This window comes from Oncorhynchus clarkii, chromosome 5 (genome assembly GCF_045791955.1).
Source record: "Oncorhynchus clarkii lewisi isolate Uvic-CL-2024 chromosome 5, UVic_Ocla_1.0, whole genome shotgun sequence".
Lineage (NCBI taxonomy): Eukaryota > Metazoa > Chordata > Actinopteri > Salmoniformes > Salmonidae > Oncorhynchus > Oncorhynchus clarkii.
In genome coordinates, this window is record NC_092151.1 from 32,059,237 (window position 1) to 32,202,798 (window position 143,562).

The 143,562-nt window shown below is 43.5% G+C and overlaps 7 protein-coding genes across 19 annotated transcripts in view; 4 read left to right on the forward strand and 3 right to left on the reverse strand.

Moving 5' to 3' along the window:
- The first annotated feature begins 760 nt into the window (after window positions 1–760).
- LOC139408651 (proline-rich coiled-coil 2B) lies at window positions 761–38,773 on the forward strand. Of its 13 annotated transcripts, none has more exons than XM_071152810.1 (30): window positions 761–933; window positions 15,232–15,408; window positions 15,584–15,761; window positions 18,335–18,437; window positions 19,024–19,087; window positions 19,272–19,415; window positions 19,648–19,976; window positions 20,075–20,211; window positions 20,376–20,545; window positions 20,658–20,739; window positions 20,863–21,034; window positions 22,635–22,980; window positions 24,113–24,294; window positions 24,681–24,885; window positions 25,070–27,413; window positions 27,628–27,794; window positions 27,931–28,040; window positions 30,022–30,163; window positions 30,329–30,693; window positions 30,892–30,993; window positions 31,150–31,342; window positions 31,475–31,572; window positions 32,959–33,324; window positions 33,464–33,631; window positions 33,839–33,877; window positions 34,009–34,088; window positions 34,388–34,460; window positions 34,751–34,882; window positions 35,196–35,405; window positions 36,413–38,773. In XM_071152810.1, the coding sequence occupies exons 2-30, from the start codon at window positions 15,294–15,296 to the stop codon at window positions 36,536–36,538; spliced, it is 6,942 nt and encodes a 2,313-aa protein (XP_071008911.1). In that variant the 5' UTR covers window positions 761–933; window positions 15,232–15,293; the 3' UTR covers window positions 36,539–38,773. The 13 variants fall into 13 exon arrangements, with proteins under 13 accessions (XP_071008911.1, XP_071008916.1, XP_071008921.1 ...); XM_071152815.1 differs by having other exon boundaries at window positions 27,631–27,794; window positions 35,196–35,429; XM_071152813.1 differs by having other exon boundaries at window positions 767–933; window positions 15,587–15,761; window positions 35,196–35,429.
- Window positions 38,774–43,267: 4,494 nt separating this feature from the next.
- On the forward strand, window positions 43,268–54,838 carry LOC139408679 (endothelial differentiation-related factor 1 homolog). Its single transcript, XM_071152866.1, has 5 exons — window positions 43,268–43,518; window positions 52,964–53,015; window positions 53,157–53,317; window positions 54,010–54,103; window positions 54,259–54,838. Exons 1-5 carry the CDS (start codon window positions 43,441–43,443, stop codon window positions 54,318–54,320), a joined length of 447 nt encoding a protein of 148 aa, XP_071008967.1. The 5' UTR covers window positions 43,268–43,440; the 3' UTR covers window positions 54,321–54,838.
- Window positions 54,826–75,016, reverse strand: LOC139408671 (ATP-dependent RNA helicase DQX1-like). The gene is made up of 12 exons (XM_071152855.1): window positions 74,719–75,016; window positions 68,249–68,648; window positions 67,909–68,102; window positions 66,273–66,693; window positions 61,959–62,258; window positions 61,674–61,773; window positions 59,748–59,906; window positions 59,254–59,445; window positions 58,946–59,071; window positions 58,584–58,774; window positions 58,108–58,298; window positions 54,826–57,752 (listed from the first exon to the last, which is right to left on the reverse strand). Exons 2-12 carry the CDS (start codon window positions 68,573–68,575, stop codon window positions 57,536–57,538), a joined length of 2,418 nt encoding a protein of 805 aa, XP_071008956.1. The 5' UTR covers window positions 68,576–68,648; window positions 74,719–75,016; the 3' UTR covers window positions 54,826–57,535.
- Window positions 75,017–79,833: 4,817 nt separating this feature from the next.
- On the reverse strand, window positions 79,834–85,732 carry LOC139408673 (threonine synthase-like 2). Its single transcript, XM_071152861.1, has 9 exons — window positions 85,661–85,732; window positions 84,954–85,185; window positions 84,475–84,669; window positions 84,173–84,325; window positions 83,722–83,961; window positions 83,351–83,499; window positions 83,140–83,265; window positions 80,600–80,754; window positions 79,834–80,448 (listed from the first exon to the last, which is right to left on the reverse strand). The coding sequence occupies exons 2-9, from the start codon at window positions 85,174–85,176 to the stop codon at window positions 80,208–80,210; spliced, it is 1,482 nt and encodes a 493-aa protein (XP_071008962.1). The 5' UTR covers window positions 85,177–85,185; window positions 85,661–85,732; the 3' UTR covers window positions 79,834–80,207.
- A 2,131-nt stretch (window positions 85,733–87,863) lies between these two features.
- LOC139408674 (histone-lysine N-methyltransferase Smyd1-like) lies at window positions 87,864–109,205 on the reverse strand. The gene is made up of 10 exons (XM_071152862.1): window positions 108,816–109,205; window positions 95,186–95,362; window positions 94,742–94,949; window positions 94,366–94,496; window positions 94,244–94,282; window positions 91,418–91,613; window positions 90,421–90,513; window positions 90,112–90,275; window positions 88,505–88,673; window positions 87,864–88,246 (listed from the first exon to the last, which is right to left on the reverse strand). The coding sequence occupies exons 1-10, from the start codon at window positions 108,947–108,949 to the stop codon at window positions 88,085–88,087; spliced, it is 1,473 nt and encodes a 490-aa protein (XP_071008963.1). The 5' UTR covers window positions 108,950–109,205; the 3' UTR covers window positions 87,864–88,084.
- Window positions 109,206–126,227: 17,022 nt separating this feature from the next.
- LOC139408675 (DDRGK domain-containing protein 1-like) lies at window positions 126,228–138,551 on the forward strand. The gene is made up of 9 exons (XM_071152863.1): window positions 126,228–126,431; window positions 126,903–127,058; window positions 127,149–127,285; window positions 128,102–128,203; window positions 128,328–128,450; window positions 131,440–131,478; window positions 137,699–137,755; window positions 137,943–137,991; window positions 138,108–138,551. The coding sequence occupies exons 1-9, from the start codon at window positions 126,344–126,346 to the stop codon at window positions 138,266–138,268; spliced, it is 912 nt and encodes a 303-aa protein (XP_071008964.1). The 5' UTR covers window positions 126,228–126,343; the 3' UTR covers window positions 138,269–138,551.
- Window positions 138,552–139,043: 492 nt separating this feature from the next.
- LOC139408676 (uncharacterized) overlaps window positions 139,044–143,562 on the forward strand; it is a 6,068-nt gene continuing 1,549 nt past the window's right edge. Inside the window, exons 1-4 of the mRNA XM_071152864.1 lie at window positions 139,044–139,254; window positions 141,486–141,665; window positions 141,945–142,106; window positions 143,098–143,562. The exon at window positions 143,098–143,562 is cut by the window's right edge and continues 1,549 nt beyond it. Coding sequence (XP_071008965.1) covers window positions 141,488–141,665; window positions 141,945–142,106; window positions 143,098–143,552 — 795 coding nt within the window. The 5' untranslated portion in view covers window positions 139,044–139,254; window positions 141,486–141,487 and the 3' untranslated portion in view covers window positions 143,553–143,562. The remainder of the gene's footprint in view (window positions 139,255–141,485; window positions 141,666–141,944; window positions 142,107–143,097) is intronic.

Consider the following 143,562-nt stretch of genomic DNA (forward strand, 5'->3'; position numbering starts at 1 on the left):
CATCACAAGACACATAAGCTACAGTCACACACACACAAACCAAACTCACACACGCATGAACACACACAAATAGAAAGTGAACCCAGACAGCAGCATCCACCCATCCCAGCTGCCTTTGGGATGTAGTGGAGATTCCCATTAGGTTAATGTGATTACCCAGATCATTGTCTACCTTGCTCTTACTACCCTCCCGTCACTCACTGACGCCATTGTAAATACATGTTTTCTGCTCACTGGAGGTGGACTGTTGGCATCGAGTTTGCCATTACTGACCAAGACAGTGATTAAAAAGCATGCGATACAGTGCTGATGGCTGCAGTTTGTCTCCTCAACCACTGAACTTGATATTGGAGACATAGCAACCATAAGATCACTGCAATTTCGAAGAGGCCGATGTCAAGCACAGCATTGGTACTGACTCATTGCTTTTCATGAGAATTACTTGTTTTTGCCCAAGGCATTAACTAGTGCACAGTTTTTTTTGCAATGACATAAAATAATATATGTTTTCCACAAGAAACATGACATGTTTTGATGCAAGAAGCTCTCATCCTATTCATCACTAAATCATACAAAATAAATAAGACATGGAGAAGAACTCAAGGGGAAACATATCACAAATGTGATATCAGTGTACATTGAATATAAGCAAATTCAAGTTCATAAATCTCTGTAACTGAAATGTAATGTTCTAAAAAGGACACCAGGGGTCACTGCTCCATTTTGTTCGTCATATCCGTATACAGCCACACCAGTCGACGAGAGCAAGGACTTTCTTTTTCAGGCCGGGTAGGTTGCCCACCAACAACTCAAGTAAACGGTCAAATAGATTAAGAGTCGGCAGCACAATCATCAGCCATCCTTTGAAGAAACGTAATATTTAGGAGTTAAATCGCCGTTATTGATCACAGGAAATACTAACAAGTAAAATCGGTGAGTTATTAATGTGTTTTGGGGTTATGTGTATGTTTTTGCATTGACTTCTCCGACTGCCCAGTTTTATTGTTGCTTTGTTCTGGGCAGCAGCCATTTTTAATAATCTTGTCCTATGTATTTATCGCTGCCTTCCGTGGTCCTGAAATCTGGAAAATGTCTTGTATACTTTGTTCTCAGCTAAAAGGCAAGGGTTTCATTATAGCTACGTGTTCTAGTCTCAAATGCCAAATTTGTGCGTTTTCTGGGGATTTGTTTTTGGAATACAAGACAGGAACTTCAGCTGATTTGCCGTCTCACAATCTTCGCTAGCTAGTAACGTTAGTTGTTAGGCTAGCTAATTTGACATCTAGCTAAATAACTTTAGTGTCAATGTTATTTTAAACTGAGTTATATCAATACCTAATAAATTAGTGTTATGATTAGGGATTAATGGCAGTGTGTCACCTCTTTTTTTCACGAACTCGCAGACATAAACAACGCAATGTTTACATACTGTGATGCTGTGCAGACCAAGCGTGTAGCTTGTTAGCAATTCCGTTCGGATGGCTAACTAGTTGGCTCGCCCCTGCCTGCCACTACGTTATGATTTGACTATCAACATGGATTCATCCGTGGCCTAATTCCCTCTTACTAATATTGTAATTGATAGACATAAGCCAATATGTATTGTGTAGCCAGCATCAACCATGTTTTGCAAGTATATTAGCTAACGTTTAAAATAGCTGGCTAACATCACTGCAAACTGCCATTTTAATTATGCCTTGGTGTTAGCTAGAAAGCTGCGTTACGTTTTATTTGGGGGTTTGTTGCCTTTGAACCGTCTGTTTGCTGATGATTATGATTATTTGGATCCATCTTTAAAATAATTGAGTGTTAACCCGGAATAATTGAACTAGCTATTCTGAATGTCTTTTTTACCATAAATATTAACCCGCTAGAACCGATGCGCGTCAAGAAATAACGGCGACAACACACTGGAAAACTTTAAATGATCTTTAAAAGAAAGATTACAGAATTAGGTTGCTGTTAAACATTCTGATTTGTTTCATCCATCCAACTAAAAGTCCCAATACGACATATCACTTTGCATTTGTATTTTGGGAGAAATTTATATTATATGAATTTGACCGAAGTCATGTTCGAAAAGTGACGTCAAGGGAAGAGTACAGGAGTGATGCAGCGTTCAAAACAACTGGGAACTCGTGGGTGAAAACGAGCTCCGACTGGGATTTTTTTTTGAATGGTCATCCAACTGGGAACTCTGGCGTCGTTCTAGAGCTCTGACTATCCGACCTGAAGATCACTGACGTCATGACTTGGCCTCGTATTTTTCCATGTTCCCAGTTGTTTTGAAGGCTTTAGCACGTTTTGCATGGCCTGATGCACATCAAATCAAATTTTATTGGTCACACACACACATTTATCAGATATTATTGCGGGTGTAGCGAAATGCTTTTGTTCCTAGCTCCAACAGTGCAGTAGTATCTAACAATTCACAACAATATACACAAATCTAATAATGAAATGTATAAATATTAGCTGAGCAATATAGGAGTGGCATTGACTAAAATACAGTAGTATAGAATATAGTATATAAATATGAGATGAGTAAAGCACTATGTAAACATTTTTAAAGTAACTAGTGTTCCATTATTAAAGTGGCCAGTGATACTATGTACATAGGGCAGCAGCCTCTAAGGTGCAGGGTTGAGGAACTAGGTAGAAGCTGGCTAGTGATGGCCATTTAACAGTCTGCTGGCGTTGTGATAGAATATGTTTTTCAGTCTTTCAGTCCCTGCTTTGATGCACCTGTACTGGATGATAGTGGGGTGAACAGGCCGTGGCTAGGATGGTTGACGTCCTTGATGATCTTTTTGGCCTTCTTGTGACATTGGGTGCTGTAGGTGTCATGGAGGGCAGGTGCTGTGCCCCCAGTGACGCGTTGAGCAGACAGCACCACCCTCTGGAGAGCCCTGTGGTTATGGGTGGTGCAATTGCTGTACCAGGCGGTGATACAGCCTGACAGGATCCACTCAAATGTGCATCTGTAAAAAGTTTGTGAGGGTAATCGGGGCCAGGCTGAATTTCTTCAGTCTCCTGAGGTTGAAGAGCGCCTTCTTCACCACACTATCTGTGTGGATGGACCATTTCAGATCTTCAGTGACGTGAACACAGAGGAACTTGAAGCTTTCCGCCTTCTCCACTGTGGTCCCATCGATCTGGATAGGGGCGTGCTCCCTCTGCTGTTTCCTGAAGTCCACGATCAGCTCCTTCGTTTTGTTGAGGGAGAGGTTATTTTCCTGGCACCACTCTACCAGGGCCCTCACCTCCTCCCTGTAGGCTGTCTTGTCATAGTTGGTAATCAGGTCTACCACTGTTGTCGTCTGTAAACTCGATGATTGCGTTGGAGGCATGAGTGAACAGGGAGTACAGGAGGGGGCTGAGCACGCACCCTTGTTGGGCCCCTGTGTTGAGGATCAGCAAAGTGGAGGTGTTGTTTCCTACCTTCACCACCTGGGGGTGGCCTGTCAGGAAGTTCAGGATCCAATTGCACAGGGTAGGGTTCAGACCCAGGGCCCCAAGCTTAATGATGAGCTTGGAGGGTACTATGGTGTTGAAGGCTGAGCTGTAGTCAATGAGCAGCATTCTTACGTAGGTATTCCTCTTGTCCAGATGGGATAGGACAGTGTGTAGTGCGATGGCGATTGCATCGTCTGTGGATCTATTGGGGCGGTAAGCAAATTGAAGTGGGTCTCCGGTAAGGTAGAGGTGATATGATCCTTAAAACTTCTTAGAGATAGGGGGCAGCATTTCCACTTTTGGATAAATAGCGTGCACAATTTCAACTTCCTGCTACTCATGCCAGGAATATATTATATGCATATGATTAGTAGGTGTGGATAGAAAACACTCTGAAGTTTCTAAAACTGGTTCAATCATGTCTGTGACTATAACAGAACTTATGTAGCAGGCAAAACCTCAAGGAAAAACTGTTCTGACCGTTCCCTCAGTTGTCTTTGCCAAGGGAAATTAGATAGCGACCATTTTACAGTTCCTACGACTTCCACAGGATGTCACCTGTCTTTGGAATTAGGTTGAAGTTAATAATTGGTGAAATGAAGAAGAGGCACATCCTGGAACAACATTACACTGTTGATAGTTACGCAAGAGGGAAAATGGTGCATGTTTTGTTTACTTGCTGTATTGAATACAGATTGCCCCGTCTACAATTTGATCGATTATTACAGTTTAAAAATACCTAAAGGTGTATTACAAAAGTAGTTTGAAATATTTTGGCAAAGTTTATAGGCAACTTTTGAAATGTTTTGTAGTGACGTTGTGTTTTGGAAAGCTGTTTTTTTCCGGCTCAAACCTGCTTTATAAATGGACATTTTGGGTATACATGGACGTAATTAATAAAAAAAGGACCAATTGTGATGTTTATGGGACATATTGGAGTGCCAACAAAGAAGCTCGTCAAAGGTAATGTATATTTTATTTCAGCGTTTTGTGTAGCGCCTGCTACGCTAGTTCTTTTGTTTACAACTGGTTCAGCTGGGTGCATGCTATCAGATAATAGCTTCTCATGCTTTCGCTGAAAAGCATTTTTAAAATCTGACATTTTGGCTGGATTCACAACGAGTGTAGCTTTAATTGAGTACCCTGCATGTGTGATTTTAATGAAAGTTTGAGTTTTAACACGTTTATTTGAATTTGGCGCTCTGCATTTCCCGAGGCTATTGGCCACTTGGGACGCTAGCGTCTCACTATCCCCAAGAGGTTTAACTTGCCTCTCAAAGCACTTCATGATGACAGAATGACAGAAGTGAGTGCAACAGGGCGGTAGTAATTTATTTGAGTTACCTTTGCTTTCTTGTGTACAGGAATAATGGTGGACATCTTGAAGCAAGTAGGGACAGCAGACTGGGATAGGGAGAGATTGAATATGTCCGTAAACACTCCATCCAACTGGTCTGCACATGCTCTGGCTGCGGCTAGTGACGCCATCTTGGCCTGCAGCCTTGCAAGGGTTAACACGCTTAAAAGTCTTACTTGCGTCGACCACAGGGAACAAGAGCTCGCAGCCCTTGGGAGCGGGCCACGTCGGTGGCACTATGTTATCCTCAATGCGGGCAAAGGTGTTTAGCTTGTCCGGGAGTAAGACGTTGGTGTCCGCGACGTGGGTAGTTTTCCCTTTGTAATCCATGATTGTCTGTAGACCCTGCCACAGGGGTCTTGTCTGAGCCATTGAATTGTGACTCCACTTTGGACTCCACTGACATTTTGCCTGTTTGACTTACGGAGGGAATGACTACACTGTTTGTATTCGCCCATATCCCCAGTCACCTTGACGTAGTTAAATGCGATGGGAGCACACCCCTATCCACTTCGACGGGACTGCGGTGGAGAAGGTGGAAAGCTTCAAGTTCCTTGGCGTACACTGTATCACCGCCTGGTACGACAACTGCACCGCCCGCAACCGCAGGGCTCTCCAGAGGGTTTTGTGGTCTGCCCTCCAAGACACCTACAGCACCCGATGTCACAGGAAGGCCAAAAAGCATCAAGTACATCAACCACCCAAGTCACGGCCTGTTCACCCCGCTATCACCCAGAAGGCGAGGTAAGTACAGGTGCATCAAAGCTAGGATTGAGGGACTGATAGAAGCTGTTTATCTCAAGGCCATCAGACTGTTAAATAGCCATCACTAGCCGACTTCCACCCGGTTATGCAACCCTGCATCTTATAGGCTGCTGCCCTATACAGTGGGGCAAAAAAGTATTTAGTCAGTTCTCCCACATAAAAAGATGAGAGGCCTGTAATTTTCATCATAGGTACACTTCAACTATGACCGACAAAATGAGAAAAAAAATCCAGAAAATCACATTGTAGGATTTTTTATGAATTTATTTGCAAATTATGGTGGAAAATAAGTATTTTGTCACCTACAAACAAGCAAGATTTCTGGCTCTCACAGACCTGTAACTTCTTCTTTAACCTCTTTATCCTACCCCCTCCTTTTTCGAACATTCTGTTAAAAATCGCGCAACTTTTCAGCGTCCTGCTACTCATGCCAGGAATATAGTATATGCATATGATTAGTATGTGTGGATAGAAAACACTCTGAAGTTTCTAAAACTGGTTAAATCACGGCTGTGACTATAACAGAGCGCGTGTTTCATCGAAAAGCGCAAGAAAAACTGCTCACTGAAATTTGAAAAAAGTATCCATGCGCCCCTTTCATGGATTATTTAAAGGAAACCAAATTTAATATGGAAACGGATGCAATTCATACAGCTTCCACACGATGTCGCCAAAAACGTCATTTTCATTGACAAAAATCCATTGAGACATTACGAATAGATCATTGATTCCATCCAGCCTACCTCAATCGATTTTGGAAGATTGAAAAATGGACACCGTTTTCTTTTGTAGCTGCTATTGAATACAGATCGCCCAGTGATCAATTTGATCGCTTATTAACGTTTACAAATACCTAAAGTTGGGTTATAAAAGTAGGTTGAAGTTTTTTGTCAAAGAATATAGGCAACTTATATCATTTTTAAACATGACGTTGCGTGTTGGAAGATAGGCCATACAAATGGATATTTTGGGCATTCATGGACGGATTTAATCGGGAAAAAGACCAATTTGTGATGTTTATGGGACATATAGGAGTGCCAACAAAGAATATCATCAAAGGTAATGAATGTTTTATATTTTATTTCTGTGTTTTGGGTAGCGCCGGCTACCGCAAAATCTGTTGTTTACGCGTCGTGCTGGTATTTTGGGGGGTGCATGCTATCAGATAATAGCTTCTCATGCTTCCCCCGAAAAGCATTTTAAAAATCTGACTCGTTGGCTAGATTCACAACGAGTGTAGCTTTAATTCAATACCCTACATGTCTATTTTAATGAACTTTTGAGTTTTAACGAGTACATTTAGCATTTAGCATAGCGCATTTGCATTTCCAGGTGCCTACTTGAGACGCAGACGTCTCAAGTAGGACCAATAAGTTAAGAGGCTCCTCTCCTCCACTCGTTTCAACTGTTTGAACTTGTTATCAGTATAAAAGACCCCTGTCCAGGCCTCCCGGGTGGCGCAGTGGTTAAGGTACTGCAGCGCCAGCTGTGCCATCAGAGTCCCTGGGTTCGCGCCCAGGCTCTGTCGTAACCGGCCGCGACACGGGAGGTCCGTGGGGCGACGCACAATTGGCCTAGCGTCGTCCGGGTTAGGGAGGGCTTGGTCGGTAGGGGTGTCCTTGTCTCATCGCGCACCAGCGACTCCTATAACTTGGTTAAAAATTCAACTCGTCGTGTTTGGAGGACAAAGAATGCTGAGTTGCATCCAAAGAACACCACATTTTTGTGAATTGTTAAATACTACTGCACTGTTGTAGCTAGGAACACAATTTCGCTACAATAATCTGCTAAATATGTATATGTGACCAATAAAATGTCATTGGATTTTGACATTTTTGGTTATGCTATTTGATTATGCTAAGTTCAGACATATGACATTTTTATGTGAACAATTTCTAAGATGCATTGTTTTTCCGAAACTCACTTCGTGCATAAGAGGGTGCTGCCACATGCACAGATCACGTACACCACTGGAACTCCTATTTAAGCTGTTTAAATCAGGGAAGCAAACTAGTCACCTTTTACCCGAAATTCGCCGTTTTGAATCCAAAATAGGCGACCTACGTGATTTGTGTAGATCCGATGAGACAAGTTTAGGAGAGGGGGCGGAGCCAATAGTTTACATAACAACAGAATGCAGCGCAGCACGTGACTGAAGAAAGAAGAGACAACCAATTTACTAGTTACAGCATCAGCGTGCGCTCTGGAAAGTCAGCTTGCCATTTACAGCAGCACGTCCCTACACATGTAGCCTTGCGCACTTGATCGACGTCTATAGTGGCCACTATAATAGAGCAAAAATAGAATGCCAGTTTGTTTCATTCTATTTCTACTTTAAGAGGTTTTTTTCCCAAGTGCAATAATTATGTGTGTGGTCACAAGCATTCTATTATAAAGGCTGTCATGGCTAACTGCAATATTTGTGTACTGTTTTTTTCCCCTCAAGACTTGAGTATCATTTGCAGTAAAGTCTAGGCAACAAATAACATTAGATTGCTTTCTTTACATGTTTTAGCTGTGAGTTAGGTTCACATGAAGCACTTTTTATTTTACACACAGAGACTGATCGTGTAGATCATATTCTTTGTTAAAAACTGCCTTTCTCCCTTGCAGGGATTTTTTTTTGCATATTTCAGTGGCAAAAAAAAGTGTCACCCTCCGCAGTTTGCATCCTTGTTACATGTCCTAATATTTTAGAATATTTCTCATAAAAGCAGGTGTTTTAATCTGCGTATGCTTATTTATGAATTTACACTGTTTAAAAACCTGCAATATGTACATTTTCTGTGACCCAACCAAAATTCACATAGAAATGGAGTTATCGATCTGTCATTCTTGTTTTAAAGCAAGTCTAAGAAGCTGTAGATCTGTTCTATGTGTGTTGTTTCTATGCTTACCGTTCTTAAGTTTTGTTTTTGCCTGTTTTACTTTAGGTTTTGTACGCCAGCTTGACTTTTTGGTCCACCAGCCACTGTGTCAGGTAGAAATATTTTTCCCCGCCAAGCTTACACCAAAAAATGGATGAGCATTTTTGTAATGTTTCTAAAACAATAATGTATTACTAGTAAGAGGTAATGTGGCATTGTTTCATTTCATTTTTTTGTGTTTGTCTCACAGATGAGACAAAAATGTTTACGGCAGGAGGTTCCGGTGGTAACGCGTCTTGAGTCATGTTTGTGCCTGTGAGATTATCTGACTACTAGCACTGTTGTATTCTCTTCCCTAGCAGTTGAAACTCAAACATTTGAAAAACAACCTAGCTTGTGAACAAAACAATGTAAATAACTAAGAATAGGCTATATAGGATTTGTTGTTCTTTGACTTTGTGCAATGAATTAAAGCAATATATATATATATATACACACATGCACACAGTGGGGAGAACAAGTATTTGATACACTGCCGATTTTGCAGGTTTTCCTACTTAATTTTTATCATAGGTAGTACACTTCAACTGTGAGAGACGGAATCTAAAACAAAAATCCAGAAAATCACGTATGATTTTTAAGCAATTAATTAGCATTTTATTGCATGACATAAGTATTTGATCACCTACCAACCAGGAAGAATTCCGTCTCTCACAGACCTGGTAGTTTTTCTTTAAGAAGCCCCCCTGTTCTCCACTCATTACCTGTATTAACTGCACCTGTTTGAATTCGTTACCTGTATAAAAGACACCTGTCCACACACTTAATCAAACAGACTCCAACCTCTCCACAATGGCCAAGACCAGAGAGCTGTATAAGGACATCAGGGATAAAATTGTAGACCTGCACAAGGCTGGGATGGGCTACAGGACAATAGGCAAGCAGCTTGGTGAGAAGGCAACAACTGTTGGCGCAATTATTAGAAAATGGAAGAAGTTCAAGATGACGGTCAATCACCCTCTGTTTGGGACTCCATGCAAGATCTCACCTCGTGGGGCATCAATGATCATGAGGAAGGTGAGGGATCAGCCCAGAACTACACGGCAGGATCTGGTCAATGACCTGAAGAGAGCTGGGACCACAGTCTCAGAGAAAACCATTAGTAACACACTACGCCGTCATGGATTAAAATCCTGCAGCACACGCAAGGTCCCCCTGCTCAAGCCAGTGCATGTCCAGGCCCGTCTGAAGTTTGCCAATGACCATCTGGATGATCCAGAGGAGGAATTGGAGAAGGTCATGTGGTCTGAACTCCACTCGCCATGTTTGGAGGAAGAAGGATGAGTACAACCCCAAGAACACCATCCCAACCGTGAAGCATGGAGGTGGAAACATCATTCTTTGGGGATGCTTTTCTGCAAAGGGGACAGGACTGCACCGTATTGAGAGGAGGATGGATGGGGCCATGTATCGCAAGATCTTGGCCAACAACCTCCTTCCCTCAGTAAGAGCATTAAAGATGGGTTGTGGCTAGGTCTTCCAGCATGACAATGTCCCAAAACACACAGCCAGGGCAACTAAGGAGTGGCTCCGTAAGAAGCATCTCAAGGTCCTGGAGTAGCCTAGCCAGTCTCCAGACCTGAACCCAATAGAAAATCTTTGGAGGGAGCTGAAAGTCTGTATTGCCCAGCGACAGCCCCGAAACCTGAAGGATCTGGAGAAGGTCTGTATGGAGGAGTGGGCCAAAATCCCTGCTGCAGTGTGTGCAAACCTGGTCAAGAACTACAGGAAACGTATGATCTCTGTAATTGCAAACAAAGGTTTCTGTACCAAATATTAAGTTCTGCTTTTCTGATGTATCAAATACTTATGTCATGCAATAAAATGCTAATTAATTACTTAAAAATCATACAATGTGATTTTTGGGATTTTTGTTTTAGATTCCGTCTCTCACAGTTGAAGTGTTCTACCTATGATACAAATTACAGACCTCTACATGCTTTGTAAGTAGGAAAACCTGCAAAAATGCCTTATTTGTGAGGCATTGGAAAACCTCCCTGATTTTTGTAGTTGAATCTTTGAAAATTCTTTGAAAATCACTGCTCGACTGAGGGACCTATGTGGGGTACAGATATGATGTAGTCATTCAACAATAGTGTGCAATAGTGGTGTTTAACACTATGCAACTTATTAACAACATAATTCAATTTTGACATTATGGGGTATTGTGTCACTGGACTACACACAATCTCAATTTAATAAATTTTAAATTGACTAACGCAACAAATTGTTGAAAAAGACCAGGGGTGTGAATACTTTCTGAAGACCCTGTAGCTAGCTAGAACATCATGGTACAAACAACAGCTAGTGGCTATTGAAGTGTCTGGCTGCATGTAGGCAGAGAGGAAGAGGCGAAGAGATAGGGTTCACTCCCGTCAATCTGTACCCAATAAGCAGACCCACCTGCCTTTGGGACAATGACTCCCGTTGTTATGCCGGCGACAAGAACATAGTCATTATATACAGTATCTCTGATGTAGGCTAGTGATCCTACATTGATGTGACTCTTGAAATTTACACTGGCTGAGATTTGAAAGGATCACTGGCATGGTTGACTCAATTTGGTTGATGAATGTCTGTCAAACTGTCTAGCATTTCAAAGTCTTCTAGCAATAGTCAGATGCACTATTCGTGTCATTCAATTGAATGACATTAACGAGTTTTCAGTTTAACACATGAACGCTTTATCTAGATTGCTACTATTTCAAATGCAGTCTCAGGAGAAACTGAAATATGTCTGGTTGATGTCATGTTCATTTTGGAATCCGCATCAATGGACTAGGAAGGGATATTGGGGTCATCACAAGGGTTTTTATGTAGAAAAGCAGAGGGTAGAGCAGATATATATATATATATATATACTGCTCAAAAAATAAAGGGAACACTAAAATAACACATCCTAGATCTGAGTGAATGAAATATTCTTATTAAATACTTATTTCTTTACATAGTTGAATGTGCTGACAACAAAATCACACAAAAATGATCAATGGAAATCAAATTTATCAACCCATGGAGGTTTGGATTTGGAGTCACACTCAAAATTAAAGTGGAAAACCACACTACAGGCTGATCCAACTTTGATGTAATGTCCTTAAAACAAGTCAAAATGAGGCTCAGTAGTATGTGTGGCCTCCACGTGCCTGTATGACCTCCCTACAACGCCTGGGCATGCTCCTGATGAGGTGGCGGATGGTCTCCTGAGGGATCTCCTCCCAGACCTGGACTAAAGCATCCGCCAACTCCTGGACAGTCTGTGGTGCAACGTGGCGTTGGTGGATGGAGCGAGACATGATGTCCCAGATGTGCTCAATTGGATTCAGGTCTGGGGAACGGGCGGGCCAGTCCATAGCATCAATGCCTTCCTCTTGCTGGAACTGCTGACACACTCCAGCCACATGAGGTCTAGCATTGTCTTGCATTAGGAGGAACCCAGGGCCAGCATATGGTCTCACACGGGGTCTGAGGATCTCATCTCGGTACCTAATGGCAGTCAGGCTACCTCTGGCGAGCACATGGAGGGCTGTGCGGCCCCCCAAAGAAATGCCACCCCACGACTGACCCACCGCCAAACCGGTCATGCTGGAGGATGTTGCAGGCAGCAGAACGTTCTCCACGGCGTCTCCAGACTCTCACGTCTGTCACATGTGCTCAGTGTGAACCTGCTTTCATCTGTGAAGAGCACAGGGCGCCAGTGGCGAATTTGCCAATCTTGGTGTTCTCTGGCAAATGCCAATGCTGTAAGCACAACCCCCACCTGTGGACGTCGGGCCCTCATACCACCCTCATGGAGTCTGTTTCTGACCGTTTGAGCAGACACATGCACATTTGTGGCCTGCTGGAGGTCATTTTGCAGGGCTCTGGCAGTGCTCCTCCTTGCACAAAGGTGGAGGTAGCGGTCCTGCTTCTGGGTTGTTGCCCTCCTCCACGTCTCCTGATGTACTTGGCCTGTCTCCTGGTAGCGCCTCCATGCTCTGGACACTACGCTGACAGACACAGCAAACCTTCTTGCCACATCTCGCATTGATGTGCCATCCTGGATGAGCTGCACTACCTGAGCCACTTGTGTGGGTTGTAGACTCCGTCTCATGCTACCACTAGAGTGAAAGCACCGGCAGCATTCAAAATTGACGAAAACATCAGCCAGGAAGCATAGGAACTGAGAAGTGGTCTGTGGTCACCACCTGCAGAACCACTCCTTTATTGGGAGTGTCTTGCTAATTGCCTATAATTTCCACCTGTTGTCTATTCCATTTGCACAACAGCATGTGAAATTTATTGTCAATCAGTGTTGCTTCCTAAGTGGACAGTTTGATTTCACAGAAGTGTGATTGACTTGGAGTTACATTGTGTTGTTTAAGTGTTCCCTTAATTTTTTGGAGCAGTGTATATTTCCGCAATGTCATTGAATGCAAGGACAGTATCAGCAGAAATGTAGTGCTCTGAGCACTGTATTAACTTTCTGAGAGATGATGCAATATGCATCCATTGGCTGATTATCACTTTGAATTGGCACATCCATTCTACCAATTCTAGTATCGTTACTAATAATAAACTCAATACTCAGTGGAGGTACCCCAGGCAACCTTTCATTTTGAAGGCTGGAACCTGAAGCGGCTTGAATGTAGGCGTACTCTATTCAAATTTCTAAGTGGTGGCATCAATGTCTGGTTCTTCAGTCAGATCAGTATCAGCAGGTTAACCGGTATCCATTTTTGTAAATGCATGTTCTTTCACATCAGAGAACACTATTTCTAGATCACAAATTGCAATAGCCTTCATCACAGTAGGGTTTTGTTAAAGTAGCCTAGATTGCGTGGCTGCCCAATTCTATTCATGGATTGCATGTTTTGTCACAATATTATTTTGCTAAGTTTGTTTTGGACTTATGCCCGACTGAGCATTCTACTCAATGCATCATTGATGAGCGCTGATGAAGATTTGATCATTAAATTGACATTACATTTACTTGGAAATGAGTGACATTCGAAAGGAGGCAAATAATTTGTAGGAAAACCCTTTGTCATCATTTTGATGTCACCAGATTTACTTAATATGCAGTATATAATGTTAGCTAGCTAGCTAAGATTGGAGGCCACTGGGTTTTAGCTAGCTAACATTAGCATTGCTTGCTATTTTTGACGAACTTTGCTAGCTGTTGACAGCATTGCCATCTGTAAGTTTGACGACATGATAATGCGGGCAAAGTTGTTTCCTACTAAATATTTGACTACTTTTAACAATGTCATCGTATTTCCAGAAATTATAGTGTCAGAGGAAGGCCCATCAAATTGTCAGACCCATGTCACCCAAGTAATAGACTGTTCTTTCTGCTCCCGCACGGCAAGCAGTACCGGAGCACCAAGTCCAGGACCAAAAGGCTCCTTAACAGCTTTTACCCCCAAGCCATAAGACTGCTGAACAATTAATCAAATGGCCACCCGGACTATTTACATTGACACCCCCCTTCCATTTGTTTTTACAATGCTGCTACGCACTAGCTATACATTACCCATACCTGCATGTACAAATTACCTCGACTAAAGTGTATATAGCCTCGTTATTATTTTGATACTTTTTTTATTTGTAAAATATATTTTCTTCGCTCTTTCTTGAACTGCTTTGTTGGTTAAGGGCTTGTAAGAAATCAATTCACGGTAAGGTCTACCTACTCCTGTTGTATTTGGAGCATGTGACAAATATTTAGATTTTATAGTGCAATTTAGACTAAACTGTAGTTAGCATCCATCCAGAATGACTGGGCTTATCACCACTTTAGGGCACCACTATGGCGCTGCCGAAGGAGGGCAGTTTCAGAACGTTCATAACAATTGCTCCTCCATCACTTGGCCGTGTCATGCCATCTATGAATAGTTGTTTACTCTATACCCTGAAAGCCCAGGAGCAGCTCTCTAGAGCAGTAGTCTCTCTGAAGTCCACTGTGATCCTGGAAGTGTCTGTGGTTACAACTGGTTTCCTATCCTTATCTCCTTTCCCTTAACACCCCTATTCTAAGCAGGATTATGGCACTGGCATTCCTATTTAATTTTCCACTTCTCTCACACCAGTTGTCTTGAAGGAAAGGAGGATTTCAGAAGAGTGTTATTTGAACATATTTTCCATGCCTGTTCTATGTGGAACCATCTGCATTTGTTCAGTTTTACCACTGCTCACCACTAGAAGACTGTCTGGCAGTCTTCCATACTGTTAGTGGCCCTCATCTTTGCTGTCTTTGAACGTTGTTGCTTTGAACCGTCAAAGTGGTAGACTGCATCCTCTACTGCCCTGTTGTTATGGCTATAAACCCCCTTTAAATATTTGTGTGTGCCTTGCTGCGTGATTGTGAAGAGTGATGCTTTCCAGACCACCCTTGATATTATGTACTTAAAACTACGCAGAACTGGTCATGTGTATTTGGATGTGCCTGACTGACCATTTAATCAAAATGTTTTATGTGAATATTTAGCCCCCCCAATGTTGTTTTTATCAATAACTGTTCTCAGTCTTTTCCCTTGCCAGAGCCGCATTTAGCCTTTGCTGTGGAATGTGTAGTTAGCTGGTAGGCCTTGTTTTTTGTTTAGCAATGAGTTTGGAGATCCTTTAAACGTTGCATTTGGGAAATTGAATTACTTTTCCGTCACGCTGTAGAATAGATAGGATATTCCTTTCCAATTCTAAGCTGCTGTAGTTTGTTAGATAACATTGTATCCTCTATTCTCTCTGCAGAAAAAGAAGGCACAAGAAGAGGCGCATAGAAACATTTTCATACTCGATGACATTACATCGCAATGTCCGATCGTTTGGGGCAAATAACCAAGTCCAAGGATGGGAAAAGCAAGTACTCCTCACTCAGCCTATTTGATAAGTACAAGGGAAAGTCTATAGAAACTCAGAAAACCGCAGGTAAGTCATTGTCCATTCTTTCTCAAGTACTTCTGTGTTCAACTCCTATGTGTATGGCTTTAAGGATTTGAATGGCCCATGAAGCTTGACCAATACATAAAGTTTGCGAAGAGCTTTATTCACACCTCTCTCCTTCCCTCCGTTTGTGTCCGCTCACTCCCCCTCTTCCTCCCAGCAGTTCCGCGACATGGCTTACAGAGTCTTGGCAAAGTGGCCGCAGCCCGGCGCATGCCCCCACCTGCTCACCTGCCGAGCCTGAAGTCAGAGAACAAAGGAAACGATCCAAACGTGATTATCGTGCCCAAAGACGGAACAGGATGGGCAAACACACAGGAACAAACCGATCAAAAGAGGTAGGTGAGAGAGCCCGGAACAGACCCTGGGAAAGGTGGTCTGGATAGCAGATGAATGCATTTATACCCAACTCAGTTTCTTGAAGATTGCTGTGTCTACGGATTTTCAATCTTGCCATTTCAATCAGCAGCTGATGTACATTGAAGAAACCAATTGAGTGAACACTGGTCAATCAGTGCTATATATTCAATTAAGTTCCAGGGAGAAATAGAAGTAGGCTAACAGCGGCCTAATGATTTATAGTCTCAGTAGTTTAAAATGGCTGTGTCGTCTCACTGATCTGAAAACTGACAAGTGATGTGCATTAAATTCTGTGATGTAATAATTTTTTACAGGTTATTCCAGATTAATTAGTGGAGATGGGGAAAGGATGCCGCTATAGACTATTGAGATGCACTCTTGGATTAATGTTTTGCTATGATGCAATATGTTAAATTAATTCAATAGGTTTTGTTTTCTGAGGGAACGAGTCATCTTTTACACAACCAAAGTGTAACATTGGATGATGCAAGAATGAGTGATGGAGGCGTTGGTGAGCAAAGAAAGGGGTATTTGTTCACCTGGTACACACTTTGCTGAGGTTTGTGTTTCTGTACACTTTCCAGTGCTGTCTGTGTGCACTTCTTTATGGATGCGTTCAAACACGTACACTACTGTTCAAACGGTTGGGGTCACTTAGGAATGTCCTTATTTTTTAAGAAAAAATGTCAGTTTTAAAATAACATCAAATTGATCAGAAATACAGTGTAGACATTATTAATGTTGTAAATGACAATTGTAGGTGGAAACAGCTGATTTGAATTTTTATGGAATATCTATTTAGGCGTACAGAGGCCCATTATCTGCAACCATCACTCCTGTGTTCCAATGGCACGTTGTGTTAGCTAATCCAAGTTTAGCATTTTAAAAGGCTAGTTGGTCATTAGAAAACCCTTTTGCAATTATGTTAGCACAGCTGAAAACTGTTGTCCTGATTAAAGAAGCCATAAAACTAGCCTTCCTTTAGACTAGTTGAGTATCAGGAGTGGGAGACAGTTTGCACTGTTCTGTGAAGGGAGTAGTACACAGCAGTGTACGAGATCTTCAGTTTCTTGGCAATTTCTCGCATGGAATAGCCTTCATTTCTCAGAACAGAACAAGAATATTTGTTACTGGTCATTTTGAGCCTGTAATCAAACCCGCAAATGCTGATGCTCCAGATACTCAATTAGTCTAAAGAAGGCTAGTTTTATTGCTTCTTTAATCTGGACAACAGTTTTCAGCTGTGCTAACATAATTGCAAAAGGGTTTTCTAATGATCAATTAGCCTTTTAAAATTCTAAACTTGGATTAGCTAACACAACGTGCCATTGGAACACAGGAGTGAGTGATGGTTGCTGATAATGGGCCTTTGTACGCCTATGTAGATATTCCATTAAAAATCTGCCATTTCCAGCTATAATAGTCATTTACAACATTAACTATGTCTACACTGTATTTCTGATCAATTGTATGTTATTTTAATGGACAAAAAATTAGCTTTTCTTTCAAAAACAAGGATATTTCTCAGTGACCCCAAACCTTTGAAAGGTAGTGTACGTCTCGATCACACAGACAGCGTCATTGCATTTTGGTACACCAGAAGTACATTCATTTCCAATGGAAGGCTGCGTTTGACTTGCAGCGTTGCAGAGGCAGTTGCAGTGCGTTCTGTGTGGTGCCAAACTGTATGTGTAAACGGCTTGACAGAAATGGTAGCAGAAGTTGAATTTTGAGCAGAAGTTGAATTTTACGCAATGACACTAGGTGTGATCAAGGCATTAGCCCCATGTACAGCTGCAGGAAAGATAGCCTTGTGTCAGGCTTGAGAGGCGTTCGTGTTTGCTACCTCAAGGTTAGCTCACATGCAGGCTGTAAAGCTGTCTGTGTGTGGGAGTTGATTTGTGGGAAGTGACCACTCTGTTTGGTGTGTGAGTCTGTGGGTGGCTGGAGGAGTGGGCGCAGGAAGACTGAGGATACAGTGAGTATATGGCAATGTTGATTGAACACCAAACATATGGCATTTATAAAACCAGCGTTCATGTTGCTACTTTTTAGTGTTATTTGCATAGCAGGCATGACATTTTTCACACCATGTGGCTCAGTTGATAGAGCATGGCGCTTGCAATGCCAGGGTTGTGGTTCGATTTCCATGAGGCACCTGTATGCCAGGGTTGTGGTTCGATTTCCATGAGGCACCTGTATGAAAAGTAAGAAAAATGTGTGCGTGCACTCACTACTGTAAGTCGCTCTGGATAAGAGCCTCTGGCTCAATGACTAAAATGTAGTCATTTGATAACAGAAAAGTGAGTCGGTTTGTGTTATGTTGCCTGGCAAGTGAGAAAGAACAGAGTGGGAGTACTATTTATTTCTAATTCTTCACTATTTGGCTGGGGTAAATTCATCAAGAGTTTATAGCTCGGTTACAAGTGTCCAAGTTCTGTAACGTGTAAAAGTGAAACTGCGCAGTATGGCATGTCTGTATCAAGATGTATATTTATCTAGTCTATCTCTGGAGTGACGGTTCCCTCTCTCTCTCTCTCCCCTCCCTCAGTTCCATTGCATCAACAGCACAGCTGCTGGAGTTGCAGCCACAGCTGGTTTTGCAGAAATCTGTCTCCAATCTCCAGAAGCCCACACCGGTAGCCAGTCAGGAGGTGGGCTTGGCCTCTAGATTTTTGTCATCTACGTCTTTCGGTTTCACTTTGAATTGTGATTTTTTTTTCTTAGAGTGACTGCCTTTAAGAAGCAATGAATCCCTTTGAAAATTGCCTATTTGGCATCGATATATGAGTCTGAAAGTTTTTCTCGTGTCAAAATTGACTACAAAGTGTAAATAGGATCATTTTAGGCATAAAGTCAATCTTTTCTAAAATGTTTGGAACATCCGGTCGTCATACTAGGTAAATGAAGGTTGGGTTTTGATGTCTATTTGCCCCCTAACATGGGGTGAAGAGCTGCGGTGATTGCTCACTAATCAATAGCATAGATGGTTAGACTAGCAGCTCCGACTGTTTACACACGTTGCGCATTTCTTTTACTTGCGAAATACCTTAGATGTAAAATTGAGCAACTAAAACATCCTCGGTCAAAATTCATTACAGATAACTCGAGTAATCTTCAATTCATTCTGGGTATTTTAAGGAAGGGAAATAGGCTTCCAACCCGAATGCAAAATTGGTCAGGAAACACACCTCCAAGACTGAAATCTCTTTAATACAATTTCCTCTGTTGTTTCCACAGAGCACAAACACAGGTGGACCAAAGCAATGGGCCCAGCTAAATGGAAAGGCCGTAGAACTAGATGGTGAGTTGGAATGGAAAACTTGACTCTTCAAAATGACTTTGTCTCTTTGGTCAACATTGATGGAGGTGCTATCAGACGTGTCAATTTACTGCATGCCTCCACCTCATGATTTTCCATCAGCCTCTGTTTCTTTTGACTCTGCTGTGACTGACAGCTGTGCCTCTTGTTTCCATGGCGACAGCAGGTTTAAGGGCCTCAAACCGACTGCAGCCCTTCTCTCACGAGGAATTTCCAACGCTGAAGGCTGCTGGGGAACAGGACAAGGCTGGCAAGGAAAGAAGCGCCTTCGATCCGTCGTATGGGCCCGGACCAAGCCTCCGCCCCCAGAGTGAGTCCAGTGGACATAGCTGTGGTGGCACAAACATGTACTCCAGTTCAAAAGGAATCCACATGACTTTAAATTATGAATAGTGGAGCAGCCTCACAGCATAGTTGCTAATAAGTGCTGTGGGAAAATATTGTGGACATACTTAAAAAAACTGAATACACTGCAATTTCACCTTCTAACTCCTTAGACACAGGCTTGTTTTCTCAAATTAGTTTTCCTCTTGTCTTTCCAGATGTGACAAGTTGGAGGGAGGGTGGTGGGAGGAACCTTGTGCCCTCATTCCTGCCAGCAGGCCTGCCCTCAGATTCCGAGGGCAAGGCCAGCGGCGTAGCTGAGACTGGAAGCCCCCCTCCACCTCTTCCCCCCTCTGCCGCCCTCTCTGCCTCCATGGTCAGTCCCACCCCTGCCACCGTTGTCAGCGCCCCTTCAGTCCTAGAGCCCAAGGAGCCCTGTCTGCGTCCTGCCCAGCCCCTCCGCAGGCCCACCCCCCCTGCCCTGAACCATCACCAGCTCCACCACCCTACCACCACCACCACCTACCACGACATGCTGCCTGCCTTCGTAAGTAGCACAATACTACTCTTAATTTATTTTCACTTCATGACACCTTAATGCAAGGTTCTGTTCTGACTGTATACTTTTTGTCTATTGGTTTTCAGATGTGCCCCAAAGAGACTCGTGATGCTCCCGGCACTGCTGAACACACTGGCCCTGTCACTGTGGTCGCCCCAGTTCGCTTTGACAACCGGCCCACCTTCAGACAGCCCTACCCCAACATCAACCAAGAGCCTGTCAAGTAAGTTGTCACCTGCATATGCCTACTGTCTGGAAGTGATGCTCAGTTAAAATAATGAAAGATTAAAAAGGATAATACAATTGAAGATTCTGTGAATTCTTTTGTTTTCTTTGCAAAAATAATCGCAGGTCTCTCACCTCCCCATGTTCATAATCTCCTTATAGCGGTGAGGTTAGGAGAGAAGAAAACCGCTTCATCCGTGGGCCCTCCCGCAACCTCTCCTCCAGACCCATCCGTCGGCCCGGTGACAGACCGCCTCGTCCGGCCATCATCAACCCAGAGGACCTGAAGGATCTGGATGAGCTGGACAACGACTGTGAAGACGGCTGGGCAGGTGGGGGTGCTTTCTGTTCGCATCATACAAAGACTGAAACAACATTTCTGTGGATGTGCCGTAGCGGAACTAGATTGACCTTGATAAAAATGTTGTTCTCTTACCATTCCAGGTATCCATGAAGAAGTGGATTATGGCGAGAAACTCAAGTTCAGTGACGATGAGGAGGAGCACGCCGAAAAGAACAAGATGTGGTGAAATTACCCCCACCCCCTTTGTGTTTGTGACTGAATAGAATATTGTTGGTGTTATTTCTGTAGCTTTAAGAGCAGTGACCTTGTAGCAGTGACTGATTGTGAGCTCTATCTCTGACCCAGGGCTGAATGGGAGAACCAGCGTCGCGAGCACCAGTTGTTGCTGAGCACAGGAGAGGGGGCGTACCCCCAGGAGGGCCCTGAGGAGGGCCCTGAGGAGGAGGCTTACCTGGCCTTCCAGGAGCAGATGGCCCACAGGAAGACCAACAGCAGGTTCCCCTCTGGAGAACCACAGGTAAGGTCATACCTGAGTCCACTGTGCATCAGACTGCTACCCCTGCCTGGTCCCCTAGCCTTCAATACCACTGATCTCTGAAGTTTTGAGTTTAAAGAAGTATGGCAGAAGCCTGTCCAGTCATTTCACCTATCAGTGGTCATGAAGTCTTCAGACAATGCACATGACTATTATCAATAACCCTTGATTGAAATAAGACTCAACAAATTGCCTTGTAGTGATTAAAAAGTGAATGTTTAATTACAACTTCCAGGGTTTAAATGCAAAAGCTTATATGGAGATATGGTGGAGGTTACTGTAAGATTAACTAATGTTTAGGCATTAACTTTTTTGGGGTAGGGGGCAGTATTTGGAAGTTTGGATGACTTGAGGTGCCCAAAGTAAACTGCCTGTTACTCAGGCCCAGAAGCTAGGATATGAATTTAATTGGTAGTATTGGATAGAAAGTTTCTAAAACTGTTAAAATAATGTCTGTAAGTATAACAGAACTGATATGGCAGGCGAAAACTCGAGGGGAATCCATCCAGAAATATTTTTTTTGAGCTCACCACTCATTATAATGGTTGTCTATGGGAATATAAAATAAATACCTCCCAGATTGCAGTTACTAGGGCTTCCAGCAGATGTCAACAGTCTTTAGAAAGTTTCAGGCTTGTATTCTGAAAAATGAGAGCGTAAGACCACTCTGAATGAGTGGACCCTACAGTGTCCCAGAGGTTTTTCATGAGCGTGACAGAGAGAACGCCTTTCTTGTTTACCTTTTATATTGACGACGTTATTATCCGGTTGAAATATTATTGATTATTTAGGCTAAAAACAACCTGAGAATTGATTATAGACATCGTTTGACATTTTTTGTCTGCCTGTTGTGACTGCTTTTGAGCCTGTGGATTACTGAACAAAACGCTCGAACAAAACTGAGGTTTTTGGATATAAACAGGGACTTTATCGAACAAAACAAACATTTTATTGAGTAAATGGGAGTCTTGTGAGTGCAACCATATGAAGATCATCAAAGGTAAGTGATTAATTTTATCGCTATTTCTGACTTGTGTAACTCTACTTAGCTGGTAACTGTTTCTAATGATTTGTCTGCTTGGCGCTGTTCTCAGATAATCGCATGGTATGCTTTCGCCGTAAAGCCTTTTTGAAAACCGTGGTTGGATTAACAAGAAGTTTATCTTTAAACCGATGTATAACACTTGTATGTTTTTTATGAATTTATATAATGAGTATTTCTATTTTTGAATTTGGCGCTCTGCAATTTCACTGGATGTTGGCCAGGTGGGACGCTAGCTTCCCACGTACCCTAGTGAGGTTAACAAGAAGTTAAGCTTTGAAACGATGTAAGACACTTGTATTTTCATGAATGTTTAATATTACGAATTCTGTATTTTGAATTTCGCGCTCTACAATTTCACAGAATGTTGGCACACTACCATCCCACCTACCCCAAAGAGGTTAAAGCATAAAGAGTACATACACCTGTAGGAAGAGAACAATTGAGTCACATTTATATGCGTGTGTCTTAAGTCCATTGTACACAGAAACCATGTAGTCCCCACATCAACACCCGAACCCTCCTCTGTGGCGTCTCTAGGCCCAGCAGAAGAGCTCCGGGCCTGGCATGGCCCACCCGGGTGAACCCCTGGACGACCAGGAGGAGCGCCAGGGCCCAGCCCGGGCCAAGTTTGTATCACCAGAACTCTCTGAGGCAGTGGAGAGAGCTCGCCGGCGCAGGGAGGAGGAGGAGAGACGCGCCCGTGAGGAGAGACTTGCCGCCTGCGCCGAGAAGCTCAAGAGGCTAGACGAGAGGTTTGGGAAGACTGAGAGACAGTTGTCAAGGTCTGAGGAGGGAGCGAAGGATGCAGAGAGCAAGGAGGCAGCACTGTCCCCTGGGAGAGAGAGCAAAAACCACCAGGAGAGCTGGCAATATGGCACGAAAGGTAGCACCAAACCGCCATTAGTGTTTGTTTAGTAAACATTTATTTATTCAGATTGATCAGTTGAAAATACTAACTTGCAATTCTCAGTCATAGTGTGCACTTTCAGTAAAATGCTCAATTTCAACGGTATGGCTATTACTGAATGTAGGAAACATACAGGGTTGCCAGGACTAACTAAAATCTCTAGCCCAATGACCTCTGAAACTGCCCACAAGGCTTGAAAACTAGGCCCCCAAAAATGTTTGCCCCGAGAGTTGCCAAATTTATCCAAAAAATCCTTTTCCCATAACATTATTGAGCGAATTAAGAAGGAATATCGATGTCATTTTTAATGATGTAGGTTAAGAAGCTAAATTTGGTTTTCCGTCAAAATAATTCTTGCAAATTTAAGAATATATTGCAAGGGAAAAATGAATTGACCTTATTAATCTCTCCAGATCATTTTCCATCAATGGATGTCGATTTAACTTGTTTTGACTGCTATGATTAAGCAATAAGGCCAGAGGAGGTGTGGTATATGACCAATATACCAAGGCTAAAGGCTGTTCTTAGGACATAAGAAAAGTTGACATTAGAATGCAGTCTACTTTAAATCACCTCCTGAGCGAATTTATCCAAAGAGCTCTAGTGCTCATGAAGTAGTTTTCTAATGCTTTGTCGCTGTTATATCAGTTTTAGCGCGTTAGAAGGTTTTATGGAAAAGGTCGTCTCCGTAATGACCAATCTACAACTGGTAAAAAGTTGTCATGACGTGTACGTGTGCTGCTGTCTCCGTGACTCAACTGCTTCTGCTGCAGCACTCTCTCAGCCTGTGCTCTCAACACACACACACCCCTTCGGCCCTCCCCCTCTCCACCGTTCACTCACTCAATAACAGCTTGCTCACTGCCTGATAGTCAGCAGCAGCAGGTCACAGTGAAATGTATATATTTTTTTAAGAGAAATGCCATGGTGGCCGCTGTACAATTTAGAAGTAGCCCAAAAACCTGCCACCCGTGACAAATACATTTTCACCCGCAACACCGTTTTCAAAGTAGTCCAATTTGGCTGGAAAACTGCAAACATGGCAACACTGGAAACATGGGTAGCTATGTAAAAGTAGGATTATAACACGCTCCCTCTCCTGTCCCAGACACTGAGTGTCCCTTGGAGCACTCCCCCGGCCAGCAGGACTACAGGGAAGAGGGCACCTTGGGCTTCGTCCCCTACCGCAATGAGGACGATGGCGGGGCTGATCCCACTTCTCCCCTGCCCGACTACACAAACCACCAGGCCTCCAAGCCCGTCCCGCCCCGCTTCCAAAAGCAGCAGCAGGTGAGCCGCCCGGCCAATGCCATCTGATGCTTTCCCAGCAGTCCCTTCCCTCCAGCCCCAAAAATCCTTATCCCTTCCCTAATTCCTGGTGGGATTAGCAGCTTGAGAAAGGCCCGTCAGTTCACAGGAGCAGGTATTTTCCGTAACGACGGACGTCGGGTATTATGAAGGGGGCCAACGGGTGTGTTTGTTTTGTTCTGTTGTGTAGTGTTTTAATGAGTTCTGTGGTGGATGCACAGCAATAGGCAATTGACAAAACAGGAAATAACCACTCGCTGCATATAGTACACTTCTTTAAATGCATCTAGTCACTTTTTTATGTGAGGTGAATAATTATACCAGTGTGAACATAATGGGTTCATGCGCTGTCGTCCCTCCCCTCGCAGGACCAAGTGTATAAAATGCAGCACTGGCAGCAGCAGTCTGGCCACCCCGCCCCCTCGGGCTCCAGCCACCCCCCGAGGGGGTACTACCCCCCACACATGCTGGGCTTCGACCCCCGCTGGATGATGATGCCCCCTTTCTTGGACCCCCGCATGGCCCAGGGCCGCTCCCCAGTGGACTACTACACCAATGCTGTCCACTCTTCAGGTGAGACCTGAGAAAATAGTATTGTTTTACAAAAGGGAATGATGAATTTCCTGATTTCATTTCTTAATTCACTTTTTAGTTTAGTGACATCATGGTCAAACTTTCTAGATTGATATGGGATCTCCAAATAATCCTGCATCTGTATCATCTCTAACTGTAGATTACCTCCTCTGTGTTTGCGTAGGAATTATGAAATCGAGGATGCAGCCAGACCACCTGAACAGCCCAGGGTCCCCCTCTGACGATGGCTGCCATCCAAGCATGCATCAGGAGCGGAGGGCCCCCTCCACCGAGCCCTACCCCTTGTGGAACCAAGATGGCTACCCCCCTCGCAGTTTCACCCCACCCTACCAGAGACAGCACGAGAGCTCAGACAGGAGCCAGCCAGACGACCGGAGTGACAGGACATGCTCCCAGCAGGACTTGTACGAAGAGAGTGGTAACGAGTGCCTAGACAACCCATCTGGTGACCTCTCCCATCAGGCCTACCACCAGAGCAAAGGTCCCGACAGGGATCACCACCCGCACGACCAAGGCCTGCTCTCCTCAGCCCCGAGCCGGCCCCAGCAGCAGCATGCAGACAGCGACTACCCCAAACAGGAGCCCAAAGACAGGTACCTGAAGGACGGCACTGAACCCTGTGACGAAGTCTTCGACACCTCCAAGGAAAAGGTTTTTGACTCAGACTTCCATAGGCGAGATGGAGGCCAGAAGAAGGAAGTTGGTGTTGGTGGTCAGAACCAGTGGTCTGATCCTGGCTCCAGCACCCCTGCCAGCAGTGTAAGCCAGCCCTCTGAGACTGGCGGTAGGACCCTGACCCGCAGGACCGGTCCCATCAAGAAGCCTGTGCTAAAGGCCCTCAAAGTGGAGGACAAGGAGAACGAGAAGCCCAAAGTGGAGCCTGAGGAGAAGGTAGTCCCTTACCGCCTGGAAAAGGAGGTGCTCACCAACGTATATGACCTGAAGAAAGATAACCAGCCCCTAGTAAGTAACAGACGCTCTGCCTCGCCTGCTATTGAGAAGCAGCCAGAAGAGAAGCAACAACCACCAGCTCCTGCTAAAATAGAGCGGCCAGCCAGTACCAACAGTGAGGATTTGCCGAAGGAAAACAGCTGGGACAGCGGAAAGAGCCAGTCCTCCAGAGACAGCCAGGAGAGCAGGGAGCCTGGTGCACCACGACGCAACAACTGGATCTTCATCGATGAGGAGCAGGCCTTTGCCGGAGCCAGGGGAACGGGTAGAGGTCGGAGCCGTGGCGGCTTCAAGGAGTTCAGTTCAAGAGGAGACCGTGGTGGCCGGGGAGGCCGAGAGAACCCCAGAGGAGGCTACAACAACAATATCAACAGCAGGGACGCTGCTGGAACCCAGAGACCAGGCAGAGGCAGAGGACTGCCCAGGGACTTTGTCAAGGTGGAGGACCTGCAGAGGGGGAAGCCAAGGAGGCGCAACGTCAGCGAGACTCTGAGCGAGACCTCAGAGTATGAGGAGCTGCCCAAGCGGCGACGCCAGAAGGGCTCTGAAAACGGAGAGGGTGGCAGCTACCCAGAGCAGGGAGAGACCAGGAAGGCCGACCGAGACTCTTGGAGGTCCAACAAGGTGTACACGGAAGAACAGGCGGCCAGTGATGCCCGCGACAAGGCCAAAGCCAGCAGCAGGGGGTTCGGAGGCTTCGGCCGCTCCCTGCCTCCCAGACTCGATACTGGCAGGGGTTACAACACCAGCCGAGGGTTCAACAACGGCTCCAGAGACATCTCCACCTGGAGAGGACGGGGGACTCAGTTTGGCAGTGGCGGTGGGCCCATGCAGGAGAACGGCTACGTCTTGGGCACCGAGACCTATCCCAGGAGACCACCTGCAGAGCGTGAGCCCCTCAAATACACCCCCAAGTTTACTGGCTCTACTGGTTCCTTCATGGAGAACGGCGCTGAGGACCGCAGCGGCGAGGGTGAGTACTACATAGACAGCGACAACCCTGGACAACAGCCGTTGAGAAGACGGAGGCCGCCGCGCCAGGACAAGCCCCCGCGTTTCCGCCGACTACGTCAAGAGAGGGAGCCCGGCAGTGGCCAGTGGACCAGCGATGAGTACGTCAACGGATCAGAAGGATTCGCGAACCCCTGGCCGAGCCGCTCCAAGGAGGGAGGTAAAGAGGACGGCTGGTCCAGTGGCCACTACTCCGGAGGGGGGGGTAGGTCCGGTGGTCAGCACGGCCAGGCGGAGGACTGGGAGACTGGCTCAGAGAACAGCGACTTCAGTGACTGGAGGGAGAAGCGTGGGGGAGGGCAGCAGCAGCAGGCACACGGGGGAGATGTGCACTCAGACTCAGGCCACGGGGATCCTGGGTCTGGAGAGAAGAGGGAGCTGGCCAAGAGGAGTTTCTCCAGCCAGCGCCCCCTGGTGGACCGGCAGAACAGGAAGGGTGAGGTGGATGGGAACAAGATGACACGCTCTTCAGAGAAACCTAACGCTCTGCCCTCCTGTAACAGGAATGACGGCTGGCAGAATGGAGGGTCCTCCAACCATAAGAGGTGAGTACTGTGCTAACTTTGGCTTATGCGAACTTGGTGTGAGAACGTTCAACAAAACTATTGATATTGTTTTGTCTTGACTTAATTGTTTCAAAACATTCTCAAGACATCAATATACTGGAGCTTCTAAAAACAAACCTTAGCAACACTTTCGCACAATAATATGTGGTAAGTGGTAACACCTGACTCATGGAATGTCTCTCCCTGATTCCAGCAGGAGCCCAGAGGAGTCAGGCCCAGTCTACAATGTTGAGCAGTCTGAGGAGGGCCACCAGGCAAACGAACCCTCGGGGAAGAAGCTGGACAAGGAGCTGAAGCCCAGGTCTGTGAAGGGAGACCTGGCCAAACCACTGTCTCAGTACGACCTCAACAGCTACCCCAGTGAGTATGCTAGGCACCAACTTCATAATAACACCTACTTGAGTCAATTAAGCAAGGCTCAAATTAAATCTAAACCAGGGGTCTCAACCTGGTGGGCCAGATGACTGATTTAATGTGGCACATGTGTGTCTTCCAGTTGAGGGGGATTCTGGGGGTCCTAGTCCAGATGGGTTCCAAGACCTGTCCAAGAAACAGCTGCGGCGCCCACAGGAAGACGACAGAAGGAGAAAGGAACAAGGAGCTCCTGTAAGTTGACAGAACATTCAAATAAGCCTGAGACATTTAAATAAAACTAACAATCGGCAAAAGAGCTTTCGGTGTCTAGAGTATAGACCCAGTTTTGAGTAAAATCTAAATAATTTCAAATCAAAGTTTATTTGTCACGTGCGCCGAATACAACAGGTGAAATGCAACCTTACAGTGAAATGCAACCTTACAGGCTCTAACCAATAGTGCAAAAAAAGGTATTAGGTGAACAATAGGTAAGTTAATTAAATAAAGCGACAGTAAAAAGACAGGTTATATACAGTAGAGGCTATAAAAGTAGCGAGGCTACATACAAGGCACCTGTTAGTCAGGCTGATTGAGGTAGTATGTACATGTAGATATGGTTAAAGTGACTATGCATATATGATGAACAGAGTAGCAGTAGCGTAAAAGAGGGGTTGGTGGGTAGCTTGACACAATGCAGATAGCCCTGTTAACCAATGTGCGGGAGCACTGGTTGGTCGGCCCAATTGAGGTAGTATGTACATGAATGTATAGTTAAAGTGACTTTGCATATATGATAAACAGAGAGTAGCAGCAGCGTAAAATAGGTTTGGGGGGCACACAATGCAAATAGTCCGGGTAGCCATTGAATTACCTGTTCAGAAATCTTATGGCTTGGGGGTAAAAACTGTTGAGAAGCCTTTTTGTCCTAGACTTTGCACTCCGGTACCGCTTGCCATGTGGCAGTAGAGAGAACAGTCTATGACTGGGGAGGCTGGGGTCTTTGACCATTTTTGGGCCTTCTTCTAACAACGCCTGGTATAGAGGTCCTGGATGGCAGGTAGCTTAACCCCAGTGATGTACTGGGCCGTACACACTACCCTCTGTAGTGCCTTGCGGTCAGAGGCCGAACAATTGCCGTACCAGGCAGTGATGCAACCAATGCTCTCGATGTTGCAGCTGTAGAACCTTTTGAGGATCTCAGGACCCATGCCAAATCTTTTTAGTTTCCTGAAGGGGAATAGGCTTTGTCGTGCCCTCTTCATGACTGTCTTGGTGTGTTTGAACCATTCTAGTTTGTTGTTGATGTGGACACCAAGGAACTTGAAGCTCTCAACCTGCTCCACTACAGTTCCGTCGATGAGAATGGGGGCGAGCTCGATCCTCCTTTTCCTGTCGTCCACAATCATCTCCTTAGTCTTGGTTACGTTGAGGGATAGGTTGTTATTCTGGCATCACCCGGCCAGGTCTGAGTTCCTCCCTTGGCAACACCTCACTTAATGATGGTGTTAGAGTCGCGCCTGGCCCTGCAGTCATGGGTGAACAAGGAGTACGGGAGGGGACTGAGCACGCACCCCTGGGGAGCTCCAGTGTTGAGGATCAGCGTGGCAGATGTGTTGCTACCTACCCTCACCACCTGGGGGTGGCTCGTCAGGAAGTCCAGGATCCAGTTGCAGAGGGAGGTGTTTAGGATCCTTAGCCAGGAAGTCCAGGATCCTTAGCTTAGCGATGAGCTTTGCGGGTACTATGGTGTTGAACGCTGAGCTGTAGTCATTGAATAGCATTCTCACATAAGTGTTCCTTTTGTCCAGGTGGGAAAGGGCAGTGTGGAGTGCAATAGAGATCGCATCATCTGTGGATCTGTTTGGGCGGTATGCAAATTGGAGTGGGTCTAGGGTTTCTGGGATAATGGTGTTGATGTGAGCCGTTACCAACCTTTCTAAGCACTTCATGGGTATGGACGTGAGTGCTACGGGTTTATAGTCATTTAGGCAGGTTGCCTTGTGTTCTTGGGCACAGGGACTATGGTGGTCTGTTTGAAACATGTTGGTATTACAGACTCAATCGGGGACATAATTGCTAATGGATTCATGCAAGCAACGATACTTCTTTAACAACATACTGTTTTTTCCTAAATATCTCAATCATATGTTATGTTAAGTATAGCTGTACATGACTTGAGGTGCTGTGTTGTACTTAATCTATGGAAAAAAAGCATTTCTTTGCCACACTGCAGGTTCCAGTAAAAAACAGACCGATCACCTCCAAGATGCCCCCGCGGTTTGCCAAGAAGCAGGGTGGCATGACCATTGATCAGCCAGAAGAGGGACTCTCTGCCAACAACCTGGGCACAGAAATCTGGGAGACTAACAGCTCAGGTAGGAGTAGGGGCAACACCCCAGCCTTCACACACCTCATCTTCCACCCCACCTGATAACTGTTTCCCATACTCAGCTTTTCCCTCCAAACTACATAGGAACATTCTTGTGCTGTCAACTGTATAACATAATACATTGGTTCTATGGTTCTATTCCTTCCCTCAGCTCTCTCAATCCAGTCATCTGGAGGAGATTCGTGGACCAAGCAGGTCTCCTTCACAGGCAGCGAGCCCAACTCTGAGGATTCTGACGCGGGCCCTGAGCAGAGCAAGGAGCAGCACAAGCCCGGTCCCATCGGCAACGAACGTTCACTCAAGCACCGCAAGGGCTCGGAGGGTGTGGAGCGTCTGGAGGGGAGGCCCATCACTCCCGTCAATGGCGTGGACCTCCATGTGGACACAGTGCTGCCTGTGCCACCCATCGAGTTTGGTGTCAGTGCCAAGGACTCTGACTTTAGTCTGCCACCCGGTTCCACCCCAGTGCCCGTTTCCAACCCTGTCACCAAGCTGCAGGACGCCCTCGTCAGCAATGTGAGTACAAATATACTGAGTTCAACTGGATTCCCATTGTCACCTCATGATTATAAGGTGGGCTATTAAAAGGAATCCTTCAAGTGCTACACTTGAAGTGGCTTGATAAAAACAAATATCATAAATGAGATGTAAAATGGACAAAGAATGTCATTGGCTAGTTGTTGATGTGTATAACCTTTGTGTGTGTGTGTGTAGCCGGCCCTGACCCAGGCCATTCCCATGCTGCGTAGAGACCACCTGCAGCCTGGCATCAACCTCAACCCCATCTCTTTCCCCAGTGCTGACCTCACACTCAAGGTACACACCCCACTGCCTCACACTAGTCTTAAATAAATGTAATTCTCAGTTACCTACCTGGCTAAGTAAAGGTTAGATCAAATAAACGTTAGTAAACACAAAAGATTTTGTGTAATTTCACCGACCATTTCTATCCCTTCGCCCCCTTTTCCTCAGATGGAGTCGGCCCGTAAGGCGTGGGAGAACTCCCAGTCTCTCCCCGAGCAGGGCTCTCCTGGTGGGGGTGCCTCTGGCGCCCAGCCCCCTTGCAGCGTGGGCTCCTCCAGCGGGGTGAGCTACAGCTCTTTCGGAGGGGTGTCCATGCCCCCCATGCCCATTGCCTCCGTGGCGCCTTCCATGTCCATGCAGGGTAAGAGGACACTCGCACATTAAACATTGACATTATTGCTATATTTGCCAAAAGACTATGCGTTGTATGAAATGTAAATCTGTGCATTATTATTATACCTTTGAAATAACAATTGTATTTCCGTCTCTGTAGGTAACCATGTCCCCCCGCTGTATCTGGACGGCCATGTCTTTCCCAGCCAGCCTCGTCTGGTGCCCCCAACCATGACCCAGCAGCAGAGCTACCAACAGGTACTACACTTACAAGTATAGGGTCTTACAGGATTTTATTCCAATTATTTTTCTTCTTTAGATACACTACCGTTCAAAAGTTTGGGGTCACTTAGAAATGTCCTTGTTTTTAAAAGAAAGACACTTTCTTTTGTCCGTTTAAAATAACATCAAATTGATCAGAAATACAGTGTAGACATTGTTAACGTTGTAAATGACAATTGTTGCTGGAAACGGCTGATTTTTAATGGAATATACATGTGCGTACAGAGACTCATTATAAGCAACCATCACTCCTGTGTTCCAATGGCATGTTGTTTTAGCTAATCCAAGTTTAGAATTTTAAAAGGCTAATTGATCATTAGAGAAAACCCTTTTGCAATTATGTTAGCACAGCTGAAAACTGTTGTCCTGATTTTAAAGAAGCAATAAAACGGTCCTCCTTTAGACTAGTTGAGTATCTGGAGCATCAGCATTTGTGGGTTTGATTACAGGCTTAAAATGACCAGAAACAAATAACTTCTATTCTTCTTCTGAGAAATGAAGGCTATTCCATGTGAGAAATTGCCAAGAAACTGAAGATCTCGTACACTGCTGTGTACTACTCCCTTCACAGAACAGCACAAACTGTCTCTAACCAGAATAGACAGAGGAGTGGGAGGCCCCAGTGCACAACTGAGCAAGAGGACAAGTACATTAGTGTCTAGTTTGAGAAACAGACACCTCACAAGTCCTCAACTGGTAGATTCATTAAATAGTACCCGGAAACCACCGGTCTCAACGTCAACAGCGAAGAGGCGACTCCTGGATGCTGGCCTTCTAGGCAGAGTTCCTCTGTCCAGTGTCTGGGTTCTTTTGCCCATCTAAATATTTTGAATTTTTTTGGGCCAGTCTGAGATATGGCTTTTTCTTTGCACCTCTGCCTAGAAGGCCAGCATCCTGGAGTCGCCTCTTCACTGTTGACGTTGAGACCGGTGGTTTCCGGGTACTATTTAATGAATCTACCAGTTGAGGACTTGTGAGGTGTCTGTTTCTCAAACTAGACACTAATGTACTTGTCCTCTTGCTCAGTTGTGCACCGGGGCCTCCCACTCCTGTCTATTCTGGTTAGAGACAGTTCGTGCTGTTCTGTGAAGGGAGTAGTACACAGCAGTGTACGAGATCTTCAGTTTCTTGGCAATTTCTCGCATGGAATAGCCTTCATATTATATTTATTTTGGGCAATAATCGGTGCCTCCTGGATTTCAATTTTTTTTGTGATACATGCCAAAAGTGCTTGATTTTTGCTGGGTCAATAATGACATTTTGCATGGCAATTTGTGATATGTCCAATTTGTCATAAATGCACTGGTGGGGGGAGGGTAAACTGTAATATTATAATTCACTCCTTCTTGTGTGTGCACGCAGGCGGCCGCGGCTGCCCAGCAGATCCCCATCTCCCTACACACCTCTCTGCAGGCCCAGCTCGGTCTCCGGGGAGGCCTTCCCGTCTCCCAGTCCCAGGAGATGTTCAACTCCATTCCCTCCTTCAGGTCCCAGGTGTACATGCATCCTAATCTGTCTCAGCCTAACCCCATGGTGCTGTCAGGCGGTGGCCCCCTGAAGGGGCCCTATTCGGCCTTCCCGGGCATGCAGCCATCGGACATGGTCAAGACCCAGTCGGGCTCCCACTACCAGCCCATGAACGGTAGCCAGGCCATGGTCTACGACGGCCAGATGAACCAGGGCCCTGGCATGAGCTCCTCCCAGCTCATGGACTCCCAGCTCATCCAGGTAAGGGGAACAACTCTGTCAGTGGCACACTTAGTTTGAAGGAACAGTTTGCTTGGCTTCTAATGGAAACATTATACTCTCTTCATTCAATGTTTAAAAGGCCCGAACAATGATCCTTCCTCTCTCTCTCTCGCTCCAGGTGACCATGCCCTTGCCGGGCTCCCAGCTGCGTTATGGCTCTGCCCAGCAGCACCTCATCCTGCCCCAATCCATCCAGCTCCAGCAGGGCCAGAACCTCTCCGTCGGAGCTGCCCGCAGGATGCTCCCCCCTGGCTCCCAGCCCCCTGTCATGACCAGCAGTAGAGAGGTGAGCTCTACAGACCCACCAAGTGTCCCTTCCAACAATGTTACAGCTTAACTACCCTAATGATTGGTAAATGTTAGCTTTAGGTTGGATTTGGAAACATTTCATGTATAAACAAACAAAAATGCACGTTGAATGTAGTGAAACCCATCCCTTTGAAATAGAAGGGATAGTTCACCTAAATTACAAAATTACTTGATTTTTTTGCAGAATTTCCCAATGTCTACTGGTCCGTATACTACTTACAAGGTAAGGAACAACTGTAGTGAATTTGTCATTTGGGTGAACTATCACTTTAATGCCACAACATTTCATAGATGGCATTGAGATGTTCTTACTTGTATATTTAATGGGGATGTTTGTTTGTTGTCCTTCTCCAGACCTCCCAGATGGAAAAGATAGGCTTCCAGTTCTCTGACAAGCCCAATCACTCCCAGGGCATGCCTGGAGGATACAACAGGTGAGCTGGAACAGCTGAGTGTCACCTTGAAACTTATGTCAAATCACAAAACGACTTCTCTTAGTTCATATCCTTATAAACGTGTTCATTTTATTGTAACATGCCAAAGGATTCTACATGGTTCGCTGCCAGTAAAATGTTTAGACTTGTCAAGAAACTGACAGAACAGCTGCATTTACTTCTAGTTTGTCCAATATTTAATAAAACATTTAGTGATCATATAATGGCATTAAAGTGATGATATAGATGTAATTGCAAGCCAATGGTAAACCTATATTTTTCCTTCTCTCTCCCATCAGACCAGGGTCTGCCAGCCCCAGTGGGAAGCAGTCTGGCCCCGTGGGCCCTCTGCCTGGGCATTACAACCAGCAGGTATGACCCAACACAGTCATACACACATTAGGTACACACACGCACCTTGGTAGTACTAGTTACTGTTCACATTCTACAATCAACAACTAGGTCAACTGACAATCAAGGTCCTCCAGTGCACTTCACACACTCTCATACACACAAACACCATTTTACAGGCACTTTTACAGGCTCTTACAGTAGTAGGTACCCCCCACCCCCACCCCACCCCACACAAACGGTCCTGACACATAATCCCAGATGCCCATACACACTCATATAGCCTACCCCTCCCATTTCATTGGAAACAGAAGACCTCATCCATGCAGGCCGTTCAGCAGCGAGGCTGGGCTTGCAGTGGCCCTGGCCTGACCTGTAGTTGCTGCTACAGAGACCCGGCCACCGGCTGGTATGAGGCCCTGCTGTGCCCCCTACACGGCAAGGTTATAGAAACCTCAACTCAATCATTCTGCTTGTTCAAATCACTGTGATGTTGCACCACTTGAATGACTAATCAGTTTTGACATGCAGCTTCCCTGAACTGCTCTGGCACAATGGCCTCTCAAGACCTTAGTGTACGTTTGAGTCACGAGCATAAAGCAATTTGATGAAATGTCATTTTAGAATTCAGTCTGGAAAATATTTGTAGCTTTGCACACATCTCCGCAACCCCCTTAATATTTGCATAAAGAAAAATACCCATGCATATATACTGAGACGTGTTGCCATGCTAACAGTGTGTGTGTGTTCCACCAGGTCCCCCCTCCCCAGGGCAGCATGGTTATGCACATGCGTCCCCCTACCACTGGCCCCTTTCCCACCCCCATCCAGAGACCTGTCATGCAGGTCAACAAGACAGTCATCATCCGCTCCCCCCCTTACCCCAATCCCGGGCGCGAGCCACCCCACTCCAGCCCCCCCTCGGCCCCTGAGCCCACTGTCAAGGGGCCGGAGGATGGCATGAAGGTGAGCCACCCACTGTAAATATAGGTAATTAGATTTTTATCCATTTCGTTTTTTGTTTTTCTTCAATCCAATGTGCCAATGTATGAAATCAAAGCCATATATGAAGAAAGTTTGGTAGTTGCCGTTTCCATCGATTTTGACCTCAATTCATTTTGATTGGTTAAAATGTGTCGTGACGTCAATTACCACTGTCAGCACCTCAACTCTCCATGTCTGTTAAGAAGCAACTAGTGTCTAGTTGTCAAAGTTGCCCTGAACAGACTATATATGGCTCTGAATGAACTCAACTGGATGCACTGCTATGAACTATTGTAATTAATAATGAACATATTGCGTCATAACCAGTAATATGGTACTTGAGGTATAAAATTCTCATCACAAGATTAACACAAGATTAATTAAAATTAAATTTGCCTAGGGAACTGCATTTAATCAAATGGTGCTCATAGACATAGGTAGCCTAATCTTGTAGGCACGTAGTATCATTTACTGGTATATTTGGATAGGGACAAGTACAAAGACATTGAACAAACAATCGTCCGATGCATTGCAGGGGTGTTTCTAGTTTACGCTAATTTAACACCCGTCTCTAGATGGGCATTTAAGGAAACAAAAGGAAAGAAATACAAAATCACATATCAGTACATTATCACAATTATATGCACAAAACAAATTACACATACAATCCCATATCATTACATGAACACAATTGTTCTTTACACACAGCAAGCAGTTCTTACATGAATGCTCTGGTGTTTCTTTTGAATGTGTTGAAATGTTACACAAATACTGTATTAATCTTCTCCCGTGCATAATACTTGTAGCAAAACAAAAATTATGCTTGATAATAGCTTTTTTTCTAATGGTGTTTAATTCTTGCTATTAGACCGTTTTGAAATTAGATTGTTTTAACTATTTCCCTCCTTGGTGACATTAGTGTTATTGTTTTGTTGTCCACTTGAAAAAGATATGAAATGTTATCCTTGCATTTCTCATGTGTGTGTTAGAGTAAAGCCCTGCAAAATGGGCGCCAGCTGGTGGGTGAGGGGAAGGCACTGTCGTGGGGCCTGATGACCAGCACACTCCAGGAGTCCCTTCCCGGCTGGCAGGGCAAACCAGCACCATGCACCTGAGCCATAAAACCCCAGGCTGTCAAAGTGGAGGGCAAGGCATGGCAACAGACCTTCAACCTCCACCCAACCTGCCCCTGGAAGACACAACCCCGTGCACCCTCTTTCGACCCACCTACCAGCCTCTATTGCCAACCCCCAGATCGGGCGCCAAACTAAGGAGCAAGCAGGCATACTGTACCAACTCCCCGAACTATCAGAACCGGACACTTATTATTATTATTAAACACCGTGTGTGTGCGTGTGCGCGCGTGTGTGTGTGTGTGTGTGTGTATAAGCAGACTCAAGGTTCTCCTTATTTATTAACATTGTCCTTTTTCGAGAGAAGAACGGTAACAAAAAAATCTGAAATAAATGCACGTTTTCTGTGTTGCTCTGCATCCAAAAAAGGAAACGAACAGCTCCTGCAGATAGTTCACTCCTAGTTCACCCCGTTTTTGCCACACTACTTTTTTGGACTATAGCCCAGTAGAGGAGGCAGACACTTGACATGTATGTCACCACAAGAAAGCAAATCTGTAAGCGTAAAAAACAAACGTGTCCTTTTCCTTCACTTTTTGAAGATTTTTGCTGGTAGTTTTAATATTTTTTTTTAAAGTAATCATCGCCTGTTTGCTCTATTATTAAAGGACTTCAAAGACAGATTTTAAGGACATCATTGTGTGTAAACATGGAAAGGTGTGAATTGGGGCGTGTCGCCCTCAGAGACCCCTGGGGTACTTCACACAGCTCGTGAACTGTGACAAAACTGCTTCGATTTTTAGAAAATGTTTCTGTTATTTTTTTTGAAGGCTGTTTTTTTGCTTTTGTTTTGTCTCTCTCTCTCCTATGTGTTTTGTAAACAGAAGCAAAAACTAGGACATTTTAGAGAAATCATCATCTTGCCTCATTTGAAGCTATCCTAGCGTTGATGCAGTGTGTGCATGTGATGTGCTGAATGTGTGTTAATCGTAGAGCCTAATTCAGGACCCTATCGCAACATTTCAAAAGACAGCGGACACTGCTGCCGTAGTGTGAGGTTTTGATCAACCGAGCTGGCAAAACATGTGGTTTATTCTATAGTGTTAGGGAGTATCTATAGTGTTTGGGAGTGACGACGGGCTTCATTGACTTACTGTACGATCTCAACAGCTGATTGAAATGTTGCTTTTTATTGCTATCCTTTTGGTTGTAATGAGTTGCTGAAATCTGAATTCACATCTGATACATGTCAAGTGCTTTTATATTCCCTCTCCTATAGTGTTTTTGCTTTTGCTCCTAGAGCTATTAAACACTTCTCTATTTTTTTTTTTTTAACACAACTCGATGGAAAGGTGGAGGGGTTAGTGAAGGAATGAGTAGGCACACCTCTCTAGTGAACATTCAGCACCATGTAAGGCCTCTGGGGTGGCGCTAGCAATAAACGCAGCCCAACTCAATCAGGGTCCAAATATCTATTTTTATGTTACAATTTCACGACAAAAGAGGGTGTTTAGAATTGCTTGATGAATTGATGTACTTTCTTCGCGTAGGTTTTTTGGTGAACGCTGCAGTTGTTTTGGGCTCTCTGAAGGAGGAAATATTAAAGCATTTTTGTTAGAAAAATAATATGAACTGTTGGCATCTGTGATTTAAAAAAAAGGGGGGGGCACTCATTTTGAAACTTACTATTCCAATGTCATAACTGGTTATAAATGTTTCTGCGTATTAATGCTCCATGACACTACAAAATGTTCAGATTCGTCTTTTATGGCAGTGTTTCACTGACGTCTGTACATGATGCATACCTGTTCAACTATTTTCAGAGTTACGGTCAGTCGGGGAGGGTGGGAGTCTAAAATCATATGTTTGAGTCATATATTGTATCACTAATAAAAGGGTAAGTGTTTCAAAGGTCACTATGATGTTCTCACAGGGTGGACTGCTTTCACTTGTGGATTGGCTTATTGCCCATCTCTACTGTGCTTTTTGGACCGACTGGAAGGTGTACACTGAAACGTCTTATACACACATGAGAAACTTAATTTGGTTTCCGCCTGCTCTCGTCTTCACTCATTACTGTACCTACACCAAGATATCGTCCTGATGCTTTTTGTTGGTACTTTTAGGATACATATTTCATTTGTCAGAGGACCTGTTCACTCTGGAACTGATCATACTATCTATTTATCCTACCTGATGTTTATCCTTTCAGATATGTGATCATAATTGCCCTTTCCTTATTGAGAGAAAAAATAAAGCAGTTGTGCTTTTTCAAAACCCTTGTCCTTGTTAAATTTGTATTCAAGTCTCAATTGGATGAGCAATGTATTGGCTTGTGTAGGGAATGAATGAATGAATATATATACACACACACACACACACATTTTATTGGTCAAGTTTTAGAACACCATTTTTCCAGTTTTTATTGAAATTCACAGTTTAATGTCTAATTGTACTCTGAAAGTAAAGCATAGATGAAACAATTGGAGACAAAAACAAAATGATTCCATGATTTCTTAACACTTTTACTTTTGACTCACCAAAGTAGCCATCTTTTGGGTCATTATCTTGCTGTAGGATGAACCCCTGACCAACTAGGCGTACACCAGAGCGTATTGCATGACGCTGCAAAATGCTGTGGTAGCTGTTGTGGTTCAGGGTGCCACTCTGCAAGTCACCGACTCTGGATCCAGCAAGAGAGCCCCAGACCATCACGCTTCCTCCTACATGTTTGACAGTTGATATCACACACTGAGGAATCATCCTTTCGCCTACTCGACGACGTACAAAAGCTGCGTGATGAACCAAAGATTTCTCATTTTCTGTGAAGTATATATATATATATACAGTGCCTTTTGAACTTTTTCCACATTTTGTTACGTTACAGCCTTATTCTAAAATGGATTAAATAAATACAAATCCTCAGCAATCTACACACAATACCCCATAATTGTCACGGCTCCCCCTGATACTGCTGCATCAGTCCTTTCACCAGCTCGGGAGGTCTACGTCACTGGCTTTCTAGGCGTCACTGAACTGGATTCATTACCACCAACCCAGGACTGTCTTGTCTCATCATGCACACCTGGTTCCCATTCCTCCTGATTAGTATGTGTATGTATGTGCCCTCTGTTCCATGTTCGTTGGTCTTGTGAGTACCTGTGCTCTGTTGTATTGGCTTGCGTGTTACTGTGTTAGCGTGCACTTATGATTACGGGTCTCGTCCTGTCTATTTATTAGAGGTTTACACCTCGCTCTTTGTTTGGATTACAGCCCTGTGTTTTTTGATATATATATGGGTTTGTTTTGGGCTTCATCCCCATCATGTTCACGTACGCCATTTTGGGTAGTGAAATACAAAAAACGTTTGTATTCCTGCACCTGTCTCCTATCATTATACAACGGGACAGAATAATCAACCCATCTAATGGAGACAGCGGGAAACGGGTGGACCCAAGGTCGAGTCCTAAGAACACTTCACCCTCCTCTTCCGCTCGGTGTTTGATCATCCTGTGGAGGGCCTAGAGAGGGGTGAGTGCCTACTCAGACTGAAGCCACTCCTCAGTAAAAGGTACATGACAGCCCACTTGGAGTTTGCCAAAGGCACTGAAAGACTCTCAGACCATGAGAAATAATATTCTCTGGTCTGATGAAACAAAGATTGAACTCTTTGACCTGAATACCAAGCGTCACATCTGGAGGAAACATGGTACCATCCCTACGGTGAAAAATGGTGGTGGCAGCACCATGCCGTGGGGGTGTTTTTCAGCAGCAGGGACTGGTAGACCAGTCAGGATCGAGGGAAAGATGAACGGAATAAAGTACAGGGAGGTCCTTGACGGAAAACCTGCTCCAGGGTGCTCAGGACCTCAGACTGGGGCGAAGGTTCACCTTCCAATGGGACAATGACCCTAAGCAAACACAACGCAGAAGTGGCTTCGGGACAAGTCTTTGAATGACCTTGAGTGGCACAGCCATAGCCCGGACTTGAACTGAAAAAAGGTTCTGAATACTTACAGTTGAAGTCGTAAGTTTACATACACTTTAGCCAAAATACATTTAAACTCAGTTTTTCACTATTCCTAACATTTAATCCTAGTAAAAATTCCCTGTCTTAGGTCAGTTAGGATCACCACTTTATTTTAAGAATGTGAAATGTCAGAATAATAGTAGAGTATGATTTATTTCAGTTTTTCTTTCTTTCATCACATTCTCAGTGGGTCAGAAGTTTACATACACTCCATTAGTATTTGGTAGCATTCATTGCCTTGAAATTGTTTAACTTGTGGAAGGCTAACCGAAACGTTTGACCCAAGCTTCCCACAATAAGTTGGATGAATTGTGGCCCATTATTTATGACAGAGCTGTTGTAATTGAATCGGGTTTGTAGGCCTTGCTCACACACACTTTTACAGTTCTGCCCACAAATGTTCTATAGGATTAAGGTCAGGGCTTTGTGATGGCCACTCCAATACCTTGACTTTGTTGTCCTTAAGCCATTTTGCAACAACTTTGGAAGTACGCTTGGGGTCATTGTCCATTTGGAAGACCCATTTGCGACCAAGCTTTAACTTCCTGACTGATGTCTTGAGATGTTGCTTCAATATGTCCTCAGAATTTTCCCCCTCGTGATGCCATCTATTTTGTGAAGTGCACCAGTCCCTCCTGCAGCAAAGCACCCTCACAACATGTTGCTGCCACCCCCGTGCTTCAAGGTTGGGATGGTGTTCTTCAGTTTGCAAGTCTCCCCCTTTCTCCTCCAAACATAACGATGGTCATTATGGCCAAACAGTTCTATTTTTGTTTCAACAGACCAGAGGACATTTCTCCAAAAAGTACAATCTTTGAACCCCTTGTGCAGTTGCAATCCGTAGTCTGGCTTTTTTATGGCGGTTTTGAAGCAGTGGCTTCTTCCTTGCTGAGCGGCCTTTCAGGTTATGTTGATATAGGACTCGTTTTCCTGAGCGGTATGACGGCTGCGTTGTCCCATGGTGTTTATACTTGCGTACTATTGTTTGTACAGATGAACGTGGTACCTTCAGGCATTTCGAAATTGCTCCCAAGGATGAACCAGACTTGTGGAGGTCTGCAATTTATTTTCCCGAGGTCTGTGCTGATTTTCCCATGATTTCAAGCAAAGAGGCACTGAGTTTGAAGGTTGGTCTTGAAATACATCCACAGGTACACCTCCAATTGACTCAATTGATGTCAATTAGCCTATCGGAAGCTTCTAAAACCATGACATCATTTTCTGGAATTTTCCGAGCTGTTTAAAGGCACAGTCAACTTAGTGTATGTAAACTTCTGACTCACTGAAATTGTGATACAGTGAATTATAAGTGAAATAATCTGTCTGTAAACAATTGTTGGAAAAATTACTTGCGTCATGCACAAAGTAGATGTCCTAACAGACTTGCCAAAACTAAAGTTTTTTGGTTGTGTGTGTGGTTGAAAAACGAGTTTTAATAACTCCAACCTAAGTGTATGTAAACTTTCGACTTCAACTGTATGTAAATGTGATATTTCAGGGTTTATTTCTAAAATCTTGTTTTTGCTTTGTCATTTTGGGGTATTGTGTGTAAATTGACGATGGGAAAAAAAACAAATTTAGTCAATTTTAGAATAAAAACAACATAAAATGTAGAAAAATTATAGGGGCCTGCATGCTTTCCGAATGCACTGCATTTGTACGTGAGTTCATTCCGGCATTGTGTGACTTTTCTTTTTCTGCGTGGACAAAGACCTTAGGTTTTTGTCAACCTAACTCCTAACCCTAATCCCTAGAGCTAGCTAACGTTAGCATGAACCACCTAGCTAATGTTAGCCACAACAAATTGGAATTACTAACATATACATTTAGGAAATTTGTAACATTGTACATTTTGCAATTCATAACATATTGTACGAATTACAATTCGTAACATATCACACGAAATGGATGATGGACATTCAAATAGATACAAACAGATGCCATACAAACATATGTATCGGGTTTACATACATAATAATACGAAATGCTCTGAGACAATGTTGCAAATAGGGGCTCCTCCATTCCACTTCTGAATTCCCACTTCAACCCATTGAAGTGGGAATTGTATAGTAACATCATTGCATAGTAACATTGTATAGTAACATCATTATGAATGAGGGATATTGTGTAGTATCAAGGTATATGCAATGAGTTACTGTGTATATATACACACACATCATTGACTGGAACATGGACATTTCCTTGGTTCTCAGGCACTTTCTTTCCAACAGCAGAGGGCGCTGTAGCTCTGTTATTTACCTGTTAACGAGGTTGTTTCAATAAAGTTTTGGAATTGGAAGACGAGTGAGTCACTGACGGGTGAGTCTTTACTATAGTGGGCGTATTCGATTATACCGAGACGCGCGGCACCGGTCTATGGCCCATGACGAGGACGGTCAAAAGCTGTAAGGAAAGAGCGCCCTTCTCAAATCGAACCGTCGTCTGCGCCGCTCGGTAATGTTTCAACAATGTGCATCGTTCAGAAACACATTTTTTCCATAAAATATATATTTGAATTATCAAACTAGTTTTCATTGGAAAGGCAGATAGAGTTATCAAAGCAATCAATTTTGCATGTGAAAATAATACTACTCATTACTCCACGTGATTAATTAAGTCACTTTTGTTTTGAACATACTTCGTCGTGGGCTTTGAACGGCACCCGGCTCACGCCCGGGGCAGTCTGGTTCCAAAACGAATGCAATCAACTTTCACCCAGTTAAACTCCTCCCACCGGAGTAAAACCATAAACGAACCCTCGCAATGACTCCGTCGTTTGTCAGCGCCAGCGTAGCAAAGTAAGCCTTACGTCGCCCTACATTGTCAGCTATCGTTTCAATACCCCCCGGCGGATAGGTTTATATTTGTATATATAGTTATTGTCGTAACGTTAAGGTAATAATTCCTGGGAAAAATGGCAGAAAGCGACTGGGACACTGTGACTGTGTTGAGGAAGAAGGGTCCGACTGCTGCCCAGGCCAAATCTAAGCAGGTACAGTACGGTTAGTCAGCTAGCGTTAGCTATAGCAGCTAACATTAGCCAACATGTGAACATGCGGTTGAATCCAACCACTGAGCCCATGTTGGCTACACACGGTCACTGCCTGCAGGCAACCTTACTAATATTATACATCCCGGGGGACAACCTTCTCGCTTCTCTTTGGAATTTCCTGGTCGATAGGTAAAACGATCGACGTGGACAGAAAACGACTGTGGGTTTTCATCTAGCTAGTCATTTGTCTAACGTCGATTAATATTTTTATTCACTTTGGTTAAGGACCAAACATGGAAATCGGTGTAATTTAGTTAACCAGTTCAATGTAACTGAATGCAATCGAAATGTGAACCTGCATAATCGCCCAAAATAATGATTTAGATACTATCAGGGCCATAATATCTAGTAATGCTGCATACTCCAAGGGTAATCTCACCTTTCTGGTGAAAAATGGTTATTGCCGAGGTGTACTCTACTCACTTGAGCACACAATCAAGTAACGTTCCAAATTTGATACATTTATCAAATTTGTACATTTAACATCTTATGTATTTCCTACAACAAAACCGTATGAATAAGGCTTGAAATAAGCTTTCAATATATACTAAACAAAAATAAGTGCAACATCTAGCGTTCTCATGTTTAATGAGCTGAAATAAAAGATCCCACATTTCTAATTTTGTGCACTTTTTTTTTTTACATCCCTGTTAGTGAGCTAAAATAATCCATCCACCTGACAGGTATGGCATATCAAGAAGCTGATTAAACAGCATGATCATTATACAAGTGCAGCTTGTGCTGGGTACAATAAAAGGCCACTCAAATATGCAGATGTCTCAAATTGGGGGAGTGTGCAATTGGCATGCTGACTGCAGGAATGTCTACCAGAGCTGTTGCCAGAGAATTGAAGGTTAATTTCTCTACCATACCATAATTTGTCTCAATGTCATTTTAGAGAATTGGCACTACTTCCAACTTGCCTCAGTCGCAAACCACGCGGACCCACACCACCCCAGGATCTCCATCCAGCTTCACCTGCGGAATCAGGGGGGAGGGGGGGGGGGTGTATTTATGTCTGCAATAAAGTCCTTTAGTGGGGGAAAACTCATTCTGATTGGCTGGGCCTGGCTCTGCAGTGGGTGGGTCTGGGTCCCAAGTGGGTAGGCCTATACCCTCCCAGGCCCGCCCATGGCTGTGCTCCTGCCCATCCATGTGAAATCTGTAGATTAGGGCCTAATTAATACATTTCCTGAAATGAACTGTAACTCAGTACAAGTTTTGAAATTGTTGCATGTAGCGTTTATATTTTTGTTCAGTGTAGTATAATCAAATTTATAAAAACTAAGATTCCACAACTGTAAAATACAGTTGTACGTTTAGTGTTAGAGAAAAGGTGCATCTTTTCCAAAGGTCACTCTTGATCAAAACTTCTGCCCCCATTGCTGTGAATGTCAAATTACTATAGCTTGGCTTCCTGAAGTCGTTAGGAACTTGCCCTTCATCTCATATTAATCTTGTCCGTTTGTGTTTTCTGTTTTAAAATGAAAAATATTTTAGGTGAATGGCTATAATCGATCTCTGAATGTATAACCATGAGGAAACCACTCTCTCCTGCTGCGCTACGATGTAATGATTGCAGGCATGTGCTTTGTCATTGGCTGTGATGTAGGGTTCAGCCAAGAGTTTATGGACAGTCAGTCGGAAAAGCAAATGAAATGGTAGGGGGAACATTCCAGCGTAATGTGGTTTCAGATTTGACATCCTAAGTCACACAGGCTCTGAAAATATACTGTCTTGGTGGAAACCAGAGCTATTTCTCACTACCAGCCATTACAATCTACGGTGTCCACAGATCGATTTTATAAGCGAAAATGTCAGCCAGAACCACGCATGTCCTTTAAAAAGGGGACTTTACATCTGAGGGTTTAATGGATGGAATGTTAGCATGAGTTTGGCTAGGCTGATTGGCAATTAGAAGCAGCTGGTGCTTGTTGAGTTGCTACATTAGGGAGCTGCTTTCAAGGCAACTAGTTAGCGGGTGCATTCAAGACTAGTCCTCTTTTGAATTTGTTAATTCTTTATCTTAAAGGCCATGTTTCACTTTAAAATCCCCCAAACGAGTAGTGCATATCAGTGCTGACCACAATTAGTTGATTGTTTGGTTGTTAGTCTGTTGATTGACGGAGGTTGTTTTGAGTCGAGCAGTAACGCTCGCACACACACAGTACCAGTCAAAGTTTGGACACCTACCCATTCAAGGGTATTTCTTTATTTGTACTATTTTCTACATTGTAGAATAATAGTGAAGACATCAACAATTAAATAACTGATATGGAATCATGTAGTAACCAAAGTGTTAAACAAATCAAAATATATTTTTATATTCTTCAAAGTAGCCACCCTTTGCCTTGATGACAGCTTTGCACACTCTTAAGCATTCTCTCAACCAGCTTTGAGGAATGCTTTTCCAACAGTCTTGAAGGAGTTCCCACACATGCTGAGCACTTGTGGCTGCTTTTCCTTCACTCTGCGGTCCAACTCATCCTAAACCATCTTAACTGGGCTGAGGTCAGGTGCTTGTGGAGGCCAGGTCATCTGATGCAGCACTCCATCTCTCCTTGGTCAAATTCTAAATAAATCAGCAAAACACCATACCACCACCTCCATGCTTCACGGTGGGAACCACACACGCGGAGATCATCCGTTCACCTACTCTGCGTCTCACAAACTGAGGGCCCAGAATATTTTATGCAATGTTGCAAATTCGCTAGCACAAGCTTCAGCCGGACCCAAGATAATAGTTGATACAATGTTTGAAGTCTGACTACACATGGCCTGCAACGATGTGATTTATAGGATATTTATTATATTTTCTACTTGCAGCTATGTAGGCTGTTTTTATATGGTTGGCAATTAGTTACCTTTTTTAGGTTTCTTTTTCATTTGGATAGAATTTTGATTAACCACATGGCAAGGATTGAGATATGAAGACATTATTATAAATTAAATAACTTTCACAAAAATGTGCATATTAACCTTAACTGGCACACAGATCGGTAGAAATGGTAAGATAAATTGGCTTCCCACATGAAAGGTGGCAGACTCGTGTAGCCTATTACCGCCTATTTCAGGAGAGTAATGGCAGACTCTGCGAAAGGAGAAGGAGGAGAATAGTTGGGTCAGATTGTTTTTTTGTTGGTTGGTTATCTAGATCTCTGGGGCCCCTCGAGGCATTTGTCTTATTTCATCAAACCGTAAGCTTAAAGCATCAGACACACTCAATGCATATAGTTGATTTCATTTAGTCACATAGGATGTGACTATATATGGAAAAATACATGTAAAAAAAAATTGGTCAAAAGAACAAGACTACTTTAGTTTTTTTTAGGCAGGGACAGCCCTATAGCATATGTATGAATCTATCACTTTTTTTTTTTTATCCGACATTGTAAATATAATTGATTTTTTAAAACTGTGTTTTGAGCCCTGAATTCTGATTGGCTGACAGCCGAGGTATATCACATACCACGTGTATGACATTACATTTTTTCTGCTCGTATAAAGTACCACAGTAGGAGTCTCAATACCCATAAAACCTAGCGGTCACACAGGGAAACTTTTCCAATCGCTTTTCCCATAAGGGATTTTAGAAACTTAAAATAAGGGCTGTGTAGTGTAGGCTTACCCCAGCATTTTGATAAGTAAATCTCTCTAGGACTTGGTGACTTGCCATGTAATTACATTTATTTTAATAAACATTCCATTTATTCTACGGTTACAAAACAACTTTTTCATAGCATGTTGGTCTTCAAATTTTTACTAACTCTGATAACTTAAACATCAAGGATGTGCAACTTTGGTGGGGGCCACAAACACGGAACTCATGAAGCCCCCCCCCCAATAACAGGCCAATATTCTTCATCGTTTAGCACATAAAACGTGGTAATTGCCTACAATGACTATAATCCATTGCACATCTACTTGTCCGGTCTTTCTTTTACTCCTGCTACGGAAGAAAGAAAATGCGTGATCGTGAGGGGATATAGAGCCGCTGTTGCTTCGCAAATGATCTCTACCTGAAAATACATTATTTAAGTGATTGTTGGTTTTCAGCAGTCTTAAGTATGCTTTACTTTAAGAACTACAACAGTGATTTTGTCAGACAGCATAGCCAGCAACTCTATAGAGATGACTTGGATTGAAATGTAAAACTCTACACAACTTAAATATTTTAATGTTACGAAGTGATAAGCAGTAGTGGGCAGTCACTACCATCATGGGACTTTTGTTTTATTCCGTTACAGCATTCAACCCATATAAATCGAAACAACTTCAAAAAGCACTAATCGCTCATCACTAGGCCCTTGCTTCCGGAACCACTGAAGGCCCCTGTAATTCAGTCAGAAAGCTTGAAGAAGATGTCACCATCCAAGCCCATGTCACAGCCTGATGTAGAGATGACAAAATGCATTGTAGCTTTCATCACCAAAGCCATGTCAGCATGCACTGCACATGTTGCTGAACAATTCAACCCTTTTGTTAGTGTCTGAAAATTCATACAAATATTCAGTTCATAAGCATTGATACTAATACCTCGTCCTGTGGTGAGCGACTGCTGTTCAAGGTATTGAGCAACAGCTTTCTTACCTGACCCGACCCATATTCACAAAGGGTCTTCAGAATAGTGATCTAGGACCAGCTCCCCCATGTCAATGTAAACATTCATTGTGATCTAAAAGGCAAAACTGATCCTAAATCATTGCTCCTACTCAGATGCTTGATGAATAGGGCCCTGGTCTGTTTCCATGCTTCTTTCTAGTGATCTAAAGCCCTCATCTGAATTGCAACACCAACATGAATTAGCCTAGTCAGTACAGTAACTTAGTTAACTAATGAAACACTCATGTAAATTTGCCAAATTATATCAAAACACAGCCTGTTGCCAGTGGGGGAAAAAGGCTAATTTTTCTTGCCAACTTTGTCACCAGTGCATCAAAACCATTAGTGTTCACAATAGTCAGTCATATAGCTAGCAAATATATTGTTATTTTCTAGAAACCTAGGAACAGTCCACTTAGGTAGCGAACTCAGCTAACTCCCATCAGTCAAACGTTACATGACTTTCCCCCAGCAGCTTCAATCTAGCTAGCAGCATTTTTAATCAAATGGATAGCGTAGCAAATATAGCTACAGTGGGGCAAAAAGTATTTAGTCAGCCACCAATTGTGCAAGTTCTCCCACTTAAAAAGATGAGGCCTGTAATTTTCATCATAGGTACACTTCAACTATGACAGACAAAATGAGAAAAAAAACAGAAAATCACATTGTAGGATTTTTAATGAATTTATTTGCAAATTTGAGCTATTTTTGTATCAATATGTTTTGACCATGACATTTTACAATCCAGGGTAACTCCAAGCAGTTTAGTCACCTCAACTTCCACGTGGTTTAGTGAATGACTTGTCCCAAATACAATGCTTTTATTTATATTTAGGACACACTTATTCCTTGCCACCCATTCTGAAACTAACTGCAGCTCTCTAAGTGTTGCAGTAATTTCAGTCTCTGTAGTAGCTGACATGTACAGTGTTGAGTCATCTGCATACAGACACTGTCATTTCTCAAAGCCCTTGGCATGTCATTAGATTGAAAAAGGGACCTGGACAGGTGCCCTGGGGAATTCCTAATTCTACCTGCATTATGTTGGAGGCTTCCATTAAAGAACACCCTGTTCTATTACAGGAAACTCTATCCACAACATAGCAGGGGGTGTAAAGCTTTCCAGCAGCAGATGATTGCAGGGGCTGTTTTAGACTTCAATCTTTTTAATAATTTTCTCTTAGCCAATCAGTCATTTGTGTAAGTGCTGTGCTTGTTGAATGTCCTTCCCTATAAGTGTGCTGAAAGTCTGTCAATTTGTTTACTGTAAAATAGCATTGTATCTGGTTAAACACTTTTCTTCCCCCAGAAGTTTACTAAGGGTTGTAACAGGCTCAGTGGTCGGCTATCTGAGCCAGTAAAGTGGGATATACTATTCTTAGGAAGTGGAATGACTTGCTTCCCTCCAGGCCTGAGGGCACACAATTTCTAGTAGGCTTAAATTGAAGATGTGGCAAATAGGAATGTCAATATTGTCTGCTATTATCCTCAGTAATATTCCATTCAAGTTGTCAGACCCCGGTGGCTTGTCATTGTTGATTAGACAATATTTTCACTTCTTCCACTCTCCCATTACAGAATTTAAAAGTACAATTTCAACTGTGGGACCTTATAAATGGCACAGCCAGAAGAGGACTGGCCACCCTTCATAGCCTGTAAGCATCAGCTGATATCTCAAAGTGCTGTACAGAAACCCAGCCTAAAAACCCCAAACAGCAAGCAATGCAGGTGTAGAAGCACAGTGGCTAGGAAAAACTCCCTAGAAAGGCCAGAACCTAGGAAGAAACCTAGAGGGCTTTAAAAATAAATTAGATTATATAGACAGGTGTGCCTTCCCAAATTATGTCCCATTCAATTGACAAGTTGTAGAAACATCAAGGATGATCAATGGAAACAGGATGCACCTGAGCTCAATTGAGTCTCACGGCAAAGGGTCTGAATAGATATGTAAATAAGTTATGTTTAATACATTTGATAAGATGTGTAGATTGTGATTTATTTAATATATTTACAATGTGGAAAAGGTCAAAGGGTCTGAATAATTTATAAATGCATTGTAGATGCAGCCTAATTCATTACTTTTAAATTTACAAATCAAAATCGCAGTTGTCTTTCACTTCACAATATCTTCAATGTCAAATATCACGATATTCGATTGAATGTCAACAGTCCAACCCTACTATGTCGAGTTTTGCTTGGAGTCTCAGATGTCATCAAGCCATGGTAGTTAGGCTGCTGTGGTGATGGCAATCGCCAAAACTAACTCCAAGGTAGTCAGACCATTGAGAGGAAATGCGCTGTTCTGGACCGCAGGTGCCGTGTCATTGGCGATTATAGTTTAGGTAGTACAAACGTATGGATGAGATGCCCACAGTGACCCAACCTTAAACATCAGGAGAGCAAGCAGAAGCGACGGTCGCAAGGAGAGAAAAAAAGACCTTGGTGATTCAGGCTCAGTTGGTGAGCCAATCTGCTTTTGGCTGATTGGGTAGGATTCTGTGTGTGAGGTATGAGGCAGGACTTGAAATGAGGCAGGACTTGAGTTAATGCAGGTTCTGAAAGATGAGCATGTTGTGGGCTGTTGAGGTCAGTAGATGTAGGAATGATAGGCTTGAGAGGACCAGCGTCCGGGGAGTTGTATGGTGTTGATGCCATGGATGCAGCTCCGATGCGTAAGGAGTGTCCAATGAATTGGTCAGCAGGATAGCCATACAGGGATGATTAGTCTCAGATTGGAACCATTGCCGAGGCGATGGAACCTGATTAATAATGGCTCGGAAGGAGCGGCATGTTAAGATGGCTGAGATGAGAGGAATGGCAAGTAACTGGCTGAGATGTCAGTGTTCATTGCTGGAAGGGATGGGATGGAATGGAATGGCAGTCACAGGACCAGTGGGACTGGTGGTGGAGAGTTGGTCACTGGCAGAGAGGGTGTGAGCAGGTGCCGAAGTGTGAGTTTAAGGAAAATGTAACCAGGGCATTGGAGGGGGGGGCAGCCAGAAGTCGAGCCGCGCAACAAGCAGAGGCAGTGTGGGGGATGCATTAGGGGCTACTGGCATTGGGGCAGACAGGATGCAGGAAGGGTGGGGTGGACAACCGCAGAGGCTACAGTACTGCTGTTGAGAGCCCCAGTATGTGCTGACATTCCACTGCAGAAGCCAATAGGCAGTGAAAGCAGAACCGGCAATGTCAGTTTCAGATTGTTGCGCCACCAAAATGAATGCCAAATCCATAACGATGGAGTGGTAGTCCTCCAACTCAGTGGTGAGAAGGGTGAGCCAAGCAGATGACGTCTCTGTAGTGGCTTCTTCCTTGCTGAGCGGCCTTTTAGGTTATGTCGATATAGGACTTGTTTTACCTGCATCTTCATAAGGTCCTTTGCTGTTGTTCTGGGATTGATTTTCACTTTTCACACCAAAGTACCTTCATCTCTAGGAGACAGAACCTGTCTCCTTCCTGAGCGGTATGATGGCTGCGTGGTCCCATGGTGTTTATACTTGCGTACTATTGTTTGTACAGATGAACGTTGTACTTCCAGGCATTTGGAAATTGCTCCCAGGGATGAACCAGACTTGTGGAGGTCTAAATTTTTTTTCTGGGGACTTGGCTAATTTCTTTAGAATTTCCCACGATGTCAGGCAAAGAGGCAATGAGTTTGAAGGTAGGCCTTGAAATACATCCACAGGTACACCTCCAATTGACTCAAAGTCAATTGGCCTATCAGAAGCTTATGAAGACATTACATTTTCTGTAATTTTCCAAGCTGTTTAAAGGCACAGTGAACTTAGTGAATGTACACTTCTGATCCACTGGATGTCTGTAAACGATTGTTGGAAGAATTACGCGTGTCATGCACAAAGTAGATGTCCTAACCGACTTACCAAAACTGTAGTTTGTTAACAAGAAATGTCTGGAGTGATTTGAAAAACAAATTTTAACGACTTAAGTGTACAACCTAAGTGTACGTAAACTTCCGACTTCAAATGTATGTGAGAATTCTGTTCATTGACTACATCTCAACGTTCAACACCATAGTGCCCACAAAGCTCATCACTAAGCTAAGGTCCCTGGGACCAAACACCTCCCTCTGCAACTGGATCCTGGACTTCCTGACGGCCACCATCAGGTGGTAAGGGTAGGTAACAACACATCCAACACACTGATCCTCAACACAGGGGCACCTGAGGGGTGCGTGCTTAGTCCCCTCCTGTACTCCCTGTTCACCCACGACTGCGTGGCCAAGCACAACCCCTGCACCATCATTAAGTTTGCGGACGACACAACAGTGGTAGGCCTGATCACTGAAAATGATGAGACAGCCTATAGGGAAGAGGTCTGAGACACACTGCCAGGACAACTACCTCTCCCTCAATGTGAGCAAGACCTTGGAGATGATCGTGGACTATAGGAAAAGGCGGGCCGAACAGGCCCCCATTAACATCGACGGGGCTGTAGTGGAGCGGGTCTAGAGTTTCAAGTTCCTTGGTGATGTGGACACCATCATGGTCCAAGCACACCAAGACAGTTGTGAAGAGGGCACCGCAATACCTTTTCCCCCCAGGAGACTGAAAAGAAGAAGAAAAAATCAGGAGACTGAAAATATATATATATTTTTTTGTTGTTTGTTAATTAACACCATTTAAAAACGTTTTTGTAGCTGGCTTGTGTTTGGATTGTGTGTTGTATCCGCACCCTGTCCTGGACTACTCATCTATACTAGCTAATAGCCTTTGTTATGGAATGGTATAGTAAAGTGTTGAATAATGTACTACGTTATCTCTAGGCTATCACAGCTGCACAGAGACGTGGAGAAGACCTCGATACTACCAAGAAATGTAAGCCTTTATTATAAATAGCAATTCATGTGCAATCCACCATCTCCCCTACTAGGAGGTCTGGAACATGATGGATTGATTTCTGAATGAAATTATGTTATGGCTTGTTTACTAACCACGCCAATTCATCTGTGTCCACAGGGTCTGCAGGGCAGAACAAGCAGCACCTGGTGACCAAGAACACCGCCAAGCTGGACCGGGAGACAGAGGAGCTGCAGCACCTGAGGGTCTCCCTGGAGGTGGGAAAGGTTATCCAGCAGGGCCGCCAGAACAGTGGCCTCACCCAGAAAGATCTGGCCACTGTGAGTAAAGCTGCTGCAGACCCACATGACTCATTAGGACAGAGGTATTAAACGTTTTTCAGTGAGGACCCCAATTTTTCGGCCAGAATTTCTCGGGACCCAATGTTTTTCGCAGTAACTTTTTGTGACCACCCCACCCCAAATATTATGACACAACCTTAAAATTGGTACATTTTAGATTTTTTTAATTAACAAATAACCCTTAATTCGTTACATTTTAATCCCTTATCAAAATGAAAAGAAACCATTAAATATATTTGCAATTTTTTTAATGATCTTTCTCAAAATCGTTTGTATATTACCCCATACAATAATCTGTACTATTCATATGTATTCATTTTTTATTTTGGGGGGGACCCCACTGCAGCTCCCCCTGACTTTGAATACCACAGCATAAGGACATTGGTGCATTTCTGTAGTCAGAATTTCTGTGGCTTACTCTCCTCGTCTTCTCTACATCTGTACTCATCTGAAAACACAGGGTAGGTGAAAACAATGTCCAATACATTCACATCTGTACAGCTGTAGATGAGGAGAGGAGGACACTTCCGAGATGCATCTAATCATGTGTGTATGTAGCTTAAATGACATGGCCTCTGACTGACATTTCAACAGTTTTTGACTGTAGGTCTAAATATCATGTTTTTAGGTCACTGATTTCTTCTGATGTCTCTTTTGGCTTTGACTTTCAGAAAATTAATGAGAAGCCTCAGGTCATCGCAGACTATGAGTGTGGAAAAGCAATTCCCAACAATCAGGTCATGGGCAAAATTGAGAGAGCAATCGGTGAGTGGAATCTGGGACAGACTGTCACACTGACATTGTTAATAATCCACCCCTATGTTTTATCATGTTTCAGAGTAGCGTAATGCCACCTTATCAGTGCTTTTAATTTTACCATTGGTCCTTGTTTGTCTGACGTCACAACTTTTTGTTCTCAGGTTTGAAGCTGCGCGGGAAAGATATTGGACTACCTCTGGAGGCAAAACCAAAGAAGAAATGAGGACAAAGCCTCGAAATCAGCCCCCCCTTCCCCCTGTCCCCCATCTCTATCCCCACCTTCCTACTCCAGCTATGACCCTGCCTTCCTTAACTTTCAAAACCCCCCTCTCCCCTATCACCCTCCTTTACCTGGGCTGACCTCCACCTGTGTCCTGCTACAGGACCTGGTGATCCACCACGTTGCAAGCTGCATATACTGACAAATCATCACAAATTACTTCTTATAATCAATGAATGAACGACTGAATGCATTGCAAAACTTGCTAACCAAAAGTGCTCTGACATGAATTTTTTTCTTTAACTTTTTTTGGGGGATGGTTGAAACAGACCAGGTGAATTTTACCATGGCCATGTGCATCGACTCTAACATACATTTTTCTCTGAACATGTTCTTTTTAACCATTTTGAACGTGCTTGATTGCAGCCTTTTCACACACTTTGCATATTGTGTCACTACGATATGGACATGTCCTACTGCTGTAGCTTGGTTTTGATCTTCAAATAAAGTTTGACAGTTTACTTCTGTGTGTGTCATCTGTTGGTAATTTTGAAGATAGAATGTGTTATCTGCAGTTTTTTATTAGAGAAGGCCTTGAAATAAGATGTTTTGGTGTCCTATAATGTTACTAGCGGTAATTAAACCAGTCTGACACATTGGCCCTGTGCACACTCAGGTTGTACAATTGATGTACAATGGGTCGGCAACAGACAGCCTGCAGGCCCCAAAATATTGAGGGGGTGATTTTCTGGTTTTAAAAGACTAAAATCACCAGGAACCAGGAAGATTAGTTTAATTTAGGACATTTGTTTAAAATATTCCCACAAATGGGGAAGAAAAATATGCTTTTAGTCATGTAGTGTGTGTGGACACCTGCTCGTCGAACATCTCATTCGGAAATGATGGCCATTAATATGGACTTGGTCCTCCCTTTGCTATAACAGCCTCTACTTTTCTTGTGCTGACGTTGCTTCCAGTGGCAGTTTGAGCTTGTGTGGTCTACCACTTCGCAGCTGAGCCGTTGTTGATCCTAGACGTTTCCACTTCACAATAATAGCACTTACAGTTGACCGGGGCAGATCTAGCAGGGCAATTTTTTTTCAAAGGACTTGTTTGAAAGGTCTTATCTAGTTGCCTACCCCTGATGTACAATGTATTTAAAACAACCAATATTTTCTATGCTTCTGGGGTCAATCAGTGTTCAACACATCCAACATCAAAGGTTCTCAATACTTGTTCAATACTTCCCATTGAAAGTGCTGTTCCAAGATATGAGTTTACTCAGTGTTCCCTTAGATTGTAAACTGTCATGGTCAAAACATATAGATTCAATGGTGGGGAAGAGGTCTGTCCGTAATAATGTTTTGACTGTGTGACTGACTGCATCACTTATTTTTATAAGAAACGTGTTCAATTCTAAATAGTTTGTAAGTCAATTAATAGCTCACACACAATTTCCCCACCAGACATGCCACCAGGGGTCTTTTCATAGTCCCCAAATTCAAGAAAGCGTACAGTATTATATAGAGCCATTATTGCATGGAACTCCCATTGCTCAAATGAACAGCAAACCTGGTTTAAAACGGATAAAGCAAACCTCACAGCATAACGCCTCTCCCCTATTTGACCTAGATATTTATCTATGTATTGATATGTAGGCTATGTGTGCCGTTTTTAAATGTATGTAGCTCTGTCCTTGAACTGTTGTCTGTTAATGTTCTATATTATGTTTCATGTTCTGTGTGTACCCCAGGAAGAGTAGCAGCGGCTTTCGCAACAGCTAATGTGGATCCAAAATGAAATACCAAATACTCTTTCTGAATGTTTAGAAAAAATGTTTTCGTAAGGCATACAATTGGTTTTGGATTCCCTCTACCACTCAACCCGAGGAGAAGCACAAACGCTCTATCTTTGACAGGTTGGTGTCGGCTAACATCAAAGGCCGGAGGAATCCTTTCAAATTAAGTAGTTAACTATTTCAAGTCGATATTCAACAAATTAACCTTTTATTTTGATGATCAATATCATATACTTAAAAGTTGTTTTAGATAGGGGGGGCTGACCTGACACCCTTGATTTGCACACACAAATATTTGATTATTTAAACACATTGGGGTGGGGGAAGAGGGGTCCAGATAAACACTAAACCCAATAGAATACAAAGAACAACGGTAGCAAAACTGGATTCTAAATCCCTCAACATGGAAGCTCTGTACAATGGTAGATCGCCCTCTATAAACCCAACTGAGCCCTGAGAATCACATGTCCAGTCCACATCAAACTTCTGTGATTGGGCACTTCTACAAAGGGATCAAAGTTTCCACTGAAGAGATAGGTGCTGGTGCCACAACAAACAAAAAAAACACATTCCCTGGAAGTGACAGCATCAATGCCATACCTCAACTGTCATCATTGAAAGGATGCATGTCCACCTGACAGCTGACTGATATCTTCAGTGAAGTATCAGGTACCCTCGTAGAATAGTAAACTTTTCGGACAATATATAATTCTCAACAGTGCATTCGGGAAGTATTCAAACCCCTTCCTTTTTTCTACATTTCGTTACGATACAGCCTTATTCTACCAAGATTGAACTCTTTGGCCATCAATCTACACACAATGCATATAATGACAAAGTGAAAAACAGTTTTTTAGAAATGCCTTACTTACATAAGTATTCAGACCCTCTGCTATGGGACTCCATATTGAACTTCTTGAGATGTTTCTACAACTTGATTGGAGTCCACCTGTGGTAAATTCAATTGATTGGACATGATTTGGAAAGGCACACACCTGTCTATGTAAGGTCCCACAGTTGACAGTGCATGTCACAGCAAAAATCAAGTCAAGGGGTCTAAATACTTTCCAAATACACTGTATATTACGTTGGGTACCAGTATACAGTTTATTTTATAGGAACTATGCAGGTTCAGTCTCAAACATTTTCATGTGCCAAAAATGCATGTACTCTCATTTGAAAAATATTTCACTAACACCTGTAGGTGAGCCCTATTCACTAAGATGTAAACAACTGCTTCCATACAGCTGTGTATGGCTGGAGAGTGTACTGTACATTCTCTCCCTCATCAGCTGTCCGTGCAACAGTACAGTTCTGTAGTGTGTTCCCAGTAGCACTGTGAGTGTGCATAGTGCATCCATGTCCTCCATCTCAGATTCTCCTCCCTTGGTTCTGCTTTTGGTCGGCCACTCCTTTCCCGTCACTGTATGACACACAGCTCAGTGCTGTCCTGATTACGTGGATCTGCGGTCCTGTCTAAGTGTTCCTCAATGTGGGGTGTGTCATAGGTCCCCTCTGGCCCCCTCTCCTGTTCCTCCTCTGGGGGCAGCAGACTCTGTCTCAGCTCCATCAGCTGGTCCCGTCCCTCGCTGGACGGCAGGTTGCCCAGGTAGTACTGAGGGGCCAGCTCCACCAACCTTCCCACAGAAAACAAGGTTACATAAAAGTAATGCACTTAAATGCCTAGTTTACCTCAATGTAATGACATTTGCACATGTCAGAAGACTTCTATATCATATTAACGTGGTTCTGTAGAAGTTTAATGCTTGTGGTTGTTCGATCTGATCATCTGCGCAGCATGAAAATCTGGAATGCACCCACTATCTTCTGACAGATAGTACAGTAAACTGTACTGTCTACCAAATGACTAGTATTCCAAAAGGAAGCAAAGTCGCAACTATGTGGATGGCCTAAAGAAGTTCAGGGTTACTGTGTGCATTACATGCATACTAACTACAACAAAAGTTCACAAAAAATGTTGGGGTTACTCACATGTGGGGATGCACCTCGGAGGCGGTGCGGACACAGTTGTCGTGGGAGATGGTAAATTCGTGGTAGAGCACCCAGGAGGGGGGGTTGGGGCGCGGCCGGCGACACAGATAGGAGGAGAAGGGGTGGAGGTGAGCCACGTGACGGTGAGTCAACAGGAGGTAGTTACCTGAGCCGTCCACATCATGAGCCACCTGAGAGAGAGACAGGGGAAGGGAGAAGAGAAAACGCAACAAAATAGAGAAACAAGTACAGAAATAGCAGGAGAGACCGAGGGGGAGGGGGCAAAAGGCAGAGACACCAGAATGGAAAGAAAGAAGAAAATATGAAAATTGAGAAAGACAGTAAGGTAAAGACAAATAGGGGGGAGGACAGAGAGAGAGAGGTTAAGGTCTATATATTTCCCTGTCAAAATTCAGACACAACATTAACTAACAAAATAATCTTCAATGGAGAAGTGAACTGATGAGTCTTTCTACCTTGAGGAAGAACCCTGAGATGAGCGCACGCTTGATATTAGTGCAGTTGTCTTGGCAACCAAACGCAGGAGGCGAGACGGGCAACTCTATTCGTTGCATCACCTCCAGCAGCTCCGCCCTAATCATCCCAGCCAATCTTAATGCAGTGGGGTTCAGGAAGTTGGTAGTACACCAGGCATCATCCTCATTGTCTAAAAGAGCAATCAGATTAATATTCAGGAGGAGAACTGTGTAAAATGCATGTTGTGCCCATATGTGTATATCTATAAGTTGATGTTTGTGTGCGTGTGTTTGTGCGCATAAACCAAACCTCCTGTACATTGCAGCTGTGTGTGTGTGTGTGTAGTATTATATAGACTCACGCTGTATATAGGCGTTGTAGATGTTGATGAGGGTGAGGTGGTCTCCCTCATTGTGCAACAGTGGACGTCTGTGAGTGGCTGCTGCCTCCTCCCTCTGGGGTGGGGGGGTCACAAAGCAGGGGGGAGCTGGGAACACACACAGGTGGAGAATTGAATGTTAAAGAACAAAAAGTAAAAGTTATAGAAACAAAGCAATATTCTGAATTGCACGTAAAAAAGAGAAGCTATGAGTAAAGGCACATTTTATAGCCAGTAATAAGCACCTTGGTCAGTGTAGTGAGTGTAGTGTGTGTGTCTGTCGTGTGTACCTGTGAGCATGGCGGCAATGGTGAGCAGCTCATTGACACAGTCGAACTCGCAGGCAGCGATGAGGGCCTTAGCCAGCGAAGGCTCCAGAGGCAGCTCTGACATAATGATGCCCACTTCAGACAGGTTCCCATCATCATCCAGTGCTGCCAGGTAGTCCAGGTCCTCTAGAGCCTGCATCAGAGCCTCGGGAGCTGGGGGGAGGGGAATAAAAGAGCCTGCATCAGAGCCTCGGGAGCTGGGGGGAGGGGAATAAAAGAGCCTGCATCAGAGCCTCGGGAGCTGGGGGGAGGGGAATAAAAGAGAGAATAAAATAGAGAGGGATGGATTGAAGAAATTGAGGGATATTGGAAGATATTATATTTATATTTTGTCTGATATAACAAAATAGAAGGTACCTAGTAAACACAAACTCCCATGAAAAAAAGGTGTGATTTATTAATTCAAAGGAGAAGAGCAAGGCTCAACTAGCTAGATGATGCGTGACCCTCCTTACCAGGCCTGTCCAGGAACTTGCACTGGCCCATGTCAGCGATGTCCAGCCTCTTGAGCAGCAACACCAGGTGGCTGAGGTTCTCTTCCATCACCCCCGGGCTGCGGGCCTCTGCCATGCCCTCCTCATAAAGAGCCTGGGGGTACAGACGGAAACACAGACCTGGAGGGACAGGAGAGGGGGGTCAGAAGAACACATAGAGAGGATATTTGGCCTGTAACAGCTATCTACAGTGCCTTGCGAAAGTATTCGGCCCCCTTGAACTTTGCGACCTTTTGCCACATTTCAGGCTTCAAACATAAAGATATAAAACTGAATTTTTTTGTGAAGAATCAACAACAAGTGGGACACAATCATGAAGTGGAACGACATTTATTGGATATTTCAAACTTTTTTAACAAATCAAAAACTGAAAAATTGGGCGTGCAAAATTATTCAGCCCCTTTACTTTCAGTGCAGCAAACTCTCTCCAGAAGTTCAGTGAGGATCTCTGAATGATCCAATGTTGACCTAAATGACTAATGATGATAAATACAATCCACCTGTGTGTAATCAAGTCTCCGTATAAATGCACCTGCACTGTGATAGTCTCAGAGGTCCGTTAAAAGCGCAGAGAGCATCATGAAGAACATGGAACACACCAGGCAGGTCCGAGATACTGTTGTGAAGAAGTTTAAAGCCGGATTTGGATACAAAAAGATTTCCCAAGCTTTAAACATCCCAAGGAGCACTGTGCAAGCGATAATATTGAAATGGAAGGAGTATCAGACCACTGCAAATCTACCAAGACCTGGCCGTCCCTCTAAACTTTCAGCTCATACAAGGAGAAGACTGATCAGAGATGCAGCCAAGAGGCCCATGATCACTCTGGATGAACTGCAGAGATCTACAGCTGAGGTGGGAGACTCTGTCCATAGGACAACAATCAGTCGTATATTGCACAAATCTGGCCTTTATGGAAGAGTGGCAAGAAGAAAGCCATTTCTTAAAGATATCCATAAAAAGTGTTGTTTAAAGTTTGCCACAAGCCACCTGGGAGACACACCAAACATGTGGAAGAAGGTGCTCTGGTCAGATGAAACCAAAATCGAACTTTTTGGCAACAATGCAAAACGTTATGTTTGGCGTAAAAGCAACACAGCTGAACACACCATCCCCACTGTCAAACATGGTGGTGGCAGCATCATGGTTTGGGCCTGCTTTTCTTCAGCAGGGACAGGGAAGATGGTTAAAATTGATGGGAAGATGGATGGAGCCAAATACAGGACCATTCTGGAAGAAAACCTGATGGAGTCTGCAAAAGACCTGAGACTGGGACGGAGATTTGTCTTCCAACAAGACAATGATCCAAAACATAAAGCAAAATCTACAATGGAATGGTTCAAAAATAAACATATACAGGTGTTAGAATGGCCAAGTCAAAGTCCAGACCTGAATCCAATCGAGAATCTGTGGAAAGAACTGAAAACTGCTGTTCACAAATGCTCTCCATCCAACCTCACTGAGCTCGAGCTGTTTTACAAGGAGGAATGGGAAAAAATGTCAGTCTCTCGATGTGCAAAACTGATAGAGACATACCCCAAGCGACTTACAGCTGTAATCGCAGCAAAAGGTGGCGCTACAAAGTATTAACTTAAGGGGGCTGAATAATTTTGCACGTCCAATTTTTCAGTTTTTGATTTGTTAAAAAAGTTTGAAATATCCAATAAATGTCGTTCCACTTCATGATTGTGTCCCACTTGTTGTTGATTCTTCACAAAAAAATACAGTTTTATATCTTTATGTTTGAAGCCTGAAATGTGGCAAAAGGTCGCAAAGTTCAAGGGGGCCGAATACTTTCGCAAGGCACTGTATGTCCCTTCTCTTAAATGAGAAAAACACCACATTCCATGATGATTTTTTTAAATGGCTTGATTGACCCTAACCTACCTGGTAGGTCACCGTTTACCCTCTGCGTCCGCATGTCTGCCTGGTGCCGGCTGATTGGACGCAGGACCTGTGAGTCCGCTCTGATTTGAGGGTTGTAAACCTATGATACGGAGGCAGAAGAGTGGGAGGTTATGCATGGCACTGCAACTCGGTACACCTCAATAGTTTGTTGAGGTTATGCGGCATTGTAGCATTGCCACATTTGACAACGGGGATGAGCCCACTGTGTAGGATAGTACCACACACACTCCTTCTCCCTCCCACCTCTGATAAATGAATACTCACTGTCTTGAGTTGCATGCCTGTGTCTATGACGTAGCGCACTGCAGATAGAGAGAAGGAGGCCTCCCCCAGGGTGTCTGTGAGGATAACCCTGCGCCTCACTCCCATCCCCACTCCTATCCCTGGCCCTTGCAGTCCTTCAGACCCCTCCGTGTCACCAGAAGGCCTTTCTGGCTCAGGTTCGTAGACGCGCTGGGTGGCCCCCCCGAGGCCTGTATGGAGGTGTAGAACTCTGAGGGGCCCCAGCTGAGGACTCAGGGCCACAGACTCCTTCTGCAGCAGAAATCCACACTCATCTATCTCCTGAGAAACAGAGAGCGAGAGATGGTTGATAATATAGAGTGCATTCGGAAAGTATTCAGACCCCTTCCCTTTCCCCACATTTTGTTATATTACAGCCTTATTTTTTTTTAAATGCTATGAGCTCAGGTGCATCCTGTTTACATTGATCATCCTTGAGATTTTTCTACAACTTGATTGGAGTCTACCTGTGATAAATTCTATTGATTGGACATGATTTGGAAAGGCACACACCTGTCTATATAAGGTCCCACAGTTGACATTGCATGAGCAAAAACCAAGCCAATTGTCTGTAGAGCACCGAGACAGGATTGTGTCGAGGCACAGATCTGGGGAAGGGTTCCAAAAAATGTCTGCAGCATTGAAGGTCCCCAAGAACACAGTGTCGTCCATCCTTCTTAAATGGAAGAAGTTTGGAACCACCAAGACTCTTCCTAGAGGTGGCCGTCCGGCCAAACTGAGCAATCGGGGGAGAAGTGCTTTTATCAGGGTGGTGACCAAGAACCCGATGGTCACTAACAGAGCTTCCAGAAAGACAACCATCTCTGCAGCATTCCCCCACAAGCTGACAAGTTAAAAATATGTCGTTCTGCCCCTCAGCAAGGCAGTTAACCCACTGTTCCCCGGGCGCCGAAGACGTGGATGTCAATTAAGGCCACCCCCCGCACCTCTCTGATTCAGAAGGTTTGGATTAAATCCGGAAGACACATTTCAGTTGAAGTCATTCAGTTGTACAACTGACTAGGTATCCCCCTTTCCTTTCCAATCAGGTCTTCATGGTAGAGTGGCCAGACGGAAGCCACTCCTCAGTAAAAGGCATATGACAGCCCGCTTGGAGTTTGCCAAAAGGCACCTAAAGGACTCTCAGCCCATGAGAAACAAGATTCTCTGGTCTGATGAAACCAAGATTGAACTCTTTGGCCTGAATTCCAAGTGCCACGTCTGGAGGAAACCTGGCACCATCCCTAGAGTGAAGCATGGTGGTGGCAGCATCATGCTGTGGGAATGTTTTTCAGCAGCAGGGACTGGGAGACGAGGGAAAGATGAATGAAGCAAAGTACAGAGAGAGCCTTGATGACAACTTGCTCCAGAGTGCTCAAGAACTCAGACTGGGACAACGACCCTAAGCACACAGCTAAGACAATGCAGGAGTGGCTTCGGGACAAGTCTCTGAATGTCCTTGAGTGGCCCAGCCAGAGCCTAGACTTGAACCCGATCAAACTTCTCTGGAGAGACCTGAAAATAGCTGTGCAGCGATGCTCCCCATCCAACCTGACAGAGCTTGAGAGGATCTGCAGAGAAGAATGGGAGAAACTCCCCAAATACAGGTGTGCCAAGCTTGTAGTGTCTCGAGGCTGTAATTGCTGCAAAAGGTGTTTCAACAAATTACTGAGTAAAGGGTCTGTAAATGTAATATTTCCATATATACAGGTATATATATATATTACACATTTGCAATCATTTCTAAAAACCTGTTTTTGCTTTGTCATTATGAGGTATTGTGTGTAGATAAAACATTTTAAATACATTTTAGAATAAGGCTGTACCGTAACAAAATTTGTTAGGGTTCTGAATACTTTCCGAATGCACTGTATACTGTTCTATCCTGGGCACCTTGACACGCTTTTGAGAAACTTTATTTCCTGACATTCTAAAACTTGTCCTTTGTTAGACAAGTGAATGAGTGGACAAGTAGAGACACTGTCATTTCAATGAAAGGAGAACATGCTATTTAAGCTCCCTAAATGCAGTGCATGAATGCAATGTAGAGTTTAGTGTCCCAAATGCATCCACTCTTTCCGCTCTCCACTCTACCCCTCCGCTCTCCACTCTACCCCTCCACTCTCCACTCTACCCCTCCAAACTCCACTCTACCCCTCCAACATCAACAAAACAAAAGAACTGATCGTTTACTTCAGGTAACAGCAGAGGGAGCACGCCCTTATCCACATCGATGGGACCGCAGTGGAGAATGTGGAAAGCTTCAAGTCCCTCGGTGTACACATCACTGAAGTAGTCCACCCACACAGACACTGTGGTGAGGAAGGCACAACAGCGCCTCTTCAACCTCAGGAGGCTGAAGAAATTTGGCTTGGTCCCTAAGACCCACACAAACTTTTACAGATGCACAATTGAGAGCATTCTGTTGGGCTGTATCACCTCCTGGTACTGCAACTGCACCGCCCGCAACCGCATGGCTCTCCAGAGGGTGGTGCGGTCTGCCCAACGCATCACCGGGGGCACACTGCCTGCCCTCCAGGTCACCTACAGCACCTGATGTCACAGGAAGGCCAAAAAGATCATCAACCTCCTAAGCCACGGCCTGTTCACCCCGCAGAAGGCAAGGTCAGTACAGGTGCATCAAAGCTGGAACTGAGAGACTGAAAAATATCTTCCATCTCAAGGCCATCAGACTGTTAAATAGCCATCACTATTCTTGTACCAGCCGGCTACTCAACCCTGTACCTTAGAGGCTGCTGCCCTATATACAAAGACATGGAATCACTGGCCACTTTAAATAATGGAACACTAATCACTTTAATCATGTTTACATACTGCTTTACTCATTTCATATAAATCTACTGTATTTAGTCAATGCCACTCCGACATTGCTAGTCCTAATATTTATATTTATATATTTCTTAATTCCATTATTTTACTTTTAGATTTGTGTATTGTTGTGAATTGTTAGATATTACTACACTGCTGGAGCTAGAACACAAGCATTTCACTACACCCGCAATAACATCTGCTAAAGATGTGTATGTGACCAATAAAATTGGATTGGATTTGAAGGCTATCATTTTCTCCCTCCTTCCTGCAGCTGTGTGGGATTTGTTATGCTAACCAGTTAAAGGGATTGACCATAGGGTACAGACTGAGGGCAATTAAAGGGGAAGAGTGGAAGCAACTCCTCATCTTTGCCACTGCCCCACCCCTTGCCCTGGCAAAGTCTTCATACTTTTTAATGGCGTCCTCACATTAAGCTATCTAAACCAATGAAATGTTATTGTTTTAAAAAGTAAAACGTTATCTAAATGAATAAATAATCTATTTGAGCATATTGGGATATATCCCCTGTGCCCATTCTCCTGCTCCTTTCTCGTGTTTCATCCCCTCTCTCGCTCCCTCCCTCTCCCTAAACGCATAGTTTAGGTTGATCTGAGTTGAGACTTGGCAAACAGTACTATGTTCACTGTGACTCTTCTAATAAGCCTTAACCAGATCAGTTCTCCTGGCTAGCTAGCCCTGTGTTTTGCAGCCATGGCGTCAACTACTGTACTTAAGTCCAGGTATGCCTCTGGATTTGAAACCATGCCGGGAATGCGGCGAGGACCTAGGGTGTGGTGATGTTGACATAGTGGGAGTGTGTATGTGAGAGGTGGATGTGAATATGACAGGGATCTGTGCTGGAAATGAATAATATCCTAAAATATGTGCATGTCTGGGTGAAGTATATGTATCTATTTATCTATCAATCTGTGTGTGTGTGTTCTGGATGCATTAACCAGGACACCGGATACACACTGATGCCATTCAGCAGTCTAAGGTTACAGTGCCCCCATTTCTCTGTCCCCAGCGTGAGAGGCAACAACAGACAAGGAAGAGGATGGCATATTACAAAACACAGCACAACAAAGCATTAAGAAATAAGACTCAGTTCAATAGGGATTTTCAGATGGAAGAAAGTCGATCAGAAACGGACAAGAAAATATGGGATAGAAAAGAAGTTGATTTAGCAGTCACTTTGATCCAAAACGACTTACATAGTGTGGGAAGTAATATCACAACTCTACTGTTGCATGTACCCCACTAACCCCAACTACACTAACACCAACTAGCCCTAACTACCCTAACTAACCCGACCAAACGTAACCCACTGAGCCATCTCTCTGTACCAGCAGTAGGCCTACTTGGCATCTACCGTCTACTGATCTGATAAAAACAGCCCCAGTAGTTAATGAGATTAGCTTGGATATATTTAGTATACTGTGTTGTGTGTGTGCGTGCATCTACCTGGGCGCTGGGGAGAAAGACCATTACATCCCCCTCCTCCCCCCTGCGGTGAAGATCCAACACTATATGACACGCTGCTGCCGCCGACTCCCTCCCTCCAGGATCCCTGTACACCGTTTCCATGACAACCAGTGGTCTCCTCCTCGTCTCTGTGTCGGGTGTACCTCCGACAGGCTCACCCAGTGTTAGAAGCGGAACTCTTTCACCCAGGAAGGTGGCAAGGCTGGGGGCGAGGGAGGGGTCGGTGAGCAGGACCACACGGAGGTTGTCAGAGCGCTGGTCACATACATCCCGCAGCAGGCCCAGGAGGACGTCGGTGGGCACCGTGCGCTCCTGCACCTCGTCCACCACCAGCACCCCGTACTGACGCAGCAGGGGGTCCGACATCATCTCTCCCAGGAGCAGAGAGTCACTGACAAACCTGAGAGAGATCATGGAGAGAAACAAACTCACCCCTTAAAGATGCAATATGTAACTTTTTTTTAGAAATGATAGATCTGTCATTCTCATTACATTCTCATTCTTACACAGAGGCGGTAAATATGTTCTGTGTGTGCTATTTCTATGCTTCCCCGTCTTAAAGATGCACTATGTAGAAATCCCCATCATTTCCTGGTTGCTAAAATTCCAATAGTTCACTTAATTTCGGTTTATGTGACAAACAAGCAAGTATAGTGTAGAGCAGGGTTTCACATATTGTTTTTTGCCCTAGCACTACACATCGGATTCAAATAAGCAAAGCATGAAGCTGTGCTAGGGCAAAAACCGAAACATGCACCTAGGAGGGGGGAACCCAGGACCGAGTTTGGGAAACTCACGTGTAGAGAATCATTGTACCATCTAAACCGCTGTGAAATATATTTTCCATAACCAAAAATATTGTATTTTCAGCTGCTGAAGCTGGTGAACAAAACTGAAAGTAAAAGACGCAAAAATGTAACTTTATAATGGGAAGCATAGAAATAGAGCACAAAGAACAGATAACCGCTTCTTAGACCTGCTTTCAATGAGTGACATATCTATAACAAATATTTCTATGTGAATTTGGTCGGTTCGCCCAAAAGTTACATATTTCAGATTTAAGTTTAGTTTTTTGCATCTTTTAGCTTCAGTTTTGTACACCAGCTTCTAACAGCTGAAAATACAATCTTTTTGGTTATGGAAAATATATTTCACAGCGGTTTAGATGGTACAATGTCTCTACATTTGTTTTGTCACATAAACTGAAATTAGGAAAACTATTAGAATTTTAGCAACCAGGAAATGGGGGAGCGATTTCTGCATATTGCACTTTTAATCTGATTGTATTGCACCTCAGGGGGAGACAGAGAGAGAAAGAGAGATAAGAATACAAGGACAACAATATTCTAATCCAGGCCGGGAAGAGCAGAAAGGAGGGTGGACAAACCAGTTAGACAAACCACCGTGTGGGGTTTTAGGCTGGGTTTCTGAAGTAAAAAGCACTTTAGAAATACATTTGATTTGATTTGAGTTAGAAGAAGATAAAGAGGAAGTAAGGACCATACCGTCATATAGTGTGATGGGTGTGTACCCAAGCTTGTACCTATGTGTATGTGTGTGTACATACACATGGCCCAATCTTCATGTACACCTGTGTGTCTACCTCCCTCCTCACCTGAGTAGCGTATCGGGGGTACAGCCATCATCATGTGGGACACAGTAGCCCACCTCCAGGCCCAGACTCAGGTCCATCTCATCAGCCACTCTGAGGGCCAGACTCGCTGCAGCCACAGCGTAGGGTTGGGAACAGCACACCAAGCCATGGGAGAACTCATGGGACTGGGCATACTCCACACACCACTGGGGCACCTTGGAGGGAGAAGGTGAGGGACAGAGGTAGAGACAAAGAGATGGAGGGAGACAGAGTGAGAGTGTTCTTCACCACCAGCGCTCATGTGTGTGCCCATGCCTCTGTGTGTGTGTGCATGTTTGTACGTATTATGCATGCCTCTTACCTGTGTGCTCTTTCCTGTGCCACAGGGGGCGCTGACCACGACCATGCTGTTTGTCTCCAGGTGTTCCAGCAGGCGGTACTTAAGGCTCCAAACAGGAAGCCTCTTCCTCTCCTCCAGCAGGGAGTAGTAGCGTGACGAGAAGGGCAAGCCGTCATACGGGTTCACCTCCAGATCACCCAGGCCACCCTCATCCCCCCCTCTGTCTCCCGCCTCGTCCTCCAGGTCCCCAGACAGGAGAGAGGACATGGAGAGAGAGTCCAGAGCTGAGGGAGGGCGGAGGGTAGAGGGGGACGTTGTCGAGGGGGCTGCAGGAGGGGATGATGCCATAATTGCAGGGTGGGTGGGGGAAGACGGAAGGGGAGAAAGGGAAAGGGGTGGTAACGGAGTGACTGGAGATTACCTGGGGAGAGGAACAAAGAATAAAAGAGGCTTTGGTTATCTGGATGCTGTTGTGTTAGAGCTTGTAGAGCAAGTTTTAAAGTCAACCTAGTTGACCCCTGTCTTGAGACATCGGGATTAATTTGCTTGAGGCTAGGGACCTGGTGTTAAACTTGAGTCACTGAAGGAAATGTAATATATATACAGTACTAGTCAAAAGTTTGGACACACCTTCTCATTCCAGGGTTTTCTTTATTTTTACTATTTTCTACATTGTAGAATAATAGTGAAGACGTCACAGCTATGAAAAAACACAAATGGAATCATATAGTAACCAAAAAAGTGGTAAACAAATCAAAATCTATTTTAGATTTGAGATTCTTCAAAGTAGCCACCCTTTGCCTTGATGACAGCTTTGCACACTCTTGGCATTCTCTCAACCAGCTTCATGAGGTAGTCACCTGGAATGCATTTCAATTAACAGGTGTGCCTTGTTAAAAGTTAATTTGTGGAATTTATTTCCTTCTTAATGCATTTGAGCCAATCAGTTGTTTTGTGACAATGTATACATTTGGTAAAAGACCAAGTCCATATTCCAGGAACACTTAACCAGCATGGTTACCACAGCATTCTGCAGCAATACGCCATCCCATCTGGTTTGCGCTTAGTGGGACTATCATTTGTTTTTCAACAGGACAATGACCCAACACACCTCCAGGCTGTGTAAGGGCTATTTGACCAAGAAGGAGAGTGATGGAGTGCTGCATCAGATGACCTGGCCTCCACAATCACCCGACATCAACCCAATTGAGATGGATTGGGATGAGTTGGACCGCAGTGTGAAGGAAAAGCACCCAACAAGTGCTCAGAATATGTGGGAACTCCTTCAAGACTGTTGGAAAAGCATTTCAGGTGAAGCTGGTTGAGAGAATGCCAAGAGTGTGCAAAGCTGTCATGAAGGCAAAGGGTGGCAACTTTGATTAATCTAAAATATATTTTGATTTGTTTAACCCTTTTTTGGTTACTACATGATTCCACATTAGTTATTTCATAGTTTTTATGTATTCACTATTATTCTACAATGTAGAAAAGTACAAATAAAGAAAAAACCTTGAGTGAGTAGGTGTGTCCAAACTTTTGACTGGTACTGTATATCACATGTTATGATTTATATCCTGAGATAGAACGTTTTATGTGGTGTAAGAAGCCTCAAACTTTTCACAGGGGTAAGGCCATTTTCAACCTTGACTAGCTAAGTATACAGTAACAGTTGTGCTATGCAGAGTGCATAGTTGCTAGTCTAGTCATTGAAAGGCCTAGGAAGTCAGACAGCTTCAGTGACAGACAGCACAGAGCAGCTCTAGCTTTGTACAGCAGCTGTGGGCCTGTGATATTCCACTCACTCCTGGAATGTCTGCATTTGCCCCGTGTGCATGGAGCAATCCACACAAGAGCACTCTCTCACACACACACACACACACACACACACACACACACACACACACACACACACACACACACACACACACACACACACACACACACACACACACACACACACACACACACACACACACACACACACACACACACACACACACACACACACACACACACACATGTAATCAGTCATGGTTAACACCCACTTCTCTGTGTTAAAACCATCAGCAACACTGATATGCAAACAATGCGGACCGAGTCAATGCATAAAATTTGTCCATAATGCAAAGTCTACACTCTAGATGGAAGCTGCCTTTGTACATTCCCTAGAAACCTCAGATAAAGAAATGGTATAAGACCTAGATTAACTTCACTACTAGGCTAGATAAAATAATGTATGACTTTAAAATGGGTAAGTTGTGGTTGGTTAAATACAGTTGAAGTCGGAAGTTTACATACACCTTGGCCAAATACATTTAAACTCAGTTTTTCACCATTCCTGACATTTAATCCTAGTAAAAATTCCCTGTCTTAGGTCAGTTAGGATCACCACTTATTTTAAGAATGTGAACATCTGACAAAAATATCTAAAGACACTGAAGCAGCATTCTCAAAACTTTTGACCACGACTGTATTCATAGTTGAAGTCGGAAGTTTACATACACTTAGGTTGGAGTCATTAAAACTTGTTTTTCAACCACTCCACAAATTTCTTGTTAACGAACTATAGTTTTGGCAAGTCGGTTTGGACATCTACTTTGCATATGACACAAGTAATTTTTCCAACAATTGTTTACAGACAGATTATTTCACTTATAATTCACTGTATCACAATTCCAGTGGGTCAGAAGTTTACATACACTAAGTTGACTGTGCCTTTAAACAGCTTGGAAATTCCAGAAAATGATGCCATGGCTTAGAAGTTTCTGATAGGCTAATTGACATCATTTGAGTCAATTGAAGGTGTACCTTTGGATGTATTTCAAGGCCTACCTTCAAACTCAGTGCCTCTTTGCTTGACATCATTGGAAAATCAAAACAAATCAGTCAAGACCTCAGAAAAACAATTGTAGACCTCCACAAGTCTGGTGTATCCTTGGGAGAAATTTCCAAACTCCTGAAGGTACCACGTTCATCTGTACAATCAATAGTACTCAAGTATAAACACCATGGGACCATGCAGCCGTCATACTGCTCAGGAAGGAGACGCGTTCTGTCTCCTAGAGATGAACGTACTTTGGTGCGAAAAGTGCAAATCAATCCCGGAACAACAGCAAAGGACCTTGTGAAGATGCTGGAGGAAACAGGTACAAAAGTATCTACAGTGGGGCAAAAAATAATTTAGTCAGCCACCAATTGTGCAAGTTCTCCCACTTAAAAAGATGAGAGAGGCCTGTAATTTTCATCATAGGTACATTTCAACTATGACAGACAACATGAGAAGAAAAAAATCCAGAAAATCACATTGTAGGATTTTTAATGAATTTATTTGCAAATTATGGTGGAAAATAAGTATTTAGTCACCAACAAACAAGCAAGATTTCTGGCTCTCACAGACCTGTAACTTATTCTTTAAGAGGCTCCTCTGTCCTCCACTCGTTACCTGTATTAATGGCACCTGTTTGAACTTGTTATCAGTATAAAAGACACCTGTCCACAACCTCAAACAGTTACACTCCAAACTCCACCATGGCCAAGACCAAAGAGCTGTCAAAGGACACCAGAAACAAAATTGTAGACCTGCACCAGGCTGGGAAGACTGAATCTGCAATAGGTAAGCAGCTTGGTTTGAAGAAATCAACTGTGGGAGCAATTATTAGGAAATGGAAGACGTACAAGACCACTGATAATCTCCCTTGATCTGGGGCTCCACGCAAGATCTCACCCTGTGGGGTCAAAATGATCACAAGAACGGTGAGCAAAAATCCCAGAACCACACGGGGGGACCTAGTGAATGACCTGCAGAGAGCTGGGATCAAAGTAACAAAGCCTACCATCAGTAACACACTACGCCGCCAGGGACTAAAATCCTGCAGTGCCAGACGTGTCCCCCTGCTTAAGCCAGTACATGTCCAGGCCCGTCTGAAGTTTGCTAGAGAGCATTTGGATGATCCAGAAGAAGATTGGGAGAATGTCATATGGTCAGAACTTTTGGGTAAAAACTCAACTCGTCGTGTTTGGAGGACAAAGAATGCTGAGTTGCATCCAAAGAACACCATACCTACTGTGAAGCATGGGGGTGGAAAAATCATGCTTTGGGGCTGTTTTTCTGCAAAGGGACCAGGACGACTGATCCGTGTAAAGGAAAGACTGAATGGGGCCATGTATCGTGAGATTTTGAATGAAAACCTCCTTCCATCATCAAGGGCATTGAAGATGAAACGTGGCTGGGTCTTTTAGCATGACAATGATCCCAAACACATCGCCCAGACAACGAAGGAGTGGCTTCGTAAGAAGCATTTCAAGGTCCTGGAGTGGCCTAGCCAGTCTCCAGATCTCAAGCCCATAGCAAATCTTTGGAGGGAGTTGAAAGTCCGTGTTGCCCAGCAACAGCCCCAAAACATCACTGCTCTAGAGGAGATCTGCAGGTAAGAATGGGCCAAAATACCAGCAACAGTGTGTGAAAACCTCGTGAAGACTTACAGAAAACATTTGACCTCTGTCATTGCCAACAAAGGGTATATAACAAAGTATTGAGAGAAACTTTTGTTATTGACCAAATACTTATTTTCCACCATAATTTGCAAATAAATTCATTAAAAATCCTACAATGTGATTTTCTGGAAAAACATTTTTGTCATTTTGTCTGTCATAGTTGAAGTGTACCTATGATGAAAATTACAGGCCTCTCTCATCTTTTTAAGTGGGAGAACTTGCACAATTGGTGGCTGACTAAATACGTTTTTTGCCCCACTGTATATCCACAGTAAAACGAGTCCTCGACATACCCTGAAAGGCTGCTCAGCAAGGAAGAAGCCACTGCTCCAAAACCGCCATAAAAAAGCCAGACTACGGTTTGCAACTGCACATAGGGACAAAGATGGCACTTTTTGGAGAAATATCCTCTGGTCTGATGAAACAAAAATAGAACTGTTTGGCCATAATGACCATCATTATGGTTGGAGGAAAAAGGGGGAGGCTTGCAAGCCGAAGAACACCATCCCAACCGTGAAGCACGGGTGTGGCAGCATCATGTTGTGGGGATGCTTTGCTGCAGGAGGGACTGGTGCACTTCACAAAATAGATGGCATCATGAGGAATAAAATGATGTGGATATATTGAAGCAACAGCTCAAGACATCAGTCAGGAAGTTTAAGCTTGGTCGCAAATGGGTCTTCCAAATGGACAATGACCCCAAGCATACTTCCAAAGTTCTGGCAAAATGGCTTAAGGACAACAAAGTCGAGGTACTGGAGTAGCCATCACAAAGCCCAAACCTCAATCCTATAGAAATTTTGTGGGCAGAACTGAAAAGAGTGTGTGCGAGCAAGGAGGCCTAAAAACCTGACTCAGTTACACAACCTCTGTCAGGAGGAATGGGCCAAAATTCCCCAATTAATCGTGGGAAGCTTGTGGAAGGCTACCTGAAACGTTTGACCCAAGTTAAACAATTTCAAGGCAATGCTACCAAATACAAATTGAGTGTATGTTAACGTCTGACCCACTGGGAATGTGATGAAAGAAATAAAAGCTGAAATAAATCATTCTCTCTACTATTATTTGAACATTTCACATTCTTAAAATAAAGTGGTGATCCCAACTGACCTAAGACAGGGAATTTTACTAGGATTAAATGTCAGGAATTGTGAAAAACTGAGTTTAAATGTATTTGGCTAAGGTGTAAGTAAACTTCCGACTTCAACTGTACTTTTGTATATATAGTGTCTTCTGATGGTCCATGGTTACCAGTAACCTGACCTGCTTGACACTTACCTATGTTTATTGAGTACACTGACATATAACTGCATACAAAAACAAAGAATACACAGAGGGCTAGTATGAGCTATGGGCAAAACATTAGAGCTCATCGCATGAAGGGAGTCCATCCATGGGGAAATATGGGTTGAGGAGAGGAGGTTGAATGGGGAGTTGAATAGTAATGTTCAACATCATATATGAATCACATGTGCGAGGGGTCTAGTGTCAGCCTGGGGCTTACAGTGGCAAATAACTAATAGTACTGGATGCAGGACATCACATGTTATAACTATGTTATAGTCAACAATGACTAGTATTATTTGTACATCTATTGTTTACTATCATGCAAACAAAGGCATTGTTATATTGGTATTAACTATTTGGCATTATGTGCAAATGCATCACACAAAACAATTATGTGAATGTGAGACCATATTTGAGAACTGTATGGCCATGACAATAGACTGATATGGACACTGCTTTTGGTAATTAGAAACTAGGGCTGACAACACCTGTATCAGTCGTCCAACAATTACTCCTGCTGTGTGTATTCATTCTCTTTTCTCCTTATCTCCCTTAGTTTACTGCCCATCTCCTGAGTCGGGTATCGACCTGTCAGGAACTACGTGTCAGCTGACAGTGACACACACGCACGATAGTAAAGAAATATAATTAAGCCAACTGGGACGAAAACAACCATAGAACCACGTAGTCAAATGCCATTGACATCTTACCTCCCACACATTTCTCTGGAGTCACCTAAAATCCCAAACAAGGTTCAGGATGTCCAGCAAAATAATTCTCCACTGCGCTGTAAGTGAAGCGTTCTACTGTTCACTGTTGTCACACAAACCTGTATGACGTTTCTTGGATGTAAAATAATAATATGTTTCCGTTTGCCACTATAGACGGAGTCTCTATTCAGTTCTTCTCGGGCTCTGGTTTATCCGTGATTGTTGACATTAATAAAATAAAACTCGTCGTCCGGTCTTGATCTACCGAACCGCCGCCATGTTTGTCCGACTCACCGTGGCAGTAGTGATGGGTCGTTCGCGAACGAACGGCTCTTTTTGAACGGATCTTTTTGGTGAACGTCGGGAACCGAATCGCATTGGTGAAAGAGACGTTAATTTGGCTCCCTGATTTGCATATTGCTACTACTGCTTTATGAGTTTAAAACAACGTTTTTCGGCAGATAAGTTACAAAATGATTAACTAATGAGGGTGAATCCTCACTGCAGAAACCACAAATAGTGGGGAGAGCCCATCCAAGTTTTTTGAGTGCCCCTAAGACAACAGGCCATCCAATGGTGTAGTGATGCCTGGAGAAGTAGGTATACTCAATTATTTCCAGACGCAAAAATTATATGAAAAACAGTGACATAGCCTACACTCAGAATGACCTAAAACGATAAATCCCATATTGTTTTTTCAAATTTTGGCCAACCCAAGCTGTACTGTATAACTAGGCTAATAGTAGGCCTACCATTGAAATATATACATGTTGTTGTCTTTAATCACAGGTTTCCTATTTTCCCTAAATTTTCAGGTTTTCACTCTCAAAGCCACACTTGTTTTAATTTTTTTTTTACAGAAAAACAACACCATTTTATGTTCTAAGTCAGAGTACCCCCAACAGTACACTTTTTGTTGGAGCCCTGAACAACCACACCTCATTCAGCTCATTGAGGGCTTGATGATTAGTTGACAAGTTGAAGCAGGTGTGCTTGTCCAGGGTTACAATACAAAATTACACTGTGGGGGGTACTCCAGAACCAGGGTTGGGAAACGCTGTTCTAAGTCCACTTTTGAGGTCTGGGAAAAATATAAGAAATGTTGTTTTTTGAGTGTAGTTTAATTCAAGTGTGCAGGCACCTAGCACTGTTGTTTGATTAGCAGTGTTTCTGTAGCTTGCTAAATAAATGCCTTCTGGATTGACACAAATAATCATGATATCATTCTGACAGGTAGGCATAGGCTACTTTGTAGGTACTGTAATTAATATAGAGAGAGAGGCCTTTCTCCAAATCCTTATCATTAGCATCGCTATATATATTTTTATTATTTAACTGTTTGACACCTGGACTTTTTAGTTCATATTATGAGGCATGTCTTACATTACTTGAAAGTAGCCTATAGCCAAAACCCCACCATAGAAACGTGGAGACAATTATTTTTTATAAAGACTTAGGCCTACTCGTATGCGTTTTCTTTAAACTTTCTTTCATTGTCTAGCAGCCAAATGCATTATCCTAGTCATATTAGCAACCCATGATAGTTGTTGCATATTTAAACCCCCATTCTTTCAACATTTCTAACGGATATGTCCATCTCTGTTCATGAAACCGCTCGCATGTGTGGTGCACATTTTAGAACGGCGTCTTCCCGCAAATTGCATTTTGGAACATTCACCCAAAGCCCTACCGTCGTCTGTACATGGTTGCGACTAAAATGTAAATAAATAGTTTATCAACATTTTAAGCTAAACATTCTGATCTGTTCCATCAGCCTTATTAATCGAAGTGGCGTATACCTCCACTACACTAAATTGTTATGTATCAATGGGGATTAAGAAATACGTGGGAGTACCCTCCACTAAACCACTGAGACCATCTAATAATTTGGCCAGGTAAAAATGTATTTGAACGCGCATTTCACGATCTGATATACTGGTAGCCTACCTTTTGGGCTTTACATTTGATATTTGTAGGTTCTAGGTCGCATTTTACACTAAGATCCGTTTGGGAGCGAAATGAGCCGGCTCTTTTAAGTGAACGGAGCCAAATGAGCCGAAAAGACGGAATGCCCATCACTAGAGGGCAGGTGGAGTCGACAGTCAACGGGGGAGGAGCATGTCTCTGTCGTCTGTCAGAAATCAAATGTATTTTTGACACGCCAAGTCTCAACTGTGATGTACCCTTTCATCAAAGCAATTTTATACACGGATACATTATAACATTTTACAAATTCATAAATGAATTGTTCTTCTTAGTCCGTCGCATATTTTCGCACAAATATAAGATGAACTATTTTTATTATTATTAGATGTATTAAAATATGTCCACTAGGACTTTCCAAATGTGCCTTTCTGTAACGGCTGTCGTGGGAAGAAGGTGAGGACCAAGGTGCAGCGTGGTAACTGTTCATAATTTTAAATAATAATCAAAACTGAACACTGAGTAACAAAAACAACAATAACAAAAGACAAAACAAAGGAACTAAGGTCAGAACGTGACACTTTCTCAATGTTCATTTTTCAGCATTATCATGTAGGCCTATGACGTCAATTGACGTTTTTCCATTAGGTGGACTGAGTAATAATGAGTGTAATTCGAAAAATTAAGTTGTTGTGGAAATAACAGTGTTCAAATAATGGCTTGAGTTAAATGTATAGGATCTGTCCAGGATAAAACATAATGAGAAATACATGATTGACATGGTGAGGTCAAGGTCAACTGTGCTCTTATTATTAATGCAGGACCCTCTGAGGACAATAAACCTTTTAATCATCCTTTGAGTCATTTCTGTATTTATCTAAAGTTCTCTTTTTCTCTTGTTAGTTGTTACATAGCCTGTATAGGCTGAGTTAAGTCATACACACACACACACTCAAATACGTCCCTCTCTCACACTCCCTCTCTCTGTCACGCACGCACGCACGCACGCACACTCAAATATGTCCCTCTCTCTCTCATACACGCACGCACATACACACACATACACACACACACAAACAACTCTGAAGTCATAGCTCCCGTCTTACCCTTAACATCCTCCCTCCTACTGTTGTTGTTCATACAATAATGTTTAAGAGACATTTTGTGTCTCAAACAGTATGTATTTTCTCTGACAATCTTTTAAATCCATTTTATCTTAAAAAACAACTGCAGGAAATGTTTTTGTAACAGACATTTGCAAAAAATATTGCAACAATAGACTATGATTAATCTTACTATATTATATTTATCCTGAGACAAGATGCATCCACTTTATAAAACGTACATATTTTTTCCTTCATTCTCAGTGGCAATGTCTGTCGCCCCAGTGTCTGCCCTCTGTTTGCTATTCCTGCTATCTGTGTGCACTGCCTGCTACATCTCCAACTGCCCCATAGGAGGCAAGAGATCAGCACTAGACTTCCCATCCAGAAAGGTACCGTCATTCTCAGCAGTTCCACTTTGTTACTGTTTATTGTAACTGTGTGTCTGTTATAGAGCTAGATTGGTGGTTGCCTGCCATAGAGGCTTGCCTCTTACCTTCAAAGGGTTGAGATTGCACAGTTAAATCAAAGGTTATTGTATGTCAATATTGTATGTTGTATTGTACCATTTTTTTTGTTAAACCACAAAGCTTAAAACCACTTCCCTTTTCTATAAATATATCACTTTTATCTATAATAACAATGTAACTATAATTTTCTGTTTCCTATTATCTTTCCAGTGCATGTCGTGTGGCCCGGGCGACAGGGGCTGCTGCTTTGGTCCCAGTATCTGCTGTGGGGAGGGGATGGGTTGCTACATGGGCTCCCCAGAGGCAGCTAGTTGTGTGGAGGAGAACTACCTGACCTATCCCTGTGAGGCCGGAGAGCAGTAGCCATGACCACGATCTGCTGATGAAGCTACTGTACATGATTAGCCACACCCCTCCCCAGAGTCCACCAATAAAACAGCCTCTAGGCGTTTACAGGGACAGTCCTGAGTTGAAGGACAGTGTAAAAAAATCTGTTGCATGTTTCAATGTCGGGCATACCTGCAGTATGTACATACATTTTCTACAGCAGATAGATATAGATGTAAAATATGAGTTTTTGCTTGTAACTGCTTGTGTAATGGCTTGTGCTCTGAGACAAATGCAGCTTACTGTACAAAAACATAACTTTCTGGTTAGTCATTGTTGCATGTTTCAAGTCAACTCGGGTCTCAAGTATTTCCAATACCAAAACACACACGCTAAAACTCACCACGAGATGTTGCTGAAATATATAAACGGTATGGATGAGTTTTTGTGTTTATGTGTGTACTGTATATGTATATGTCTTACCTTACGATGCATGAACAGAGCAGGAACAGAGCTGAGTCAAACAACCTCTGACATCATCTTTATGAGACCAAAGTCCCTCTCAGCTGCCTGACAGTACAATAGATCAGGAGTTCGGGCTGTAAAAGGTCTTATCCAAAGATACAAACCGACAGCTTGTGAGAGAAACCCATGTGACCCATATAAACCTACGGTTTTATGTCTTCTGAAGTGAACGCTAAAGCCTATGGTACACAGGCAATTTCGACAGGCATCATGCCCACCACCACACTGTCTCTCTTACATGTAGTGATGGGAATAAAAACCTAATCCTTTTTATTTATTTATCTAGGTAAGTTGACTGTGAACACATTCTCATTTGCAGCAACAACCTGGGGAATAGTTACAGGGGAGAGGAGCCAATTGTAAACTGGGGATTATTAGGTGACCGTGATGGTTTGAGGGTCAGATTGGGAATTTAGCCAGGACACCAGGGTTAACACCCCTACTCTTACAATAAGTGCTATGGGGTCTTTTAATGACCTCAGAGAGTCAGGACACCCGTTTAAGCATTCGAAAGACAGCACCCTACACAGGGCAATGTCCCCAATCACTGCCCTGGGGCATTGGGATATTTTTTTTAGACCAGAGGAAAGAGTGCCTCCTACTGACCCTCCAACACCACTTTCAGCAGCATCTGGTCTACCATCCAGGGACTGACCAGGACCAACCCTGCTTAGCTTCAGAAGCAAGCCAGCAGTGGTATGCAGGGTGGTATGCTGCTGGCTTCATAGCGCCGTTCTAATCATTCACTGTAATTACTCCTACACACATGATTGCCTCTGCAACTTTAATTGTCAGCCTTTATGGTCATGCAATAAATTGTGCAGAAGTTTGATTGCAAAACACACCATTTGGCAATTACACCATTTCATCTGAATTCTGATCAAATGTATACAATAAACAATCTTCTTATACTGTAACAATATCTGATCATATAAAACTGATCTCTTCAAGACAGTACATAAAACATCTAACTGTGGGCATATTATTGCTGGTATTAGCAGTAAGTTGTCTATTATCCACTTTATAAAACAATCTCATCGGTTAATAAGTGTTTGTTATTTATGATAATCCATGGCAAATGCCAGTTAACAGTTCCATCTGAATTATCAGTGTGCATCCATAAGCCTAATTTCTTAAATAACTAGTTACACTCCACAGTTGAGTAGTAGGCCACTCCACGTTGCCTGGCTGAGCCTATAGCCTGGATGTGTTGCTTCAGCATGCACTCCCAGTCCTTGCCCCAGTCTTGGCCCCGCTCCAGGGCCAGGTAGCGAGTGGACATCTTGTCCAGAGCCCGCACTGCCTCAGGGAGGTCAAGGGTCAGCCCTGCCTTCTGCACCGCCGCCTGGAACTTGGCCGGAGAGGCTGTTGCTATGCAACACCTAGACAGGGGAATGTGTTTAAAATTGTGAGCTAGACAGCGGTATTCGGTATGCAGCCATGATGCATTATGTAAATGGTTGAGCCTGCAACTAAGAAATGTGTTTATTTAGTAAAACACTAAAAGTGTGTGTGTGTGTCTGTGTCTCTTACCTGTTGACCCCTGCAGTGGGGGGATAATGGTAGTGATGCCACACAGCCACTGAAGTGTGGGGACATAGTAGATACTGGTTCTCCTTCCAGCATCTCTGCATGGTCTCCACTATCCCCTCATCTCTTACTGCACCTGCTGTGAGGACCTGAGACAACTGGAGACAGAGAGAGGAGGGGAGGAGTAGTATTTATTAGGATCCCCAATTAGCTGCTGCCGAGGCAGCGGCTACTGTTCCTGGGGTACAAACATAAATCACAACAACAAATAAAATACATAATATACACCCAGTGTACAAAACATTAAAAACACCTTCCTAATATTGAGTTGCACCCTCCAACACCCCCCTTTGCCCTCAGAACAGCCTCAATTCGTCAGGGAATGGACTCAAGGTATGATGGCCCATGTTGACTACAATGCTTTCCACAGTTGTGTCAAGTTAAATAAAGGTTAAATAATGGAATCATGTTGTAACCAAAAAAGTGTTAAACAAATCAAAATATATTTTACATTTGAGATTCTTCAAAGTAGCCATCCTTTGCCTTGATGACAGCTTTGCACACTCTTGGCATTCTCTCAACCAGCTTCATGAGCTAGTCATCTGGAATACATTTCAATTAACAGGTGTGCCTTGTTAAAAGTTTATTTGTGGAATTTCTTTCCTTAATGCGTTTGAGCTGATCAGTTGTGTTATGACAAGGTAGGGGTGGTATACAGAAGATTTCCCTATTTGGTAAAAGACCAAATCCATATTATGGCAATAACAGCTCAAATAAGCAAAGAGAAATGAAAGTCCATCATTACTTTAAGACATGAAGGTCAGTCAATCTGGAAAATTTTAAGAACTTTGAAAGTTTCTTCAAGTGCAGTCGCAAAAACCATCAAGCACTGTGATGAAACTGGCTCTCATGAGGACTGCCACAGGAAAGCAAGACCCAGAGTTACCTCTGCAGCAGAGGATAAGTTCATCAGAGTTACCAGCCTCAGAAATTGCAGCCCAAATAAATGCTTCACAGAATTCAAGTAACAGACACATCTCAACATCAACTGTTCAGAGGAGATTGTGTGAATCAGGCCTTCATGGTCAAATTGCTGCAAAGAAATCACTACTAAAGGACACCAGTAAGAAGAAAATACTTGCTTGGGCCAAGAAACATGAGCAATTGATATTAGACCTGTGGAAATCTGTCTTTTTGTCTGAAGAGTCCAAATTTGAGATTTTTGGTTCTAACCGCAGTGTCTTTATGAGACGCAAAGTAGGTGAAAGGATGATCTCTGCATGTGTGGTTCCCACCTTGAAGCATGGAGGAGGAGGTGTGATGGTGTATGGTTGCTTTGCTGGTGACACTGTCAGGGATTTATTTAGAATTCCAAGCACACTTAACCAGCATATGTCACACCCTGACCATAGTTTGCTTTGTAGGTTTCTATGTTTTGGTTGGTCAGGGTGTGAGCTGGGTGGGCATTCTATGTTACATGTCTAGTTTGTCTAGTTCTATGTTTGGCCTGATATGGTTCTCAATCAGAGGCAGGTGTTCGTCATTGTCTCTGATTGGGAACCATATTTAGGTAGCCTGTTTGGTGTTGGGTTTTGTGGGTGATTGTCCTTGTAACTGTCTTGTGTTAGTTTGCACCAGTTTAGGCTGTTTTCGGTTTTCAAGTTACGTTTATTGTTTTTGTATTGATTCGTGTTTACCTTGTTTTATTAAACATGAATCTCAATAGCCACGCCGCATTTTGGTCCGACTCTCTTTCCCATACAGAAAACCGTGACAGCATATCTACCACAGCATTCTGCAACGATACACCATCCCATCTGGTTTGCGCTTAGTGGGACTATCATTTGTTTTTCAACAGGACAATGACCCAACACACCTCTAGGCTGTGTAAGGGCTATTTGACCAAGAAGGAGAGTGATGGAGTGCTGCATCAGATTACCTGGCCTCCACAATCACCCAACCTCAACCCAATTGAGATGGTTTGGGATGAGTTAGACATCAGAGTGAAGGAAAAGCAGCCAACAAGTGCTCAGCATATGTGAAAACTCCTTCAAGACTGTTGGAAAAGCATTCCAGGTGAAGCTGGTTGAGAGAATGCCAAGTGTGTGCAAACTGTCATCAAGCAAAGGGTGGCTACTTTGATCATCTACAGTATTGAATACATTTTGATTCGATTTATTTTGGTTACTAAATGATAACATTTGTGTTATTTTATAGTTTTGATGTGTTCACTATTATTCTACAATGTAGAAAATAGTCAAAATAAAGAAAAACCCTTGAATGAGTATGTGTGTCCAAACTTTTGACAGGTACTGTACATCTAAGTACAATAAGTGCTGCTCTGTTCTGGACCTGACCACACAACTGGGCAGTAGTCCTGGTGTGACAAAACTAAGGCCTATAGGACCTGTCTGGTTGACTGAGATGTCAGGGGGGGAGGGTTAAGTATGTGTGGTGATTTGAGAGAGAACATTAAACAACCAACGGTACTGGGCACTTATATTTCTACAAGAGCATGTAAATTATGTATTCATGCATCTGACCTGTTTGTGGAGAGCTTCAGGCAGAGTGTGTCTGTGAGAGTGCTGAAACTCCTCCATCATGCCCTTTACCAGGGCTCCATCTCTACCAGACAGCAGCCAGAACACACGCTCCATGTTATAGGGGTCCTGGGGTGAGAGCACAGTGTTAGCCCCAGTACACACACACACTTCTAAAACCTTAAACAAAGTGACGAGCCATCACGCACAGCACCTGAATGTCTATAGCCGGGGCCATGGTCTGCGTGACATTGGTTGCCATGGAAAAGTCCCCACTCTGCACAGTCCTGTGCACTATGTCATTAGCGTTCGTCATGGCAACGAGGCACAGCGGTATCCCCATCTGCTTCACAATGCAGCCGGCTGAGAGAGGGGACAGAGAGACAGACAAAGAATGAAGAGAGGAAAACCAGAAAAAAACATGAGCTATGTTCCAATACTCTCAAATGGCTTAGTTTCCTTTCTACTTTGAGCAAAAAAGTAGGGAAGAAATATAAATATATCTCTAATCAAAAAAATATATACAAAAAGGGCCAAAAATGGGAAAAAGTAGTGGAAACACTTTGTCATTGTAAAACTTCTCACCGGCGATATTCCCCGCCCCCCCTGTGGGCACTACCATCTCCAAGGCGGGTAGGGGTGCCCCCGTCTCTACCTGCTCCAGCCCACTCACATGCAGGTAGGCATAAATGAAGTGTGCCAGCTGCACCATGACACGAGACCAGTTGACTGAGTTGAGACTCATCAGGCTGTGTTGTTTCACCAGCTCCTGGTCTGAAAACAGTCGACGGATGGGCACGTCGATGTCATCAGAACTGCCATCCGCTAGTAGTGCAGGGGAGAAAAATTAGGGTTGTGTTATCATACCAATGATACCATCTTATCACAGGTTAAGGTAAGATCATTATTACTGAAGACTAAAACTCCTATATTTTCCCATGATATGGCCATCATCTCTCACTATCAAAGAAGGGGGCAAGGAGAGGAAGCCACTTTAGAATATTGCTCCCACATACTATTTGGCCCTGTCTCTAACCTGCAAACACATGGATATTGTCCTCCAGGCAGGTGATCATCTGTTTCTCCTGCACAAGAGTTATGCGGCCCCGGGGGTACACCACTACCACGTCTACCCCACCAAGGCCTCTCGCACTTTGGATGGCTGAACCACCCGTGTCCCCAGATGTGCCTAGGAAGGTAGGCCGCAGCGTGGGAGAGGGAAGAGGATAGGAGGACACTATTAAGACACGTAAGATGTAATATACATCAACATAATAGACCTAGCATGTAACTAAACATGTAAACACTCCAAATGCTGCCCAAAGTGCCCCTTCTCACCCACTAATACGATGGCGCGCCGGCTTTCCTTGCGCAGGAAGTAGTCGAGGAAGCGCACGGTGCAGGTCATTGCCAGGTCCTTGAAGGCCAGGGTCTCACCGTGGAAGAGTTCCAGCACACACAGCCCACCCTTCAGCCTGGCCAAGCTCACCACCCCCGGCACGGCGAACCCAGACAGGGCCGCACTCACCAGGCCTGGGGCAAGGGAGGGAGAGAGAGAGCGGAGAGGGGTGTGAAAGAGTGAGATTGAGAGAGTGAGATGGGCAGAAGGATCACACAAAAGAGAGAGAGAGAGAGAGTGAAGGAAAAGCGGTGAGGAAGGGACATGAACAGAGTTGCTTCATTTTGATATACACCCAGATGTGGAAAAAAAACATGTGCCAAACCCTCTTCACTTTACACCTAACTGTGCCATATTTTCCAACCATCAATCAATCCATCAACGTGTCACTCAGCTACCCAAACCCTCCAGGTCTCACCGTCCAGGTCTGCTCGAGGGATCAGCTCTGTAGGGATGAACAGGGAGCAGACCTCTGTCACTAGCTGGGGGTAGGACAGGGAGCTCCAGGACCTCAGGGTATCAGGGGTCAGGGTGGGGAGGGTCTCAGGCATGAACATCCCCCCGTCTGGTGCATATCCCGATAACAAAACATCCTGAAAGTCCCAACCCTGGACACCGCCACGCGTGCTGCAGTACTGCATATCTGACACCTGTCAGTAGTCAAAACAGTATGATGAAAAATAGTATGATGATAAACCTTTGGGTTAAGTTCGCTTCATTGTTGTAGCAATTTGACAGAATCATTTACAATAAGGATGCAAGGGCAGACATATCTATCTGGGCACACGGATCAACAGTTCATAAGTGAGTATTGGACTATAATGTAATAACATTAAGTTAAAAGCATTGTGCCTAAACATTTGTATATGATTATTATAATGCATAACAGTCAGCCTACTGTAGTTTCAAAAACATGTGTCCATGTTAATTATTTAATTATGGGATTACATTGCATTATTAATACATAGCATAATAGAAAACATAACTGTCAGTTTAAGTTTACAGTAAGCTACTGTTGAAAAAACATATCATAGCTTATTTATTTGAAATAAATTATGGTTAGGTAAATTCAATGCTGCTGACTATCGCATCTAGTCCATACAATTTTAGATTATGATTATTTACCGTCTGCTTGCTATAAGAAGAAATAGCTCCGAAGTAGCGTACTGTAGCTACGAGATGACCCGGGGAACTGTATTGGTGCAACACCAGAGTTCGAATTTCGAAGTAAAGAGGTCAATCTGGTGCCAAACGTTTAAAAAATATCTACTCTAAAGCGTCATCTGCAGGTCATTATAGCAAACTGCATTCAAATGAGTTTAATAAGAGACAACCACATTTTGATATTATCTGACAAATAAATTAAATCAATGAATCAATCAATCCAAACTATGAAGCGGAAAGATGAATGGAAAGAGACATCTGTTACAAAACACCAAAAAGTTTAATGAAATTCGGAGATTGTCAAGCCTTTGTTATTGGTTAGGCCTACAAGGTAGGGAGGGATGTATTTACTGTTGGTTGAGATTTACATATTCTATTTATTGTGACGTTGAAAACGCAAACCATGATATTGAATTGAAAATTTGTTCCATATATTTAATATAATTATAAATATGGTATCAAAATGTTGAAAATCTGATTTCCCCCTAGCTGCAGCCGGGTTTGATCGTAGTGTAGGCCTAGTGAAACAAAGTGAACTCGTCCAAGGTAGTCGGCGAACCCTCAACCTTCCCGGCCGGTAGCCCTGCGTGGCACCGACTGTGTCACAAAAGCATGCGTTTATAAACACAGGGTCGCTACAGTTATTGTTATTTGTGGGATGCATGTGAGATCAAGCAGAATGGAGACCACTTCAAGATGACGAATTAAATGTGTTAACCCTCACAAGGCGGCTGGCCCAGATGGCATCCCTGGACGCATCCTCAGAGCATGCGCAGACCAGCTGGCTGTGATAACGGACATATTCAATCGTTCCCTATCCCAGTCTGCTGTCCCCACATGCTTCAAGATGGACACCATTGTTCCTGTACCCACAAAGGCAAAGATAACTGAACTAAATGACTATCACTCACTTCAGTAGCACTCACTTCGGTCATCATGAAGTGCTTTGGGAGACTAGTCAAGGATCATATCACCTCCACCTTACCTGACACCCTAGACCCACTTCAGTTTGCATACTGCCCCAACAGGTCCACAGATGATGCAATCGCCATCACACTGCACACTGCCCTATCCCATCTGGACAAGAGGAATACCTATGTAAGAATGCTGTTCATTGACTACAGCTCAGCATTCAACACCATAGTACCATTCAAGCTCATCATTAAGCTAGAGTCCCTGGTTCTCAACCCCGCCCCATGCAATTGGGTCCTGGATTACTTCTTAGATATTACTGCATTGTCGTAACTAGAAGCACGCGCATTTCGCTACACTCGCATGAACATCTGCTAACCATGTGTATGTGACCAACACAATTTGATTTGATTTGATTTGAGACACCAAATTCATGGTCAACTCATTCACAGTTGGCCAGGGGGCTAAGCTGGAGAAGATGACTGGAGAGAAGAACAAGGTGAGTTGCTCAACCAGACACACCCACACTTACTTGCAGCCTCATGGGCGCACCTGCACATTGGCTAACTTGTACTTAAGCTGTAAATTACATAGATGGGGAATTCCAGTCCTGGAGGGCCAAAGTGTGCAGGCATTTGTTCCAGTTCAGCTTTTGCACCATATAAAATGTTTATCAGTTTCCTTAGAACTGGAGCAAAAGTCTACACATGTAGCGAGCAATGAACAGTTGCTCTCCCTACTTTGAATGTGTTCTTTTTTTTTATTTTTATGAGTGGTGCTAAACCTACTTATAACAAGCCGTAGTGTGCTAACTTGGAATTATCTAGTTTGTTACTCTTGCATGGTATGTCATGCACTGACTCCTCTACAATTTCCCAGGCTAAGGTGAACCTGTTTGGGAACATGCTAAACGTCTCACTGAAGGGCATTGAGTCAGTCACGGAACATCATCGTTGTGAGTATTATGGTTGGGGACTAGAATGGGTTTGAATTGTCAACAAGGGGTGGAATTTCTCTCCTTCAAATGTAACTGGGCTGTAAAACCTCATCTGTGTGCACCCTTTATCTTTCCAGACCATGACGCTTCGCCCCATCGTCTGCAAGAGGATAAGTACGCGCATGTAGTGATCTCTCAACCCTTTTTGAATAAATTAAGAAAATGTATTGACTTCTATGGTTTGTCTATAAAGAGCTGATCCTTAGCTTTGATTGGTTGAGCTGCAATGTATAGCAAAACAGACTCCAGACTCTATCCAGTGTTCGCTTTTATTGCATTTATCATTCAATATTTTACATGGTAATATGGCACATGGTGGGTATACTGATTTAATGTTTACTAGCTCAAAAAAGGTAAGACGTTCATAGGAACTTTGAGCCTTACAGCTGTAGTTGAGGGCCAGCCAATAATTATTTTGGGGGGCAGATTTGGTGACCACTGCATTTCAATGGTATGAAAGTGGTGTGTACAGAAGCTCATTGCTTGTGGAAGAGGGCCTTGACGTTGTCCTCAACACTGACTGCCTCAGCCATCATGCCCATGGGCTTGTTCTGCAGGGCAGCCTCTCTCATGCTGTGGTAGACACACTCATTCTGCTTGAAAATCCTCTGCTCCATCTCGGTCTGCATACGCATTGACTAGGAAACAAGGGGTCAGGGGTCAAAAGGTAGACTGGTCTGGTATAATCTGGGAAATTAGTATTCAGTGAGGTGAAATTATAGATATGTAAACAATAGAGCTTACACTTCACTATTCTACCTGACAATCATATCTCCCCTCCACACATTTTTATTGAATGTTTTGTAACATTATACCCTACTGAACTGGCCCCATGCTATCTTTTTCTAATGTCATAGGTTAATCAAACTATTGAGGCAGCCTGTAGTCTAGTGTACCTCCAAGTCCTTGGTGATGGAGTGGTTGGGTCCATGAGTGATCATGAGAATGGCGTAGGCCTTGCAGATCATGCCATGGCCCACCTCGATGAGCCCTGCGTGCCAGTGAGTCACGCCAGCCCGCATGGTGGCCATGCCCAACTGGGCGTTATTGGGGTGGTACAACTTCCTGCACAGGAGAAGAGATAGAAGAGGGTTGGTGCAAAGGGAAGGGGAGGAAAAGAGAACTTGTTTAAGATTAAGTAATTAGTGCAGTAAATATATAAAAGTATGTGGACACCCCTTCAAATTAGTGGATTCGGCTATTTCAGCCACACCGTTGCTGACAGGTGTGTACAATCGAGCACACCGCTATGCAATCTCCACAGACAAACACTGGCAGTAGAATGGCCTTACTGAAGAGCTCAGTGACTTTCAACATGGTAGCGTCATAGGATGCCACCTTCCCAACAAGTTAGTTTGTCAAATGTCTGCCATGTTAGAGTTGCCCCGGTCAACTGTAAGTGCTGTTATTGTGAAGTGGAAACTTCTAGGAGCAACAACATCTCAGCTGCGAAGTGGTAGGCCACACAAGCTCACAGACCGGGACCGGTGAGGGCTGAAGTGTGTAAAAATCATCTGTCCTCAGTTGCAACATTCACTACCAAGTTCCAAACTGCCCCTGGAAGCAATGTCAGCACAAGAACTGTTCGTTGGGAGCCAGCAGCTGCACACAAGCCTAAAATCACCAATGCGCAATGCCAAGCACGGCTGGAGTGGTGTAAAGCTTGCCGCCATTGGACTCTGGAGCAGTGGAAACGCATTCTCTATGGTGATGAATCACGCTTCACCATTTAGCAGTCTGATGGACAAATCTGGGTTTGCGTATGCCAGGAGAATGCTATCTGCCCAGATGCATAGTGCCAACGGTAAAGTTTGGTGGAAGAGGAATAATGGTCTGGGGCTGTTTTCCATGGTTTGGGCTAGGCGCCTTAGTTCCAGTGAAGGGAAATCTTAAAGCTACAGCATACAATGACATTCTAGACAATTCTGTGCTTCCAACTTTGTGGCAACAGTTTGGGGAAGGCCCTTTCCTGTTTCAGCATGACAATGCCCCCGTGCACAAAGTGAGGTCCATACAGAAATGGTTTGTCGAGATCGGTGTGGAAGAACTTGACTGGCCTGCACAGAGCCCTGACCTCACCCCATCGAACACCTTTGGGATGAATTGGAACACCAACTGCGAGTCAGGCCTAATCGGCCAACATCAGTGTCCGACCTCGCTAATGTTCTTGCGGCTGAATGGAAGCAAGTCCCCGCAGCAATGTTCCAACATCTAGTGGAAAGCCTTCCCAGAAGAGTGGAGGCTGTTATAGCAGCAAAGGGGAGACTAACTGCATATTAATGCCCATTATTTTGGAATGAGATGTTCGACGACCATGTATGTTGTTGTCCTATCTAGCTATCATAAGATGAATACACTAACTGTAAGTCTCTCTGGATGAGAGCGTCTGCTAAATGACTCAAATGTAAACGTAGAAATGGGATTTTAAAGCTGTAGACATGCAAATCTTCATATGGTCCATTAGATTAGTCTCCACCACTCTGTCCCCATTACAAACACTCACATGTATCCCTCCACCATCCTGCGTGAGTATTCTGCAGCCTCAGAGAAGAACTTCAGGTAGGACAGCACCTCGCTGGCTGCACTCAGCATACGCAGTTGGTACAGGTGTGTATCAGCCAACACAGGTTCCTGTTTGTCCAGACACTCACGACACAGCTTCACCACCTGTGCAGGGAAAGGGAGGGATTGAGGGGGAATTTAGCAGGTTTAACAAAAGAGGGAGAGTGAATTATATGGGACAGTGAAAGAGAGGTATTTACCAAACTCCTAAGCCATCCCTAAAGGTAAAGGAGAGGGTTGTTGTTGTTACCTCATGAAAGTCACCTGCAGTACGAGCCGCCTCAACCTTGGCCAGGCACTCCAAACTTAACTCCTGTACCTCTTTCACAAGCTCATCAGAGGGCTGAGAGAGAGAATATAGTAAACACAACAGCGTCAGTGTATTAACATTTGGGAGTATGCACATTGCACATCCCACCATCATTCACTCCTGATCATTGACAGTAAAGGAAAATGACCGATGACCAAAATGCACTACTGCAGACAACCACAAGAGAGTGACAACTCTGAAAACAGTGTTCCATTGAAGGAAATGTTGTATAATGTGTTCATGTCCCAGTAGTCTCTTCTCACAGACACAGCAGCTGTGTGAGGAGACTAATGGTCCGGCAACTACAAAAACGGACTAGTGTAGGACACAGACTTATACTTGTGTTACACACCTTGTGACTTAATCATAATTTGCTCCAAGTCAATTCCCATACATAGATACTGATATAACACATATCCAGGTCCATGGCATTGACCCATGTCTAAAGATATGGTCATGTGATAAGAGAGTTAGTCATATTATTTTGCGATGTCTCAGACAATCAATTGGAATTCAGCATTAGGTTACCATTTCTCAGATGAAATCAGAAAAACTTAATTTCATATCAACTGCTACATGTATTTTGTTATATCTATGATAGCTGATATTTAGGGTTGGGATCTCATGTGAGGCACGAGTACAGTGAGAGTTGAGATCCATTAAGGGAGAGGGGAAGCATGGAACTTTATTGAACTGAAAAGTAATTAGGGTGATGTGTTGTTGGCCCCTGGGCCCTCAGAGGTATGATCAGGTGTTCATTTGTGCATTTGACTACATGCTTCTGGTGCATCAGCTGTGAGATGCCCATCTGCGTGATAGGGTTATGTGCCCAACGTGAGTCTGGGTACGGCATGGGGCCAAGGACCCAGGACCCCACTGTTTGGAATGGAATGAATTGACCCCAACTCTGCCCTCAACGTGTCACTACTTCTCCCACCTTGTTGCCTTCGGTCTCCTTGGCAGCCATCATTAGGTCATCTTTGAGGTTCTTGCTGCAGCTTTTGCAGGTGCAGTCAAAGTGGTACTGGTGCTTCAGGGCTCTCTGGCGGTCCGTTGACACGTTCAGGAAGTCCACGTAGCCCACCGTCAGCTCCTCATTCTCAGCAATCTTACCAAGCGCACGCAGCTCAACCCTGAGGGAGCAGGGCGGCATGGTTAGCCTAGTGCCAGAGTAACAGCTGCTCTAGGATCAGCTTGTGAGCTCTGCATGTCACATGCTGAAAGAACAGGCCCTGGAGCATAAGGGATAAGGGGGTGATGTAGTGTGATGTGATGGTAGTAACCATAAGGGAAGGTAAAGGGGGTAGTGTAGTGTGAGGGTAGTAACCATAAGGGAGGGTAAAGGGGGTAGTGTAGTGTGAGGGCAGTAACCATAAGGGAAGGTAAAGGGGGTAGTGTAGTGTGAGGGTAGTAACCATAAGGGAAGGTAAAGGGGGTAGTGTAGTGTGATGGTAGTAACCATAAGGGAGGGTAAAGAGGGTAGTGTAGTGTGAGGGTAGTAACCATAAGGGAGGGTAAAAGGGGTAGTGTAGTGTGAGGGTAGTAACCATAATGGAGGGTAATGGGGTAGTCTAGTGTGAGGGTAGTAACCATAAGGGAGGGTAAAGGGGGTAGTGTAGTGTGATGGTAGTAACCATAAGGGAGGGTAAAGGGGGTAATGTAGTGTGAGGGTAGTAACCATAAGGGAGGGTAATGGGGTAGTCTAGTGTGAGGGTAGTAACCATAAGGGAGGGTAAAGGGGGTAGTGTAGTGTGATGGTAGTAACCATAAGGGAGGGTAAAGGGGGTAGTGTAGTGTGATGGTAGTAACCATTAGGGAGGGTAAAGGGGGTAGTGTAGTGTGATGGTAGTAACCATAAGGGATGGTAAAGGGGGTAGTGTAGTGTTATGGTAGTAGCCATAAGGGAGGGTAAAGGGGGTAGTGTAGTGTGATGGTAGTAACCATAAGGGAGGGTAAAGGGGGTAGTGTAGTGTGATGGTAGTAACCATAAGGGAGGGTAAAGGGGGTAGTGTAGTGTGATGGTAGTAACCATAAGGGAGGGTAAAGGGGGTAGTGTAGTGTGATGGTACTAACCATTAGGGAGGGTAAAGGGGGTAGTGTAGTGTGATGGTAGTAACCATAAGGGAGGGTAAAGGGGGTAGTGTAGTGTGATGGTAGTAACCATAAGGGAGGGTAAAGGGGGTAGTGTAGTGTGATGGTAGTAACCATAAGGGAGGGTAAAGGGGGTAGTGTAGTGTGATGGTAGTAACCATAAGGGATGGTAAAGGGGGTAGTGTAGTGTGATGGTAGTAACCATAAGGGAGGGTAAAGGGGGTAGTGTAGTGTGATGGTAGTAACCATAAGGGAGGGTAAAGGGGGTAGTGTAGTGTGATGGTAGTAACCATAAGGGATGGTAAAGGGGGTAGTGTAGTGTGATGGTAGTAACCATAAGGGAAGGTAAAGGGGGTAGTGTAGTGTGATGGTAGTAACCATAAGGGAGGGTAAAGGGGGTAGTGTAGTGTGATGGTAGTAACCATAAGGGAGGGTAAAGGGGGTAGTGTAGTGTGATGGTAGTAACCATAAGGGAGGGTAAAGGGGGTAGTGTAGTGTAGCCCCTAGTAGGTCTCTGGACCTTTACAGCTTTCCCTGTTTTTTATTTATTTAACTAGGCAAGTCAGTTAAGAACAAATTCTTATTTACAATGAAGGCCTACCCTGTCCAAACCCGTACGACACTGGGCCAATTGTGAAGCACTTGATGGGACTCCCAATCACAGCCAGATGTGATACAGCCTGGATTTGAACCATGCACTAAGATGCGGTGCCTTAGACCGCTGCACTACTAGGACAGGTCTGCAAGTTCAAGCCCTGCTACGAATGTTCTCTCTCAATTGCTACAATAGCGAAAGGCGAGGAAAGTTATTGCAGTGACATAGTTGGCCAGGGAGCTGACAGCATTTTTGTTTTTTTATGGAGATAGGAAACCTTCATTGACCAGTCAGCAAACGTAAACATCACTGGTTGGATAATCCTTGCAGCTCGTGGTTCAGAGAAAGTTATATTGATCGTTCAGAGCTCAACATCTTGGACTGTTGGCTCCTGATGAATAATAAATATGCTTTGGAGGAACATCCATAGCCCAGCTGCAAGCTCAGTGTGGGGGTTTTCATTTCACTCAACTTGAAACAACATTCTAACAAAGCAGTTTGGGGATTTTGCACTGACAGACAACCAAAAACAGCCATCATCACCAACACAGTGCAGGCAGTCTAAAAGTCTAAAAATACATTCACGTTAGGATGTGATGTTTGAAGTAATCTTATCAGGTAGTTGACTGAAAACTGAGCAAAATCTAACAATAGACACACTTCACACAACAAAGCCTCAAGCAGAATAGCAACTAAGTCCTACTGAGAGCTAAACAAACCATGCTATAGTCGGACAGACACAATTTGTTTCGTAATATTCTGTTTTCCCCTCAGTTATTAACTTTAGGGGTTAGATTTGATAATACATTTATGATAATGAGTAATTTTATCATGCTTAATGAGGAAACGGTCCTGTGGTAAAGAAGGAAACATAGGGAAATATAGGGGAAATCACACTATTCAATGTCAGGGTCAAGATTAGAATGCGTGACTGTCATTTGGTACTGTTGTTCTGTTGACTTCCTCACTAACATCCAGTGATTGAGGGTTAATAACATGTGTTAATGAGATCTTTGAGGATCGGATGCTCAAGGTTCAAAGGTTAGATGTTAGTTTGAAGCAGGCAGAGAGACCCACCTCCTCTTAGAGTGGAAGGTTGCATTCAGAGCTGAATGACTGGAAGAGATGGCAGTCAAAGAGTTTACAAATCATGTACAAAAGTTTTATCTCTCCCTCTCCCTCTCTTGGGGGATACATACTTGCCATGGTTGAGGATGACAGCACAGTTGGGCCAGCAGTCATGGTTGACCAGACACAGGTTAGGGAACAGACCTACTCCCACTGCCTGCTGACCCCTCTGGTCACTCAGAGTAAAACCATTACAGTTGATCTACAGATGGATGGAGAAAAGGGGGGATGGAGAGAAAAAAAGAAAGAGAGGGGAGAGAGAGATGGAATGACAATGACAGTGGAAGAAGACAGAGAGAGAGGAATAAAGAGATGAATGTCTAATGACACTACCTCACAGTCTATAAAGAGTAAAATAACACATGCTACAGTCAAAATGGTCTTGTACGTACTGTGCCCAAGTTTGAGATATCTGGATGGTAAGATGACTAACTCATTGATACGTACTATGCCAAGTATGTGTGAGATGTACTCCACGCCATGCCTGGTGTTGGGACAGTAGTCCAGGAAGTTGTGCACGTCGATCTTGAGCTCTTTGAGGTTGTCGGCTGGCATGTCGGCCACGTGGTCCTCCAGCTGGTCCACTGAGGTCAGCTGGCTGTCCGACACAATACCTGTGTCCTTCTGTATGCGCCACAGCACACGGGCAGCAAGACTGGAGAGGGACAGGGAGAGTTAGCATTAGCATTATAGTTTTATATGAGTGGCTGACAGCCTGGTTTCTTTTTTATGCAACTTGGTAAGGCATTGACAACCACTCACCTTCCCCTGTCCATCCATTCTCTTCCTACTCCCCTCTCTCTCCTTCCTCCACCACCTCTCTCCGCTAACTCTCTCTCCTTCTCCTCTATTTTTCTCCCTCCTCCACTCTCTCTCCTCCCTCCTTCTTACCGGACATTCTCATTGGGGGCCTTTCCGTTCTTCTTGATGGCACCACACTCCTGCTTGTGCTCGTCCCAGCATGCAGTCTGACAGGTGCGGTCACAGTAATGGGCAAACTTACACTGGGCGCAGCGGTGGAGGTTGGCCTGGCGACGGAAGCAGCTGTGACACACCTGCTGAGACAGACTGGGAAAAGTGGGGAGGTCAAGGGTTAGAGGTCATGATTTCTTATGGGGTTCAGGGGTTTACCAGCCCCCTGAAACAATTGAAAATCAAATCCTGCTGCGCTCTCATCCTCCCTTCTGTCCTTGGTAACTATCAGATTTAGTGGAAACCTGGCCTCCCGGGTGGCGCAGTGGTTAAGGGTGCTGTACTGCAGCACCAGCTGTGCCATCAGAGTGCCTGGGTTCGGGCCCAGGCTCTGTCGTAACCGCCCGCGACCGGGAGGTCCGTGGGGCGACGCACAATTGGCCTAGCGTTGTCCGGGTTAGGGAGGGATTGGTCGGTAGGGATCTCCTTGTCTCATCGCGCACCAGCGACTCCTGTGGCGGGCCGGGCGCAGTGCGCGCTAACCAAGGTTGCCAGGTGCATGGTGTAGCCTCCGACACATTGGTGCAGCTGGCTTCCGGGTTGGATACGTGCACGCATGACATTCAGCCTTCGTCTCTCCCGAGGCCGTACGGGAGTTGTAGCAATGCGACAAGATAGTAGCTACTACAACAATTGGATACTACGAAATTGGGGAGAAAAAAGGGGTAAAATTCAACAACAAAAAACAAAAAAAAAAAAAAAAAAAAATTTTTTTTGTGGAAACCTGTTACCATAAAACCTAATGGCAGGCCCACACACATGGTCCCTAGAGAAATCAGTCCGAACTACTACATAGGCCCTGTGGGAAATGAAGTTCCAAACTGTCCTGGGAACATAGCTTAGACACGGAGTATACAAAACATTAAGAACATGCTCTTTCCATGACAGACTGACCAGGTAAATCCAGGTGAAAGCTAAGAGCCCTTATTGATGTCACTTTTTAAAACAACTTCCATCAGTGTAGATGAAGGGGAGGAGGCAGGTTAAAAGAGGATCTTTAAGCCTTGAGACAATTGAGACATGGATTGTGTACATGTGCCATTCAGAGAGTGAATGGGCAAGACAAAAGATTGAAGTGCCTTTGAACGGGGTATGGTACTAAGTGCTAGGCACACCGGTTTGTGTCAAGAACTGCAACGCTGCAGGGTTTTTCACGCTCAACAATTTCCCGTGTGTATCAAGAATGGTCCACCATCCAAAGGATATCCAGCCAACTTAACACAACTGTGGGAACATTGGAGTCAACATGGCCCAGCATCCCTGTGGAATGCTTTCGACACCTTGTAGAGTCCATGCCCCGACGAATTGAGGCTGTTATGAGGGCAAAATGGGGGGGTGCAACTCAATATTAGGAAGTTGTTCCTAATGTTTAGTATAATTAGTGTATATGGGGTAGAGAATAATAACGCAAGGCAATGACCGGTGGATGACATCATGGGCTGATAATGGAGTGGATTTATTTCACTAGCAATTTTCACTCTGGTGGGTCTTAAAACAAGTGATTGCGTCTATTTGAAGCTGGGGGTGATTAGATGGCCATGGTAGTGTGAGAAGCCAGCAGGTTGGAGAAGACAAAAACAGGGATATGTTGGTGTGCTGGAGAGTGTAGGTTTAGGGATGAATGATAATACGCTCTCACAGCAAACTGAGTGGGGAGCCATTTCAGTGAAGAGAAAGACCTGTTCTGTGTCAGCATTTAAATCTCTCAGTCCCTTAACTACTTACCTCATATTTCCTCTCTCCTTTTTTCTATATGTCTTTCCTGGCTATCCTCTTCCCTTGCCCTTTTTTCAGTGCATCGCCCTTTTCCCTCGCCCTTTTTCATACAGACCCAATAAATATTGCCTCGTATTCAGACTCCTTGACTTTTTCCACATTTTGTTACATTAAACCTTATTCTAAGATGGATTAAATAAATAAAAAATCCTCATCAATCTACACAATACCCCATGACAAAGCGAAAACAGGTTTGTAATTTGTTTTGCAAATGTATACAATTGAACAAAAACCAAGCCATGAGGTCGAAGGGATTGTCCGTAAAGCTCCAAGACAGGATTGTGTCAGGGCACAGATCTGGAGAAGGGTACTGAAGGGTAGAAGGGTAATGCAGGAATGGCTTCAGGACAAGTCCCTGAATGTCCTTGAGTGGCCCAGCCAGATCCCGGACTTGAACCCAATCGAACATCTCTGGAGAGACCGGAAAATAGCTGTGCAGCGATGCTCCCCATCCAACCTGACAGAGCTTGAGAGGATCTGCAGAGAAGAATGGGAGAAACTCCCCAAATACAGGTGTGCCAAGCTTGTAGCGTCATACCCAAGAAGACTTGAGGCTGTAATTGATGCCAAAGGTGCTTCAACAAAGTACTGAGTAAAGGGTCTGAATACTTATGTAAATGTGATCGGTATATTTTAATATATTTGCAAAAAGAATGATAAACCTGTTTTTGCTTTGTCATTATGGGGTATTGTGTGTTGATTGATGAGGGGAAAAACAATGTAATACATTTTAGAATACGGCTGTAAAGTAACAAAATGTGGAAAAAGTGAAAGGGTCTGAATACTTTCCGAATGCACTGTATTTATGTAGTGGGCTATACTGAGATGACTTTACAGAAATATGATGGTATTCCCCACACACCTTCCAAACTTCTCTCTCTCTCTAAAACTCTGTTTGCACTTAATCTGAGAATGTTTCCGCTGTCATTCCGTGTACTTGTTGAGCTCCACCACTATATCTGTTCTGGTTTACTAGATGTAGGGGAGAGTTGGTAAATTGAGCCATTTTTTACAATCAGCATCATTCCGTAAAAGGAAATCTAATTTTCTGTATAGCAAAGATATCTGCATATATTTCAGAATGTTGTGTATACCTGGAAATAATCTGAATTCATGTAAACATTACAGTTTTGAAAACATAACTTGTCCAAAAAAAGTGGTCATTTGGCACGACCCTCCCCCGGGTTAAGTTAAGCCGTGTACAAATGTCTGTACTGAATGAAATATTACCACTACCTTTTTAAAACCATGTCTATCTTTATTTCCCAAACACAATTCAATACAATCACAATCACTTTTTTGACTGTTAATAATTTTAAGCGTCTTTTAACAGGCTTTAAACCTAACAAACACTTTGTACATTATTTTTTACACTTTTAACATAGGCCAGCACTGTTGTTACCTCACATCTCAGCAATGATGCCTTGCATCACGCCTAGGAAGAAAACACTTAGATTTGCTCAACTTGCCATTGGCTCAACAATTGGCTCAACTTACCCCATGGTCATTGGCTCAACTTACACCAAGGCAAATATTTTGACTATATTAGCCCACAGAGCTACAAGGATACACTTTCATGCTATGTTTAGGAACTCATATTCAAGATTATAGAGACCCCAACTGATGTACAGTATATACTATAGTATTCACAGTACCTTTTTTGCGGACTTTACTATAGTATTCACGGCTGTGTTTTTGCGCAGGGTTTTTGGGCAAAAACACTAGACACTAGAGTGAATACTGTAGTATTTACTGCAGTGTTTTTGTGGACATGAATGTAGTGTTTACTGTACTGTTTTTGCAGACATTACTGTAGTATATGTAGTATTTACTATAGTGCTTTTGTTGAATTGTCTTTTGTTTTATTATATTTTTAATCATCTTGAAAAAAAAAACATTTTGGGGGTTTTCTCCTTGAGGAAACTTACTGGACAAACACAAAAAAGCAAATTGTCCATAACTGTCACGACTTCCCCCGAAGTCGATCTCTCTCCGTGTTCGGGCGGCGTTCATTGGTAGACGTCACCGGCCTTCTAGCCATCGCCGATCCACTTTTCATTTTCCATTTGTTTTGTTTTTGTCTTATACACCTGGTTTCAATTCCCCAATTACTTGTTCATTATTTAACCCTCTGTTCTCCCATGTTTGGTTGTGAGTGATGGTTTTTATGTAATATGGTCCGTTTATGTGGGCTCGCTTATTTTGTATTGTATTTGTCTATTTTTGAGTAAAATACATTTATTTACTCATATCGGCTGTCCTGCTCCTGACCCTTCTACACCAGCTGCACACAGACTACATTACAATAACCTGTATGTACTGTAGGTAGGACAGTGGTCTGACTGGTTAGGTTGACCTTCTGTCTGGTGAAGGTCAGGTTTGGCAAGGTACAAGGGAGAGGGGATGGGGGAGTTCTCCTTTTTTTCTCAACTTGATGAAACCACATTTTTATGGATTTTAATAAGTAAAGAAGTAAAGTAAAAAATACAAGAGGATACGAAGCTGATTTAGGGTAAAGGTTGGGAATAGGATACAAACCCGGTTTAGGGGACTTGAGTTGGAGGAAAGAGGAAATAACTTTATAAAAAATTTAACGTAGGGGATGGAAACTTCTTCTTCAAGATACTGGGAGGGGAGGTTTGTGATTTTTGAGTAGTGGGATGAATGGTTGTGCTTATTGTTGATTTTTTCTTTTGGAAAAGTTTTATCGCATTTCCTTTAAAACAGCTCATATATATTTTTGTACGTCATTTTTTTACACGTAAAAATGGCATAAAAGCATAAAAACAGCATTTGGATATTACATGTAAATTTGTTAAAAAGTACATGTTGTTAAAACCAATAAAAACAAGCCATAATTAAAAGTACTTTTCTATGTAAAACATCCAATTCTGTAAAAGCCATTTAAAATGTGTACAAATGATTTAACAAAAGTAAAACATTTTTAAGACATGGAAAATATGTTAAAAAGTCACTTAAAAAGCTGTCTTCGGTCCTTTGTACAGGAGCGGGGTGAGTCGTTATCAAACTCGCCTCCTCCTGCTCTTCCGATGTCGTTTGTGTTTCCATTGAATTAATTAGGTATGGAGAATATTTTATTTAACAATATATGGTCTCTACTTGGCATGAAGGTTTTTCAGTCATGGGTGGCACACATTGAGATATGGGGGAGGGGAATGAAAGGGACATATGCTAATTTAATATTAGCATATCAATACAGTATGTAGTATATACACTGCTCAAAAAAATAAAGGGAACACTTAAACGACACAATGTAACTCCAAGTCAATCACATTTCTGTGAAATAAAACTGTCAACTTAGGAAGCAACACTGATTGACAATACATTTCACATGCTGTTGTGCAAATGGAAGCGACAACAGGTGGAAATTATAGGCAATTAGCAAGACACCCCCAATAAAGGAGTGGTTCTGCAGGTGGTGACCACAGACCACTTCTCAGTTCCTATGCTTCCTGGCTGATGTTTTGGTCACTTTTGAATGCTGCCGGTGCTTTCACTCTAGTGGTAGCATGAGACGGAGTCTACAACCCACACAAGTGGCTCAGGTAGTGCAGCTCATCCAGGATGGCACATCAATGCGAGCTGTGGCAAGAAGGTTTGCTGTGTCTGTCAGCGTAGTGTCCAGAGCATGGAGGCGCTACCAGGAGACAGGCCAGTACATCAGGAGACGTGGAGGAGGCCGTAGGAGGGCAACAACCCAGCAGCAGGACCGCTACCTCCGCCTTTGTGCAAGGAGGAGCAGGAGGAGCACTGCCAGAGCCCTGCACAATGACCTCCAGCAGGCCACAAATGTGCATGTGTCTGCTCAAACGGTCAGAAACAGACTCCATGAGGGTGGTATGAGGGTCCGACGTCCACAGGTGGGGGTTGTGCTTACAGCCCAAGACCGTGCAGGACGTTTGACATTTGCCAGAGAACACCAAGATTGGCAAATTCGCCACTGGCGCCCTGTGCTCTTCACAGATGAAAGCAGGTTCACACTGAGCACATGTGACAGACGTGACAGAGTCTGGAGACGCCGTGGAGAACGTTCTGCTGCCTGCAACATCCTCCAGCATGACCGGTTTGGCGGTGGGTCAGTCATGGTGTGGGGTGGCATTTCTTTGGGGGGCGCACAGCCCTCCATGTGCTCGCCAGAGGTAGCCTGACTGCCATTAGGTACCGAGATGAGATCCTCAGACCCCTTGTGAGACCATATGCTGGTGTGGTTGGCCCTGGGTTTCTCCTAATGCAAGACAATGCTAGACCTCATGTGGCTGGAGTGTGTCAGCAGTTCCTGCAAGAGGAAGGCATTGATGCTATGGACTGGCCCGCCCATTCCCCAGACCTGAATCCAATTGAGCACATCTGGGACATCATGTCTCACTCCATCCACCAATGCCACGTTGCACCACAGACTGTCCAGGAGTTGGCGGATGCTTTAGTCCAGGAGCATGCCCAGGCGTTGTAGGGAGGTCATACAGGCACGTGGAGGCCACACACACTACTGAGCCTCATTTTGACTTGTTTTAAGGACATTACATCAAAGTTGGATCAGCCTGTAGTGTGGTTTTCCACTTTAATTTTGAGTGTGATAAATTTGATTTCCATTAATAATTTTTGTGTGATTTTGTTGTCAGCACATTCAACTATGTAAAGAAAAAAGTATTTAATAAGAATATTTAATTCATTCAGATCTAGGATGTGTTATTTTAGTGTTCCCTTTATGTTTTTGAGCAGTGTATTATTATTCTACAGTATACTACAGCATTCTATAGTATGCATTACATGATCAAGGGATACTACAGTGTGTAGTATAATATTTGGCAGCATACTACAAAATTACTGTATATATTAAGCACTATCGAGGGATATTAGCACTATCGAGGGATACTACAGTGTATAGTATAATATTCTACAGTATACTACAAAATTATATAGTAAGCGCTACACGATCGAGGGATATTACGGTGTTGTAGTATAATATTCTACAATATTCTACAACATTCTATAGTAAGCACTACACAGGATTGAGGGATACTACAGAGTGTAATATAGTATTCTACAGTGTACTACAGTTTACTACAGAATAACAGAGGTGTGGACTCAAGTCACATGACTTAGACTCGAGTCACAAATATGATGACTTGCAACTCGACTTTGACTTTAACACCAATGACTTGTGACTTGACTTGGACTTGAGCCTTATGACTCGACCTGACTTGATACCCTCCCCAAGCCCAAATATGAAAAATGATGCTATTATAAAAAGTGTGCAGAGCATCAACTCTTCATTTAACGGATTACAGTTTGAATAGGACAGCAGCCAATCAAATTGTGCAAGCTGAAAAAAAGTTGTGATTGACAGTGCAGAGGAACGTCGGCGGGTGAATTCAGATGGAGCCCTTCGAAAGATGATTCCCAACATTTTTATTTTCGGCTATAAAGACGACATATCAATAAAAAACAGATTGCAACTTGCAAAACATGCGGGGGAAAAATTACAGACGGAGGCGCAACAATTTCCAACTTTGTTCGACATTTGAAGCTGCACAAAGAAGGGTAAGTTGTGGCTAATATAGCCGACAGCTATATATTTTATTACTTTACTAGTGTAGGCTAACATAACGTTAAATCAATGAGCCTCCACATAGTCAGTCAGTGCGGGAACGTGATCATTGCACCCAATATTGAGCTACAACTGGCTAGGCAGTTGGTAGCCTAAATCCTGCCTGATGTTACTGCTGTTCCTAAAACCTTTGACATACGTTAGCCTACCGTAACCACAGAGAGAGAGAGAGAGAGAGAGAGAGTGTGTGTGTGTGTGTGTGTGTGTGTGTGTGTGTGTGTGTGTGTGTGTGTGTGTGTGTGTGTGTGTTAAGGTTGGGCAATTGTGTACAAGCCGACATCGCCCGATTGCGCCCCATAGCAATCCTCGATAGTCGATCACTATTGGGGGGATGTGTCTTTCTCATGGCTACCCATGTATTTCCATGGAAATATAACATTTATTTGGAAAGTAATAAATATATAGATATTTTTAAAAGCATTCATGATTTGCGTAAATGTAATATACTAACTTAATCTTGTTAAAAATATGAAATGGTATTACATTTGGTGAAGAGCACATTATGACTTGTTTAGGACTCAAAACTCAAAGTTTAGGACTTGAGACTTCACTTGATACTTGACGGTCTTGACTTGAGACTTGACTCGGACTTGCCTGTCTTGACTTGGGACTTAACTTAGGACTTGACTTGGGACTTGAGTGCTAAGACTTGAGACTTACTTGTGACTTATAAAACAATGACTTGGTCCCACCTCTGCAGAATACTATAGAATTCTATAGTAAGTATTATTGTATTCTATAGTAAACTGTAGTATTTTTTTTATGTGAGCTTATTATAAAGTAATATCCAAACTGAACAAATAAGGACATTGTTTACTTTACCCTTGACACTTGAACATGAAGCAAACATCTCAACCATTTCAACAATGAGGAAAACCACAAAACGTTACCCTAAAACAATGTTTAATTATGTTTGTGTGATTGCGCTTGTATGCTTGTATATATGTGTTTATGACAGGCAGAGGCAAACCTTGCTACAGTATGTTTCATAGTTTTCAATTTAAACGAGCCCCAGCTGACCAGGTGGTCCCCACTGACTGATTGTTAACAACTTTATGCAGCCTATATATTGAATAAATTCCTGAATGGAAAAAAAGCTTTTGAAATAAATATATTCAGTTGTGGGATAAACATAATCATAGCAAGTAATGTCTGTGGAAAGGTAGGGGAGGCCCCCAAATCACTAAATACACCCCGGTGGACAGGCAACCGACTGGTCCCAGCTATCATTCCCCTGATGTGCCAATAAACAGGTACCTGAGATCCCATTTCTATAATAGACAATCACGCAATACACATGAGGCCAGACTTTCTAAACGTTTTTCATCTAGCAGCATTCAAACTTGCTTTCTCGACATGCATGTTGTACACAACTTCCTCGATCTCTGAACTTTGCCTTAAGGTGAAGGCGGGTGAGTACAGTATGGTTTTGTATATAAAAATAGAACGACTAAGTGGACTACAACACAATATTTTCCTAGGTGTGCAAAGATTGTGCATAAAGCTTCAGCGTAGGACTAAAAACATATGTAAGTGACATGGCTATGCCAAAAACACAATACAAAAACAGCCATAAAATAACTGCCACACCTTGAAGACAGGCTTGTGTGTGTAAACAGTTTATCCTATGAGTGTCTGGGAGTGTGTCTAAAAGGAAATGGAACTATTAATGCCTGCAATGATTGTTGGCATGCTGTAAAGCTTCAACAAATCTTCTGTAAGCAGATAGCTGCCAGGGGACAAGACACACACACACAGCCCGTGCACTATTCTTCTTCTCTAGCTTTGGAAAGCTCACACACCCCTCTTTCCAAAGAGCGTGATCCTTTCATTGCATACCTGCTATGTCTGCTGTCATCCCGACGCTAGCTCTTATATGGTTCCACACTGGCCAGCAGTAAGCAGGCATATCTGTGACCAGCATTCCAGCAGATAATGAGACTGAGACCCCTCAATGCACACACACTCTCAAACACATACTCATACACATTTAGAAACAGAGTACAGTGCACAGAACTGAAAGTGTGGTCTTATTCATGGGCCATCCACCTGTACAGTTCGATGGAGAGATTGATACACTGTATTGTAATATTTGTTTGTGTGTGTGTCGCTTATCTACACTAGATAAAGTACATTCCAATCTATACTGAACAAAAATATAAGCACAACACTTAACAATTGTAAAGATTTTTCTGGGTTACAGTTCATATAAGGAAATCAGTCAAATTAAATTAATTAATTAGGCCCTAATCTATGGACTTCACATGACTGGGCAGGGGTGCAGCCATGGGTGGGCCTGGGAGGGCATAGCCCCACCCACTTGGCAGCCAGGCCTAGCCAATCAGAAGGAGCTTTTCCCCACAAAATGGCTTTATTACAGACAGAAATAATCCTCAGCGTGACACAGTTCCGAAGGCTCCACAACAGCAATGAACCTACATAATTAATTGGCTGTTAATGGCAATTATCAATGACAATAATTAATTACATTATTTAATGGGCCTAGAAAGTGTCTAACGTTTAGATGTTACAATTGTAATAAAAATTGTATATTTTTGCTAAGGTGTTGTCTGGTCTGTTGCATTGCTCAGAACTGTTGACCCAACTCAATAGGTGGCCTGTCACAAACCGTTGCGTCTTATGTTCTGGTTGAGGTGTTCCTCTCATTAAAAAGTAACTGGCGTTGTCGGTTGTTGTGCCATTTTAGCGAATTCTAGTCGGCAGGTGTTACTACAATATACTACAGTCTTGTCTGCAAAAACACTACAGTAAATACTACAGTAAAGTCAGCAAAAACACGACAGTGAATACTATAGCATACTACAGTCATGTCCGCAAAAACCCTACAGTAAATACTGCAGTATACTACAGTCAAGTCTACAAAACACTATAGTGATTACTATAGTATACTACAGTCATATGCCCAAAAGTACTACAGTAAATACTGCAGTATACTAAAGTCAAATCTGCAAAACACTATATTCAATACTAAGGTAAAGTCTGCAAAAACACTACAGTGATTACTATAGTATACTACAGTAAAGTCAGCAAAAGCACCACAGTAAATACTGCAGTATACTACAGTCAAATCTGCAAAACACTATATTCAATACTAAGGTAAAGTCTACAAAAACACTACAGTGATTACTATGGAATATTATGTCCACAAAAATGTTAGAGGGGGGAACCTCAGAGGCAATGAGCTCCCCAAGGACAGAACGTTCAAATCAAAACTGTCACGCTTGCTCCCGCTCCCCCTCCCTGGCTCTCGAGGGTGCCAGGCTGCCCATCATTACGCACACCTGTCACCATCGTTGCGCGCACCAGTGCGTCTTTGGACTCACCTGGACTCCATTATTTTGTTTATTGCCCCTCCTATATCTGTCTGTTCCTCGTCTTGATCCACGTGTCTACATTAATGACGTTTTGTTTCCCCTGTCCAGACGCTGTCCGTGTTCTGTTTCATGTCCGGTATTTCTTAAATGTTTACCCCATGTACTTGCTTTTCGTCTCCCAGCGTCTGTCCTTACGGAATGCAGAAACCTATTTTTGAAGCATCAGGGAGTTTTATGTTTTTGTTGGTGATGTTGGGTCCGGGTGCCGCTGCCGATGGAACTGGGGATGCCTCAGCTGGCTCGTCGGGCATCCACGCCTTAGCTGGCTCATCAGGCTCCCATCCCACGTCATGCCTCAGCTGGCTCGTCAGGCACCCACGCCTCAGCGGGATTGTCGGGCTTTCACGCCTGAGCCAGCTCGTCGGGCTGCCACGTCTCAGCAGACTCGTCGGGCTCCCACGCCTCAGCCGGCTCGTCAGGCTTTCATGCCTCAGCCGGCTTGCCTGACTCCCATGTCACTGCCGGCCTGTCAGGCTCACCCAGGTGGGACACTGGGTGGCACCCCCAAGAGCGGGGGTTACAGCTTCCCCTCCCTGGCTCTCAAGGGCACCAGGCTGCCCATCATTACGCACACCTGTCACCATCGTTACGTGCACCAGCGCATCTTTGGACTCACATGGACTCCATTATTTTGTATAGTGCCCCTCCTATATCTGTCTGTTCCTCGGTTTGATCCCCGTGTCTGCATTAATGTTGTTTTGTTCCGCTTTTCCATATGCGGTCCTTGTTTTGTTTCATGTCTGTTATTTATTAAATATTCCCTCCTTGTACTTGCTTTTCATCTCCCAGCGTCTGTCCTCACAAAAACAGCATCGACAAAGCTAGCTAGCGGTGCCATCGATAAAATAATTCTAAAGTAAGCACTACGTGATCAAGGGATACAGTACACAACAAAAGTCTATAGTATGCACTACACGATCGAGGGATACAACAGTTTTGAGTATAGGATTCTACAGTATACTACAGTTTACTACATAATTCTATAGAATTCTATAGTAAGTACTATAGTATTCTAGAGTAAACTGAAGTATTTTTATGTGGGGATTTCTACAATTAAGAACTATCTGCATTGTCATTTGTAATAATAGCCTCACCATTGTTTTCCTATTTGAGAGGGACAGTGTGACTCCCCCTTGTGAAAATAATAATGGTGGCAAAGGACATAGTATGACATCATTCTACTGTATATGAGTGGCACATCACTGAAAGTGTGACAACATGAGTATCTGAAAGACAAACCCAACCCATTTATAAAGCACTCAAACAACAAGATGTTGAATTTTAGACAAACTTCACTGACATTTCGTTCAAGAATCTGTAAGATTGTAATATTAAAGAGATATTACATTGATTATGTTTACATTGATACATAAACAGCAGGTATCATTTTCTACCCAGCACCTGCAATCTGGACTCAGGGGTAGACATAACGTCATAGTAAATGTAAATCTGTCTCCTTCCATTTAGTATAATATGTTGTTTCGAAATGATATGCGTTTTGTCCATCATCCATTTTGTATGATACTGTATGTTACGGAGTACAATTTGTATGACACGTTACGAATTCCAATTTGATGTGGCTAACGTTAGCAAGGTGGCTAACTCTAACGTTAGCTCGGCTGGGGGTTATGGTTAAGTGTTAAGGTTAGGGTTAAGATTAGAAGTTAGGTTAAAGGTTAAGGTTGGGGGAAGGGTTAGCTAACATGCTAAGTAGTTGTGCAGTAGCTAAAAAGTAGTAATTAGTTACAAAGTTGCTAATTAGTTAAAATGCTAAAGTTGTCCATGATGAGATTCGAACACTGAACTTTTGGGTTAGGACATGTTTGCGTTATATTCCTGCCCATCCACCTGACCAAACACCCTCCTTTTGTTTTTGCCTTAAATAACCTTTTGTCTTATACATTGAGTATACCAAACATTAGGAACACCTTCCTAATATTGAGTTGTCCTCCCCTTTTGCCATTAGAACAGCCAAAATTCGTTGGGAATGGACTCTACAAGGTGTCGAAAGGGTTCCACAGGGATGCTGGCCCATGTTGACTCCAATGCTTCCCACAGTCGTGTCAAGTTGGCTGGATATCCTTTGAATGGTGGGCCATTCTTGATATACACGGGAAACTGTTGAATGTGAAAAACCCAGCAACCCGGTTGCAGTTCTTGACACAAACCAATGCGCCTGGCATCTACTACCATACCCCGTTCAAAGGAACTTACATTGTTGGTCTTGCCCATTCACCTTCTGAATGGCACACATACACAATCCATGTCTCAATTGTAACAAGTGACAACAATACGGGATCATATATTTCACCTGGATTCACCTGGTTAGTCTAGGTCATGGAACGAGCACGTGTTCTTAATGTTTTATATACTCAGTGTATAACCATACGAAACACCCCAGATTTACGTATACTATGTTACGCCTAGTCTATGAGACCAGGCTGGCACCTGAGGAGTAATGGATATGCTCACTCCACTGTGAAATACCAATACTATACATGGCCTTTTGGCCACCACGATACAAACCATGAACCTGGCCCTACCCATCAAAGACATAGCAGAATGTAAGTATTTTTTTAATAAATAGAACCACAATATCAAATTGTTAAGGATATGCATTGATACAGGAACCATATCCTTTTTGCATTCAATTTGTCTTTCTTACTTAGAAATAATTGATGTGTGTGTGCATGCCACTGAGAAATTTTGTCATTATGACCAAAATCTCCATGCATTGGTCCCTCCCTACCTGTCGAAGACCACTGCAGCGAAGCTGGGCTCAGCGAGTACCACCTCCCCAGCACAGAGGTCCTTGGTGGTCCTGAGGCCTCTGCCCTTTACCCCAGTATCAAACACCTCCACATTGTCCATATCCAGGGTCATTACCAAGTGGATAGAAGACTGGAACACCTCACAGACAGAGGTAAAAAGAGTGGGAGAGGAAGAAAGTGCTGGCTGAAGTGCATTCACCGACTCTCACAGTCTCCAAAAACTTTTAGCACCTGCCCCTCTCCTCAGCCAGACCCCGCCCTCCATAAATAGACTTGCCTTCCTGGGACTGTGGGACTGTACCATGACGGGGCAGGGGTGTGTGGATCGGGTGGGAGGGGGAGCTGTGGGAGTCAAGGGGATTGGGAGTGGAAGTACTGGGGAGGCATGCTCCATATGGGGGACTTGCCCAGGTCTGCCTGGGTGTCCTCCCATCCTTGGGGTTGGTTCAGGCCAGGCAGGGGTATTTTGGTCTGGCAGCTGTGTCTGTCTGTCAGTCTGTCTGGGGAGGGGAGTAGGAAGCAGCTGACTGGGAAGAGGCCTGATCAAACAGTTATCTCTGTTGATTTTGCTATCACTCTAGCTACTGTATCTGTCATTACCAGTCATTATATCATTACCACAGTCATTATATCATTACCACATTCTGCACCAGTCACCAGTTCTCTTTTTCTCCTTTCTGCTTCCTGTATCTGGCTCATTCACATTGGCTGTTCACACGTTCCTCTCATCCAGTGCCCCTTCCTATCTTTTGTCAAAATATATAAATCTGAAGGACAGCAAGACGGTCACATACTGTCAATGAAGAATGGTCAAGTTCAATTAGAATACATTGTTGTGTTGTTATTTGAAGTTATATAGGATAGCCCCATTTAATACCAAGCAATAAAACCTCATTGAATGTCATGAGTTATAGAATGCTGTAAAATCCTGCAGTTGACAGATACATAACTCCGTTTTTATTATAGGAAACAGGGCTGGATGGGTCACATTTTCCCTTTCACTTCACAGGGTAATTAATACTTGAAAAAAAACACCAAAACACGTGAGGATGCGTCTGGGATTACACAGCCTTGTGGAGACAAACTGTTTACAGTAGGGAGTGTGGGAGAGATGAGGTGGAAGAGGAGGGGGATAAGGGAAAAAGCAGGGGTGGGAGGAGAGGATGAAGGGAGGAGGATAAGATTTGGAGGATAAGGAGGAGGATAAGATTTGTGTGTGTGTGTGTGTATGTGTGTGTGTGTGTGTGTGTGTGTGTGTGTGTGTGTGTGTGTGTGTGTGTGTGTGTGTGTCATGTAGTACCTGGCAGATGTTCTTTGGAAGATGAAGATGGGAGAGATTGAAGAACCTAACACAAAATATTTGACTTCATAACAGCAGAATTACTTTGTAATGTATAGTGCCTTACAAAAGTATTCATCCCCCTTCGTGTTGTTCCTATTTTGTTGCATAACAACCTGTAGTTGAAATAGATTTTTATTTGGATTTCACGTAATGGACATTCACAAAATATTCCAAATTGGTGAAGTGAAATGAAAAATTACTTGTTTCAAAAAATTCTAAACACTAACAAATGTAAAAGTGGTGGGTGCATATGTATTCACCCCCTTTGCTACGAAGCCCCTAAATAAGATCTGGTGCAACCACTTACCTTCAAAAGTCACACAATTAGTAAAATAAAGTCCACCTGTGTGCAATCTAAGTGTCACATGATCTGCCACATGATCTCAGTATATACAGTATTCAATCAATCCTTATCCCAGTCTGCTGTTCCCATATGCTTCAAGAGGGCCACCATTGTTCCTGTTCCCAAGAAAGCTAAGGTAACTGAGCTAAACGACTGCCGCCCCGTAGCACTCACTTCCATCATCATGAAGTGCTTTGAGAGACTAGTCAAGGACCATATCACCTCCACCCTACCTGATGCCCTAGACCAACTCCAATTTGCTTACCGCCCAAATAGGTCCACAGACGACACAATCGCAACCACACTGCACACTGCCCTAACCCATCTGGACAAGAGGAATACCTATGTGAGAATGCTGTTCATCGACTACAGCTCAGCATTTAACACCATAGTACCCTCCAAACTCGCCATCAAGCTCCGCCCACAACCGTAAGGCTCTCCAGAGGGTAGTGAGGTCTGCACAACGCATCACCGGGGGCAAACTACCTGCCCTCCAGGACACCTACACCACCCGATGTCACAGGAAGGCCATAAAGATCATCAAGGACAACAACCACCCGAGCCACTGCCTGTTCACCCCGCTATCATCAAGAAGGTGAGGTCAGTACAGGTGCATCAAAGCAGGGACCGAGAGACTGAAAAACAGCTTCTATCCCACCACTAACATTGAGTGGCTGCTGCCAACATACTGACTCAACTCCAGCCACTTTAATAATGGAAAAATTGATGCAAAAAATGTATCACTAGCCACTTTAAACAATGCCACTTAATATAACGTTTACATACCCTACATTACTCATGTCATATGTATATACTGTACTCTATACCATCTACTGCATCTTGTCATCTTTATGTAATACATGTATCACTAGCCACTTTAAACAATGCCACTTAATATAACGTTTACATACCCTACATTACTCATCTCATATGTATATACTGTACTCGATACCATCTACTGCATCTTGCCTATGCCGTTCTGTACCATCACTCATTCATATATTTGTATGTACATATTCTTCATCCCTTTACACTTGTGTGTATAAGGTAGTTGTTGTGAAATTGTTAGGTTAGATTACTAGTTGGTTATTACTGCATCGTCAGAACTAGAAGCACAAGCATATCGCTACACTCACATCAACATCTGCTAACCATGTGTATGTGACAAATACAATTTGATTTGATTTGATTTGGATCACTAAAAATACAACTTTTACATTACTGTGTAGTTAACCAGGAGAATTGTCTGACGGGGAAGTGGACATACTCGGTATTCATATCCCAAAAGAAAGAAATTCTCACTACAATTGATTTTAATAGAAAGTGAACAAAAAAAGATAATATCTTGCTACCTTGGAAAGGAAAATACCTGTCTGTTGGTGAAGAAATCACCCTGATTAACTATTTAGTCATATCCCAGTTTACCTCTTAGCTTATGGCCTTGCCTTGTTAGGTGAGTGAATGAGGACCCAAAAGCGAACTAACTTAAACAGAGCTTCTTTAATAACCAAACATAGGTAGGCTCAGATAGACCGGCAGATTCCGACAGGACAGGACAAGGTTACAGCAAACATGACGATAGTCTGGCTCAGGCATGAAACACAAACAAGAATCCGACAAGGACAGGAACAGAAACAGAGAGAGATATAGGGACCTAATCAGAGGGAAAAAGGGAACAGGTGGGAAACGGGGTGAATGGGTAGTTAGAGGAGACAAGGAACAGCTGGGAGAAAGCGGGGGAGAAAAGGTAACCTAACAACGACCAGCAGAGGGAGACAGGGTGAAGGGAAAGGACAGAGACAAGACACAACATGACAGTACCCCCCCACTCACCGAGCGCCTCCTGGCGCACTCGAGGAGGAAACCTGGCGGCAACGGAGGAAATCCTCGATCAGCGCACGGTCCAGCACGTCCCGAGAGGGAACCCAACTCCTCTCCTCAGGACCGTACCCCTCCCAATCGACAAGGTACTGGTGACCACGGCCCCGAGGACGCATGTCCAAAATCCTGCGGACCCTGTAGATGGGTGCGCCCTCGACAAGGATGGGGGGGGGGGGGGAAGACGAGCGGGGGCGCGAAGAACGGGCTTAATACAGGAGACATGGAAGACCGGGTGGACGCGACGAAGGTATCGCGGAAGAAGAAGTCGAACTGCGACAGGATTAATGACCCGAGAAATACGGAACGGACCAATGAACCGCGGGGTCAACTTGCGAGAAGCCGTCTTAAGGGGAAGGTTCTGAGTGGAGAGCCAAACTCTCTGACCGCGACAATATCTAGGACTCTTAGTTCTACGCTTATTAGCAGCCCTCACAGTCTGCGCCCTATAACGGCAAAGTGCAGACCTGACCCTCTTCCAGGTGCGCTCGCAACGTTGGACAAAAGCCTGAGCGGAGGGGACGCTGGACTCGGCGAACTGAGATGAGAACAGCGGAGGCTGGTACCCGAGGCTACTCTGAAAAGGAGATAGCCCGGTCGCAGACGAAGGAAGCGAGTTGTGGGCGTATTCTGCCCAGGGGAGCTGTTCTGACCAAGACGCAGGGTTGCGAAAAGAAAGACTGCGTAAGATGCGACCAATAGTCTGATTGACCCGTTCTGCTTGACCGTTAGACTGGGGGTGAAAGCCGGAAGAGAGACTGACGGAAGCCCCAATCAAACGGCAAAACTCCCTCCAAAATTGAGACGTGAATTGCGGACCTCTGTCCGAAACGACGTCTGACGGAAGGCCATGAATTCTGAAAACATTCTCGATGATGATTTGTGCCGTCTCTTTAGCAGAAGGAAGTTTAGCAAGGGGAATGAAATGGGCCGCCTTAGAGAACCTATCGACAACCGTAAGAATAACAGTCTTCCCCGCTGACGAAGGCAGTCCGGTGACAAAATCTAAGGCGATGTGAGACCACGGTCGAGAGGGAATAGGAAGCGGCCTGAGACGGCCGGCAGGAGGAGAGTTACCGGACTTAGTCTGCGCGCAGACCGAACAAGCAGCCACGAAACGACGCGTGTCATGCTCCCGGGTGGGCCACCAAAAACGCTGGCGAATGGAAGCAAGCGTACCCCGAACGCCAGGGTGGCCGGCTAACTTGGCAGAGTGAGCCCACTGAAGAACGGCCAGACGAGTAGGAACGGGAACGAAAAGAAGGTTCCTAGGACAAGCGCGCGGCGACGGAGTGTGAGTGAGCGCTTGTTTTACCTGCCTCTCAATTCCCCAGACAGTCAACCCGACAACACGCCCCTCAGGGAGAATCCCCTCGGGGTCAGTGGAGGCTACTGAAGAACTGAAGAGACGAGACAAAGCATCAGGCTTGGTGTTCTTAGAGCCCGGACGATAAGAAATCACGAACTCGAAACGAGCGAAAAACAGCGCCCAACGCGCCTGACGCGCATTAAGTCGTTTGGCAGAACGGATGTACTCAAGGTTCCTATGGTCAGTCCAAACGACAAAAGGAACGGTCGCCCCCTCCAACCACTGTCGCCATTCGCCTAGGGCTAACCGGATGGCGAGCAGTTCGCGGTTACCCACATCATAGTTACGTTCCGACGGCGACAGGCGATGAGAAAAATACGCGCATGGGTGGACCTTGTCGTCAGAGAGGGAGCGCTGAGAAAGAATGGCTCCCACGCCCACCTCTGACGCGTCAACCTCGACAACGAACTGTCTAGAGACGTCAGGTGTAACAAGGATAGGAGCGGATGTAAAACGATTCTTGAGGAGATCAAAAGCTCCCTGGGCGGAAACGGACCACTTAAAGCACGTCTTGACAGAAGTAAGGGCTGTGAGAGGAGCGGCCACCTGACCGAAATTACGGATGAAACGACGATAGAAGTTCGCGAAGCCGAGAAAGCGCTGCAGCTCGACGCGTGACTTAGGGACGGGCCAATCAATGACAGCTTGGACTTTAGCGGGATCCATCTTAATGCCTTCAGCGGAAATAACAGAACCGAGAAATGTGACGGAGGAGGCATGAAAAGTGCACTTCTCAGCCTTCACAAAAAGACAATTCTCTAAAAGGCGCTGGAGGACACGTCGAACGTGCTGAACATGAATCTGGAGTGACGGTGAAAAAATCAGGATATCGTCAAGGTAAACGAAAACAAAGATGTTCAGCACGTCTCTCAGGACATCATTGACTAATGCCTGAAAGACAGCTGGAGCGTTAGCGAGGCCGAAAGGAAGAACCCGGTATTCAAAGTGCCCTAACGGAGTGTTAAACGCCGTCTTCCACTCGTCCCCCTCCCTGATGCGCACGAGATGGTAAGCGTTACGAAGGTCCAACTTAGTGAAAAACCTGGCTCCCTGCAGGATCTCGAAGGCTGAAGACATAAGAGGAAGCGGATAACGATTCTTAACTGTTATGTCATTCAGCCCTCGATAATCTATGCAGGGGCGCAGAGACCCGTCCTTCTTCTTGACAAAAAAAAACCCCGCTCCGGCGGGAGAGGAGGAGGGGACTATGGTACCGGCGTCAAGAGCTACAGACAAATAATCCTCGAGAGCCTTACGTTCGGGAGCCGACAGAGAGTATAGTCTACCCCGGGGGGGAGTGGTTCCCGGAAGGAGATCAATACTACAATCATACGACCGGTGTGGAGGAAGAGAGGTGGCCCTGGACCGACTGAACACCGTGCGCAGATCGTGATATTCCTCCGGCACCCCTGTCAAATCACCAGGCTCCTCCTGTGAAGAAGAGACAGAGGAAACAGGAGGGATAGCAGACATTAAACATTTCACATGACAAGAGACATTCCAGGAGAGGATAGAATTACTAGACCAATTAATGGAAGGATTATGACAAACTAGCCAGGGATGGCCCAAAACAACAGGTGTAAAAGGTGAACGAAAAATCAAAAAAGAAATGGTTTCGCTATGATTACCAGAAACAGTGAGGGTTAAAGGTAGCGTCTCACGCTGAATCCTGGGGAGAGGACTACCATCCAGGGCGAACAAGGCCGTGGACTCCCTTAACTGTCTGAGAGGAATGTCATGTTCCCGAGCCCAGGTCTCGTCCATAAAACAGCCCTCCGCCCCAGAGTCTATTAAGGCACTGCAGGAAGCTGACGAACCGGTCCAGCGTAGATGGACCGACAAGGTAGTGCAGGATCTTGAAGGAGAGACAGGAGTAGTAGCGCTCACCAGTAGCCCTCCGCTTACTGATGAGCTCTGGCTTTTACTGGACATGAAGTGACAAAATGACCAGCAGAACCGCAATAGAGACAGAGGCGGTTGGTGATTCTCCGTTCCCTCTCCTTAGTCGAGATGCGGATACCTCCCAGCTGCATAGGCTCAGCTCCCGAGCCGGCAGAGGAAGATGGTAGTGATGCGGAGAGGGGGGCAACGGAGAACGCGAGCTCCTTTCCACGAGCTCGGTGACGCAGATCAACCCGTCGCTCAATGCGAATAGCGAGTTCAATCAGGGAATCCACGCTGGAAGGGTCCTCCCGGGAGAGAATCTCATCCTTTACCTCTGCGCGGAGACCCTCCAGAAAACGAGCGAGCAAAGCCGGCTCGTTCCAGCCACTGGAGGCAGCAAGAGTGCGAAACTCAATAGAGTAGTCTGTTATGGATCGATTACCTTGACATAGGGAAGACAGGGCCCTGGAAGCCTCCTCCCCAAAAACAGATCGATCAAAAACCCGTATCATCTCCTCCTTAAAGTCCTGATACTGGTTAGTACACTCAGCCCTTGCCTCCCAGATTGCCGTGCCCCACTCACGAGCCCGTCCAATAAGGAGAGATATGACGTAGGCGACACGAGCAGTGCTCCTGGAGTAAGTGTTGGGCTGGAGAGAAAACACAATATCACACTGGGTGAGGAACGAGCGGCATTCAGTGGGCTCCCCAGAGTAACACGGCGGGTTATTGATTCTGGGCTCCGGAGATTCGAAAGCCCTGGAAGTGGCCGGTGGATCGAGGCGGAGATGGTGAACCTGTTCTGTGAGGTTGGAGACTTGGGTGGCCAGGGTCTCAACGGCATGTCGAGCAGCAGACACTTCCTGCTCGTGTCTGCCTAGCATCGCTCCCTGGATCCCGACGGCTGAGTGGAGAGGATCCGAAGTCGCTGGGTCCATTCTTGGTCGGATTCTTCTGTTAGGTGAGTGAATGAGGACCCAAAAGCGAACTAACTTAAACAGAGCTTCTTTAATAACCAAACATAGGTAGGCTCAGATAGACCGGCAGATTCCGACAGGACAGGACAAGGTTACAGCAAACATGACGATAGTCTGGCTCAGGCATGAAACACAAACAAGAATCCGACAAGGACAGGAACAGAAACAGAGAGAGATATAGGGACCTAATCAGAGGGAAAAAGGGAACAGGTGGGAAACGGGGTGAATGGGTAGTTAGAGGAGACAAGGAACAGCTGGGAGAAAGCGGGGGAGAAAAGGTAACCTAACAACGACCAGCAGAGGGAGACAGGGTGAAGGGAAAGGACAGAGACAAGACACAACATGACATGCCTACACCTAACGACTTGTTTTTTATAAATTATATGAGCAAAAAATATTCCATTTGATTTGGAACGGCAAGCCAGACAAAATTAAATGGGCCTATTTATATAATGAATATGAATTTGAAGGGCAGAAATGATTAAATAATAAAGTATTAGACCTCTCACTAAAGGCTTCAGTCATACAAAAGTTACACTTAAATCCGAAGTAGTTCTCTATCAGATTAGTAAGAATGTCTCACCCCATGTTCAAGAATGGCCTTTTTCCCTTTATTCAGATTACAACCTCTCACTTTCGGTTATTTGAAAATGAAATTATCTCCAAAATATCACTTTTTTTTAAAACAAGCCATGTAAAGTTGGTTGCAATTTCAGTTCAATACACCAGAAAAGACCGAACAAATATACTAATTTATTTAAAAAAAAAATGTATATAAATACATAGAAAAATTAAATAAATGGTCTAATCTTTGTAAATTATATCATTAATATGACTGGCGGAGCTATGTCACACATGCAGCTAACAAAAAATATATGGAAATGTCTGCTCTACTCAAAATTACAACCAACTAATTCCAGCATTACTGCAAAAATGGAAGAGGCAAGTGGAAGGGTTAGAAAGTAAAGATATGCATTAAAGACCAAAATTGGCCAAAGACAATTGTGATAAATAAAAAACTATACCAGTTCCATTTAAGGACCAAGAAATTGACAGCTATGCCATATAGATTGCAAAATAGTTGGGAAGAGATTTTCAATGTACCAATTCCATGGCACATGGTTTATGAACTGATACACAAAACAACAACGGATTTTTCTATTTAAATGATTATGCAAAATTCTTGCAACCAATAGAATGTTATATACAGTTGAAGTCGGAAGTTTACAAACACTTAGGTTGGAGTCATTAAAACTCATTTTTCAACCACTCCACAAATGTCTTGTTAACAAACTACAGTTTTGGCAAGTCGGTTAGGACATCTACTTTGTGCATGACACAAGTCATTTACCAAGAACTAACGCTGCAATACTGGTCAATCGAAAAAAGAAAAAAAAGAGTGTGCAAAGCTGTTATCAAGGCAAAAGGTAGCTATTTGAAGAATCTGAAACACTTTTTTGGTTACTACATGATTCCATATGTGTTATTTAGTAGTTTTGATGTCTTCACTATTATTCTACAGTGTAGAAAATATTAAAAAATAAATGAAAACCCTTGAATGAGTAGGTGTTCTAAAAAATTTGACTGGTAGTGTATATTTACAAAAAATATATGGGGGATTAGAAATGATGCAGACAATTACATTGATGGAAGCCACAATCTATCTGCAACATTAAAGCTGATCTACCCCCTCATTATTATTATTTTTAAACAATGAAATGCTTACTTTTTTTTCTACTGTGTTATTGACTTGTTAATTGTTTACTCCATGTGTAACTCTGTGTTGTCTGTTCACACTGCTATGCTTTATCTTGGCCAGGTCGCAGTTGCAAATGAGAACTTGTTCTCAACTAGCCTACCTGGTTAAATAAAGGTGAAATATATATATACTTTTTTTAAATAAAAAAAACGTATGGGTTATTTTCCAACAATGCAGAGTTAACATGAAATAGGAATAAATACACAGTGAGTAACAAATAACAATAATCAGTAAAAAGACAACATGACAATATACAGGGAGTACCAGTACCGAGCCAATGTGCAGGGCTACGAGGTAATTGAGGTAGCCGTACATATTGTAGGGGTAAAGTGACTAAACAACAGGATAGAGAATAGACAACATCAGCAGCCTATGGATGAGTGTGAAAGTGTGTGTGTGTGTGGTATCAATATGCACGTGTGAGCATGTTTGTGTGGGTGTATGTGTGTGTTGGAGTGTCAGTGTAAGTACAGTATGTATGTGTGCACAGAGTCAGTGCAAGAGAGTCAGTGCCGGTAGCCATTTGATTAGCTATTTAGCTGTCTTGTTTAGCAGACTTATAAGCTGTTCAGGGTCTTGTTGGTTCCAGACTTTATGCACTGGTACCACTTGCCATGTGGTAGCAGAGAGAAAAGTCTATGGCTTGGGTGGCTTTTATTTTTTTCAATGTGGGCCTTTTGTAGTAGCGGTGCGTGAGTAAAATCACAGGATTAGCCAGAAATATAAACCATATTACAGCCTATGTGTTGTGATAATTGAGCTGTTTGCTCTATAACGTCTAAGTTCATAGGCTTTGTGACTGTGATATATGCCTAAAAGCCAAGACAATAAGAAGACACAGTGGCAGAATAAATTCAACCACACCTTTGTTTCATCACAAAACCGGAGAGCAACCTTGATCCAGTGAAGTCCACAAAGCATATTGCATGCAAAAAACAATTACATGACCTACAGCATCGTCAAGCAAGTTAATATTTCAGACATTTTCGGACCAGTAAACAACTATTGATTTAGAACCACAGAGAGTTACCACAAATTGCAAAGAAAACCTGTATTGCTCAGTTGGTAGAGCATGGCACTTGCACTGCCAGGGTTGTGGGTTCAATTCCTGGGGCCACATATATGTAAAATGTATGCATGCATAACTGTAAGTCGCTTAGCAAAAAAACGTCTCCAAAATGGAATATATTATAAAACAGGAGCTCCATCTACTATTTCAACATCATCAAATCACCTATGCTTAGTCTAATACAGTGGCAACTAAAAGACACCAAAAACAATTTAGTCCAATCAACATAAACTAAATATGATGTGGATGCCCATGGTTCTGATTTATGTGTTCGTGCAAGTAGAAAAAACATGTTGACTCACTCTACTTGTAGAGAAACGCCAACACCACCCTCCTCTCTTTCATGTTGACAAAACGGTCTATCACTCTGTCATACAATAAATGCTTTTATTTGTTGTTGTCCTATGCTACCTGGCTAAAATGCTTGCTTGCTAGCCTAACTTCCTTTTTAAAATTGTATTTATTTATTTCACCTTTACCCTAGACCAACTCCAATTTGCTTACCGCCCAAATAGGTCCACAGACGACACAATCGCAACCACACTGCACACTGCCCTAACCCATCTGGACAAGAGGAATACCTATGTGAGAATGCTGTTCATCGACTACAGCTCAGCATTTAACACCATAGTACCCTCCAAACTCGCCATCAAGCACCGCCCTCAACCGTAAGGCTCTCCAGAGGGTAGTGAGGTCTGCACAACGCATCACCGGGGGCAAACTACCTGCCCTCCAGGACACCTACACCACCCGATGTCACAGGAAGGCCATAAAGATCATCAAGGACATCAACCACCCGAGCCACTGCCTGTTCACCCCGCTATCATCCAGAAGGCGAGGTCAGTACAGGTGCATCAAAGCTGGGACCGAGAGACTGAAAAACAGCTTCTATCTCAAGGCCATCAGACTGTTAAACAGCCACCACTAACACTGAGTGGCTGCTGCCAACACACTGACACTGACTCAACTCCAGCCACTTTAATAATGGGAATTGATGGGAAATTATGTAAATATATCACTAGCCACTTTAAACAATGCTACCTTATATAATGTTACTTACCCTACATTATTCATCTCATATGCATACGTATATACTGTACTCTATATCATCGACTGTATCCTTATGTAATACATGTATCACTAGCCACTTTAAACTATGCCACTTTGTTTAAATACTCATCTCATTTGTACATACTGTACTCGATACCATCTACTGTATCTTGCCTATGCTGCTCTGTACCATCACTCATTCATATATCCTTATGTACATATTCTTTATCCCCTTACACTGTGTACAAGACAGTAGTTTTGGAATTGTTAGTTAGATTACTTGTTATTACTGCATTGTCGGAACTAGAAGCACAAGCATTTCGCTACACTCGCATTAACATCTGCTAACCATGTGTATGTGACAAATAAAATGTGATTTGATTTGATTTGATTTAAATACAATATAGCAAGTAAAACACTGGAATGGTAGATTTGCAGTGGAAGAATGTGCAAAGTAGAAATAGAAATAATGGGGTGCAAAGGAGCAAAATAAATAAATAAATACAGTAGGGAAAGAGGTAGTTGTTTGGGCTAAATTATAGATGGGCTATGAACAGGTGCAGTAATCTGGTAGCTGCTCTGACAGCTGGTGCTTAAAGCTAGTGAGGGAGATAAGTGTTTCCAGTATCAGAGATTCTTGTAGTTCGTTCCAGTCATTGACAGCAGAGAACTGGAAGGAGAGGCGGCCAAAGAAAGAATTGGTTTTGGGGGTGACCATAGAGATATCCCTGCTGGAGCGCGTGCTACAGGTGGGTGCTGCTATGGTGACCCGCGAGCTGAGATAAGGGGGGACTTTACCTAGCAGGGTCTTGTAGATGACCTGGAGCCAGTGGGTTTGGCGACGAGTATGAAGCGAGGGCCAGCCAACGAGAGGGTACAGGTCGCAGTGGTGGGTAGTATATGGGGCTTCGGTGACAAAACGGATGGCACTGTGATAGACTGCATCCAATTTATTGAGTAGGGTATTGGAGGCTATTTTGTAAATGACATCGCCGAAGTCGAGGATCGGTAGGATGGTCAGTTTTAAAAGGGTATGTTTGGCAGCATGAGGGAAGGATGCTTTGTTGCGGCAGGTGCAGGCAGCGATCGGTTGAAGAGCATAAATTTAGTTTTACTTGTATTTAAGAGCAGTTGGAGGTCACGGAAGCAGAGTTGTACGGTATTGAAGCTCGTCTGGAGGTTAGTTAACACAGTGTCCAAAGAAGGGCCAGAAGTATACAGAATGGTGTCGTCTGCGTAGAGGTGGATCAGAGACTCACCAGCAGCAAGAGCGACGTCATTGATGTATACAGAGAAGAGAGTCGGCCCAAGAATTGAACCCTGTGGCACCCCCATAGAGACTGCCAGAGGCCCGGACAACAGGCCCTCTGATTTGACACACTGAACTCAGTCTGAGAAGTAGTTGGTGAACCAGGCGAGGCAAGAAACCAAGGCTATCGAGTCTGCCGATGAGGATGTGGTGATTGACAGAGTCGAAAGCCTTGGCCAGGTCAATGAATACGGCTGCACAATATTGTTTCTTAAAATATCGTTTAGGACCTTGAGCGTGGCTGAGGTGCACCCATGACCAGCTCTGAAACCAGATTGCATAGCAGAGAAGGTGCAGTGGGAATCGAAATGGTCGGTAATCTGTTTGTTGACTTGACTTTCGAAGACCTTAGAAAGGCAGGGTAGGATAGATATAGGTCTGCAGCAGTTTGGGTCAAGAGTGTCCCCCCTTTGAAGAGGGGGATGACCGCAGCTGCTTTCCAATCTTTGGGAATCTAAGACGACACGAAAGAGAGGTTGAACAGGCTAGTAATAGGGGTTGCAACAATTGCAGCAGATGATTTTAGAAAGAAAGGGTCCAGATTGTCTAGCCCGGCTGTTTTGTAGGGGTCCAGATTTTGCAGCTCTTTCAGAACATCAGCTGACTGGATTTGGGAGAAGGAGAAATGGGGAAGGCTTGCGCGAGTTGCTGTTGGGGGTACAGTGCTGTTGACCGGAGTAGGGGTAGCCAGGTGTAAAGCATGGCCAGCTGTAGAAAAATGCTTATTGAAATTCTCAATTATAATGGATTTATCGATGGTGACAGAGTTTCCTATCCTCAGTGCAGTGGGCAGCTGGGAGGAGGTGTTCTTATTCTCCATGGACTTTACAGTGTCTCAGAACTCTTTTGAGTTAGTGTTGCAGGAAGCAAATTTCTGTTTGAAAAACCTTGCCTTGGCTTTTCTAACTGCCTGTGTATATTGGTTTCTAACTTCTGTGAAAAGTTGCATATCACGGGGGCTGTTCGATGCTATTGCAGAACACCATAGGATGTTTTGTGTTGGTTAAGGGCAGTCAGGTTTGGAGAGAACCAAGGGCTATATCTGTTCCTGGTTCTATATTTCTTGAATGGGGCATGCTTATTTAAGATGGTGAGGAAGTCATTTAAAAAAATAACCAGGCATCCTCTACTGATGGGATGAGGTCAATATCCTTCCAGGATACCCGGGCCAGGTCGATTAGAAAGGCCTGCTTGCTGAAGTGTTTCAGGGAGCGTTTGACAGTGATGAGTGGAGGTCGCTTGACCGCTGACCCATTACGGTTGCAGGCAATGAGGCAGTGATCGCTGAGATCTTGGTTGAAAACAGCAGAGGTGTATTTAGAGGGCAAGTTGGTTAGGATGATATCTATGAGGGTGCCCGTGTTTACGGCTTTGGGGTGGTACCTGGTAGGTTCATTGATCATTTGTGTGAGATTGAGGATAACAAGCTTAGATTGTAGAATGGCTGGGGTGTTAAGCATGTTCCAGTTTAGGTCACCTAGCAGCAAGAGCTCTGAAGATAGATGTAGGGCAATCAGTTCACATATGGTGTCCAGAGCACAGCTGGGGGCCGAGGTTGGTCTATAGCAGGTGGCAACGGTGAGAGACTTGTTTTTAGAGAGTTGGATTTTTAAAAGTAAAAGTTCAAATTGTTTTGGTACAGACCTGGATAGTAGGACAGAACTCTGCAGGCTATCTCTGCAGTAGATTGCAACACCACCCATTTTAGCAGTTCAATCTGTTGTCGTTAGGGATGGAGATTTCAGAGTTTTTGCTGGTCTTCCTAAGCCAGGATTCAGACACGGCTAGGACATCCGGGTTGGCAGAGTGTGCTAAAGCAGTGAATAAAACAAACTTAGGGAGGAGGCTTCTAATGTTAACATGCATGAAATCAAGGATATTACGGTTACAGAAGTCATCGAAAGAGAGCGCCTGGGGAATAGGATTGGAGCTAGGCAATGCAGGGCCTGGATTCACCTCTACATCACCAGAGGAACAGAGTAGGAGTAGGATAAGGGTACGGCTAAAAGCTATGAGAATTGGTTGTCTAGGACATCCGGAACAGAGAGTAAAAGGAGGTTTCTGGGGGCGATAAAATAGCTTCAAGGTATAATGTACAGACAAAGGTATGGTAGAATGTGAATACAGTGGAGGTAAACCTAGGCATTGAGTGAGGATCATAGGCAACGTTAGTTAGTAAACATTAGCCTTCTACATCTACTGTAGCAACATATTTAACTTCCATCCACTCACGCCAGAGGCACAATGTATGAATTAATGGTCGTTATAATCATTGGCCAGTACGGAGAATTAAGTAAAACCACATGTCCAAATCCCTATCTCCATTCATGGATCATTTAGGAAAGGGACAATTTTAGCTAGCTGGCTAGCCACTGGAATTCAACAACACAACCAGATGCAACAATTCAAGTTGTTTCTGTCAATTACATATGCTCTCAATGCAATTTTATTAGATTGACTCCAAGTCCAAACTGACTTCCCATTACATTTTCTTTTGGTGCGGCAGGACCATTCACAGTTGAGCTCACTCAGTTCAGCTCAATGCTGATTGGCTATTATGTTATACTTTTTTATCAAGGGAGGCCAAAATGCCCCCTGGCTTCTCTTGCATTCAACGCTACGGGCGGCAACAATGTCGTACTCCTTTGGACCAGACAGCATCAGATGGATGGCCAACACATACAGAGACAGGGGGTGATGTTTCGCCTCTTTCAAATTGAAGGACAATTATGAAACACAGAGAGACAAAATATACTTTATTTTATGTTTTTATATTTCTTTCTTGATCAATTTGTAGAGAAAGTCTGGCTTCCCTTAGTATCCACGAATACACGCCACTGCCTGAATGGCAGGGAGCTCGGCCCCGTGATATACTGAGCTGTAGTCACCACCCTCTGTAGCGCCTTGCCGTCTTTATGCTATGAATTTGTCTAGCCACACGGTTCTGGTATTTCACGCTCTATGATTTGACATTTAAATAATGAGACAACGCTAGTTGATCACGTGACATGGGTACTTTGCATATGGTTCTGCGGCTTTTACATCGATGTTGCGCCTTGATAGAATGCAAGCGAGGGCACTCAAGATGTGCGATGGTGCATTTAAAACTACACCTGTTGAGGCTTTACAGGTAGATTCTGCAGAAATGCCACAATCCCTTAGATGAGTTCATCTAGTCCTGGCATACTGGGCAAGACTGAATGGTAGTACGGTAGATCATCCAACACTGACGGTATTAGAAAACTGCTGGGACTATGAACGACATCAAAATAGGGGTTTTGGTCCAGAGATTGGGAAAAGGGTTGATAAACATGGACTCAGGGACCTTGTTATAGTGCCATCTGTGGCAATAGGAAATGTGCCACCATGGTTTTATATAAGGCCACATGTTGATCATAGCCTGATGGAAGAAAATAAACAGTGGTGTGAAGAAGCTAATGTAGAAACAATAGTGGATCAGTATATTAGTACTCAATTTTGTTCTTGCCTTGCAGTGTATACAGATGGTTCAAAGGATCCTATGAATGGGAAAACAGGAGAAGGTGTATTTATTCTTGAGTTCGATGTTAATATATGCAAGAGACTAACAAATGATGTATCAGTATATTCAATGAAGTGGTTGCGATAACTGTTGGATTGCAATGGACATAGGAGGTGCAACCAAGAAGAGTAGTAATATGTTCGGACTCTGTATTAGTTTTGTGCAGTTTAAAATCTGGAAAGTCAGAACGTGAGGCTTTATGGTTAGAAATATTTATGCTGTTGCTGGATTACAAAAGAATGGTATTGAAATTCAGTTCTGTTGGATTCCTGCTCATAATAGCAAAAAAGCATTGAAAAAAAATATTGTGGATATACAGGTGCAGTTGGGAAGAGGGGAAATTAAAACATGTATTCTGAAAAATGGGTTAGATTGCTGGCAGAGACAATGGGGTGAAAGTAGTGATGGCAGAAATGTTTATAGTACAAGGAAATCTGTACGGGAGGTAGTGTCATATAATGGGAATAGAAGGGAGGACTTTATGTTGTGTTGGATGAGATTAGGGCATAATTTGTCTTTGAAATTGATAGGGAAACATGGTACTGGAATGTGTAATGGCTGTATGGTAGAGGAAACGTTTGAACATGTATTATTACTTTGTGAAATGCATGATGTAGAATGAGAGGTTGTTTGACAGGGTCAGAGAGGTTGGACTTGAATGTGGAGTGGGTGATATTTTGGGTGGGGGTGATGGGAGTAAAGAGGTTTGTTAGGGAAATATTTATTTTCTTCGAAATTCGGGGTTAGTTAATTAAGAGAATATGGTGTTTTCGGTAGGTCGTGACCGGCCTCACACTCCAGCACAGTAGATGGCGGTGTATGCACTTATTAGTTGGTTGCGATTCGCCAATCAAAACTTAAAGAAGAAGAATATCACGTGACATGGGTGGCTGAAGCACAACACAACATACGTGTCTGTCATGGTGGAGAAGAGAGTTTGAAATGTGAAATTCATAGAATCTGAAATAGCCATTTTAAATTTGCAATGGACATTGTGGTGTATTTGATTGCTGCAGCAATCCTTATTGTGTTGATCGTTTTTGCTGTGAAGGTACGAGGAAAAACAGAGGAAGGTAAGGAGTTAACTGTAGCTACCAAGCGTTTGGATAACGACACCAATACTAAAACAGCTAACGTTAGCAATCGCGTTGCTATTCGTGTTTACCACTGGCTATTTATAAGTTAAAAGTTGTTTGGGTGTTTATTTTTTTTCCCTGTCACTTGCTCGTCATGACCTGTCAGTTCTCAATAACGTTAGCTAACGTTAGCTAGCTAGCTACTGTTGTAGCTGACTAAGGAACATGTTGACAACAAGTTTATTTACGTTATTTCTCTTGCTATACTTAAGTCTCCCTCCCCTATTCTCTTCCTCTACATTCTACTAGTAAACGTAATCGAGTCTATCTGTGCTCCCATTATCTGCCTTCCCTCCATTAACTCTTCCCCATGTCTCCTGCTCTTTACCTCTCCGCATATGTGCACTCGTTTTGGGCCTAAATTGACCCGATAATCTGTAATTGAACCCCCCCTCTCTCTCTCTCCAGCTGATCGTGAACAGAGGCAGGATGTGTTGGCTCGGGTGGCAGCTCCTCGCCCGCAGGTGGCCGAGGAGCGTGGGGCGGGCATGCCCCGGCGCCGTAGAAATCTCAACAGCAGGGTAATGGCCCAGAGGCGAGCCCAGAGGGACGCATCCGACAACGGTAACACATCTGACACACACACACACACGAGTATCACATGTGTTTCTACTGTGAAAATTAAGTTTCACAAATGTGTGAATGCTCCTTCAGAGGACAGCCCTGTAGAAGAAGTGGCTGTGGAGGAACAGGAAGAAGAGGAGGAACAGCAGTTCCAGGCCACAGGGAAGCTTGGAGCCAAGAAGCAGAGGAAACTGGAGGAGAAACAAGCCAAACGGGCTCAGAGAGAGGTATTACCACTCTCTGGAACAGCTGGACAAGAGTTCTCCATTGGAGATGGTCCATTATATGTTATCAGTAGCATGTCAATCAACAGTAGGGCCGGGACAATACCAGTATCACAATACTCGTTAGTATTGTGGCAAGGAAACAAAACATGAAGCGGATTTAACTTCTTTAGGAAAACAGCCCTAATGTTGGAAACAAACATAATTATGTTGTCATCCAGTGTCACATGTATTTTACAGCTATAGCACACAATATTTTACCCTGCTGGTCATCTATGAACATCTTGGCCATGTTCTGTTATAATCTCCACTTGGCACAGCCAGAAGAGGACTGGTCACCCCTCATAGCCTGGTTCCTCTCTAGGTTTCTTTCTAGGTTCTGGCCTTTCTAGGGAGTTTTTCCTAGCCATCGTGCTTCTACACCTGCATTGCTTGCTGTTTGGAGTTTTAGGCTGGGTTTCTGTACAGCACTTTGTGACATCAGCTGAAGGGCTTTATAAATACATTTGATTTGAACTTGATTTGATTTTACATACAGCAGTTTTTTTAAAGGACCAAAGAGTTTGATCTGCTTCTTGTTTTCCTGTTTGCCATGAACAAATATTGCCCTAGTCAATAGTCTACAATGGCTTTCTCCCCTCAAATGGCGTTCTCCCTTCAGCAGCACTGCTTCTTCTCTCAGCTGCAATGCTGTGATAGAACCAGGCAGGTGAAGGGCATCCACCATATTGCTTTGACCCACCCTGCGTTTTCAAATCATTGTATTTTATGTTTGCAAGTGTTCTTCTTGGCGACTAGGTTTGATGCTGTGTTCCTCAGGCTGAGCTGGCAGAGAGAGAGGAAAGGAAGAAAATGCAGGAGCTCCGAGAGCAGGAGAGAAGCAAGGAGGATGAGAAAGAGAGACAACAGGAGCAGAAAGAGGTAATAAACACACACACACACACACTATCTCACTCTTTTGAACACAGATGCAGGTAGACACATCACTTCTTATTCCCATTCTTGCACTCATTCCTTCTTTCTCCTATTATTATTTTCTGTTTAGGAGGAAGAGGAGCGACGGGCCAAAGAGGAGCAGGAGAAGGAGGAGGAAGAGGAGTACCTAAGGCTCAAACAGTCCTTTGTCGTCGAGGAGCAGGGTGAAGCTGATGATGTCACAGAGGAAGAGGTAGTTTACTAGTGTATTCACATAGTTCGGTTTAGGTGGCTGTCGACATGAACCCGTTTTTATCAAGTAGATTGGGGCTGGGCAACTGGCGGCCCACTGTCCCCCTTTTGTTGGCCCAGGGAGGGAGGGAGGGAGGGGGCGGGGGGAAGGGAGAGAGGGAGAGAGAGAACAAAAATATAAACGCAACATGTAAAGTGTTGTTTTCATGAGCTGAAATAAAAGATCCCATACATTTTCCATACGCACAAACAGTTTTTCTCTAAAGTGTTGTGCCGTATGCCCACAAATTTGTTTACATCCCTGTTAGTGAGCATTTCTCTTTTGCCAAGATAATCCATTTACCTGACAGGTGTGGTATATCAAGAAGCTGATTAAACAGCATGATCATTACACAGGTGCACCTTGAGCTGATGACAATAAAATACCACTATAACGTTTCAAGGGAGCGTGCAGTTGGTATGCTGACTGCAGGAATGTCCACCAGAGCTGTTGGCAGACAATTTACTGTTAATTTCTCAACCATAAGCCGCCTTAGCAAGCTATTCTAGTCTAGCTTTTCCTGCATGGGACTCCCAAGAGCTAAGGAGCATTTTTTTAAGGAGAAGCCAGTATTACCTGAAAGATAGGTAGGTTATGACATCAATTTTATTTTATATATATATATATATATATATATATATATATATATATATATATATATATATATATATATATATATATATATATATATATATATATAATATATATATATACATACATATATACATATATACATACAGTGCCTTGCGAAAGTATTCGGCCCCCTTGAACTTTGCGACCTTTTGCCACATTTTAGGCTTCAAACATAAAGATATAAAACTGTATTTTTTTGTGAAGAATCAACAACAAGTGGGACACAATCATGAAGTGGAATGACATTTATTGCATATTTCAAACTTTTTAACAAATCAAAAACTGAAAAATTTGGCGTGCAAAATTATTCAGCCCCTTTACTTTCAGTGCAGCAAACTCTCTCCAGAAGTTCAGTGAGGATCTCTGAATGATCCAATGTTGACCTAAATGACTAATGATGATAAATACAATCCACCTGTGTGTAATCAAGTCTCCGTATAAATGCACCTGCACTGTGATAGTCTCAGAGGTCCGTTAAAAGCGCAGAGAGCATCATAAAGAACAAGGAACACACCAGGCAGGTCCGAGATACTGTTGTGAAGAAGTTTAAAGCCGGATTTGGATACAAAAAGATTTCCCAAGCTTTAAACATCCCAAGGAGCACTGTGCAAGCGATACTCCTTCCATTTCAATATTATCAGACCACTGCAAATCTACCAAGACCTGGCCGTCCCTCTAAACTTTCAGCTCATACAAGGAGAAGACTGATCAGAGATGCAGCCAAGAGGCCCATGATCACTCTGGATGAACTGCAGAGATCTACAGCTGAGGTGGGAGACTCTGTCCATAGGACAACAATCAGTCGTATATTGCACAAATCTGGCCTTTATGGAAGAGTGGCAAGAAGAAAGCCATTTCTTAAAGATATCCATAAAAAGTGTCGTTTAAAGTTTGCCACAAGCCACCTGGGAGACACACCAAACATGTGGAAGAAGGTGCTCTGGTCAGATGAAACCAAAATTGAACTTTTTGGCAACAATGCAAAACGTTATGTTTGGCGTAAAAGCAACACAGCTGAACACACCATCCCCACTGTCAAACATGGTGGTGGCAGCATCATGGTTTGGGCCTGCTTTTCTTCAGCAGGGACAGGGAAGATGGTTAAAATTGATGGGAAGATGGATGGAGCCAAATACAGGACCATTCTGGAAGAAAACCTGATGGAGTCTGCAAAAGACCTGAGACTGGGACGGAGATTTGTCTTCCAACAAGACAATGATCCAAAACATAAAGCAAAATCTACAATGGAATGGTTCAAAAATAAACATATACAGGTGTTAGAATGGCCAAGTCAAAGTCCAGACCTGAATCCAATCGAGAATCTGTGGAAAGAACTGAAAACTGCTGTTCACAAATGCTCTCCATCCAACCTCACTGAGCTCGAGCTGTTTTACAAGGAGGAATGGGAAAAAATGTCAGTCTCTCGATGTGCAAAACTGATAGAGACATACCCCAAGCGACTTACAGCTGTAATCGCAGCAAAAGGTGGCGCTACAAAGTATTAACTTAAGGGGGCTGAATAATTTTGCACGCCCAATTTTTCAGTTTTTGATTTGTTAAAAAAGTTTGAAATATCCAATAAATGTCGTTCCACTTCATGATTGTGTCCCACTTGTTGTTGATTCTTCACAAAAAAATAGTTTTTTATCTTTATGTTTGAAGCCTGAAATGTGGCAAAAGGTTGCAAAGTTCAAGGGGGCCGAATAATTTTGCAAGGCACTGTATATATCAATTTAGAACAGGATTATCTAGTTTGGATAAAATTTCAATGGCGTTGGGAGAGACTGCTAGAGAGTGCCTCCGGGTGCACTGATTTTAAAGCAATGATATTTGACTGATAGGCTGTTTTAAAACTCAGCAGCTGCAATAATAAAAAAAATTGTTATAATTAAAAAACAAGGTCACCCCCGAAAGCCAGATGGAGTTGGGTAAATTAGACAAGCATTCTGTCTTTTTATATTACTGTAGTGTAGGTTATGCTGCAGCAAATGTAGACCTACCTGTCAAAATAAAAATATTTTGTTACCATGAGATGATAGGTCTCCATGCATTGTGAACTGCACTCCATACTGAGATGGGCTGTCTGTCCCCACCCTGAAGGTTGATTCATCATGCAGAGGCCGTAGAGAAGCCACATTTAGACATCGCATGTAAATTAACAGTTCCATTTCACACTGTTGTTCATGTAAATAATTGACCGGTTTCTCGTAGTTATTTATCCCGGGAAAAGGGAGTCGTTTTGGGCAGTAAATCTCGGTAACCTGGATTCCTGGCATGAAATCCCTATTTTATGTAAATGTTTGTTCTTTTTTTATAGTCACGCAACCTTCTACAAGAGTTCATCCAGTACATCAAGGTATGAGCAGGAACCTAACCAGTACCATATACACTGTGTACAAAACTTTAGGAAAACCTTCCTAATATTGAGTTGCACCACCTTTTTTCCCGCAGAACAACCTCAATTCAGGGTATCAGAGCATGGAGACCCCCAGCTCCGCTAAAACCTTTAACAACAATGTGCTGTTTTAAAGGGAATGTTAAATAAATGTTAACTATTTGGTTTTAACATCATAACCTCTTGAAGAGAATAGTCAGACCTACCACAGTTCTGATTATTCCACATTTAGCTCTATCATAGTTATAGGCCATAGCAATTAACTGCATGCTTTTCATGATCAATTGATCATGTCATTTCAGAAGCGTGAGGATAGCCTAACCATGTTTTTATTTGTAACTTTATTGGACTTATGTCATCACCACTAGATGGCAAGCAAATCAAACACTTTGGATAAAGCCATCTAGTTTATGCCCTGAATGTTAACTAACCATATTGACATGATCTGTTATTAGCTAGGTAGCCAATTTGACATCGTCCATTAATCAATGTAGCCTATCATGTCTGTCCACAGCAATTGTGATTAAACACTCTTAAAAACAATGTTGAAAAGGGAATAGTGTTAACTTAATTAGGTAGGCCTACGTTGGTTGGAGAAAAAAATACATTACCACTACAGTGCATTCATGGGGCGGCAGGTAGCCTAGTGGTTAGAGCATTGGGCCAGTTGCTAGATCGAAGGTTGCTAGATTGAATCCCCGAGCTGACAAGGTAAAAAGCTGTTGTTCTGCCCCTGAACAAGGCACCCCACTGTTCCTAGGCTGTCATTGTAAATAAGAATTTGTTCTTAACTGACTTGCCTAGTTAAATAAAAAAGATACATTCAAAGTATTCATACCCCTTAGTCCACATTTTGTTCTTACAGCCTGAATTCAAAATTGATTAAATATATTTTAATCCTCACCCATCTACACACAAAATCTTATAATGAAAAAGTGAAACGTTTTTAGAAATGTTTGCAGATTTATTGAAAATGAAATAGATATCTAATTTACGTAACTATTTACACCCCTTTGCTTTGACACTACAAATGGAGTTCAGGTGCATCCAATTTCCTTTGATCGTCCTTGATGTCACTACAACTTGATTGGAGTCCACCTGTGGCCAATTAAATTGTTTGGACATGATTTAGAAAGAAACACCTGTCTATATACAGTACCAGTCAAAGGTTTGGACACACCTACTCATTCAAGGGTTTTTCATTATTTTGACTATTTTCTACATTGTAGAAAAATAGTGAAGACATCAAAACTATGAAATAACATGTGGAATCATGTAGTAATCAAAAAAGGGTTAAACAAATCACAATATATTTTATATTCTTAAAAGTAGGCACCCTTTGCCTTGACAGTTTTGCACACTCTTGGTATTCTCTCAATCATCTTCATGAGGTTGTCACCTGGAATGCTTTTCCAACAGTCTTGAAGGAGTTCCCACGTGTGCTGAGCACTTGTTGGCTGCTTTTCCTTCACGCTGCGGTCCAACTCAACCCAAACCGTCTCAATTGGGTTGAGGTCAGATGATTGTGGAGGCCAGGTCATCTGATGCAGCACTCCATCACTCTCCTCCTTGGTCAAACAGCCCTTACACAGCCTGGAGGTGTGTTTGGTCATTGTCCTGTTTAAAAACAAATGATAGTCCCACTAAGCGCAAACCAGAATGCTGTGGTAGCCATCCTGGTTAAGTGTGCCTGGAATTTTAAATAAATCCCTGACAGTGTCACCAGCAAAGCACCCCACACCATCACACCTCCTCCATGCTTCACGGTGGGAACCACACATACAGAGATTATCCGTTCAACAAATCTGTGTCTCAAAGACACGGTGGTTGGAACCAAAAATCTTACATTTGGACGACTCAGACCAAAGGACAGATTTCCACCAGTCTAATGTCAATTGCTCATGTTTCTTGGCCCAAGCAAGTCTCTTCTTATTGGTGTCATTTAGTAGTTTCTTTGTAGAAATTGTGAAGGCATGATTCACGCAGTCTCCTCTGAATAGTTGATGTGTCTGTTACTTGAACTCTAAAGCATTTATTTGGGCTGCAGTCTGAGGTGCAGTTAATTGCCTATTTCTGAGGCTGGTAACTCTAATGAACTTATCCTCTGCAGCAGAGGTAACTCTGGGTCTTCATTTCCTGTGGAGGTCCTCATGAGGGCTAGTTTCATCATAGCGCTTGGTTTTTGTGACTGCACTTGAAACGTTCAAAGTTCTTGAAATATTCCGTATTGACTGGCATTCATTTCTTAAAGTAATGACTGTCGTTTCTCTGCTTATGAGCTGTTCTTGCCGTAATATGGACTTGGTATTTTACCAAATAGGGCTGTCTTCTGTATACCACCCTACCTTGTCACAACACATCTGATCGTCTCAAACGCATTAAGAAGAAAATATATTCCACAAATTAACTTTTAACAAGGCACACCTGTTAATTGAAATGCATTCCAGGTGACTACCTCATGAAGCTGGTTGAGAGAATGCCAAGAGTGCAAAGCTGTCATCAAAGCAAAGGGGGACTACTTTCCAGAATCTCAAATATAAAATATATTTAGATTTTTTGGTTACTACATAATTCCATATGTGTTATTTCATAGTTTTGATGTCTTCAGAATTATTCTACAATGTAGAACATTTTGAAAACAATGAAAAACCCTAGAATGAGTAGGTGTGTCCAAACTTTTGACTGGTACTGTAAGGTTCCACAATTGACAGGCATGCCAGAGCAGAAACTATACCATGAAATCCAAGGAACTGTTCATAGAACTCAGAGAATTGTAATGCGGCATGTATCTGGGGAAGGGTATACAACTATTACTAGAGTGTTGAACGTTTCCAAGAGCACATTGATCTAAGTCGTTGGAAAATTGACAAAATATGGAACTACCCAGACTCTGCCTAGAGCTGGCCGTCCGACCAAACTGAGCAACCGGGTAAGAAGGACCTTGGTCAGGGAGGTGACCAATAACCCAATGATCACTCTGACAGATCTACAGAGTTCCTTGGCTGAGATGGTAGAACCTGCCAGAAGGACAAGTCTTTACAATACTTCACCAATCTGTGCATTATGGGTGAGTGGCCCAACAGAAGCCACTCCTGAGATAAAAAGCACATGACATCACGCCTGGATGTGGACTGATAATTCAAATTGGACTATTTGTCCTGAATGCAAAACGCTGTGTGTGGAGAAAGACTGGTGTGAGCTGTGCCTGGTTAACACCATCCCTACCATGCAGCATCATGCTATGGGATGGTTTTCAGCGACAGGGACTGGGAGACGGTAAGGATAGAGAGAACAATGAATGGAGCCAAATCCCTAATGAGAACCTCCCCCAGCATACAAATGACCTTAGACTGGGGCGAAGATTTTCATTCCAATAAGACAATGACCCCAAGCATACAGCCAAAGCAACACTGGAATGGCTTCAGAACAAGAATGTGAAATGTTCTTGAGTGGCCCAGTCTTGAATCTCATTTAAAATCTGTGGAAAGTCTTGAAGATTGCTATTCACCGCCACTCTCCATCCAACTTGACAGAGCTTGAAAAAATCCTTGAGGAAGAATGGGAGAAAATTCCCAAATCCAGATGTGCAAAGCTGATACATGCCTACCAAAGATGACTCAAAGCTGTAATCGGTGCTTCTACAAAGTATTGACTCAGGGGTGTGAATAGTTATGTAAATGAGATATTTCTGTATTTTATTTTCTATAGATATCTAAAAACATGTTTTTACTTTGTCATTATGGGATATTGTGTGTAGATGGGTGAGGAAATAATCTGTAATCAATTTTGAATTCAGGCTCTAACACAACAAAATGTGGAATAAGTCGAGGTATGAATAGTTTCTGTTTTGCCAACTGTGCAACATTTCTACCTGTAGATTGCAATGTAATATTTGTATTTGAATTTTATTGCATTTTTTATTTAACTAGTCAAGTAAATTAAGCACAAATTCTTATTTAACAAGAGTCAAAAGGCCTCCTACGGGGACCTGGGCTGGGATTAAAAATGTAGGACCAAACATGCATCACAAGAGACACCACAAATCTACATAAAGAGAGACCGAAGACAACACAGCATGGCTGCAACACAATATGCGTAAACATGATCAGCTAACAGTACATCAGCAGTCGAGCCCTTCTTGACATGCAGAGCCCACAAAGGATGGGAAATTATCCTAAACCACTCACACTGAGGTATAGTTAACTTCACTTGTATTTTAGATCACCCAAATGTCAACTTAATTGTAGCCAATATTAAGAGAGATCGTGAGGCTATCGTCATGTACAGTTGAAGTCAGAAGTTTACATACATCTTGGCCAAATACATTTAAACTTAATTTTTCACAATTCCTGACATTTAATCCTAGTACAAATTCCCTGTTTTAGGTCAGTTAGGATCACCACTTTATTTTAAGAATGTGAAATGTCAGAATAATAGAGTGATTTATTTCAGCTTGTATTTCTTTCATCACATTCCCAGTGGGTCAGAAGTTTACATACACTCAATTAGTATTTGGTAGCATTGCCTTTAAATTGTAGCCTTCTACAAGCTTCCCACAGTAAGTTGGGTGAATTTTGACCCATTCCTTTTGACCCCAGGTTTGTAGGCCTCCTTGCTTGCACACGCTTTTTCAGTTCTGCCCACAACATTTCTATAAGATTAAGGTGAGTGCTTTTTTATGGCCACTCCAATACCTTGACTTTGTTGTCCTTAAGCCATTTTGCCACAACTTTGGAAGTATGCTTGGGGCATTGTCCATTTTGAAGACCCATTTGCGACCAAGCTTTAACTTCCTGACTGATGTCTTGAGCTGTTGCTTCAATATATCCACATAATCTTCCTCCCTCATGATGCCATCTATTTTGTGAAGTGCACCAGTCCCTCCTGCAGCAAGGCACCCCCACAACATGATGCTGCCAGCCCTGTGGTTCACGCTTAGGATAATGTTCTTCGGCTTGCAAGCATCCCCCTTTTCCCTCCAAACATAACGATGGTCATTATAGCCAAACAGTTCTTTTTTTTGTTTTATCAGACCAGAGGACATTATCCAAAAAGTATGATCTTTGTTCCTATGTGCAGTTGCAAACCGTAGTCTGGCTTTTTTATGGCGGTTTTGGAGCAGTGGCTTCTTCCTTGCTGAGCAGCCTTTCAGGTTATGTCGATATAGGACTCATTATACTGTGGATATAGAGGCTTTTGTACCCGTTTCCTCCAGCATCTTTACAAGGTTCTTTGCTGTTGTTCTGGGATTGATTTGCACTTTTCGCAGCAAAGTACGTTCATCTCTAGGAGACAGAACGCGTCTCCTTCCTGAGCGGTATGATGGCTGTGTCGTCCCATGGTGTTTATTTGTGTACTATTGTTTGTACAGCTGGACGTGGTACCGTCAGGCGTTTGAAAATTTCTCCCAAGGATGAACCAGACTTGTGGTCTACAATTTTTCTTAGGTCTTGGCTTTCTTTTGATTTTCCCATGATGTCAAGCAAAGAGGTAGAACTTGAAATACATCCACAGGTACACCTCCAATTGACTCAAATGATGTCATGGCTTTAGAAGCTTCTGATAGGCTAATTGACATACTTTTCTGGAATTGTCCATGCTGTTTAAAGGCACAGTGAACTTAGTGTATGTAAACTTTTGACCCACTGGAATTGTGATACCGTGAAATAATCTGTCTGTAAACAATTGTTGGAAAAATTACTTGTCATGCACAAAGTAGATGTCCTAACCAACTTGCCAAAACTATAGTTTGTTAACAAGAAATTAATGGAGTGGTTGAAAAGTAGTTTTGTCTCCAACCTAAGTGTATGTTAACTTCTGACTTCAACTGTATCTGAAATCACATGATCAATTGATGTTTACTGGTGAGGAAAAACATGCAGGTAGGCTATTTGCGGAATAATTATGATGATAGAGCTACAGTAAATGTCAGCAATTGTTTTGTATGGAATAATCAGAAATGTGTAGTTCTGACTGCTGTTCAAGAGGTGATGTACAACCAAATACTTAACATTTATTCAACATTCCCTTGAAAAAGGCACACAGTTGTCAATGGTTTTAGCAGAGCAGGGGGTCTCCTTGCCCCCCTACAGGCAAGTCGATTGCCCTGCACATTATTGTGACATTTTATTGTTAACAACATATAGGTTTTTTACCCTCTTTTCCTCTGGTTATCTCTCAGGACTCCAAGGTAGTACTGCTGGAAGACCTGGCGTCACACTTTGGAATGCGCACACAGGTGATGGCAGGAAAATTATCAAAGGGTGCCATGAGTGCAGGACTATGATTCCTGCACTCAATGGTCTGTTCTCATTTTGAAATATGTGTGTCAGATTGTGTCTCCACAAGGTTCAAGGTTATATTAGTGTTTTTTGTGGTGGTTGAGAGAAGGGAGATTGGTCATCATAACTAATCTTTGCTCACAGGATGCAATTGCGAGACTGCAGGACCTCTTAGCTGATGGTGAACTCACAGGTAAGTGAATAAAAGTGTGTGCCAAAATTAACATTATTTCTCTGAGTAAATGAGTACAGTCAGGCACTCTTGCTTCTCTGCTGTCTGACCGTCTTTATTCTCATTATTTTCTTCAGGAGTGATCGACGATAGAGGGAAGTTTATCTCCATCACGCCAGAAGAGTTAAACGCTGTGGCTCAGTTCATCAAACAGAGAGGGAGGGTCTCTATCAGCGAGCTGGCCCAAGCTAGTAACTCACTCATCAACCTCACGCCCGAGATACGAAACACCGCCTAATGGGGAATATACAGACACACACACACACAACACATTGAGGACAGATTTTGCCAAAGCTAGAAACTCCCTCATCAATCTACAGTAAAACCTGAAATATTCAATGCTGACAGATTTGTGATGCCAAACTCGGATAAGTAATGAAGCATAAACAGATTAGACAACACTCATGCTGGTACAGACTCAGAATTATAATTTCATACACTGAATTATTGGATTATTTTGAGTGTTCTCATTATACTCCGTATACAGACTGCATATGAATAAAGTCGACATGTGAATTGGATTTTGGATGTTTCCTCTTTTTATGTCTATTTCCAGCCCATATTTATTTGTATCTTAAACACGGCCATACAATCACTACCCACAGTTATACCTTGAGTACGTTGCACATTATTGCAATCTTAGAGCAGATTTATGTTCCAGATTTCTTAGCATATTGTTGATTCCTTGGTGGGATAAATATGAACCTGTCAGAGACGGGTAATAGTACAGTATGCAAAAATACTAATTTACGCTTTGTTGGATTTGCTAGTTAATTACATAATATCCCTGACTAATTGTTTGCACACCGTTGCACTCGGGTCGTCAGTAGTTACCACAGTCACAAAGTAATAAACCAATTTATCCTTTAAAAATATGATTTTACACCTAACCTTAGCGGTGTCGTTGGCTTCATGCCTAACCGTAATCTTAAATAAAGACCAAAAGACACATGATTGTTTTCAGGAAGTTTTACGATATAGCCTTTGTGGCTGTGGTAACTAGTGACAACATTGCACTCGTGATTGTAATTTCCGGTCATCCCGGAAGACCGTCTACGAGCCAGCTTTAGCCAAATGAAAGTTAGGTAATTCCGTGCTTTGAATTGGCTTTAGATTATGTCGGCGCAGAAAAAAAACATATATTTAGCCACACCCGTGAGTTACTTATATACATTTAAAGAAATAGATTGTATGTTCGTGGATTTCCTTGTATTCGTATCTCTGGTAAGTAACGCTAGCCTAGCTATTTCCGAAAGAACAAGCTTGTGTAGAGTTATTATTGTGCGCGTGCATCTGAAATAGCAAGCGCATGCTAGCTAGCCTGCTATAGGTACTTGATTGACAACTGATTCTCAGGACACGAGATAGGCATTGCGAAATTGCACATGTACAACCTGACTACCCACCCTTCAGAAAGTATTCATACCCCATGATTTATTCCATATTTGATGTTACAGCCTGAATAAAACATTGTATTCAATAGATTTTCCCTCACCCATCTGGACACAATACCCAATAGTGACAAAGTGAAAACATGTTTTTAGAATTTAAAAAAAATCTATTGAACATGAAATACAGAAATATCTAATTTACATAAGTATTCACACCCGTGATTCAATACTTTGTAGAGGCAACTTAGGCAACGATTACATCTGTGAGGTTTCATGGGTAAATCTTACATTTTCCACACTTGGATTGTGCATAATTTGTCCATAATTGTTTTCAAAATTCTTCAAACTCTGTCAAATTGGTTGTTGATCATTGCTAGACAACCATTTTCAGGTCTTGACATAGATTTTCAAGTAGATTTAAGTCAAAACTAATTTGGCCACTCAGATACATTCACTGTCTTGGTAAGCATCTTCAGTGTAGATTTGGCCTTGATTATTGTCCTGCTGAAAGGTGAATTAATCTCCCATTGTCTGGTGGTCAAGTCAGCTTTCCAGATTTTCCTCTAGGATGTCTGTTGCCTGTGCTTCACTCCATTCTGTTTATTTTTTAACCTGAAAAACTCATCAGTCCTTAACGATTACAATCATACCCATAACATAACGCAGCCTTCAAGATGCCAGAAAACAGTACTTTGGGGAGTGGTACTCAGTAATTTGTTGTATTGCATTTGCCCTATATCATAACACTTTGTATTCAGGACAACAACAAAAAAGAGTATTGCTTTGCCACATTTTTTGTAGTATTACTTTAGTGCCTTGCTGCAAACAGGATGCATGTTTTGGAATATTTGTTATTCTGTACAAGCTTCCTCCTTTTCCCTCTGTTAATTAGGTCAGTATTGTTTAGTAACTTCAATGTTGTTGAGCCATCCTCAGTTTTCTCCTATCACAGCTATTAAACTCTGTAACTGTTTGGCCTCATGGTGAAACCCCTGAGTGTTTTCTCTCCTCTCTGGCAACTGCCCGTGTCTTTGTAGTGTAAAGTGTATTGAATGGGATATTGAATGTCTGCTTTTTCCCCCTACCCATCTACCAATAGATGTGAGGCATTGGTAAACCTCCTTTGTCTTTGTGGTTGAATCTGTATTTGAAATTCACAGGTCAACTGGCGGACCTTACAATTATCTGTATGTGTGTGGTACAGAGGTGAGGTAGTCATCTCATGCTTTTACTCCTGAACATATTTAGGCTTTCCATAATAAAGTGGTTGAATACTTATTGACTCAAGACATTTCAGCTTTTCATTTTTAATACATTTGTAAAAATGTCTAACATCATTTGACTTTGACATTATGGGGTATTGTGTGTGTGTGTAGGCCAGTGACAAAAATCGACATTTCTAATCTATAACACAATCAAATTTGTAAAAAGTCAAGGGGTCTGAATACTTTCTGATGGCACTTTAGCTTGCTTTTCAGACAATATGCTGAACAATAGACAATTCAGTTGTCACATTATTTTATTTTTTTGTGGCACTTGGTTATCCCTAGCCAAGTAAAACTCAACTCCACTATGTTGATGTGAAGTACATTGTAGAGTTGTGTTTTACTTGGCTAGGTTATCCCTTAGCAGCAAGTAGCTAGCTAGTATACATTTTCATCTTATAGTGGGTTAGTGCTAGTCTAGCTGCTGGTAAGTGAAGGGTTAAGTGACAGATGCCTTAATAATACCGACCCATTCCACAGATCTCTCACTTCTTCATTTCAAGTTTCCCAACTTCAGGTTTACAGTGTCAAATGTTCTTACAACCTGCAACAGCATTCTGTGCTGTGTGGTTATTTATTGCATAAACTCTTCTTATTTCTTAGTTGTACATCCATTGAAGTCATATTATTACAGCTAACCATACACATGATTTGTCTGAAACAGTTAGACAATCTAGTAAAACACCTTGCCTAAATGGTGACATTACATCTATGTATTTGGCAACTTTTGCAAATTCTCTGAGCAACAGTTGACTGTACAAATTGTTATGGATGGGGATACATTGTGTCTCCCTTCCAGCCATGACTCTGAGCATGTCTCCGGCTGCGGTTTGCCAGTGCTTTACTTTGGTGTCCCTGTGCACGTCCATCGCTGACCCCAACTGGATCCAGGTCAGGAACAGTACTGACCCCGGAGGAAAACAAATCATCTATGGAGTGGCCTTCACACTGCACGCTGCCCAGAACATCACTGACACAGGTAGGGAAGGGCAAGACTGGACCGTCAAAGAAGAGATTGTTTGACATTTGTCTTCTATTTCTGCTACCAGACAGTCGTCATCTGTTTTGACACTGTATAGTTCACATTTTCTACAGTTTAACTGCACCCACATATGTCTGGTAAAGGCCTATGTACTGTACTCGTCCGTATTTCCATGTTTGTGATCTTAAACGTATTTACTTTCTGCTTATGCAGAAGCATGAGAGTGTGGTGTGTGTTTATGTGTGTGGAGTTGACGTGTGTGTTCCCTCCCTGTAGGTCCTCTGGGTGGTGTTAACGGCTGGGGGATGTGGCTGCTCTATGCCCTGGCGGCTCTGTGCTACACTGCTGTCCTGCTCTCCAGCTCCTCCTTCTTATTGGACTTCTTGGGGACTGGGATGTCCCACCCTCGACTGGTGGTGTCACTCCACATCTCCACTGGTAACCTAACTTTTCTCCCTTTGTCTATCTGTCTCACTTTTCTTATTCTCTCTTTTTCTTTCTCGTTCGGTCTCAATTGCTGCCGCTCTGTTTTTCTCTGTCTCTCTTTCTGAGGGTTTTATCACTATACTGTCATTTTATATATTTTGAAATGTTTAGTTATTTAGCAGACAGTCCACTCCACAGTGACTTACAGGAGCAATTAGGGTTACGTGCTTTGCTCAAGGGTACATCTGCCTATTTTTTTTATTTTTTATTTAGTCGGCTCAGGGATTTGAACCTTTCGGTTACTGGCCCAACGCTCTTTTTTTTTTTAAATGTATTTTTATTTTACCCCTTTTTTTCCCCAATTTCGCTGTATCCAATTGTTAGTAGCTACTATCTTGTCTCATCGGGCTCGGGAGAGACGAAGGTTGAAAGTCATGCGTCCTCCGATAAACAACCAAGCACTGCTTCTTAACACAGCGCGCATCCAGCCAGCCGCACCAATGTGTCGGAGGAAACATCGTGCACCTGGCAACCTTGGTTAGCGCACACTGCGCCCGGCCCGCCACAGGAGTCGCTGGTGCGTGATGAGACAAGGATATCCCTACCGGCCAAACCCTCCCTAACCCGGACGACGCTAGGCCAATTGTACTTTTGTACTGCCCCACGGACCTCCCGGTCACGGCCGGTTATGACAGAGCCTGGGCGCGAACCCAGGGTCTGGTGGCACAGCTGACGCTGCAGTACAGCGCCCTTAACCACTGCGCCACACTCTTAACCGCTAGTCATAATTTGAAGAAGAGTATACTCTCACAGGTCTCATAAAATATGAAGTGTCATAAAATGACATGAGTCATGTTTGCAGAGCCATGTTGGTTTACATCACTCTCTGCAGTTCTCTCTGGGATTAATTAGTTTATCATCCTCTTGCTCTCTTTCTCCCTTTTCCTCTGTCTCTTTTTCTCCCTTTCCCTCTGTCTCTTTTTCTCCCTTCCACTCTCCCCAGTTGTTTTCCTAATGTCCGTGCTGGGAGTGTGTGGGGCTTGCCTGTACGTCATCAGCGGCAACCTTCAGGAGGGCAAATTTGGGCTACTGTGGGACTGGGTAGGGGGCTGGACCTGGCCCGGGTCTGGGTCTTGGTCTCCTAGGCCTGGCACCAGAAGCCAAGGAGGGGCAGTGGGGATGCAGGCTTACCCAGGGGAGAGCTTCTACATTGCCATTCTGGGCCTACTTTTTTCCTGCCTGGCTTCCGTGATCAGCCTGAGTTGCCCGGGGGACCCCACCTCTACCCAAAGTGACTACACAGCCGTGGTGGAAGGGGACGACAGTGACACAGAGCCCCTCACCCCCAGGGAGCAGGGAGTGGGCCAGTCTGACGGAGACAACAGGGGGGAGGAGTGGGCAGGAGAGGTGGTCCCTGAACTGAATCAGGTGGAGGTGGATGGAGGTGGAGACTGCTAAAGGGGGTTCT

What these genes read in the sequence shown, in the direction of transcription:
- LOC139408651 (XM_071152807.1), top strand. Translation starts at nt 15,294, where the DNA reads ATGTCCGATCGTTTGGGGCAAATAACCAAGTCCAAGGATGGGAAAAGC. An exon ending in ATCAACCAAGAGCCTGTCAA is followed by an intron (nt 20,212 to 20,375) that starts GTAAGTTGTCAC and finishes ATCTCCTTATAG; the next exon opens with CGGTGAGGTTAGGAGAGAAG. An exon ending in CTGTGAAGACGGCTGGGCAG is followed by an intron (nt 20,546 to 20,657) that starts GTGGGGGTGCTT and finishes TTACCATTCCAG; the next exon opens with GTATCCATGAAGAAGTGGAT.
- LOC139408679 (XM_071152866.1), top strand. Translation starts at nt 43,441, where the DNA reads ATGGCAGAAAGCGACTGGGACACTGTGACTGTGTTGAGGAAGAAGGGT. An exon ending in CCCAGGCCAAATCTAAGCAG is followed by an intron (nt 43,519 to 52,963) that starts GTACAGTACGGT and finishes CGTTATCTCTAG; the next exon opens with GCTATCACAGCTGCACAGAG. An exon ending in CCCAGAAAGATCTGGCCACT is followed by an intron (nt 53,318 to 54,009) that starts GTGAGTAAAGCT and finishes TTTGACTTTCAG; the next exon opens with AAAATTAATGAGAAGCCTCA.
- LOC139408671 (XM_071152855.1), bottom strand. Translation starts at nt 68,575, where the DNA reads ATGGCATCATCCCCTCCTGCAGCCCCCTCGACAACGTCCCCCTCTACC. An exon ending in GGTAAACGGTGACCTACCAG is followed by an intron (nt 59,907 to 61,673) that starts GTAGGTTAGGGT and finishes CTGTCCCTCCAG; the next exon opens with GTCTGTGTTTCCGTCTGTAC. An exon ending in TCCGAGGTGCATCCCCACAT is followed by an intron (nt 57,753 to 58,107) that starts GTGAGTAACCCC and finishes TTCTGTGGGAAG; the next exon opens with GTTGGTGGAGCTGGCCCCTC.
- LOC139408673 (XM_071152861.1), bottom strand. Translation starts at nt 85,176, where the DNA reads ATGCAGTACTGCAGCACGCGTGGCGGTGTCCAGGGTTGGGACTTTCAG. An exon ending in CAATATCCATGTGTTTGCAG is followed by an intron (nt 83,962 to 84,172) that starts GTTAGAGACAGG and finishes CTGCACTACTAG; the next exon opens with CGGATGGCAGTTCTGATGAC. An exon ending in CCCACTGCAGGGGTCAACAG is followed by an intron (nt 80,449 to 80,599) that starts GTAAGAGACACA and finishes TCCCCTGTCTAG; the next exon opens with GTGTTGCATAGCAACAGCCT.
- LOC139408674 (XM_071152862.1), bottom strand. Translation starts at nt 108,949, where the DNA reads ATGACCCTGGATATGGACAATGTGGAGGTGTTTGATACTGGGGTAAAG. An exon ending in AGGATGGTGGAGGGATACAT is followed by an intron (nt 88,674 to 90,111) that starts GTGAGTGTTTGT and finishes TCTCCTGTGCAG; the next exon opens with GAAGTTGTACCACCCCAATA. An exon ending in CCATCACCAAGGACTTGGAG is followed by an intron (nt 88,247 to 88,504) that starts GTACACTAGACT and finishes CTTGTTTCCTAG; the next exon opens with TCAATGCGTATGCAGACCGA.
- LOC139408675 (XM_071152863.1), top strand. Translation starts at nt 126,344, where the DNA reads ATGGACATTGTGGTGTATTTGATTGCTGCAGCAATCCTTATTGTGTTG. An exon ending in ACTTTGGAATGCGCACACAG is followed by an intron (nt 137,756 to 137,942) that starts GTGATGGCAGGA and finishes CTTTGCTCACAG; the next exon opens with GATGCAATTGCGAGACTGCA. An exon ending in AGCTGATGGTGAACTCACAG is followed by an intron (nt 137,992 to 138,107) that starts GTAAGTGAATAA and finishes TATTTTCTTCAG; the next exon opens with GAGTGATCGACGATAGAGGG.